The sequence below is a fragment of the Sphaerodactylus townsendi genome, linkage group LG02 (assembly GCF_021028975.2).
Source record: "Sphaerodactylus townsendi isolate TG3544 linkage group LG02, MPM_Stown_v2.3, whole genome shotgun sequence".
NCBI lineage: Eukaryota > Metazoa > Chordata > Lepidosauria > Squamata > Sphaerodactylidae > Sphaerodactylus > Sphaerodactylus townsendi.
This window is the reverse complement of record NC_059426.1, coordinates 15,812,631-15,955,664: the sequence shown is the minus strand read 5'-3', so window position 1 is coordinate 15,955,664 and position 143,034 is coordinate 15,812,631. Positions and strand designations below refer to the sequence as shown.

Below are 143,034 nucleotides of genomic sequence, written 5' to 3'. Positions count from 1 at the left end.
CCCCCTGGCCCTACGCGCCTGCTCCAGCGGTGCAGGGCAGGGGGCGTGTCCCCAGGCCTCGGCGACGCGCCGGAGGCCCGGGGACAAGGTAAGTGCCGGGGACAAGGCGGGGGTGGAGGCGTCGTGAAGCCGCTGCCGTTCGCTCAGCAGCAGCTTCACGGCGGCGTTTCCCCGAAAAGAGCGCTTCCAAGCGCTCTGGGGAAACACCGGCGTGTGGACGGGCGGGCGGCGCGGCTGCAATGCAGCTGCGCCCCCTGTGCGAATGGCAGCCTGGAGATGGCGTTTATGCCGTCTCCAGGCCGCCATTATATGCCCGTGCGGAAACGGCCTTAGTTATCATAGAGCAATTTGATCAATTCGATCAGGTGTATAGGCACTCCTACTTCTCTCAATGCTTCCCAGAGCTTGTTGTGTTCAACACAACCAAAAGCCTTGGTGTAGTCAATGAAGCATAAGCAGAGCTCCTTCGGGTACTCCCTTGCCTTTTCCATAATCCATCTCAGGTTTGCAATGTGATCTCTGGTTCCTATGCCCTTGCAGAATCCAGCTTGGACATCAGGAAGTTCTCACTCAATGATGTTGCCCAAGCACTTCTGTATGATCTTTAAAAGTATCATGCTGGCATGGGGGATTAGGGCAATTGTTCTATAGTTGGCGCAGTCTCTGGAGTCACCTTTTTTTGGTAGTAGAATGAAAACCAATTTTTTCTATTTCTTTGGCCATGTGCAAGTCCTCCAGATCTTCTGACATATTGCTGCCAGTGCAGCTCCTGGGACTGGTGTGAGCACCTCAGCAGGAATTCTATCAATACCAGGTGATTTGTTATTTGGCAGCTGCCTCAGGGCCCACTCCACTTCACTTTCCAACAGGTCTGGTTCCAGTTCCTCTTGATCCAGTTCGTCCCTCTGTGTGATCAGCATTGTTTGCAGTTCCTTGCACCAATACCAATTATTTTTCCCTTGGTTATGTTTGGACCTCCCTCATCATTCAGTATGTGTAACTAATAATTCTGCTGAATTCCTCCCTTTCCTCTTGTAATGAGATATATAATTGAAAAAGTTTTGATGTAATTCATACCAAATCTTCCCTTTCTGCTCCCAACTTTCCCCATGAGATTTCCAGGTGTGATTTCCTCTTCACATATAATTACCTGAAGAAGTGGGCTGTGACTCATGAAAGCACACAGGAAAATGAATAATGTTAGTTTTTAAGGTGCTACTGGACTTTAGTTAATCTACAAGACTGCCCATCATACTTTTAAAAATGTGATTTGTATCTGAAGTTCCAATGTTAAATTTATGTGAACCTGTGCACACCATTTCTAATAATATGAAAACCACAATAATAGACATATTTACTTGGGAGCAGATTGCATTTAAAGCCATAGCTTTTATTGCTAAGCAGAATAGCAATACTTAATTACTAATTGTTAAGCATAGTAGCAATATGATTAATTAGACTAACTAATAAAAAGCTTTAGATCAATTAAAATATGCTTGTGATCAATTTGATAGCAGATATGTGTATGTATGCATACATACGCTTGTAAAGGCAGCTGGTGGCAGGCACTACTGTAAAAAGAGCATATTTTCTGTGGCACAGGAGGGAACATCTGTTCTAAGATAATTAGAAATTTTGGTCATTAAAATATGGAGCCTTGAAGGGATGAGGGGCCTCCTAGACCCAAATAATGTTTGTCAGGGTCTGGCTTTAAAATGGGAAAAGATAAATTCACAGACAACAGATCCATCAATAGCTGTTAGCTACAACAGTTAAATAGAAACCTTCATGTTCAGGGACAGAGTACTAGTGAAAGATGATGGCGGATAGCAACAGGGGAGATAATATGGCCTCTGCTTGTGGGCTTTCCCAAGCAACTATAGATGCCATAAGTAACAGAATGCTTGACCAGTGGTAGTGGGAAATGTTCTTAACTTGCAGTCGACTTATGGCGACCGAGTAGGGTTTTCAAGGCAAGAGCCATTCAGACGTGATTCACCATTCCCCACCTCTGTGTGGCAACACTGGACTTCCTTGGTGGTCTCCCATCCAAATACTAACCAGGGGCTTTTTCCGAACGGATCAAATATCCAAGGATAGAACTGGGATCATATATACCAGGTTGCTTTTATCTTGGTTTCTCCCTTCATATGGCTGCCCGTTATCATGTTAAGACTGGGATGAAGTACTCCAGTTAATTGTGCACGAGCCCGGTTTATTTGCATTTTCCACACAAACGTTTCTGCGCATACGTGACCATTCCTGTTTTCCCCACGTTCTGATTGGCTGTAGCTGTGGGGCAGATCTTGAATAAAAAGGTGGGCCACTACAGTTGCCAGGAGAGAAGAACGTGATGTCAGAAGGGGAGGCAAGGCAGGCGGGTGCAGGGGTGGGGAGAGCAGGTGGCGAGGTGGGAAAATTAAACCGGTCTTTCTCCTGCAGTGTTTGCTTGGCAGCGGGATCAGCACAGAATTTTTTATAAGAACCGACAATTTTGTGATTTTTTTGAAACCCCGGGATACGGGAAATCTCACAGGGCGGGCCCAATTTGTCAGGGAAGCAAAATAAATATGGTGTGCATCTTATGCGCAGATCATGGTGATCTGAATGACAGCACCTGTCATCCAGGGTCAGTTGGCAAAGCCTGATGCAACTGAACCAAACCAGTCTGATCCAGTACAGTGACCTTCACAGTGATTGGTCAGTGATTGTATATAATCAGAGCACTATCAGTGTACAGTGTCCATTAGGGTTTCTTGTTTACTGCGAGGCATGCTGCCGGTTTGTTCCTTGGTTTCACTGTATATAGCTTGCACCTAAAAGTAAAATCCTTCTTTGAAGTGAAGCTACTGTGTGGTGTGGAGTTATTCTTCTGCCGTGCCAAGCCGTCTACAACAGCGCTTATCTTACTCTGGTAACGCACCTTTCCGCTGATAAGCCGCCTACTCTGTCACAATTTAGGACCAGAAGTTGTGTGAAAACTTTGCGCAGCCTGGGATATTTCACCTCCCTATCCTGGGATATTATGTCCGTGCAGAAAATGCCAGGTCCACCTTGCTGATCAAACAAAACTCCCGTGTAGTTAACAAGATGTTTTAGGGCATGACAGAAGAGTTACAAATCTGTAGTTTGCAGTAAAATAGTATACATAAGGTACTGTAGATATAATATGCACACATTGTGCTTTAAAGGAGAAAAATGGTTTTTAAAAGGCAAGATGCTACATTTGATAACTGCCCTGCCTTTTTAGGTGGACATGTATATGGGGGGGAGGGGGGGGGGGAAAGATACTTTATGTATGCTCAGAACTAACATATGACTTTAACACTCTAAAGCCCTTGCAGTGCAAACTGGCTTGGGACTACCCCCCCACCCACCCCCCGAGGCTTGTGTTGAGAAGGGCTGCCTTCCATATATTAATATGCTCCAGTCGTAGGACTGCCAACTGGGTTGGCAAATTCCTGGAGGGGGGGAGTGCAAAATAGCAGGGCTGAGGAGGACCTCGGTGGGGATATTGTGCCATAGAGTCTCCCCTCCAAAGCAGCCATTTTATTCCCCGGAACTGATCTCTAGTGCAGTCTAGAGATCAGTTGTAATTCTGGACCTAAAGACCCCACTCCTTATCATACTAACAAGACTTTCTATTAGATTGAGAACATGCAAGTTGCATCTAGGATGATGACGATGACACCTGTTTTCCAGATGACACCCCAACGAGATTGTTAAAATGTGCAAATCATCTAAGGATTGTGTTTTACTATTATTATTCACAAAATGCTTACGCAGAGTAAATGAGTTTGGTGAGTATCTTGAGGGTTCAGTTTAGGTTTTGTTGAGTTATTCAGTATTAACTCTGAGTTATTAAATATTAATGTTCACACTTTTTGTATTGCTTTTATTTAATTATATTCGTTTATTATGATTACATATGTAAGTTGCCTCGAGTCCCTCGGGAGATAAAAATGTAAAATATAGATAAAATTTACTTAGGTAGCACATGCAAGGTGGGTTGGAGGCTGAGTTGGGCAGCCTTAGGCTTCCCACAAATCCGCTCTAAAAAAGTTCGTGGGATGTGCAGACCTATTCTGAGCTATAAACGAAAAAGCTAAAGCTTTTTTTCCCTCACCAGCAAAGGCTTCGCGGTCTCCATTCACGTGCGCTCAAGTCCCGCCTTTCCTCTCTTCCCTGAACCGCGCCTCTTCTGCACCCTTTTTAATGCGCGCCTCTTCGGCTATTTCCGTAAACGGAGAGGGCAGGGCGGGGAATTGAGCGGCCGTTCGCGTTCGAAAAATTTAACCGTTGGGTTTAAACCGTTTCTGTGAAGAAAAAGCGGTTTTAATTAGACTCGCGTTTATGTACAACTTTAACGACCTTCTTCGTACCCGGAGGGAGGGGGGGTTCCTCATCTCTGAATCATATTAATCCGTTCCCCCCAGAACAATTCAAACCATTTATCTGTTTTAGAAGTATTTACACCCCTCCTCATTCAAGCGTCATGGCCGATGAGCCTCTCCCCCCCCCCCCACCCCCCGCGCTTGTGCAGCCATTGAAGCGCCCGGCTGAGGAGAGGGGGAAGCCGCCGGCTCAAAGTGGCGTTCTAGTCGCGATTAAATAATCTTCTTCAGCCCGCGGGCGTGTCTTTGGCCTAGGTTTCAGGGAGGAGCGGGAATGGTAGCCGAGGCTTTCGGGCGCGGGGAGAGAATAAAACGACGATGGCTAGGCCTCCTTTCCCTTCTACCTCTGCTACTTCCGTGCCGGGAATGGGGGGAAAGTCGCCGGTGACCGATAAGCCACCTTCCCCTCAGCTTGTTCGGCCATTTCCGCGCCTGGCTGAGGAGAGGGGAAAGCCGCCGCGATTGGATCAGCCTCCTATTTTCCCTCCGCTTAGACTCGAGGGAGGAGGAGGCGGAGAAATGGCCGCGGTGACTTCTCTCCGTTTCCCCACACACCCACACACAGAGAGAGAACCCAACGAGAGGCGCCGAGCATGCGGCGCTGGCTAGGCCTGGCTCTCCTTCCTCCCTCAGCCCGCTCGGTCGTTTCCGTGAGGGGGGCGCCGCTCGGCTGTTTCCGCCCGGGAGGGGGGGGGGAGGGAGGAGTGCGAGGAGGGCGGCCCGCTCGGCGCCTGCTCCCGCTCCCGCTCGCTGGCTGCGTGTGGGGCGCTCAGTCGGCCGCTGCCGCTGCCTGTCGCCGGGGCTGGGAGCGCCGGAGCGCGTGAGAGAGTGTGTGTGTGTGTGTGTGTGTGCGATGTGAGTGACGCGGCGGAGGTGTAGTTTGACGCGGTGTGTTACGTGGGGGAGAGAATAAAACGGCGGCCGGAGCCTCGGCGCGAACGAAAGCAGTGACGGAGCCGCCTCCAGCCGGTAAGGGGAGAAAAGCGAAAGGCTCAGGAAAGAAGGAGCAGGAGCCGAGAGAGGCTGAGGAAGAAGAGCGGCGGAAGCAGGGGAGGGGCGCCGGCGGCGGCGGCGGCAGCAGCAGCAGAGGCCGTTGAGGCGGCGGAGGGGGGGGGGATCGCGCGGGGCTTGGGGGGGGGGGGGCCGACGCCTTAGCCTGGCGGCGTCGAGCGGGAAATGAGGCCGCTCCCCCCATTCTAAAAAAATATGGAGCCTCCCTTAGATATAGATAGATATATATATATATAAATTCCCCCCCTCAGACTGGCACACAAACGCACACCCCGGCCCGCCTCGCCGACGCCGCGCCTCCCCCCCCCCCCCCGCCTTTTCACGGCCGCCGAGGCCGGGCCCGCTCAACGAACAAAGAATAATGGCGGCGGCCCGGTTGGGGCTCTGTGTGGCCGCCTTCGCGGGGCCGGGAGGGGGCTGCTGCTCTGGGGAGGGGGGGGTGATTTCCCGGGTGTCCCTCCCTCCCTCCTTCCCGTATCTTTCCTTCTGCTCACCCCCAGGTCTATCTTCTTCCTCCTCCTCCCCGGGTGTCCCTTCTTCTCCCCCGGTTGCTTCGCCCGCCATTTGGGCCCCGCACAACTCCCTGCGCGGAGGTCTCTTTCCGCGCCGCCCCGCAATCGCTGCAAGGGGGAGGCCCCGCCAACCCATCTCGGGACCATAGTGGGACACTCGCCCTTCTTTGCCCAAGAAAGTGGTGCTGGGATGTGGGTCGCCTTTCCCCCACCTCCGCCCCACACGCCGGTTGTTTATCCTGCCCAAGAGCGAAGGTGGGCCCGCGGCCGAAATGGAGGGAAAACGCGGTGGTGGTTTCTCTCTCTCCCCTCCCACCCCCCCCACCCCCCGTGCGATGTTTATAAATGGAGCCTCTGCTCCTCCTCATGTCCCGCTTCCAAATTTTGTTCTGCTCCTCTCCCCCGGTCACAGGGAGTGCTTCTTCACTCTTCCTCCCAGAGGTAAGAGTGGAATTGGGAGAGGTGGTTTTCTGCAAGATTGATCCCAATTTAGGGAACTTTCTTCGGTGTCGATGTGTGTTCTCCACCCCCCCCCCTTTTTTTGGCTTCCAGCTAGGGAACAGCTCGGTTGCCCCACCCCAGAAACGCTCCTGCAAGCCCTAGCCAGAGGCTCTTGTTTTGCCGCCCCTCTCTAGGCAGGGAGTTCCCTGGCGCTGTCAAGAGCAGGAAGGGGAAACCCAGCCACTGCTGCTGCTGCTGCTGCTTAAGTCTGGTTGAACTGCTGTTCAGAAATGGCCCCCTTGTGCCTCTTCACAGCTCCGTCTAGATCGCAGGGTCATTTAGCAACTGGTCAAGTTGAAAAGTTTTTTAGAATCTGCTTATTTCCCCTTCCACTTTTTTTATTTTATTCAGCACGGTTGGAAAGTTGTACTTTAAAAATACGCTGAGGTTGGAAAGGCCTTTTTAAAAGGTTCCTTCTTAATAAAGGATTTTGGATCAAAACTGTATTCTTGAACACTTGTTTTCCTCTTGGTTCACTTTTGGATGTTATGTAAAATTGGACTGGTCCCAAGCAAAGTCATGCTCCAATTCCACTTCTTTTAGCAGTCCACATTATTCAGCATTATAGTGTGTGTCTGTAATGCTTGGGAGGAGAATTGTGGAGAACGAGGTGCTTTTGGCTTTATTACCCATGGTTGGTGTACAATGTACAGTTCTTAATGTGGTTTGCATAGAATGAAGAGTATACATGACCAGGTAACCGAGTTGAGAAGTAGTTGCCCCCAAGGAGCTTGTGCTCTAAATTTAGGTGGTGTGGGAGGCTCTGAATGCGGTGATGGGGGAAGGGTCGGATTAAACTAGAAATAAATGTGAATATGCAGGTTTACTTGCAGTTGTACACTAAGGGAGTTCATTGTGAAAGACATGGGTTTTAAGTTGTCTAAAGTTCTGAGAGATTTGTATTTAAATAGACTAAACTACAAAATTGAACGGTTAAATGTTGCATGTCCTTAAAAATCTACATGATATAGAACATAATATTAAAGGTCATATCATTTGAATGGGGGTTTGCACCATACACTGTAGTTGTAGTCTGTATTCTTGTTTGTCTCTAATAGTATTGAGAAGATAAAGCTATTTTAATGGCAGCACTGATTAAAATTTCATCATAGATACACACACCCTTAGTCTAGGAATCATTTTTAATGGTTGCAACTGTAGACATTTTAGTTAGTTTTCAGCCAGATACTACCCTGTTCTCCCAAACGTGCTTTCTGCTGAAGAGCTTAGGCAGATTTGAAGAAGACAAGTCCATCAATGGCTTTTTGCCACAGTGACTGAATATTTGAAAATGGGATACCTCTGAATGGTAGTTACAGAAAGACAGCCAGGGAAGGGAGGGCAGACTTTGGCCTTTCATATCTTCTTGGCTGTGGGCCTTTTGGGGTATGTGGCTGGCAAGTGGAGACATAATGCTGCGGGACTAGATAGGTCACTTCAAATGTATATAGGCAAGCATCTTTATTTCCATTATCTTCTGATTGTTTTTTGTTGAATTTCTTTATAAAGTGTCCTCAAAATGCTGACAGAGGGAGGGGACAGCTAATACTTCAAGCACCTTATATCATGGATGTTGTCAGTAACCGTTTTCTGATAGCCACAAAGTAATTCCCTATGTATTAGATTGTAATAGGCCTAACAACTGTTTGACTGTCTGGTTATCTTAATATGTCAAAAATCCTATTGTCAGCATAAGGGTAGCAAAGAAAGCTTCAGAGAGGTTGGATCTTTTACATGAGCTTATTTCATTTGAATCTCATCCCAAGATGACTGGAAAATAATGGTTGTGGAAATTTTCTATCATTCTTCCAGAATGAGACACTTGCTCATAACACAGATTTTCCAAAAGTACTGAATTGCCTATTCCATACTAATAATGTGCAGAGCTTTTCTTCAGATTATACTTACCCCAGATAAATTATAATGTATCATGGGAATATTGGCGTTAAACAGGCTAGAGAAAGATGACACATTTTTGGTCACCTTATATTATAAAGTGAAAATAGTCTTCTGTGCAAGCACCATGCCATTACTTACCCAGGGAGTGATGTCACAACACAGCTTTTACTAGGCGGACTGTGTTTATGGGGTGGTTTGCCATTGCCTGCCCCAGTCATCTACATTTAACCTCCAGTATCTCAGTACTCTTTTTTTTAACCAACCTTGGAAGGATGGAAGACCGAGTCAACCTTCAGCTGTCTACCTGAAACCAACTTAGGGATCAAACTCAGGTGGTGATCAGAGCTTTTGAATGTGGTACTGCAATTTATCACTCTATGCCATGACGGTTGCTCACTGTCTATTACATAATATATATGCTTGACTAGAAAAAGCATTTAAAATACAGCCATGTTTCCCATCTCTGTGGTATCTCCAGTAGACTCCTGCCATTATCTGATCTTTGAAATGAATGTGGTCCTTTGGGGGAGGGCGGTATAAAAGTGGAACAAATAAATAAATAAATAAATAAATATTTTCTGCAGATTTTACTGCGTATCACTTTATTGGCTGTTAACACTTCAACATTTTCTTCGTAATCTGACTTTGTATTTGAAATGTGGCATTTAAGTCATATATAACGTGACAATAGCCTCAGAGTAATACTAGGAAACCGGACCTGCATAACTTAGAAGAGATATTTCTAAACAACCTATTATTTTAAGTGATCCTCTAGTCCCCTATTTCAAGATAGAGGATCTGGTTTTTTTTCACCCTGATCTACTACGGAATTGGGGCCCACATCTATTTTTACTGTATTTATTAAAATATTTATAAATAATATATAGAAATTAAAATAAATATTTATACAAAGTGTTCATGGTGACTCACAGTTCTTAAATTATAGCTGTTCATAGCAGCATAATGCCTCTATTAACCTTCCCCCCAAGAAAATACCTGTGGCTTAAACCCTATTAAAAGCCACAGCTGATAAAACAGTCTTATCCTACCTCCTAAACCCTCGGAGTAATGTGTCTTCCTTGCTTTCCTCAGGGAGCCTTTTCCATGAAGCGGGTGCCACTGTTTAAAAGGAATGGGCTCAGATGTTGCGTGGGCAACCTTAGAGTAGAAGGGGGTAGCCAGCAGGCCTACAGGAACTTTAAAGGCCGTAACGAATACCTAGAATTGAAGCTGGAAAACAAACCAGCAGCCCGTTCATCTGTCATGAGGTAGGCAGGATGTGTCCCCGTTGGCTGGCTGTTGACAATCCATCCCGGACCAGTTGCAGTTCCCGTGCAGTCCCACATGAGAGCATACGATGGTAGTTCCCAATTGTGAAATTACAATAGCATGGATTAGTATAACAGAGTTGTCCAAGTCTTAAAAAAGAGGAAAGGGTGCAAAGCAGATGTAGCTGTTAGAAAACATGCTTGGCTACCATGTTAACTTGATTTTCCTATGGTCAGATTGGATCCATCTGCCCTCTTGGGCTCTTTATCGTATTCTTTCCTTTGTCTTTCTCTTGAAAAAAACTGGCAGTGGCGCCACTGGTGGGATGTTGTTGTCCAATAGTTTTCAAGCTTCACACTTACAGGGAACCTTTTACATATCAGCTGCCTGGTGAGGGATCTGATGGTCTTCAACAAAAGCCCTTGTGTTGCAGCAGTGCTGGAGTGCATGCTCTATTCAGATGTAGGGCTATCTGTGTCTTGTGGGAATCAAGAGTACACTTTACACCAGTTCTCAGTTTTCCTGAGCTCACTTAAAAAATTAATCTTATGTATTTTTGGGCTCCTGAGCTGTTTATCTGTTCACAGCTTAGTGTGCTGACTGTTTTACACACAGTTGAGAATGTGAAGTCTGGACTGGGATAGTAATGCATCATTGGCAGTAGAGAAATTGAATGTTTTGTCTCTGATTTCTTCCCTGTCAAAACAAATCCACAGCTTTTCTCCTTGAGATGAGCAGAGCAATGTGAATTAATGGGGATCCTCTTCCAAATGGTATTCAGCTCACTCACATGTTGGCTGATCAGAGGAGGAGGACTCATATCTGACTCAAGATCTTAGCCAATTTGATGCACTGGCAATGACCTAGAAGACCCATATTCAAATTCCCAGGATTGTTCGTCTGTCATTACTATTCACTGAAGAGCCCCTGAGATCTGAAGGAACCTTGTACATCAGTTTGAAAGCCGCTGCTCTTATCAGCTAGATTCAGCAGGGCTTGTGTAGTGATTAAGAGCAGGTGGACTATAATCTGGAGAACCGGGTTTGATTCCCCACTCCTCCACATGAGCAGCTGACTCTTATCTGGGGAACTGGCTTTGTTTCCCCACTCCACACAAAGCCTGCTGGGTGACCTTGAGCTAGTCAAAGTTCTCTCAGAACTCTCAGCCCCACCCACCTCACAAGGTGTCTGTTGTGGGGAGAGGAAGGGAAGGAGTTTGTAAGCTGTCATGTTTTTGCTGCCTGCAGAGGTAGCAACCCTCCAGTAAAATGCGAGTTGGTAATCCCATTGTTGGCATCCCTTTAAAATGCTACACATCATTAATTTAGCTCCCATTTCAATGTTATGTCATAGGTTGTAATGATGTGTGACTTTTACCCGCCAGCTTTATATTGTTGCCCACTGGGGGTGAGGGGTGCTCTGTAACCTTTACAGTAAACAATCCTGTAAAGTTTTATTAAGGTTTTGCAAGAAAAATATGAAACCTGTAAAGGATAGCTTTTCATTTATCTTTTTTTTCTCTTTTTGCTAACTGTGCGAAATTTTCTCTCCTAGATGTGGTGCAGAGACCAATACTGAGCTTTCCCCTCTTCCTTGGTTGACTTAGTAACTTGAACAATATTACTTTGCTGTTTTATCGGTATAATGATGGAAAAGTCTAAGAAGACACACACACACACACACACACACACACACACACACAGGTCTAAGAAGTCTCTGTCACACACAAACACACGGTCCCCTGGCCTAAAGGATGCAATCTCAATCATGCTGATTTGGCACATTCCACTACACTTAATGCAGCCTTCTTCCAAATACATGGGCTTGTAGCATACCTTGATTTTAGTAAAGCTTTTGACAAAGTGCCCCATAATATTCTCGCAGATAAGCTAGTGAAATGTGGACTAGACAATGCTATTAATAGATGGATTTGTAATGGTTGACTGACCGAACTCAAAGGGTGCTCATCAATGGCTCTTCTTCATCCTGGAGAAAAGTGACTAGTGGAGTGCCATAGGGTTCTGTCCTAAGCCCAGTGCTAGTCAATTTTTTATCAACGACTTGGATGATGGAATAGAGGGCATGCTAATCAAATTTGCAGATGACACCAAAATAGGTGGGGTAGCTAATACCCCAGAGGGCAAAGTCAGAATTCAAAATGACCTGGACAAATTAGAGAGCTGGCCCAAAACAAACAAAATGAATTTCAACATAGATAAATGTAAGATACTACAATTAGGCAATAAAAATTAAATGCACAGATACAGGATGGGTGACCCCTGGCTTGACAACATTACATGTTAAAGGGATCTGGGAGTCTTAGTAGACCACAAACTGAACATGAGTCAGCCGTGTGATGCGGCAGCCAAGAAAGCCAATGCAATTTTGGACTGTATCAATAGGAGTATACTGTCAAGATTGAGGGATATAATTGTACCTTTCTATTCTGCATTGGTTAGACCTCTCCTGGAATATTGTGTACAGTTCTAGGCACCGCAGTTCAAGAAGGATATTGACAAGCTAGAACGGGTCCAAAGGAGGACAACCAAAATGGTAAAAGGTCTGGAATCCATGCCCTATGACCATGGTCGCGAACCTTTGGCACTCCAGATGTTATGGACTACAATTCCCATCAGCCCCTGCCAGCATGGCCAATTGGGTGTTTAGTTTTGTGAAGAGAAGGTTAAGATATGACATGATAGCCATGTTTAGGTATTTGAAGGGATGTCATGTTGGTGAGGGAGCAAGGCTAGGACCAGGAGTAATGGGTTCAAGGAGAAGGAAAAGAGATTCCATTAAACATCAGGAAAAACTTCCTGACAGTAAGGGCTGTTCAACAGTGGAATGCACTACCTGGGAGTGTGGTGGAGTTTCCTTCTTTGGAGGTTTTTAAAGAGAGGCTGAGTGGCCATCTGTTGTGTGTCCCTACATTGCAGGGGGTTGGACTCGATGGCCCTTGGGGTCTCTTCCAACTCTATGATCCTATGATGCAGCTCAGCAGTGAAATGAATGGTAGAAGCCCTAGTTTAGAATGTGGTTGTAAGAATATTTTGTGGCCCTTCTGTGTCTGATTCAGTGTCCTGGTTGGAGGGTAGCACTTGGGGGGGAGGGGGGTTGTGTTACAGGTGACTTAACGACAACCCATTAGGATTGTCAAGGCAAGAGAGGAACATAGGCGGTTTGCCATTGCCTACCTCTGTGTCATGTCCCTGGTATCCCTTGGTGGTCTCCCATTCAGAACTGACCAAGACTGGCCCTGCTGAGCTTCTGAGATCGGGCTAGTCTGGGCTGGCAGATTAGGCCAAGGTAGAACTGCTTACCATGCATTAGCAAAGAAAATTCATACTTGTATGAGCTGGTTCCCTGAAGGCACGCTTTACCCTGTCCGTACCTGATGGATTAGGAAATAACTTCTCTGACCCAGAGGACATCTTGTGGGTGTTTCCCACGCGTTGTTAAGGGAGGCTAAGAAGTAACTTCTGGGTATATACCTGAGTAACTGAATACCTACTGTTGGATTATTTGGTCCCGCCTCCTGTTAGTAAAGACATGAAGGAATTGGGGGGCGGAAATAGAAAAATGAGAGGGGGACTCACAGGGAATTGGGGGGGAAAGCCTCATTCAGATTTTTTCTTTTAGGATGGATGAAATGCTCTTTATGGCAAGGTGTTACTCATGATGAGTAGTATGAAAACAGTTATGTAAAAAAGTCTACAGCATTATTTATTTATTTATTATTTATATTTATATACCGCCCTCCCCGAAGGCTCAGATCATTAGATAATGATCATTTCTGTGCTGACCAAAAACAAGCAACATATTTTCAAGGATATGTTTTTGTGTAAATGTAAATAATTTTGGCAACAATTAATACGCAGTAATTTGTTTAATGTAATACATTGTTAAAGATCGTTTTTAGTTGTTATCAGATTTAACGCTGTCCAGGTATGCTAGTAGTCCAACCTGTTATTCCTGTGTGTGTTCTCCCCAAGCAATACACTTTTATTTTTTACAGAATTGTTTTCTATTGTAAATTATAATTTTTCCTACTTCTCAGATGGCAAAAATCAAGGTACGTGATTTAAGATAGCAAAGGAGTGCAGCAATTTGCAACTCTCAGTTATTGGTTATATTTCCCATTCTTTCTTATAGAAAACCAAGATAAGTGTCATTTTAAATTACATTGATGTTCCAAGTAGTAAAATTGTATATGCTATGTTACAATTGATTCATTTAAAGATGTTAAACCAGGACAATAAGTGTAGGTTTGATAGGCAAATAAGTATTGCATATATTTCCATTTCCCCAAAACTTCAATTTTCCCCATCAAAAAAGGTAGTAAAACAGTTTTGCCCTGTTGCTTCAGTATTTTTGAAATTTTACATCTCAACCCATTAGGAGCCATTAGGTCTACTTCAGTTGATGTGAACATGGAAACTATTTTTCAGTAAATGTCAAATGGTACAAGCATTATACATCCTGCAGGTCAGGCAAAATTATGGCAGCTTAATCTTCCTGTCTCTGAAAATGGTTTTGCCCTTTGCTTTTCTTAGGCAGTTGGGTATTAGTAATGTTGTAGAAGCAGGCAGGCAGGCAGACAGACAGACAGACAGACAGACAGACAGACAGACAGACCCTCTTGTCAGAGAGAAAGAGTCTTGTAACTTTTATTAGCAACATTCTGGTCTTGCAGATTCTGGGTTGCTCAGAAAGCTCATAAAGAATGCATTAATATCAATTAGCTTGTTAAAATTCTATGTAGCTGAGCAATGAACAGATTTTATGGCTTTAGAAATTATTGGTATGTTTAAGCTTTCCAAAAGCTCAGAAGATACTGCAATATACTTTTTTCCAGTGTACTATACTAGGCTTTTGATGCCACAGTTTTTACTGGTTTCTTATTGGCCTGCCTCTTAGCCGTACTTTTCCTTATTTCCGAGCTGTAGTCCCAATCGGCTGTTGAGGGTTTTCCAGGCTTTTTCTCAAGAGAAACACTTCCTACCGTGACATGCCTGTGAATATGCCAGCCATAGACACAGGCAAAACTTTGGGAGCAAAAACTACCAGACCACGGCCACTCAGCCTGAAAAACCCACAACAGCCAGTGGATTCTGGCCGTGAAAACCTTCAACAATATGTTATAGCTCCAATCTGTGCTGTTCTTTTCATGTGCAGCAAGCGTGAGGGCTACAGGTTTACACTTTTCATCTTTGTTATTCATGGGGTCGTAAAACCTAAAAGGTGCATTTTTAAAAAGGGATAATTTGCAGGCTTGCAACTTTCCTGTTGCAGGCACTGAGACTTCCAAGCGTTAACTTTGGCTGTTTTGTGCCCTTATAGATTTATGTGCATTGATTCCCTGTCATTGCAGAAAGTAGATCTGGTGAGAACAAAGAATCACTTTACTTAGTGCATCTTTATTCACTCCCTTCCCTCTCCACCACTTGTCTGATTGGCCAGTTTAAAAAAGAGGGTGTGCCATCGCATTGTGATGTTTCTCTCACATTTTAAAGAACTTCTGTGTTTCATTGACTATGTACATGCACTGTAAACTGCAAACTCTTGATTTGAAGATTTTCTTTGAGAAATTTCCTATGAAATTTGATGAAATCATATTTGTATCTCGCTCATGGCTGACAGATGTTAGGAGCTATATAAATCTTTTTCATATTTTCAATGTCTTGACATCTCTTTTCCTTGGAGCTCAATGAGGAGCATTACCGGATACAACATAAACATTAAGTGCCATCCTAAACAATGGCCAAAGTTGGCGGTATGGCATCTATTGATCTGGCCCACAGATGCCAACACCATTTTAGAGAAGAATTTGGCCATTTAAAAATGGTGTGATGGTTCAGAAAATCTTGTCCCTTCACGCGTTTTTAAGTGCAAAACCAGCCTTATTTTGGCACTTGAAAAGGCACATGTGGGGAAACAAGATAACCTGGTCCCATTGCATCACAGCCCCTCAAAACATTTTTGAATGACCGAATTCTTCTCTAAGATGGCGTCAGTGTCCATGGGTTGGGCCTGCGGAGGCGGAAACTTCTATTATGATTTTTACAGTGAAATCCGGAACAGAGTTACTCCAATCTTAGTCCACTGACTTCAGTGAGCTTAGACTGGAGTAACTCTGTTCTGGATTGCACTGTTAGAAAGGTGGAATTCTGATTAGGGTTGCTTTGTCAGTTTGCTGCCTGGTTATCAGTCAAGGAGACAACTTCAGGCATAAAAAAATTATTTGTTTGTTACACCCAGAATCATGCCTAGACTGGTACTGTTACACTCTTCCATAAATGTAATTTAGATAACTCAGCTATGTATTTATAGAGGACCAAGAGGAAGCTCACCAGCATGTTGGCACCATCCCATTGTTTTCTTTAAAGGGGAACAAGCTATCTGTTCTTGTTCCCCCTTCACTTCTGCTTTTTGCTGATGTGTAGTCCTCACTCTCAAAGATCAGGGTAATAGCCAAGGTCCCCAGCTGGTATGTTGCAGGCTTGGATGCTTCTGTGGCAGACCCACATGCAGGGAATCCTTGAGCCTGCTACCTTAAACAGCAGTTTCCAAAATCCCAAGGAAAGGCTGTGTCCGGTGGCTTGAGCCCTTTTGGTTCCAAACTGGTGATTGGGAAGGTCTGTAGCTTAGCATCCCTGCCTCCTCATCTGTTCATGAGTAAGCTAACATAATTAGTTGTTGTAGACACATTCTCCCCTGAGCAGGAGGACATCTTTGTAACTTGGGTGATTCCCACCACCTTCTCAGAGAGGCAGGATGTAAAGCTTCAGCTTCCTGTCTCTGGTGGGTCGCTCCTCCTTCTTCTCAGTTTCTTTCCTGCTTCTGAGGGTCAAACCCAAGGCCAATAGCCAGGTTCCCATTGTCCTAAAAAAGATGTATGCCACCCCTGCCTACACCAACCACCAAATGCAGCTACCCTTCATTGATGCTCTAATTGCCACCTTGCAATCCAACGACCTGGTCTCTGAGGATGGGGAAGGCTCCATTAGACCGCAGGGCAGAACACCTCTCTAGGAAAACACATGAGGTCATGGCGATTAAGGCATCTTCTGCCACATCCATTGTTTCAAGAGCAAGTATCATCTGGGCCCGGAAGTTAAGAGAACTTCTTCCAGAAGAGTGCCTCCACGAGAATGCCTCCAGGATCGTAAAGGCAGCAGCCAATGCTACCTTAGACACAATTTTTTTTCTCCGCTAGAGCAATGGCCTTGTCAACTGCCATTTGAAGACTTCTGTGGTTACAGGCCTGGCCAGCAGATTTTCATTCCAATACGGTGGTGGCTGCATACCTCTTCTCGGATGGGGGAAGCTTTTCGGACCCCATTTGGACAGGATCCTTGTGGACACCAAAGATAAGGGGAAGACCATGCCATGCACTCTCTGTCAACGAGGCGCCTGGTTTCCAGCTCTTCTTTTTGCACGCTGCACTCCCTCCCCAAGTTCTGTCAGGACACTAAAAGGGACACCTGGTCCCACCAGAAATCCTCATTCAAACGCAACCCCTTTCATAGGAAATCTCCCCCTAAAGATAGTAGATCCAAGGGGGAGGGGAAGTATGAAAAAAAAGCATGACTCAAGGCTTCCTCCGGTGCGGGGGAGGCTCCTCAGGTTTCAGGAGCAATGAATTCGCTCCAACGTAGACTCCTTGACCCTAGAGCCGTGGTGGCGAATCTTTGGCACTCCAGATTTTATGGACTACAATTCCCATCAGCCCCTGCCAGCATGGCCAACTGGCTATGCTGGCAAAGGCTGATGGGAATTGTAGTCCATAACATCTGGAGTGCCAAAGGTTCGCCACCACTGCCTTAGAGGTAGTTTCCAAGTGCTATTCTATAGAGTTCCTACACACACACACACACACACACTCTTGAGGTGAGCACTGGTTTTCATTTAAAGCTTCTCAAACATCTTCTGGGGTTAATTCCCACCCTGGTTGCATGTCTTTTGGCAAAAATGCATGGAGAAATGGCTCTACAACAGGGGTGTCCAACTCTGGCGCTTCAGATGTTCATGGACTACATTTCCCACCAGCTCCTGCTGGTGGTCATGCCAGCAGGGGCTGATGGGAATTTTAGTCCGTGAACATCTGAAGTGTCAGAGTTGGACACCTCTGCTCTGCAACTTTTCCCTTGCAGGATATGGTCACCTGCACATTATTCAAGAGTGTCCCAAAGTACTAATTTATCACTTGCAGGTTTTTTTGTGTAATTAAAAAACAACTGGGGTATGAAATAACACTAGAAATCTACCCTTCGGGGGTAGGGCAGTCTAATAAATTGAATTAGCAATTATTAATGGCATATTTTTTATTCAAAATTTGTGTATGTTTGTTAGTTGCCCAATACCCTGTGTCCAAAGTGTAGTTTTTGTTTCACATTGAAAATGAAAATTGTAACTTGAGAAAGGAATATAGCTGGTGTGAGTTATTCAGTTTCCAGTGGAGGAAGGACAGATATGCTCACATGAAAGTGGATTTTCAACATTTTGGATTTTCTAAGACACAAAACATACGTTGCTACTGACATTTTTGTCTTTGTGGGAACTTTTCTACCCCAAAATTTATTAGAATTTGACTTGGGATATTAATATAGCCTAGAATTCAACATGTGAATGGATTTGTCAGGCTCAGTTCATATCAGTACGCATATAAACTTTGAATTGTTTGTGAAGGGCAGGAGGAACTTTGAGAGCGGTTGGGGATAGGACTGTGTAGGATTGCGGTAAAGTCCCCAATTGACAAACCACAGCAGGTGGTAAAGGGGAATGATTTTATGTCAGTTAATCAACACATGTTTCTTAATGGAAGCAACTATAAGGTACTCAATATACAAAAGGTAAAATAAGTGTAAGAGAATCCCCATTCCAATACTATCAGAATAAAATGAACTAAACCAGAAACTCATATCATGATGGTCTTGGTACTAACATCATTTGAAGGGAGTGTTGACAGGTTTATAACATTTGTCAGACAACCATCAGTATTGTGGGTCCCAGTTGACATCTGTATGGCTCTTTAAGGCTTGACAATTCCGGAGTAAAATCTCTGGAGTGTGATTCAGGTTTACTATTTTCTCAGTGCTGACTAAAACAAGCTAACCGTATAATGTGAGCAATAAAAGACCAGCATAAAAGTTCAAGCAGGCTGAACTCATCCCAGTCAACTATATAAAGTGAAAGAAAAAAAACATTTTATTTAAACAAAACAGATCAATTTATTGTCCAGTGCACTTAAAAAACAAATTAAAAACACAGGCCTTTAATTTGGTCTCTAGAATGAAATCATCAGATTAAGTAGTCCTCATTATACATTAAATAATATGAATAAACATCCACAAGTTGATGACATATAAATAAAACCACAATCACAGTAAAAAAGACCAAACACATTTCAGCCCAATGGGCCTTCTTCAGTGGTCACTGACAGACATACAGACAGACAGATCAAGAACAGTTGTTGGCATAATAAGCCAAAACAGCTGTTAATGAGAAAAGAAAACAGAAAAAAAAATAAAATCAGGAAATACAAAAAAAGATACAAAAATGTTTGGTGGGAAAAAAATGTAAACAATAACTCACTTGCCCATTTTGTATTGTCTACTTTGTAGACAGTTGGTGACGTACCAGTAATTAGAACCATAGATCTTCTTCCATGATTTCTATGCTTGCACATTAAAAAAAAAAGTATGTATGTAAATTATACAAAACAAAAATATGTCATTTATTAAGGTTATACTAACAAAAACTTAAAGAAAAAAATATAACAAATAACTAAATTACTAATGTATTGTCAAAGGCTTTCATGGCTGGAATCAACTGCTTGTTACACGTTTTCCGGGCTGTGTGGCCATGGTCTGGTAGTTTTAGCTCCTAATGTCTCGGCTGCATCTGTAGCTGGCATCTTCAGAGGCATGTCCCAGTAATTTATTTGTATTTCGTTAAATGTATACCCCCCGCCCCCCTTCCCGACCAAAGTTGGGCTCAGGGCAGTGTACAAACATATTTTAAAACAGTGTTTCTGATACATAAAATCACTAGACATGCCTATCGTTAAAAATCAACATGGGAAACAAATTCAACCTATGAGGACCACCCAGCCCCACTCAGTATACATACTTATTAAAAACTATCCAAGCACGGGCAGAGTCAGGAGAGGGCAACGCAGTGTGACAATGCATTGGTATTATAGTGAGGCCTGCTGATGGCATTGGGACATACGAGTGGGCTCAACCAAAGACTTGGCGAAACGTCTCCAGCTTGCAGGGCCTGGTGTCAGCGGGTAGAGAGTACCACCAGGCCGAAGCCAGGGCAGAAAAAGCCCTAACTCTGGTTGAGGCCAATCGCATGTCCCTGGAGCCAGGAACCACCAGGAAATTATCGGAGGATTGGAGCGTCCTCCGCTGGCAACATGGGTCATGCAGTTTCGCAGACCACTCAGGGCCTTAACGGTTATTACCAAAACTTGGAACCTGATTCAGAATTCCACTGGCAACCAGAGCAGCTGCCGAAGCACAGGTATTATATGCTCTCTCACTGATGTGCCGGAGAGAAGTCTTAGCCACTAAATTCTGGACCAATGTTAGTTTCCAAGTCAGTCTCTGGGGCAGGCCCACATAGAGCGAGTTACAGTAGTCTAGCCTGGAGGTGGCCATCACATGAATCACTGTGGCTAAGTTAGGGTGGGATAAGTAGAGAACCAGCTGTCTAGCCCGCTGAAGATGGTAAAAGGTGGTCCTTGCTGTATTTATGACTTGGACCTCCTTACAAAGGATGGACGTCAAATTCATGCCCAGACTTTTAACAGATGTGGCTGGATGTAATACCACATCACCAAATCTCAGCAGCTGGAAGCCCTCCACTGAAGCACACCGACCCAGCCAGAGGACCTCTGTCTTTAATGGATTTAGCCTCAATCTGCTGTTTTCCAACCAGCCAGACACAGCCTCCTGACAGATTTGTTTCTCTCCACACTCTGCCACAGAGAGAAACACACCTCACCATGACATTCCTCTGAAGAAGCCAACCACAGATGCAGGAAAAACTAAAACTATTAGACCATAGCCGCGAAGCCCAGAAAACCCACAACAGTCAAATATCTTACCAACCTAATTTTGGCAGTTCATTACCTGGTGGCATGTATATCACCCAGCAATTTGACAATTACCAGAAGTGATGAACTCAGGCATAGTATATAGGTGATGGAGGAGGAGGATGTAATATCACCCGAGCAGTACAGAACTGTGACCAGGGTGTTCCTTTTAATGAAAGCTGGGAATTCAGAGGCCCTGCTTAAACTATCATTGCAACACTATACAGTGTTATATCAATATTTAAGGACCTTTTTAAAAAAAATAAAAAGGAGTAACTCCAGTGTACAGAAATGTTTCTTCTTATCAGGGCAATTCCTGCTTGAGAATGTTACAAGTGCTGGAAGTTCTCTTAAGTTTTCTGCAAGGAATTCAAACGGGAGCCTTTCACATAGAGTACACACACAGATTTTCACAGTTGAATCTGAGAATCAAACGTGAATATCCTTGGGGTAGCGTTTTCCTCTACTCCTTCTTTTGTAGAATCTGTATGGAATATCAAATATCTTTTTTATTCAAAATTTGTGTATGTTTGTTAGTTTCCCAGTCAAATACATGTGTGGGTATTCATGCAAGGCAATGGGCTAGGTTCTTTTTTTCTTCAAATTTTATTTGAGTTAATATATATCTTATCTGTTTTATGCAACTTTTGCATTATGGGAATAGGCTGCAAGTAGGAACGTGGGGAGGGGGTGTCCCCTTCTGTCTCATGCCCATGCTGTGTTCAGCCTTAACTGCCCTCCTTTCTTGGTCCCTGTGCTCCACCTCAGAGAGATACCCTAGAGCCACGACGATGCCAGCCAAGAACAGTATGAGAAGGAGGAACTGAGGTCAAGAAGAGGCATAGCTCTGCAGTTGACACAGCTGTCTGTTTAATTGTGCCAGTGAAGGATCTTGGCCTGTGCCACCCTTATTCTGTTACTGCCAGAGCAAGTAGGAATCAGGAAATACACTCGGCCGCAGGCTTGGAATGCATCCCTGGTGGAGGCAGGAGCAAAATTCTGACCTCTGATAACAGACATACCATTCAAGATTTTCATGCCTGTATTCGTTTTATGACTAGCCATAAACCATGTTCTGTTGGTGCTTTTCCGAATAAACTGACATGAACCGTAATTGCACCGTTAGCAAAAGAGTCTAGCCATTTGTATGCCTCTGACTTTTCAAAAATGTAGCATAAAGGTGGAGGCTTTTAGGTGAAGAATGTAGCAGCTCATGTTAACCTGCTGTCAGTGTTATGTCCTTCCTGAAGATATTTGCAAAAGTAGCTGGGCTTGGTGAAATAAAGACCTTTCCATTGTTTGGCAAGTTGGAAGCCAGGTGGCTTTAAGGAGTTCTAAAACACATCAGGAATCTGGCGAATATAACAGCATACCGGTATTTAGTTTTGCTGGATTTAGGACTAGAATGTATAAGATTCCTTGTTCTCCACGTTTGTATTAATTGTTTGAAATCGTTTTCTTGCAGGAAGCTATGTTGAAGGTATTGGATTTGTACGTGTAATTGGTGCAGTGATTTTGAAAATTTTGGACCATAAATATTCATGCAAAAAAAACCTGGATAACATTCAGTAGTCCCTGGCAAGTATCATATTTACTTGAAAGGAAGACAACCCGGTCTGTAAGATGATCCTCCCCTCAAAAAGCTATACCCAACAAGAGTTTTATTATTGGACATAACTGTAACTTGTATTCAAAATTAAGATACACCCCTGCCCTTTTCATGATGGCATATCTGGGAAGAAACTAGCCGTGCATTTGAGTAAAAATACAGCAAGGGCTACGTTGTGATGTCATTGCAGTGTTCAAAAACATTCTGTCTTCAGAGAAAGTTTTCAAGTATATATAGAATGTGCTTTACGAATTGAACAGGTAGTTTTACTGAGGAGGAGCAGCAGTGGCGTAGGAGGTTAAGAGCTCGTGTATGTAATCTGGAGGAACCGGGTTTGATTCCCTGCTCTGCCGCCTGAGCTGTGGAGGCTTATGTGGGGAATTCAGATTAGCCTGTGCACTCCCCCACACGCCAGCTGGGTGACCTTGGGCTAGTCACAGCTTCTTGGAGCTCTCTCAGCCCCACCTACCTCACAGGGTGTTTGTTGTGAGGGGGGAAGGGCAAGGAGATTGTAAACCCCTTTGAGTCTCCTGCAGGAGAGAAAGGGGGGATCTAAATCCAAACTCTTCTTCTTCTTCTAGGTTTGGGGGTTAGGGGGAGCAATATGGGGCAAGTAGAGTAGGGAAAGGCCCGGGAGGTAGAGAACCTCAGGAGCAGGGAACCTGAAAAGAGCTGTGTAGTGAAGAACTGGGAAAGAGAAGAGGCAAGCGGAAGAGGGAGTTGACTGAGGCAAAGACAAGCAGAGGAGAAGAGGGAGCTGATGTAAAGAGCTGCTCTTCGGAACATACCACAAGGCCTGAGGCAGGAGAGTCTGAATGTTGCTGGAGTGGAGAGGAGCTGGCTAAAACTGCAGACCTGAGAGCACTTTTTGGGTAATAGGCTCCACTGAATAGACCTGTATAAGATTCCGAGTTGACTTTGGATTGTACTGTAAACGAAGTATGCAGAAGTAAGATTTGCTGAAAGCCACAGAACAAGGAAGGAGCCAGAGATAGAGCCTGGCAATGGAGGAAGGAAGTGTCCTGAGGAAAAAAATGTGTCCAAGACCTTTTAACATAGCGGGAAGGACAGGCAAGGGACACTAGAATATGGTGGACCAGAGAACCAAGCAAGGCTCCAGCATCTTCAAGGGCATAAAATTCTGCCAGCCGTGGCTCTTCCTCTCAACACAGCAGAAAAAAAAACCCCTGTGTGCTTACTAGAGGTGTAGAGGACTCAGTATATTGGGGAGGGGGGAGAAATAGTGAAGACAGCACTTTTAAAAACATTATACCTGGTTTTTCCCTAATCGGGACACAAAATGGTTTTTCACTTTGGTCTGCCCTCTCCATTTAGGAAAGCAACAGCAAACCACCTCTGTTAGTCTCTTGATCTGAAAACCCTACTGGATTGCCAGTACCATAAATTGTCTTCAACATGACAGCACTCCACCCACGCACCTCCGCCTTATCCTCACAACAACTTTCCTTGCAAAGCAGATTAGACAGAGAGACTGTAATGGGCCCAGGTTCGCTCAGTGATCTTCCACAGCAGAGAAGGGATTTCTCAAATCCAAGGCTGAAACGCTAACTGCCATGCCATGCCTGCTTTTTATTTAACTGTTGTAAGCCGCTCTGAGGACTTTATGCTGAAAAAATAAAAGCACAATATAGGACCAAATAACAAATAAACCTGTGAATGGCAGAATATCCCAAGAGTTCATTTTGCAGCAAGGGAAACCAATAGAACAACTCCACTGTTCTTTGATGCTCCAGTATTTCTTGGTATCAAGAAAAGCACAAATCCGAGACAATGGATGTTACTGTATCAGCTGCATTTTTCATAGTCAAACGCTTAGCTTTTAGTGGTGAAAAATGGCTTCTAAAACTTTTCTACTGGGGTGCTTAGTAATCTAATTATAGTTGAATGCTCTCTTTAACCTGAAATGGTCATTTTGGTCACTGAGAATTTATGCACACATTAAACAGAAAAACATGGAGATGGGGAACAACAGCAGTGCTGGAGGTCATCACCATTGGGCACATAGTCATCTAATCCAATAGCTACTATCCATCTCCTTGCCCTTCTTGCTTTCCTGGGTCTCCTAGTTCCTTCTGCAGCTGTTTAAAAAGTGGATTTTCATTTTCTAAGTTCAATAAAGTTGCCCTGTTATTGTATTTTTCCTCATCCCCCCCCCCCCCCCCAGTTCATAAACATTTGGGAACAGGATAAGTGGCATGCCTATTGCTGGAAATGTTAAAAGAAAATCTTGACATAACACCCAGCTCAGTTATTTCTACTTTCTGTCTCAGTTTGATTTCAGACTCATGAAGCCTGGTCCTTTGTCTCTTAACTACTCAAGCATGGAAGTTACTGGTTCAGCTAACACTAAAGTATCACGACCTCTAAGTTTTGGAGAAGCAAATTCCCAGGTGGCTGTAAAACTCCACTAGAAGTATGAGACGATTTAACTTGGAGTGATAGCAATAAAATAGTGGAGCTGAACATTTCCCTAATAGCAGGAGGTCTTGGTAGCCGTCATTTGGCCAAAATAGGGAACAAGACTGGCTGTTGTGGCTTTTCCAGGCAATGGAGCTGTGGTCAGGTGTTTTAGCTGTAGTCTGGTAGTTTTTGCTCCTAACGTTTCACCTGCATCTATGGTTGGAGGGCTGTGAGGTGCCTCTGAAGATGCCAACCACTGATGCGGGTGAAGCGTTAGGAGCAAAAACTACCAGACTACAGCCACACAGCCCACAAAACCCATACCAGCCAGCTGTTTCCAGCCATGGAAGCCTTTGACAATGCAATAAGAAATACGCCCTGTGGTTTAAGAAGTGTTCTATTATAAATGCACATTGTGCAATAAGAAGTCTGTTTTAATATATTTCAGGGTGTCCTTTTCTCATTAAACTTTTTTTAGAACTTGCCTTATCCAAGAATGTGTGGTATCGAAATTCAGTTCTTGAGTTACAAAGGTAAGAATGAGTGTTACATAAATAATGTATTTCTAAAGAATGACAAAGTGGTGCTGGGTTATACTAACAGATTTAATCCCCCCCCCCCCCCAAAAAAAACCCCTGTACAATAATGTTTGATTTCTTTCCATGAACAAAACTAAATTCTTATTTACATGTTCTCGTTGATCTTGACTTGTACTTTCAGTTAATTTGTTCGTAATCTTTTCTAAAACAATACATGGCCTATTTATCTGCTTATCTTTCATTTATAAACATACAACCAAAGTCTCAAAGTGGCTCATGACGTTAGTAAAAATACACTGGTTGCAACATGATTAAAAATTAGCCATCCATAAGATTGAAATCAACATGAAACCAAGTGGCAAAATTTAAAAGCCGCTTCTCCCTCCCCGCCTGTAAGCACATCTAAAAGAATAAAAAAAGGTCAGGAGAGTGGATCTAGGAAACACTTCTGCAATACAGGGGTGCTCAAAAGGTATCATTTCTGAATTTTGAAGCCTATATATGTTGGAAAAGATTTCCCTTTATCCCAGTCCCAGACAGAATAGTTGTGGAAAGATTAAATCACGCAGTTTGAATTGGGATTAATACATAAACGGCAACCAGCATTGCTCTTTCAAGACTGGCAAAGCAGTCCATAAAAATCATACTACTGTAATTTATTTATTCATACCCCACCTTTCTCCCCAATGGGGATCTAAAGCCGTGTACATCACTCTCTTCTCCATTTTATCCTTGCAACAACCCTGTGATGTGGGTTAGGTTGAGAGTATGACTGGCTGCAGGTCACCCGGGCAACTTCCATGGCACGAGTGGGAATTCGAACCTGAGTCTTCCAGATTCTAGTTCTACACTGGCCTTGGCTGGGAAAGAGCAGGGTACTAAATCTGGTAAAATACAGTGGCTTCCTGAGACCAGTTGCAATTTACAAGCTGCCTTCAAACAGAGCCCTCCGCAAAAGCCATTACAATAGCAGGCCAAGACATTACCAGGACATGATTAAGAGACCCTGTGCATGCCTCTGGTATACTTTGCACAAAGTTATATCAAAGGGAAGTATGTCCAGAAGTGCACAGAAATTTCTTCCTCAAGGATATTGGGAGAAGTGAGTATCTTTGTAAATGATGACAAGGAAATAGAATACATAAGAAGCGGCCAATGAGGTTGAGGGGGCTGGGGGGGGCGGTGTCAAGTCACAACTGACTTGCAGTGATCCTGTATGGTTTACAGGGCAAGGCTCTTTCAGAGGTGTTTTGCCATTGCCTGCCTCTACATAGCAACCCTGGGATTCTTGGCGGTCTCTCATATCCAAATACTAACTACGGGAATCACCCCAAGTCAGCTGTGATTTGATGGCACTTTTCACCACTGCCTAATGTTCAGGTCCGTTCAGAGGGACTGAGACTCAGGCTGTGTGGATGGAAGAGTGGGCGCAGTCAAGATCACATCTCTGTTGTGTTCTCATAATGCTTTGCAACCACAAGGGCTTCTTAAAGGAAAGTCATCATTTAACTGCTAAGCCCACTCCAATTAGTTATGAAATACTCAAAAGAGGAACCCATCTATTCCCTTTGATCAATCCAGTCTATAGATCAGGTCCCTTTCGACAGCAAGGTACCCCAGTTTATAGATCAGGTCCCTGTTTACAGCGTGATGAGACAAAATAGGAACAACATGGTCATTTAGACAAATAATAGAGTGTGCTAGCTGGAAAATGGTCACCTTATTTCTGCATGTAGTGTAGAGTCCTTATACAGACATGAAACATCAACTTGTTAAGCTTGTAGAAAAAACTGTTTGAGATCTATATACTGGCACAAGGAAGATATGTATTATGGAAAAATACAAGGCTTGTTTTTATTTTAAATTGCAGTCACATGGTTCATTGTTTGTATATTTGAGCATACAGTCAGATCCCCCCAAAGTAAGAGCTTTATTAACAAATGTCCTAAACAAGGCGCACATATATTTTCCATCTGGTCTCAATATGGCTTCTTTTGCCCACTTGCCATTGAAATAGGCTTTATGAAAGGCCACGGAGGTTCTGCCACCTGTTTCTCCTGCCCAAGTTGGGCTTCTCTTTATTTTATTGGGGGCAGGAGGACATTGTTATGAGACCTGATAAATCCTTCCCACTATGACTAGTGTGCAGGTTGAAATTCTATCACTAATACTAATTCAGTGTAGTTATATTGGGAGTTTTTAGCTTTCCTAAACATTACATGAAAGCTAATTTTTCTCTGGTCCTCTGTTGATAAATCATTCCATAAATATCATCACTGACATTGTTAGCTACATTTTTGTCACACTGACCCAGTAAAGCAGTTGATTATTTATGTTGCTTTTGATATTTTAAAATATTCTTTGCTCCCATGTTTCTTATACAGAATTTTAACAGATGTGTCTAGGGGGAGCAATCTTAAACACAGCTGGTACAGAGTAAAGTTCATTGATTTGGTTGGACTTGCTTCTGAGTAAGCATGTATGGTTGTGCTGTCATCGCCAGACTCCCTGATTGGTTTGTATCTCTAAATTTCTATCCTAACGTGCTTTTCTCCCAACAAGAACTGCAACAATCCCTTTGTGAAAACCAATAAACATGTAAATGGGACATTGTACCGTGAAAAAAGTTATTGGTAGCTAATTAATGAGGCGTAGTGTGCCCAGGCTATCATTGCAGTGGAACAAAAAGAGTTGTCATGAAACAGGTAAACCCGTCCTAACAATGGAAATCATTATCATTCTAGATAACTAAATGACCATGGAATCTGGAGCAGAGAATCAGCAGACTGGAGATGCAGCCGTTACAGAGGCAGAAAACCAGCAGATGACAGTACCGGCGCAGACACAAATTGCCACGTTAGCCCAGGTATCAGTTTGTACCAACTGATCTGCTGTTTCGCATTGTCCTCTAAAGTGGAAAGAAGAAGTTCCAAAGCAGGCTGTCCCGGGAGGAGGGTTAAGTGCAAGAGAATGTAAGAGCAGAGAATACGAAAATCACGCCCTAAACTGGCTATTTGATTCAACTTCTGGAGGAATCCTGGCACCTACTTTTCCGTCAACAGCAGTATCAGGCAATCTTATCGTGTTCTTTGTCAGTGTTATAATAAACTAAAGCAGGTTTATTTCATACCTCACAAGAAAAATTTTAATCAAAAGCAGTGCAAGTTAATTATTATTAACTGATTAACAGCCAATTGAAAGCTATCAGGGTTATGTAATTAATTAATGTAATTAGCTGGTAATCATCCTTACAGTTTAGAGCAGGCAAGACTCTAATCTGGAGATCTGAGTTTGATTCCCTGCTCCTCCACGTGAAGCCTGCTGGGTGACCTTGGGTCAGTCTCAGGTCTCTCGGAGCTCTCTCAGGCTGCAGGGAGGCTGGCAATAACAAACCATCTCTGGAGATCTCCTGTCTTGAAGACCCTACGAGGTTACCCTAAGTCAGCTGTGACTTTGACGGTACACACACACACACGTATTCGTTAATGACATTCTCAGTTTCTACTTCCCTTTCAAAGGGATTTTTTCTGTTTTTAAAAATGAGAAAGAAGCGTCTGTGACCTGACTGGATGACGTTGGACCAGTCACGGTTCTCTCAGAGCTCTCTCAGCTCCCCCAACCTCACAGGGCGTCTGTTGTGGGGAGAGGAAGGAAAGGAGTTTGTAACCTGCTTTGAAATTCCTTATGGTTGAGAAAAGCAGGGTATAAATCCAAACTCTCCTCTTCTTAAATGGCAACTGCCTTGTAGATCTTCTTCCTTCCTTGATTTCTCCCATACCAAAACTTTACACAGGGAAATGGTGATGGGCTAGATAGAATGATGGTCAATTGGCCAGCATGCCAGTTCAGCACTAGAACACAACTTGTGCTTGTCTGCTCCGTCTCTTCCCTGCCCTCCACCACACAGAGCACAATGGAAAAGCTTCTTGCTTTGGGAAGCCTTCAGCCAAACTCTTCTTTGCCATGATGTGTGAATCTGAGCAAACAGAAGTTTTCTTTCTTCCTGCAAACCAAATTCTAAACCACTGGTTTTTAGAATCTCCGTTTGTGAAGAGGATTCCAGTTAGCTTGGGGGCCTGTATTTGAATGTCTCATCAAGTTGGAATTTGGCTGACGGTCTCCTGCACCAAGAAACAATTTGGTCACACTGTGCGTGGGAGGGGGAAAGTGGAGGTGGGGGGAGAGCATGCAGACATGAGACATGTCTTGCCCATACCCATGATATATAAATAGGCTTATTGTGACCTCAGTCTATAGAACTGGATTGTTTTAGATATTGTTTCCCCCACTGATTTTATGCTATGGAATTTACTATGTTGTTAACTGCCCCAAGCTCCAAAGGGGAGGGGCGGTCTAGATATTATTATCATCATCATCAACAACAACAACAATACTTCAAGGAAGTCGGTGAAACTATGGATCATATACTCAACTACTGCAAGAAGATCGTCCAGACTGAGTGCAAAAAGAGACACAACTCAGCGGCCAAGATGATCCACTGGAATTTATACAAGAATTACAATATCAGGACGTCTCAAAACTGGTTAGGAACGTCATCCAGAGAAAGTCTTGGAAAACGAGAGGATCAAGATTTTGTGGGACTTTTGAATCCAGATGGACAAAGTGTTGGCACAAAGCACACCAAGCATCAAGGACAAGAAAGTGATCATCATAGACATAACAATACCTGGTAACAGCAGGGTTGATGAACAAGAGTATGAGGAGGTCACTAAATACCACAATTTGAAAATCGCGATACAGCAACTATGACACAAACCAGCTGAGGTTGTCTCAGCGGTAATTAGCACCCTGGGCACCATTCTGAAAACGCTAGGGCTAGGGCAGCACTTGAAAGGTCTTCAAATAGACAAAATCATCATCAGTCAGATTCAGAAGGCAGCCCTGCTGGGATCCGCACGAATACTATGCCGATACATTACAACATCTTAGGCCTCTGAGTGAGGCTCAAATTGTAATGAAAGGCCAACAACCAGCTAAAGAACTGGCAGCTGTGATATCAAACAAAATATAATAATAACAACAACAACAACAATTCAGTTACTGAGTGAACAGGACAGCAGCCATAAGTGATATCCTGTCTTCCTCCTGGCCCTTGTTTTGGTTGTAAGATCAGTTTTTTTGTGAGATTGAATCCGTCTTTCTCTTTCCTAGGTGTCTATGCCAGCAGCTCATGCAACATCTTCTGCTCCCACGGTGACCCTAGTACAGTTGCCTAACGGGCAGACGGTTCAAGTCCACGGCGTTATTCAGGCTGCCCAGCCATCGGTTATTCAGTCTCCGCAAGTCCAGACAGTTCAGGTACTTGTCAGAGAATTTCACAAAGCTGTGCTCTTTCATGACATGTGGAAAGCGTGGCCACACACTTGTACTCCGTGCTTCATGAGTCAACGGGTCCTTATCCACCCATACAAACAATAAAGCTTATAAGTATTCTTTTCTTTGTAGGATGATAGGAAGTCTATGCTATGTTAAGGTAAAAAGGTGATTCTAGAACTGGAGGCTTGGGGCCCAAGTCATCTCTGTTTCCATCCAACTTGAAAATGGCTTCTAATTATTTATCCCTGTCCTGCTTCTCTATTTCCATGGGTAACATAGACAGCCAGCGTGGGATAGTGGTTAAGAGCAGGTGGACTCTAATCTGGGTCTGATTCCCCACTCCTCCACCTGATTGAGGGATTCTTACCTGGTCAACTGGATTTGTTTCCCCACTCCTTCATCCCTTCTGGATGACCTTGGACTAGTTACAGTTCTCTCAGAACTCTCTCAGCCCCATCTATCTCACAAAGTGTCTGTTGTGGGGAGGGGAAGGGATAGGAATGTGTAAGCTCCTTACAGGAGAGAAAGGTGGGGTATAAATCCAAATGCTACTTCTTTGTACCTGGTGAACTGGATTTCTTTCTCCACTCCTACATTTTTTCTGGGTGACCTTGGGTTAGTCATAGTTTTTCAGAACCCCCAGTTTGTAAACTCCTTTGAGTCTCCTTACAGAAGATAAAGAAGGGACAAAAATCCAAACTCCTCCTCTTCCTCCTTTTCCTACCAAAAGTGGGGTTTCTGAGGGATCTGGCATGGAAATTGGCCTGGTTTTTCCCCAACCACAGATATAGGGGAGGACTGCTTGAAGAAAGCTGCTGAACAGCTGTTGAGTTGACCTTGTCAAAGTAACTTTTAAAAGTGTAGATATGGGAGCAGAGACGTAGCTAGGGAAAATGGAGCCCAGGACAAAATCTGAGTTTTCCGCCCCACCCACCCTGTAAGGGCCACCACCCCCACACACAACAAAATAATGATTTTTTGCACCAGGTCATCTCAAAGTCACCATCCCATTATAGAACATGCCCCAACTCGCAAAATCTGAACACACACAGGGCTCCCTAGTTTAAACAACATTGAAAGTGATGCTGGTTTTTTGGGGGGTGAGAATCCACCCTGAAACAACATCACTTTTAATATTGTTTAGACTAGAAAGCCCAGATTCTCCTTTTAAATCCACCTTAAAGGAAGAATCTGGACTCTCTAGTTTAAACAACATTAAAAGTGATGCTGTTTCAGGGTGGATTCCCCCCACCCCACCCCCCAAACAGCATCACTTACAATATTGTTTAGACAAGGAAGCCCAGATTCTCCTTTTAAATCCACCTTAAAGGGAGAATCTGGGCTCCCTAGTTTAAACAACATTGAAAATGATGCTGTTTCAGGGTAGATTCCCCACCCACCCCAAGCAACATTACTTTCAATGTTGGTTGTTGTGGGTTTTCCAGGCTGTGTGGCTGTGGTCTGGTAGATCTTGTTCCTAACGTTTTGCCTGCATCTGTGGCTGGCATCTTCAGAGGTGTGTCACAGAGAGAAGTCTGTTATACACTGTGTCCAAACTTCTCTCTGTAATACACTTCTGAAGATGCCAGCCACAGATGCAGGCGAGATGTTAGGAACAAGATCTACCAGACCACGGCCACACAGCCTGCAAAACCCACAACAACCAGTTGAATCCGGCCATGAAAGTCTTCGACAATACTTTCATTGTTTTTTTTAAATCTAGGGAGCCCAGATTCTCCCTTTAAATCCACTTTGAAGGGGGTGGATTTAAAGAGAGAACCTGGGGAAAATTTGAGGGTGCCTGTCAGGGGAGCAATGTTTAAGTTAGCAGTACCAAAATTTCAGGCTATCTTCAGGAGACTCCTTCTGATACCACCCAGGTTTGGGGAAGGATGGTTCAGGGGGTCCAAAGTTATGGATGCTCAAAAGGGTAGGTCCATCTACTATTAGCTCCCATTGGAAAAAATGGGGAATGGGGCACCCACTTTGAGGGTTCATAACTTTGGACCCCTTGAACCAAACTTTACCAAACTTGGCTGGTATCAGCAGGAGTGTCACCTGATGATAGCCTGAAATTTTGGTGCTGCTAGCCTAAAAACTGCACCCCCTGCTGGCTAACAAAGTAAAAACACTAAAAAAAATTTAAAAATACAAGCGAACCCAAATTTTTCTACGCCCCCCTCACACGTGATGAAATGGTGGGTGCCCGGGACATTTGTCCCCACATGTCCCCATGGTAGCTACACCCTTGTATGAGAGGGAATAAAAGAGTAATATTTCCTACATTCCCGCTAAATAGAATATGGTTTTATGCGATGAAAAGAATTGTTGCAAGAGTGAACTTGTCTGTTTGTATACGTGCACTTGTATTTGTCAGCATGCCAGAAATTCTGGGTGTGAGAGAAAGGGCATTTGCATGTGCGTTTGTGGGTCTGGTCCGCCAGCCAGTTCAAAATTGGGACATATTAGCCTCAAGTCTGCCACACATTTTGCCCACCATTGGTTTAGAATAAAAGGCATCTGGATGTCTTAAGGAGGTTTCAATGTTTCCTGGTTTGTTTGTTGTTTCACATGAAAACAGGAACGTTTAGGCAATGTGAGATAAATGGGGCCATTCATTTTTCAGTCACTGGGAAAGGAGGATTCAACAAACAGTAAACAGAATTCATAACTTGTTTACATGGTGGCGCAAGCAGCGTTGATTTGCAGTTTTATTTGAAATGAGAACATGTTGATACCGCTCATTTTTCTCTCCCCAAGTTTTGCGAGTCCTGCCATTTCTGTTGCCTTTGCCTTCAGTCTCTGCAGCCAGGTTCCAGATTTACCATGTTTGACAAGAGAAACCTGCTAGAGTTTGGAAACAGGGCAAAATGAACTCCTGACTCTAGTGAAACTAGATAAGGGGCTGATAATGAAACTATTTGCAACTCAGAAGGAGAAGATTAGGTGCAGGAATGCAGTAGGAATGTCGAAATATCAAATCAAGCGTTTTACAGTCCTGCAGAATATTTGTGCAACTCTTGAGGGTCTCAAACCCATGCATGTCCCCACAGGTTGTCTGCATGAAGGCAGCTGGTGGTTTTGCCAGGTTCTTCAGAAATCCACTCCTCCTGCCCCTCCCAACCACCCTTAGGAACGATGTGCCTTTTTGAATTTTGCTCACATCTAGTCTTTACATGTTAATAATCAGCAGTCTGTTGGCTCATTAAGAACCAGAAGGGGATGTGTCTCAGTAGCACAGGGGTCTGCAACCTGCGGCTCTCCAGATGTTCATGGACTACAAATCCCATCAGCCCCTGCCAGCATGGTGTAACAAACCAGTAAAGTGCAGGCAAAAGTAACCGTTCTTAGTTCTTTATTGAGCTGGCATTCTTAGTCAGATACAGACGATGCAAGATCTGGAGCTCCAGATCTCGGTCAACAGCTTTTACAGAGTATCAAATCAGGTTCCCGCCAAGACGGTGTAAACAAAGCAGAGTTTCACACAAGCTAGCAAGCAAGTAAGAGATTACCTAAACAGCAAAATTCCCCTTCCCAGGCAGAAAGCCAGAAACCTCCGGCGGGAACCTCTCAAGGTCAGAACGCACACACTCACCACAACTTTACACATGGCCAATTGGCCATTCTGGCAGGGGATGATGGGAATTGTAGTCCATGAACATATGGAGAGCCGCAGGTTGCAGACCCCTGCAGTAGCAGAATCTCTGCTTGACATGCAGAAAGTCCCAGATTTAACCCCTGATATCTCCAGTTAAAAACTCAGGTAGACAATAATGTGGAAGACCTCTGCCACCCACTCTGGAGAGCTGCTGCCAGTCTGAGCAGGCAACGCTTACCTCAAAGGCGGTGGGGGGGAGGGGAATGGCTCCCGGGGCAACACCTGCTCCGGCCACACACGCACACATCCCGTGCGCCCCACTTACCTTAGCCAGCAGGAGCCTGCTGCGGGCCGCCCCTTGACCCCGCCCTGCCAGGCTGCTCTTTCAGCCGGGGGTGTTCCAGGGCATGGCCAGGGGAGGGGCCAACATTAGTTGTCTTCCACCTGGCTGTTGCCCCACCTATGCCTGCATACAGGATTGTGGACGTATGCACCTTTTCAGTGGCGCAACTCCATCAAGCCCAGTGGGGGCTTTCCAGCGGCGAGGAGGCTTTGCTGTGTATCTTGCCTCCCCACGCTGCCAGAAAGCCCCCTTGGGAACTGTGGCACCTGGGCACCTGGCCCTATGGATGTGGCTGACTGGTGCCATTCTGTCTGTGCAGCAGCCTCTTTTCTAACAGAATGTCTTTTCTGTCTATAGCGGGAGGGAGATTTTTATTGATTCCCTCCCTCCTGTAATAGACTCCCACTATTCCTTTCAGACCTCTGACTTTAAGGGAGAACAGTTCCAGGCATGGTGGAGGCTGGAGTGAGAAGGAGGAAGTATGGAAATCATGCACTGCTTAGGATCCAAGGCACAGGTTACTTACTTCCTCATTGGGACTCTCTCTCATCTGTTTACCCAGCCGCTGGGAAAACAGGGATATGTTTGTGAGAGAGACAAAAACAAAGGCCCTCTCTGCCTGACAGGATCCAGTATTCCCGAGTTCCTCCACAAAATTCTTCCATGTTTCAGAATGGACATTTTTGCTACCCTGTCTCATCTTGTAGTTTATTTTCAGATATTGTCTTTAGAGGATGCCCTCACTCAGACCATATTATGCCACTTTGTTCGTACGATTCAAATGGTAAAACTTACTGTGCTGTTTTATCCAGATCTCCACCATTGCAGAAAGTGAAGATTCACAAGAATCCGTAGACAGTGTCACAGATTCCCAGAAACGCAGAGAAATTCTTTCCAGGCGACCCTCCTACAGGTAGGAAACTCTGGTTGTGCTTGGCGGTAATCAGCAATATTAACAGGGCCACCTTGCCATTGAACAATGGAAACACATAAGGCATAATAAAGTAAATAAGAATTCAAAAACAAAGGAAAATGAAAATAGCCCAAATAAAATGTTGTGCACATTTTTACTACAAGGCATTAAGAAGAATCAGAAAAGTAACTCTTGTTTTGTAAACATTCTTCCACTGATCTACTCACTATAATTAAGTCAGATGGCAAAACATTCAGGAGCCAGTTGTTTTCATACAATCAGTGCTGAAAAAAAGCATTCAACCAACCCAGGTCTTGGATATAATGAAGAATCCACCAGACTTCTTCCAGGAACTATATTACTTCCCCTACCCATTTAAGGTGGCTTTCCCTTCTGGCCCACTGTCTGATTTGGAAACCTAGGAGACCAAACAAAAATCAAAGACCTGTAAGCAGAATTACATCCTTCTAATTTAAGCAGATTTTGACCCAGGCGGGGGCTGGGGGGAGCTCTGCATTGGCCGGGGATGCCACGGCGAAGGCAGTGCTGCCTCCAAAGGGATTTCAGGGGGTGAAGGAAGGAAATTCAAAAACCCTCCTACCACCCAATTAGCCCCATAGACCAAACAGGCTTAAGCCACTTTCCAGTGGTGCAATTTCTACAGCTGGGAGCAGGGTGGAGTTCCCAGGCTGAAAGCCAAGTGGAAATCAACTAGTCAACTCCACCCCTGAGAACACCCCTGGCCCTCTTCCCCACTGCGCTGGGGTGCTCTCCTACGCTGGCAGGGCTGCAGGCTCTTCCAGATCTGCATGTCGAGGAGCTATGTGGCAGCCACTCACTGTCGTTTTTGCTCTTTCCACCAGCATAGGTGCCACTTACGCTGACAGGGTGGGCAAACATGCTAGTGCAAGCCTATGCCACTCCCAGGATTCCTCTGACACACACACACTCCTCAGATAGGGCTGCCTTTAATAATACAGTACAGATCTTTGTGCTGTGGTAGCAGCTGCTGTCAAAGCAATATTTTTAAAAATCTGCACATTTTAAAAAAATCAGCAATAGTCAGCCATAAGTCATACTGGGCAAAAGTCCTACCTGACCCCACCCACTCCCTTAAAACACTTGGCAGGTGCCAGAAAATGTTTTGGTAGATGCCACGGGCGAACTCTTCACTATATAATTCTCTTATGGGTTTAAACAAAATCCTGAAGGATTGACTTAATAGTCGCCATCAGCCAAGATTCCCAAATGGAGTGTCCAGATTCAAAGGCAGCTGTGTCCCTGAATACTAGTTGCTGGTACAGTAAGGGGGAGCTACTGCCTTCATTCGCTGCTTGGAGATTTCTTAGAGGCATCTGGGTTGGATTCAAACTGAATTTTCTGTCAGCACAATTCAACTTTCCTGCCTGTCCCCTCCTGCTGCAACCCACTGACCTCTATAAAATGCTGCTTCAAGGGGAATAGAGGACTAACTGAGGGTGAGGGACCAGGGGACCCTGACCTGGGGGGATCTGCAGCAGGAAGAGGGAATTGGTGGAAATTGTTGGTCGAGTCTGGATCGAAGCCCCAGCCTGCTGCAAACTATATGCTGAACTGGGTGGATGAATCTATAACCTGATCCAGAAAGGCTCACGTTCCTATGACTGATAACAACCCGAACGTCATCTCAAGCGTTGCCACAGCTACTAGAACTAGGTACGATTTCTGTAGCACTCTTTCTCTTCTAGGAAAATCTTGAACGACTTGTCCTCGGATGCCCCGGGAGTGCCAAGGATTGAAGAAGAAAAATCTGAAGAGGAAGCCACCGCCCCTGCCATCACTACCGTGACGATGCCAACTCCAATTTACCAGACGAGCAGCGGGCAATACAGTACGGCACTATCATGATTTTACTTGTTGTTGTTGTTGTTATTTGAAGTCATAGTCACCAGATTTTCAGCCAGCATTGGCCTTCATACACACCAGGTTCTTCCTAAGAACCTAGGAGGTTATATATTGGCATAGTATATGGGTGGACCCAAACAGTGTATTTGGTAGGGGGAGATTTTATCAATATCAGTCAATCAGCCGACCTTTATTGGCATAAGAAATGTACAATATAATTTATCAAACAGGATGCATTGCCGTCTCTACTCACGGGAGTTGGCTATCGCAGTCTTGTGCTTAGCTTCTCATAGTCCTCATAGCAATAAGGAGAAGCTTGGCTACCGTCACCATTGTTAGGGGAAGCTGGTGGGCTAAGAGATATTACAGTAATTCCTTGTCGGGAATTCTTTGGCCATTTGTTAACGGTGCTACGGATTTTATAAATATGTAGGTGATTCAAGTGCCATCCAAGGTAGTCGTTGCTGTTATTGTTATATGATCCGAGAAGGGAGGCACATTCACACAACAAATACATAATAAGATATAAATATTGTTGCTGTTTTCAGAGTCCCCAAAATGAACTAGCCACAACGAAGGAAAAAAGGGGGGTATTAATAAACAAAGAACAAAGGGCTCAGAGCTGTTTTAAATTTCAAAATATGATGTCAGACTTGCCAAATAGGAAAGAAAAGAAAATGGTGGAAAGAAAGAATAGTAACAGGCCAGTCCTATAAGCAGCACAGCGGGACAGTAATAGCTACCGGTCTCAATTGCAGTATTTTGACTGTCCCAGAGGCTTAGCAGACCCTTACTGTTCTTACCCAGGAGAGGCCAGCAGCATGGGTGAGCAGCAGCGCCTGAAGGGGAAAGACAGGGCCAGTGAGTCCGAACTTCTTCAACATCTGGAGGGCCTTTCTTCAACTTGGGCAGGCCACTCCTAAGAGGGGAGTGGCCTGCCTCTGGGCAGCGGTGACCGGCTTTGTCCAGCATCAGGACATCTATCTGACAGGCAGGCTGAATAAGCTGTTGAGTAGCTAGCTGGCATCACATTCCAGTTCCCCTGCTGTGGATGCTGGTTCTGCAATCCTTGCTGTGGAGTCTGCCTCCCACAGGTCGTTTCCGCCATCCATTACTTGAGAAGCATGGTTGTTTGGTTTGCCCCACTTGGCAAACTTTCCAAAGCTGGGCGGGAGGATGGAGGGCATAGTGCTTGTGAACTATCATCTGCTTCCTCCCCAGTGTGGTCCTGATTTTTTTTTAGGAACTGGTGTTGCTGATAACCACCATCAATATGGCAATGCTGGTCATGCAGGTATTGTCTGCATGAACGGATTGGTGTATATGTGGCAGAGCAGAGGAGTCTGTGCTAGAAGCGTTGAATGAGGGACCGTGTGTGCCGCAGTCTGAATGGGAATGTGGTGGACTTGGAAACATCACAAAGGAGGGGCAGACTGTAACGAAACAAGAAAAGGAACCGTGAAGCGGGGAAATGGTGTGTGAAGACCAAAGAGAAACGAGGCAAAAACGCAGGAATAACAGATAATGGAGTTGTGTCAGAGAAAATATCTTGAATAGTAAGGCCAGGACTCGTAAGACAGTCTGACAGGGAAGAAAGAACAATGAAAATTGAAATATTTTTTTAGAAAAATAAGCTGACCACAGCTCGTGCTAAATATGTCAGAAGTCGATTGCTGCTTTTGGTGAGCTTTGATAAATTATGTTGATGATTTGCAGCCAATTTCCTGTTGAAAACACAATATAGTTTTTCATATTAGCTAGGATGTAAATATGTCCTCTCAGTAAAAGATCATCATAAAAAACTACGTTTCTATTATTGAACCATTCACAATGCTTTTTTTAATTTCCTTCAAAAAAACATTTAAAAAATAAACCCAAAGGGGGGAAATGTTTTTTTAAAAATAAAGACACAAGTATACCAACAGTGGTGGCGGATCCAGATATAAGTTTCTATAAACAATTTTCAAATAACTAAAAATCAGTCTATGCACAGTCGCTGCACGTACCAGGTGTTTAAATATTAATAGAGTTCTAAGGCCCTCAATACATTGATTTACTAGAGGTTGGCTTGTATCTTTTCAGTGTTGTAATATGGGTCTGTTAGCTATAGTAAGGGCACACAAAGTCTGTTTTTGTTGCTCATTGGTTAGCTTCCATTGCTCTGGCAAAATAGGGCAATTCGTTCCTGAGACTTTGCACATGGTATTTATTAATCTACCTCAAATATTTATAAACAGAGATCATATGTTTGGTTTTCTGCCTTGATTCAATTAGAGTTTCAAGCAGCGAAGGGGACTCCGAGACCCAGTGCAGTCCTATGCAGAGTGACACCAGTCTGAGCCCTCAGAAATGAACGGGCTCAGACTGAAATAATTCTCCTTAGGATTGCGCTGTTAATGCCACAGGGCCGTATTTAGATGCCAGCAAACACTGCAACTGTGAAGCATTCTACATAGGGTGGCATTTAGATCTCAGCTTAGAAAACGACCAAAGCTCATCATCATAGCCTATCAAGTGGCCCAATGTCAAAATTCCCCCTCTCAGTCCAAATCTTCCATAAAAAAGATTTCCCAAATTTTAGATCTGGGTATGCCCATAATGTTCATTTTAGCATGTGACAATGGATCAAATTTATATTGTTGGGCCATTATACACCATTGTTCTCTAGTTGCAGAAATTGCAAGAGAAATGGGATCGACTCTTGCATAAGTGGACCCTAAAGCACGCGAGAGGGGCACCAGACAAGAGCCCCCCCCCCAAAAAAAGGGCTGAAGGAGGCTAGTCCAGGAATGATCCCAATAATTAGTACAAATTATTGAATATGCCTGGTGATGTAAACTAAGATCCTTCATTGAATGGAAGTTGCATCCTCTTTAAAGAAATCCGAAGCAGTGATTTCCAAAACGAAGTATTCATGTGATGAATATATCTGCAAGATATATAGAAAGGAATTGCATGTAAAAGATAAATAATCCTAGCTATCATGTTCATTTTTGAGTGTATTTCCTTTGCCCCACAGAGACACGTTTAAAGTTGCCCATCTGTCCTAATCCAAAGATGTATCAGCAATTAACTTGTTAAAATTTAGCATAATCAAATGTGTAATGTCTATCGTCGACAATTAATTGAATATTTTGCACAATTAATTGAATATCCAAACAAGTCTCATTAATGTAGGAATAGGAGGCTGGGGTTCCAAAATAAATAATAAACGTTCTGAAACATCATCTGCCTAAAGAATAATTTTAAATTCCAAAGGGTTATGTACAAATCTGCCCTGACTCTGACTTTGGTTGGGAAAGGGCGAGGTAAAAATCAAGGGCCCCTTCCGCACACGCAAAATAATGCGTTTTCAAACCACTTTCACAACTGTTTGCAAGTGGATTTTGCCGTTCTGCACAGCTTCAAAGAGCACTGAAAGCAGTTTGAAAGTGCATTATTCTGCATGTGCGGAATGAGCCAAAGAAACAAATAAATGATATAATTACATTGTCTAATGGCACAAGCCAAAGGTTCCAGACATAAATAAGGTATCCCGGGGGAATAGCGTGGAAAATATGTCATTAATCACCACCCTGAATCTGGAAGATGAATAAAGCATTCTAATCCACTTCAAAAATCTGTGCGGAAAACTGGAACCATTCACAATTTTTAAAGAAACTGAACTATCCCACAATGCAAGATAAATGCGCATAAAGTTTCCTAGGTGTTGAACAGAACTTAAACTGGGGTTTTTCCCCCAGAAGTACCTTATTACTAAATAAAATGTTGTTTGTGTGTATTTATGGAAGCTGATATGAAATCTCCCTGGCTGCCTTTGCAGCGCGAGGGGGAGGGGGGTGGCAAAGCAAGCCAGCCAAATGTATTCTTCTGCCTTTTAAAAAGAGGCCAGCTTTGGCGCTTTCAGAAAGACGTGACTAGTTCAACTAAGCTTTTATTTAAAACAAACAAACGAAATCTGGGCAGCCTTAGCCACAGCAGTGGGGTGAGTAGCTTAGAGGCGGCCCAAGCAGAGAGATGAGAGCGTTCTTTCCACTGACCTACATAAGGACTCGTGTGTCAACCGAGGTGCCGTAATAACCTCATGCTGGTTGGTGTTTTCTCATTCCCTGCTACACGCAGCTTAGCTCTCCTGTGGCAGAATCTGTGGAGAGAGGGCAGGGTTTCCGCCAGATGCCGTGTGGTTACACCTGCTATTTTATATATCGCTATGTGAAGCGTTTGGGGAAGTTACCATAGTATCCCCTTGCCGAGATGTTCAAGGAAGGGGGAAATCTAGTCCTGGTACAAGGAGTCTGGCGCAGAGCTTCCCCTATTGAGACTGAAGTGCTGGAGCAGTGCCACCATACTTTGAGACACCTTGAGCACTTACTCACTTTATTTATTTATTTTCACATTTCAGCCCTGCCCATTCCCCTCAGGGCGGTGTACAACCATACAACTGTTTTAAATACAGTTAAAACAACAGTATATAAAATTGAATTCAATAAATACAATATGATAAAAACAATAAACTAATAGAAAACGGCATCAGATGAATCTTGCTCGCCAGGATAGACTTCAGCCCAGCTGGCTTGATGGAAACACCTGGTGGAAGAGCTCACTCTTACAGGCCCTGCGGAATTGATTTAAATCCCGCAGGACCCTGATCTCATTAGGAAGCTTATTCCACCAGGTTGGGGCCTTGGCCCTTGGAGAAGCCTGCTGGGTATCTTTGGGGCCAGGGATCACCAGAAGATGAGCGGAGGGCCTAGGAGGGCAATAAGGGGAGATGTGGTTCCTTCTTGATCTATTGGAGCAATTCTGCCCTGCTCTGCCACCCTGAGCCCATCTTGGCAGGAAAAGGGCAAGTTATAAATATATTTATTTATTATTAATTTGACTTCTAGGCAGCTCTTCCCCTTCTTGGCTCAGCGCGACTCCCAGCAGAACGATTCATAACAATCCAGCCATCAATTACAAAAAAAAAACCTCATGGTGTTTGAATTATATCTCATATAAAGGATGAAATTAACAATGTAAACACGGATCTTATCAGTATCACAGAAAAAAGGGAAGGGAGGTCAGCCAGATTGACCCCGTTGTTGTCCTCAATCAAAGGCCCGGAGGAACGCCTCTGTATTACAGGCCCTCAGAACTGTGATTAAATTCAATGAAACGATCAAGAAACCACAGTGTTGTCACATAAGATACAAAACACAGCACCAAAGGTCTTCAAGCAGTTTTAGTTTCTGCTTTTTTTTCCTGGGAGAAGAGGGAAAGGACCACCCTTTGTAAATCACGTGTGTGCACGACAGCGAGGAAGTTCATAAGGTTCGCCTTTGGAGTAACCAGCCGCTGAGTATGGCGCCCCTGCTCGCTTACATCTAGATTATCCTCCTATGGAGGAGTCCGGCTGCTCCCTAGGGGAGAGTTTTAAGGGTAAGGACTTACCGGGCGCCTTTTAGTATGCCTTTAGTATGACTTTTAGTATGACTACCGCTGTTTTAACACAATTTAATATGTTTTTAGTATGTTTTAATGATGGAGCCTTATGGGTTATTGTTATCTTATTCATTGTTGCTCCCGACTTTGTTATATTAGTTATGTTGTACACCGGCCAGAGCCCCTGGGGATGGGGCGGTATAAAAATTTAAATAATAAATAAATAATAAATAATAAATAATCTAACCCCCGACTCCTCTCTGCCCGCTTTCAGTTGCTATCACACAGGGAGGCGCGATACAGTTAGCTAACAATGGCACTGATGGAGTGCAGGGCCTGCAGACGCTGACCATCCCCAACGCTGCCACGACCCAGACCGGTACCACCATTTTACAGTACGCACAGACCACTGACGGGCAGCAGATTCTCGTACCCAGCAACCAAGTGGTTGTTCAAGGTAAGAGTGTTTTGAAGCAATCTGTACACGGTTAACACTACATGGGGCCGGCAAACCTGTTTTCCTTGTGAGACAAGTGGGGCTGAGACAGTCCAGAGAGAACTATGACTAGCCCATTATCACCCAACAGGCTTCATGTGTAGGAGCTTGTGTAGGTCCTGCTTATTACTTGGATGGGAGACCACCAAGGAACCGTGGGATTTGGCTTTTCCAGAGGCATGTCACAGTAAGACGTGTTTGTCCCTGTGAAAACAGATTTTGCTGTGACATGCCTCTGAAGACACCAGCCACATGTTAGGAGCTAAAACCACCAGACCACAGCTACACAGCCCAGAAAACCCACCACAGCTATTTGATTCCAGCCATGAAAGCCTTCAACAATAAATCCAGGATTTGCTGTGGAGAGGTAGTGCCAGAGGTGGGATCCAGCAGGTTCTCACAGGTTCCCGAGAGTAGGTTACTAATTATTTGTGTGTGCTGAGAAGGGGTTACTAATTGGTGATTTTGCCACGTGATTTTTGCCTTAGTTACGCCCCTCCTCTCAGCAGTAGCGGCCAGAACTTGAAGCAGTCTAGCAGGAGGTGCACCGGCGTGCGTGGCGGCCTGCGCCTGCTTGCATTCATTTCCCGCCCAAGGAATGGCGTCCTTTTTCACAGCCCCGCCCAGGAATGCCCGGCCACACCCCCGTCGTGTCCCACCCAGCCCCATTGGCGCTATGCCACAGTTTGAATCCCACCACCATGGGAACCTGTTACTAAAAATTTTGGATCCCACCACTGGGTAGTGCTCTGTGTTCTTTTTGGTAGGGAGGGGAAATAACAAGTGATAAAATAGTTGAAGTGGGGCTTTTAGGTACTGAGTGCTGCTGTTAAGGGGAAAATGTTATTTTGTCCTTTCTTCAGAGATTGGTTTCTTGTACAGCCAAGTAATCTTTTGCAAGACTAACCTATCAGTTGAGAGCCAGCATGGTGTAGAGCAGTGGTGGCGAACCTTTGGCACTCCAGATGTTGTGGACTACAATTCCCATCAGCCCCTTCCAGCATGGCCAATTGGCCATGCTGGAAGGGGCTGATGGGAATTGTAGTCCATAACATCTGGAGTGCCAAAGGTTCGCCACCATGGGTGTAGAGGTTAAGAGCAGTGGACTCTAATCTGGAGAAATGGGTTTGATTCCCCACTCCTCCACATGAGCAGTGGGCACTTATGTGGTGAACCAGATTTGTTTCGCCACTCCTGCATATCTCCTGGGTGACCTTGGGCTAGTCACAGTTCCTTGGAACTCTCTCAGCCTCACCTGCTTCACAAGACGTGTGCCATGGAAAGAGGAAGTGAAAAGGAGTTTGTAAGCCGCGTTGAGTCTCCTTACAGAAATCCAATTCTTCTTATGAACACACTTGTGGGCCAAGGGAATCCAATCTGCCCATTGGCGCAGCCAACCCCATTGCTCAGCCTCTGCAAATTATCTGGGGGTTTTGCAGAAATTTGAGAACCAGCATGGTGTAGTTGTTAACATAAGTCGACTCTAATCTGGAGAGCTGCGTTGGATTCTCCACTCCTCCACATGAGTGGCAGGCTCTTATCTGGTGAACTCAATTTGTTTCCCCGCTCCTCCACATGAAGCCTGCAGGGTGACCTTGGGCCAGTCACAGTTCTCTCAGAATTCCCTCAGCCCCACCTAATTCACAAGGTGCCTGTTGTGAGGAGAAGGGAAGAAGTTTGTAAGCCCCTTTGAGTCTCCTTCCAAGAGAGAAAGGCAGGGCATGAATCCAAACTCCTCTTTTTTAATTTGGGGATAAAAGAGTTCAGTAAATCAAGGTAACCAAGTAAATCCAGGTAACCAAGCTAGGTCTCTGCAATGCTCCTGAAAGGTCCCTGCAGTTAATGTAAGTTAAATTGAACATACATGTGTTCTAATGAAAAACCAAGCTCAGGGAAGAGAGCAGCAGTGCCTTTGAGAAGCAGCAGGTAGAGAAATTGAAGGGCAGGCACCTGCAGAAAAGCAAACGATGTTTGAACAGGCTGGAGAAATGGTCACGGTTGCTGCAGGTGGGGAGGATGGAAGGGCAAGTAGCATTTGGTGGACAATGCTGAGGAGGCCATTAAACCCAGGAAAGAGTCAGGGCAGGAATGCATGAGAAGAGTTGAAGCTGCAGAATAAGGTAGCAGCAGAGCAGCAAAGAAAGGCCAGAAGGACAAAGAGAAAGACCAGAGAATTGTAGCTGTGCAAAGGCAGCTGGAGCATGTGCCGCTTAATTCATTGGCACTGCAGCATGGAAGTGGCAGGAAGGCGGGGCCCCCGTGCCACTTTGAGGAACGTTAAGGCGGTCCTTTGTATGGAAATGGGGGTTGCTTCTACTGCTTTTCATTCTTTGGTCTTCCAGAGTTGTCAAGTCTCATGCTATTTCCCTCCCCACCCCCACCCCGCCCCCCAAAACGCCTTCCCTCTTAGCGGCCTCAGGAGACGTCCAGACCTACCAAATCCGCACAGCTCCCACCAGCACCATTGCCCCCGGCGTAGTTATGGCGTCCTCTCCCGCACTTCCAACCCAGCCAGCAGAGGAAGCCGCACGAAAGAGGGAGGTCCGTCTAATGAAGAACAGGTTGGTGTTCTGTATTGACTTGGATTGTGCTTCCATTCATATGGCAGTTATGGCCGCTTGTTGCTCTTCCTTCTCTGTGTTGAACGCTGCCTGAAACAGGTCAGTTTTTGGAGGAATAAAACAGAATTGACAGTACAACTGCAACTTAGTATACTTGCCCTATGAGGTCAGTAACCTTCAGCTGTGCAACATGACAGTTTTGGAACAGGGTTCTTTTACACACACACACACACACCCAAGTTTGGCAATAGATCATCAACACCCCAGCCCTATACCCTGTGTCTCTGGAGTGTTGTAGACCAAGGCTGTATTGATTCATGACCGGTCTTAAGCTTATGCCCCCATTTACACTGTCAGTATTCACACAGACACTGATACCCAGTTGAAATAAAGTTTGCTGATCTCTTTTGTCACAATCATTCTTCCTTTCCTCTTTTTAAATCCTGACTTGTAAGAACATAAGAACAAGCCAGCTGGATCAGACCAGAGTCCATCTAGTCCAGCTCTCTGCTACTCGCAGTGGCCCACCAGGTGCCTTTGGGAGCTCACGTGCAGGATGTGAAAGCATCCTTGTCCTTGAACATCTTGGTTGCCATTTGTTCTTTTTAAAAAATTATAAATAATAACCATTTTGGCCGGTCCCAACGGCTCGTTCGACCACACGTGATCAAGGTCGTGATAGACTGATTGCTCATGGAGGTGTAATAAGGAAGGAGGCAACATGACGTCACAACCCTGACGCTAGTGTGCTGTTGGCTGGCTGTCCCGCTACCCCCACATTGACGCAAAACATCCCTCTGCTGACTACCAGTGTGCCCTTCAACTTCTCCATTTTTTAACACAACGACTACTTATTCAGCATAAATCCTTATGAACACATATTGCCGTGGCGCAGCGTGCTAAGGGCCTTGAAAAGTTGGAGCCCTAGGGTGCTGTTAACAGTGCCTCAGCAACAAAAATTGAAGGGCCCTAGTGCTAGGTTTCAGCCTAGTCAGCCTTATTTATTTGTTTTTATTACAGTCAGTAAACCCATGTTACACAAGACAAGCCATATACAGATAAGTCCTGAAAGAAGACTATCCCAAGATAATCAGCCCTATGGAGAATACAGCCCTGTTGTAGACATTAGTATGATGATGGCATAGTGAGTTTATACCTTGTCAGCAAAGAAAAGACTTGCCGGATAGCCCAGCCTTGCCCAGACTCATCAGTGCTGGGAAGCTAAGCAAGGTTGGCCCTGCTTCGTACTTTGATGGGAGACCACCTAGGAAATCTAGGGTTACTACAGAGAGACAGGCAGTGGTAAACCACCTCTGAACATCTAGTGCCACCACCTGAGGTTGCTCTTGAGTAGACATCTCCTTTAGAATTTCATTTAAACTTTTAAAAAGTGTTACGCTCAATCAAAAATTATACATTAACACAGTCATGTTGCATTCATCCCAAAATTATTACGATGCTTGTCCGGCGTAGCCCTATTTATCAGAGTTTTAGATGGGCTGATCACATTTGCACATTGTTTTAAATATATTTCCCCCCCCTTTTTTTTTGCTCACAGGGAGGCAGCGCGTGAGTGCCGCAGGAAGAAAAAGGAATACGTCAAGTGTCTAGAAAACAGAGTGGCTGTTCTCGAAAACCAAAACAAGACATTGATCGAAGAGCTAAAAGCACTTAAGGACCTCTATTGCCACAAATCGGATTAATTTTAGATTCCCAACTTCCGTTTGTTAATGTGGGATAAAGACTGGTTTGGCGACAGCCGGAAAGACAAAAGTGAACTGTTTATTTTGTAAACATTTCCCTTTTTTTTCTACGCGCAAAACTGCCTGCAAGCAGCTGCAGAATTTAATTTTGTCTGTGCTTTGCATTAAACTGTGAATGTTGAATCACCCGCCTCTGCTACTCCCCCCCCCCACACACATTCTCCCCACAAAATTATTTTTGTCCCAGCGCGTCCCAAGTGCGAAGAAAAAGAACAGACTTCGTCACCTCCCCACCTCTTCGAGGAGTGATCATGTTCTCTTGTGAAGGTACTGTGGGGGGAGGGATGGTTGTCACCAGCATTTCCGGAGTTAGTGCTGAACTTGTTGGAATGCGTCATCCCGAGCCTCTGACTGGAAGTATCCTGTGGCCCCTGAGCCGAACCGAGGTATGATGCTCCTTCAAGGAAACAGTGGTTGCCAAACATTTGCGAGATTTCAACTATCCATTCTCACACCGCTGCATGGTGGGATGTTGCCAAAGGACAGGCACTGCAGGGAAAGAATGAACTCACAGAAAAGAGTTTGTTTGCTTTTCTTTTTTGTCTTTCCTAATCTCCGTCTGCGGTTTTGGTTGTTGTTGGGGGTTTTTTTAGAAGCTTCTCCATACCATAAAAAGAGTACCTGGGTTTCCTCAATTAATTCTCTGTAAATTTTAAAAAGAAATGTCATGTCTTCAGCCTTCCAAATGCAGTCAACCATCCGGTACCGTCGATATCCTGGTGTGATGTGAACTTGTAAAGCAGAAAGAGCAGAAGCAGTAAAGCGCAGTTGAGAGGTAGAAGAGGGAGTCGACCTAGAAGAAGAACAGCGCATTGAAGCACAATTGTTTTGGTTGTGTTTCATCTAGTGGCTACGCTGTCCGAGGCAACCACAAGCGGAAGCACAGCCAGCACAGTGTGTACTATCGGTAAAGAAAGAAAAGCCAGCCAAGGCATCTCAGCTCCCCTCAAAAGAGTTGTCCCTTTTGCAGGAGTACTAATTTTTGAAAACATCTATTACCCTAAACCACTTTGTGAGGTTCTTAAGTTTAATGTGATTAAAACAGCGAGGTCTCTGGCAAATAGAATTCCTTGTTTATCAACAAGACTAGGGTAGACATTTTGCCCCACCAGAATCAGAGTAAGATGTATTAACTGGCACCATTGGATAAGATAGTTACTTTCAAACAAATTTCCAGTTCACACTATTATTTTCATTGTCATGAAAAATTAACCTGCCCTACCTCTTGATGAAATGTTAGTTGATAGAATGAACCCACTACAAGTTGGGACGGGGTGTAAGTTGGCTTGAACATCGGCAACTTTGCTGCGGGGGTAGTTGTTTTATTTTAAGAGGGCATTTGTTTTCCGTGAGCTTTAAGAGGAAAGTTTTAATATTTAATCTTCACAGTTTTATGCAGGACGAGAGAAATTCAGGCCAATTTTTAAAATTTGTACAGCAGATGTCCCAAAACAACAAAACTCACAGGACTATGAAAAGAGAAACTTTCATATATTAAGGAGCATTTCACTTAGCCTGTTCTTAATTTTCCCTTAAAAATAATTTTCTCACTAAATTTTTTTTGTTAAAATCATTTCCCTTCCATTTTTTTTATTTTAACTCGAGTGCTCTAACATGTTGGTAAAATATCTTTATATTGTCTCAATCAACAGAGCATATATTTTTAAAAATCTATTTTAAAAAGTTAAAAGTGCAGCCGTTGTAGGAAGCCTTTTAATACACAGATAAATAGCCCTTCAAAAATAAAACAGTAGATTTTTACTTTCCCCACGCAGTCAGTTCTCCTCCCCCCACTCCCCGCTCCTGTGTATTTCTAGCAGAATCATGAACACATGCTGTTTTTGCAGGAGAGATTCATGTATTTCTAATCTCATTGAAAACTAACTATGTTGGGGAATTTCTTTTTTAAAAAAAGAACTGTGAAATATCTGGTTTAAATTGTATAAAAATGATGCAATAATCCGAAAATTAATTTTATTTAGACACAATGAGAAAAGCCACCATTGTAACGTTCCTCTAAATTAGCATCCTTTGAATTTAATGGATATGATTGTCTTAAGCAAAATGGGTTATTATGGAAGGCCTGAAGTTTGGCCTTTTCCAAAGTACAGTAAGGTCTATCAAGGAGTTCCAATATAGATACGCTTGCAGTGTTGCTGAATCTACTGATTCCTCCACAGATAAATTCAGGGTTTTGATTCTAGAATCAGTCACCAGCAGTGAGATAAAACATTTCAATCCATTTTTAGTCATCCAAAAGCGGGCATTTTTGCATTCCTTAAAAGAAGTTTGAAAAGGCGATACTGTTGACGTTTCCCCATTGATCGAAGTATAGAGCTGGCTGGTTTATCTGAATGTGCTTTGCTATTCTAATAGCCAAAAGGAACAGAAGGTAATTTAAAAAAAAAACTCATATTGTATAATTTATTGAGTTAAAAACAAGATTGTGTTTTTGGCTTCTGCCACCTATTCAGCCCCTTCTCTGCATAATGTGAACACTGCTAAATGTCCAGAGTTCATTGCCAGGCATCGCTGAAAAGAAGGCGTGGAAAGGGCTAACTCCATTATAGTCATCTTATGCAGAATTGGTTTCAAGTACAGTTTCTATATTTTACAAAACAAATGGGCACCTTGCCGGATATTGCCTGAGGCGCTCTCGTAATTTAGATATTCTTGGGAAATGCTTGTGTATAAAATATGTACATATATAAAATATATATACACAGTATATAATCTATAGCTCTGAGAGCTTTTAAAGTCAGGAATGCTGAGTATTATAGTATATTGAGGTCATAAAAAGAGTTTTATGTGTGTGGGGTGGGGTGGGGGGGGGGTGAGTGACTGCGCTTAAGATTTTCTCCAGAGTAGTTTTAAGCTGCATTATTCATTTGTGTTGTCCTGTTGTCCAGTTTTCCCTTTTCTGTTTATTTCACTGCAATTTGTACTCTTATGCAGCATTATGACATTTATGTCAACTCTTGCGTATAATTCCTCTCATTCCCAAATTCTTCACTGTGTGCTTTTGTCTCTTTTGGCAGCTATTAACTAAGGCAAAAAGATTTGAGAAATGTTTGGGTTATTCTAAGGGAGCGAATTACAAACCCCTTCACCCTCCCATTCTTGGTTCCCGCTTACTTAGACTTAAACAGTAGACAGCAGGATTGTTTGACCATCCAAGTAAGCTTCTATCCCGCCTGGTTTCCTGGCTCTATAATATCGTTGTTATCCAAATAGAAACTACCTTACTTGATACTGAATAACTATCGTAAAGGGAAGGTCGCTCATGTAAGAAATCTGGCCTCGATTTGAAAGCTTAAATGCATTGGAGCCAGCTGTGTGTATTGCTGGATTGTACTACTTCTAGACTCCAACCTTTGGGATTGAATGTTTGAATGTTGCTGTGCGTGAGTTTGTAGACATTGGCGCATCAAAAGCTCGTGGCCTAGGGAGACAGTCCTAGGCAAATTTTGATAGGTTTCCCTTAGCAGTCTCTTAACGCTGCATTCCCTCCTGCCCATGCTTCAGTTTTTATTATAGGCCGATACACGTGAGGCTGTTTGTCGTGTACTTTTGTTTCACTTGAAGGAGCTCCTAGTGTGGGGTTTGTGGACCTGCTGATATGTATGCATCTCAGTATTCTTAATTAATCAGCTGATTCTCTCTCAGGATAACCCTAAAAGGAAGCCGTTCCGGCAGGATGATCTTCACAGGGCAGTACCAAAGATTTAGATGTCTGAGTATCTTGTTGGGAGGATTCCCGTCATTCTAATAACCAATGAAAACGTTGTGCGGGCCAAGATTTAATGACCGGAACAATCGAAAGAGAGAGAGAAGGGAATTAGATTTCTGTTAACATTAACTCCCTTTGGCAATCTGTGGATAGAACAAGGCATTTAAGAAATTAAATCTCGAGAGAAATACGGTCAGGTTCCCTTTGATCTCTCAGCACTGCATGAACTTCATTCAGATTCTCAACAAAGCACAGTTATGAATTTTACTCAGCGGCAACTGAGACAAGTATGCAATATTTTAGCCTTCTAATCAGAGTTTTATTTAATAGGCAGCGAAAAGCCATGGTTTGTGTTTGTTAATGCATACGGGAACATTCCCTCTGGGTTTGCTAGGTAAAAAAAAGTGTACTGACCCTACTGTTTGTTCTAAACAGTGAGAAGCACAGCCAGTTGGGGACTCTTAACCTATCGATGAATGGTGCTGAAATCTTCGTGTCTGCCTAGGATACATTCACTTACAGTGCTGAATATAGCTTAGGTCATTACATTTCTTCTCAGCGAAATGTGGAGATAGATCAGAATGTAATCCTAAACCTTTTAGCCTTGAATGAATGTATTTTTAAAAATATGTATATATTCAAACTGTAGTCCAGGGCGGACAGACAAAATGTTTAGCACAAATTAGGATAATTATCTAAATTTTTGGTACTTCACGTGCTGGTCGCTGCTGGCCAGAAGCAAGCTTTCATGCCTTTTTAGGGCTGGATTCCACGGTCAGGAATTCCTTGGGTTGGTTCAGGAGCATCGTTGTGAATCATACCTTGTTTACCCCAGTACGGAATCTCATGGCACCTTGCGGCCACCTCTCGTTTACTTTCTCAGGGTTCGTGTACACCTAAAAAAATCACCATTTTATTTCTGTTTTCAAGTACAGAGCGTTTGTGTCTTGGCAATGCGACTTCACCTGTATAGTATCTGTCACAGTGTGTGTGGGAGTGTGTGGCTTACCTCCGTGTATTGAGAAGACTGATGACAACTAAGCTGGGATAAAATTAATCTTTCCTGGGTAGGTGTGTGGCAAAAATCTCTTTTGGTCACCGTGGGCATGATTCACAAGCCACTGCGTTGTTACAATAATGATTGTGCTGTTGTGTACAGAAAACCTCTAAACCCGCAAGGAGACCAGGGCAAGTCAATACTTACTAATTATCGGCGGGGGGGGGGGGTGATCTTCAACTCTACCTTTTGATCGACTCCTTGATCATGTAAACAAACCGGAGATCGGCACAACCTCTTTCATGCAGAACTCAACCATTTATTGTACTTCTACTTTGGAGGATGGCATTATCAGTGTCAAGTCAGGCAAGCCTCCGCCTTAGCCAGTCAGCTGCGATGTGAGGGACAATCTGAAATAAGAGTCAAAGTGGGAAGGGGCAGAGAAAAAGCATGTGGATAAATTCAGAAACACATTTGGATAAAAAAAACAAAGGGCGATTATAAAGATGGTTTCTATACGTTGTGCTTTATCCAGGCGCCACTCCATGTTTGTGTAATGGACCTACTCCTGTTTTTAAAAGAGCAAGAAATTAAGTAGTAGAGTATCGACGCTGTTTTAAAAGCAGACGCTACTGCATATGTCAGCTTTTTGGCTCGGGAAGCACCAGGGCAGGTGGGGAAAAGTTGTACAACTTCAAATGCTTTTCTCCGTATAGTTCTCTCCTATTGCTTTTTGTATGTCAGTTGTCACATTAAAGCCATTCTGGTCTGGAATTTACACTTTGAAACTTCTTTAGAATAATGTGGGAAGTTTCTAGAGTTAAGGTTGCGGTGTTATTTTTATTTAATTTTTAAAAAATCAAATTCACACTCCCCCCCTCCACCACCATTTCTGATTCTTTACCCCAAACAATCAGCACAAAACAGGGTATCGAGCTTAAAAAAAAACTTTTCTATTGAAATTAAATTACTAAAAAAAGAAATATGGACTGAAGAATACGTTTGACTGTTCCCTACTTCCTAGAAATATCCGTTTTAATTTTGTAACTCAACCTTTTGTGCTTTGTTTTTTTTTAAAGTACTGAGTTATACCGCATTTTAGTAACATTATGTACATACTAACTGCTTTGTGTTTCAAGATGCTAGTAATTGGTTTGTATATTAAAGTGATCCTTGTGAATTTGTGAATTATTGTCATAAAAGTGCTTTTTTTCTTACTGTAAAATTTGTGGTATAAACTGTCATAACACCCTTTTTACACATTTATGTGCAGACACATAAACATGCTTTTAAAATCCTTTCCAAGTTTCTCTTGTTTTTTAAAGGGGGGGTGTCTTTATTTAGACGCATCTGCTTCAGCAGTAGTTAGCAATTACAATAAAATTAGGAATAACATATACTAGCAGAAGTACTCTCGTTTGGTTGATCTTCTGGAGAAAGTCAGATCTGCTGCTCTCCTCCCTGCAGAAAACAGAACATGTATTGTGCAGGAACATCATCAAAGGCAGTCATTGCTATTTTCCCCACAAGTGTCCAACTTCAAATTTCAGCCCAGAGCACGGATTACTGGCCGTAACCCAGCACCAAGTTTCCAGAAGGAGATCAGCAAAAAACGCAGTTACCAGAACGGTAATTAGACCAGCAGTTTCACAATATGCTTTGCACCCGCTGTGCCGTGTCAGAATTCCAAATGAGTCCTCAGGCTCAAAACAGTTGGGGACCCCTGCTTAAATTTCCCCGTGATGGTCTGTTTGCTGCCTCCCACTAACTCTAAAAAGTTTTCTAAGAAGAAGAGTTTGGATTTATATCCCCCCTTTCTCTCCTGCAGGAGACTCAAAGAGGCTTACAATCTCCTTGCCCTTCCCCCCTCACAACAAACACATGTAGGTGGGGCTGAGAGAGCTCCGAGAAGCTGTGACTAGCCCAAGGTCACCCAGCTGGCGTGTGTGGGAGTGCACAGGCTAATCTGAATTCCCCAGATAAGCCTCCACAGCTCAGGTGGCAGAGCGGAGAATCAAACCCGGTTCCTCCAGATTAGATACACAAGCTCTTAACCTCCTACGCCACTGCTGCTCCTCCCCAGTAAAACTACTCTTATCACTGAGCCATGTCCCCTTCTTAAGTAAACCTGCCTTTATCGAGTTAGAGCCAATGTAGGAGCTCTTAACCTCCTATGCCCACCCACAGAATCCCACCCACAGAAGCGATGTTTTGTGCCTTGTGTGAGAAAGCCCAGACTGAAATCCAAAGATATTTGTGGATGCAACTGTAGTAGACTCTTCTGATTATAGCAGTCCCATAGCATTTGTGGAAGCTGCTATTTGTGTCCTGCGCAGGACCCTGGAACCAAGCCAGAAGGATCAAGGCACTGTCCGGCCCCATTACAGTAATGAGAGTTAAGCACGCCAGTGCCATAGACAACTGCACTGCCTTCCTCTCTGAGAATCACGCTGAACAGAAATGACGCTTTCACTCGTTGCGGTGTGCGCCTTTCCAGTTAGCCTGCTTCAATTTCACTGACGTCAGCTAGCTCAAACGGGGCTTACATACGCCTGCCATGTAAAATCAATGGCATTTGAATCACCCTACTGTACCAAAGATAGCAACTAGTTCCAATGACCCTTGGCTGCTCTCAGACTGCGCACTTGGAAAGCAGTTCATGTCTGGGGCACAGATGAAAGACTTGCATTGTTAACAGATCTGTGCCAGCCTTTTGGCATTTTCATCCCTTGCTTTAGCCCTTTTGTGGAAACAATTCTACCCTGGTGCGGAGAGATTAGTGTGCGTTTAGTATAGTTGTAGTGCCCACATTGTGGTAAGCCCATGTGAATTTGTGAGGTGGTACCTTTTATTTGTGGGGTGGTATTTTTATTTCCTTGTTCCTTCAAATGTTGAATTATATATGTGGGGTTAGCTGGCAAAGGTGGAGGGAGAGGCTTAGAAGATTCTACTAGTGATCCAGTTCTGCTAAATAGCAGGTGTGACAAGAAGAAAAGGTTTGGTTTTTGGAGCAGCAGTGGCGTAGGAGGTTAAGAGCTCATGTATCTAATCTGGAGGACCCGGGTTTGATTCCCAGCTCTGCCGCCTGAGCTGTGGAGGCTTATCTGGGGAATTCAGATTAGCCTGTACACTCCCACACACGCCAGCTGGGTGACCTTGGCTAGTCACAGTTTCTCGGAGCTCTCTCAGCCCCACCTACCTCACAGGGTGTTTGTTGTGAGGGGGGAAGGGCAAGGAGATTGTAAGCCCCTTTGAGTCTCCTGCAGGAGAGAAAGGGGGGGATATAAATCCAAACTCTTGGTGGCTTACACGCACCTTTTCCCTTCCTCTTCCCACAATAGACACCTTGTGAGGTAGGTGGGGCTGAGTTTGGAGAAAACTGACTAGCCCAATGCCATCCCACAGGCTTCATGTGTCAGAGCGGGGAAACATCCAGTTCCCCAGATAGAGTCTGCTGCTCATGTTGAGGAGTGGGGAATTCCCGTTCTCCAGATTAGATTCCCAATGCATAACCATTACACCACGCTTGGAAAGCCAATCCCCAACTCCTCATGTAGGGCTGTATTGAGAACATGATGGAGAAGCTTCTTATGGCTGATTTCTGGAAAATGACACACTAAACACAGAAGTGAGCAAACATTAGAATAAAAGGTGCAGGAAGCCCCACCTCCCAAAAAGCTAAGGAACCAAGAATCCCCCATAGGGGATAAGAGATACACCACAAAAAACATGGTGCATCTCCGAGCCAGCCGCCTAGAGCCCTTTGGGCAGGGGTAGGGAACCTGCGGCTCTCCTGATGTTCAGGAACTACAATTCCCATCAGCCTCTGTCAGCATGGCCAATTGGCCATGCTGGTAGGGGCTGATGGGAATTGTAGTTCCTGAACATCTGGAGAGGCGCAATCAAGGCGACCAATAAGGCTGGGCAAGCAGTGGAAGCCGACTAAGGTTGGTTCCATCCTCGGCCACAGTTTTCTGCTCCAACAGACCTGGGGCAGGTAAAGTAGCTTCTTGGGTGTGTGCCAGCCCCAGAGGAAGATCCCCCCCTCCCTCTGGATTGGACTGCCAAGCAGATAAATAAGCCAGGTGCTCAAAACAAAACTCAGTGGTTCCAAGGATTTAATCTTCTATATGTGTGCATGTGCCCACGCAACTACTGAGAGAAATTCAAGTGGGTCGTTGAAAATAACTGTGCTTGAATTGCCAAGGATTCCAAAACCTCTGAAAGTGCAACTTTTCCTTCTGCTTCGCAGGGAAAGCAAAGGGAGACAGCATGCGTTTGGCTTGCGTTGGGTTTCTCAGTCTTCCCTGCCTTCGCCCGCCCGCCCAACAGCAGTTACTCCTCCTCTTTGGGCAGCAGTTCAGAGGGATCAGAAGAGCTTTCTTTTTTAACACCACCAGTCTATCGCTGGAACAATCGATCAGTGAAATCTATATGAAATTTGCATGATCTCTAGCAAAATAACACTAGAGCCATAGGTGTCAAACTCGCGGCCCTCCAGATGTTATGGACTACAGTTCCCATCATCCCCTGCCAGCACGATGCTGGCAGGGGATGATGGGAACTGTAGTCCATAACATCTGGAGGGCCGCGAATTTGACACCTGTGCACTAGACCCAAGACAACACACGAAAAGAAAAAGGGCATCAGAGAGCAACCTCTCCAGCTGGAGATATTACAGAGAGAACGGATGGGTAAACTGGTCGATACTTTGCAGCAGAAGAATCCCATTTCAACAAAAGACATGGGAAAACCCCACTGCAAAGTTACGACAACACGCCTAAAGGGCCTGTGACTTGACAGCCCCCCAAAAATGATGGGTAACTATAATCAGCCTAGTTTCTTTTTGTATCTCCACTTCTAAGGCATACAAATACACATTAGCTGGATTCTGGAGAGAGAGGTGATTTGGAAGGTATTTATTTTGAGTATTTCGATGCTACCTCTTCTGAGTCCTGCTCAAGGCAGCTTACAATCTAAAATAACGTATAAAACACAAGTCATTAAATAGCCAGGCCATTAGGAGGGGACCCCAAAACCTATCTTTGATTCCATTATATTCTAGGACTCATTGTTGTTTCCAAACTTGTGGGAGAAAGCCATCGAACTGTCAAAGAATCCCTTAGAAATGCTCAAGTTGGTCTTAGCTCAGACTGGGTCTCTGCCTTAGAGCAAGGCGCGCAAATCCAAGCCGGCAGCTCATAGGAGCGAAGATGGAATGACGTTTTTCTCCCTCAGTCTCTGGTCACTGTAATCTGAAGCTGCGTCCAAACCAGAAGTGGTCCCTGGTCACACGGATACATGTCCAATGGGTCACACCAGTCACACCCATTGTCGTGGTGATCATGTTATGACACAGGAAACATTCCTCTGGTCTTCAGCTTTTACACCTCATGTGCTGAACTCGGTTATCACATGGAAAATCTTGGGAGATGAGGGCTGCCAATGACTAGCTTTTGCACAGTGTTATCGTTCAAGAAACACAGCAGAAGGAACAGACTCGGCACTTCCTTCTTGCCTTGTCTCTGCCTCCAGTGAGACTGTTCACAAACGAACGGTTCACTGGGCCTTTCGTAATTTTGGTCAAGTCAGAATTGTACCCAATCCCCACGCCCACCCCAAGTTCAAATCAGAATAATTCGTACTGGATTTGAATGGAAGTCTTAAATTAGGTCCTTTGATTCAAGCACAATCCTGGTATGCAAACAAGCTTGCGGCCAAACGGGTCACAACTCGTCTTTCTGTTTATGCCTCCGTGCTTCAAATATATGTATATCATTACCAGGATCGTAGCGAACCTCACGGACAGAAAAAAACCCTCTCAACATCATCAGGAAGTTCTGGTCTCGCTCATACCGCAGGCGACAAGACAAGAGGATCACGGTGTGGTCAGCGCACAGATAGTTCAGGGTTTGGAGAAGATCCGCAAACGTGTCCTCCAGGTAAACAATGTCTGCCCCCAAAATGAAGTCGTAGTGTCCTGCAGAGAAGCTTGTCAAGTTCTGTCCCCACGTCAGTTCTTTTACAACGGCTCTTGGCTGGATGTCTGTGGGTAAATTCGCTTGCACGTTTGATCTGAGGAAAGCCAGGGCAGCCTGTCTGTCCGTGATTGTAACGTGAGCACCTAATGGGGGGGAAATTAAACAAGTAAATTAGACAGACTTTGTAACAGACTTTTCTCTGTGATGCACCTCTGAAGATGCCAGCCACAGATGAAGGCAAAACGTTAGGAACAAGATCTACCAGACCACAACCACACAGCCCGGAAAACCCGCCACAACTAGCTGAATCCGGCCATGAAAGCCTTCGACAATACAAGTAAAGAATAAATTGCTAAAGTCCAACACAGTTTTCATAACTCAAGTATTTTGTCTCAATTGAACATTTACAGTGGAACAGTGGAAACCCCTAGTAGCATTTTGTCAGGCGGGAGCCTGGCATCAAGCAGAAAAGCACCGTGGGGGGGATGAGCAAACTGATAGCAAAACACTTTCGTTTTCCCTAGGCAAACAGATAGGAGGCACTCAGGGCCAGGTGACTTTATCTCAGTCTTCTGACCTTGAGTCCATCCTGCATTCCTATCTTCCACATGATGTCTTTTGGAGCCCACCAGGTGAAAGAGAGCAATAACACATTGCATTAGAAAAAGACAACTACAGGAAGCTGCTGCAAAATATGCGAAAACAAACCCATCAGTCCACAGACAGGCTGTGAGAAAATATGCTGCATGTCACTCCAACGTTCACAAACAGGCTGTAAAGAAGTATGTTGAATGTCACCCCAAAATTCATAGAGAGCCTGTGATGAAGTATGCGTAGCGAAGCACAGGTGCCCTGCTAGTAAATTATAGCTGGAAGTCAAGTCTACAATCATGACGTTATCCAAAAAGTTTCTTCAGTTGATGTACTAAAGACGCAGCAATCTCTACAAATAAAAGAGGATTACAAAGTGCGCATTTATTCCCTCCTTGGTTAAACAGGATGACAGCCACCTTTGGAATGCCCTAAATGTTCTAGCTTAGTGTATTGTCGAAAGCTTTCACGGCTGGAATCACTAGGATGTTGTGGGTTTTCCAGGTTGTATGGCCGTGTTTCAATAGTATTTTCTCCTGACGTTTCACCTGCATCTGTGGTTGGCAAAGATGCCAGCCACAGATGCAAGCGAAACATCAGGAGAAAACATTACTGGGACATGGCCATATAACCCAGAAGACTCACAACATTATAGCTTAGTGTTTGCCAGATACCCATCATGTCATTACACAATTATAAATATCTTACAAATAAAAGTCTTATAAATATTGTAAACTTGCCCTATCATTTTGATTTCTTATTTCCTGTAGGACATTTTCGTAGGACATTTTTTTCTTGTGACTTACCTAGCTGCAAAACAGAAGCAAAACTTTTACCCAGATTTTGGAGGCAGACCACCAAAGGGCTGGACCCTGCCACACAGCAGTGGAAAATAAGTTTCATTCAGTACATTTATGTTTGCACAACAGCTACTCTAAGATCAAGCTCTGATTTTTCATTTCCAAACAGTGTTGCTCTGGGCAAAAATCAAAAGGCTATTTTGATGGGGTTGTTATCAGTCCAATCTAGAGTTGCGATATGATTTGGATAAAAATGATTATTGTTAGGGGTGGGGTACTGCTGAAAATAACCTTGTACCGTGTTCTCCGAAGAAGAAACACGAGATAGGATATGGCTCAATTACGTCACTGCAAGGGCCGCTTCCAGTAACTTCCTCGCATTTCTGCAGAAGCCAAATTACACCTGTTGTCAGGTACTTTGAGACTTGATCATGGAAGACTACTGATAAATACCAAACAGAACTGAAGTTTCCAAAAATAGTGTGCATTTCTAGAAAACAGCAAGGAAAGACTCTAAAAACCTGAGCCCTGGAAAGGGTGGAAGCTGAGGTTACCTCGCTCCAGCCACCATCCTAATAAACCAACTAAAACACGATGCACCAAACTTCCAACCTCAGTCCAACTGGCACTTGTCATAGCAAACGTTGTTGCTTTCTAAGTTTAGCAGCCCAGTTTGAACAAGAGACTATATGAGTGCAAAGGGCCTCAGAGAAGCTCCTTTTGCTTGCCAGCCGGATGATAAAATCAGGTTAAGGCTGAAAACTCCACAAAGAAAATGCTTACCAAGTAAGGCCGCGACAATTCCTAGCAAGCCAGTTCCTGCTCCTAATTCAATCACCGAGCGCCCTTGGAGATCAATGTCTCCCATCTCCAAGTATGTACAAAGGACTACAGCCTAGGCCAAGACAGACAGAACAACTAGTTAATACAGTACACCAAGGAGTTTAAAGAGTTTCATTTCCCACACGAATCACATGGGATGCTTAAAAGAAGGGTGAAGCGAGAGGCATAAGAAAAAACAATTTTGCAAAGCGCGACCCCAACGTGATTATATGTTAGATCATTGAGGAAAAAAAAATCTCTGTTCTTTGGTTAACAGCCTTGAATTTTTAACGAGGCCAGTAATTATCTAGATTCTGGCTAGCTGTTGCTGTTATTGTGTTAAAAAAGAAAAAATATTTACTGTGTTCCTATGTGCCTGTATTGTACAAAATTATTTTGAAATAATTCTTCAACATTGCTATGATGTTATAAAATACCTTGTGATTTGTTAGTCTTCAGCCTGGTGGGTACAAATTTTCTCTTATCATTAAAAGAAGGCTAATGGCACTTGGGAACACCTGTATGGCATTCCAGGACCCAGAGTTTTCCCATTTGATCCCCAGTGCTATGGAGATAATTTTTATCCGCTTCTCATACTTAATACGTCCTCCTCTTTAAACTGCAAACTCAGAAGTATCCCCTTGTGAAATAAGTGATAAATTCATGAGGATGCCTTCCAGGCACCCTGATACATCTCACAAAGTGTTGTTTGGTTTGCTAAAGAACAACAAAAGGCAGGAGAGAATGCCAGGCTCAGTTTCTGCTAAAACAAATTAGCAGAGGAAGCCATTATGGCAGTGTTGGTGAACCTTTTTCAGACCGAGTGCCCAAATTGCAACCCAAACCCCACTTATTTGTCGCAAAGTGCCAACCCAAAAATTTAACCTGAATACTGAGGTTTTAGTTTAGAAAAAAACGGTTAGCTCCCTCTTCCTCCTTTCCACCCGCTTGAGCAGGGGCCAGCCTGTTCTAGTCTCCAGCAAGTCCCGTGCGCACCGCTCTGTGCCTCTCTAGCATCTCTGCCTCCTCTACACCCTCCCCCCTCGGGCAGCAGCCACCCAGAGCACAGGCACCAGGCCCGCCAGCCGAGTCCTCCCTGCTCACCGCGGTGCGCGCACGTCGTGCTCAGTGGCCCAAGCCAACCTAGATGTCTGTGTATGTGCAGGGTGGTGGTGGTGATTTTCCACCCCCCACATGACGAACTCTGTGTGTGAGTGCCCACAGAGAGGGCTCCGAGTGCCACCTCTGGCACCCATGCCATAGGTTCGCCATCACTGCATTATGGCTTTCCTGATGGTTCTGGCACACGATTTGAAAGATGGGTTTTCCGGGCTGTGCAGTTGCTGCCTGGCAGTTGTTTGCCCCTAACATTGAGAGCCACAGATGAGGGCAAAACATTAGGAGCAGAAAACTACCAGCCCAGAAAACTTACAGTAGCCAGTTGGTGTCTATTCCTGTAGCAGAAGGTAATATATCTGAAAGGTCCAACTCCCTCAAACCACCTCCGGGACACGGACACAAGCACACCTTTGTATCCCTAACCCCACAACCACCACACCTGCTGCTCTTTGAAGACAGTTCGATACACATTCACTGGACTGCAACCTACCGCATCCCAGACCACAGCAGCAACTCCGAGTTGTTTCCAGTTCTGCTGGATCTGGATCGTGTGGTTGGCAAAAGAGTACACAGAGGACAGCCTGTGCAGCTTCTGCATCCCCCAGAGATGGGTGTCATCGTAAGGAACGAGGGCCATCTTCTTCCACTCACAAGCCAGGGGAAACTATAGGATCAAAAAATAATGAGGCCTTGTAAAGAGCCCAAAACAGGCATCCTGTGTAGTTTTGTCCTCTCCTTGGTATTTCATTCATTCTTTTTACACGCTCCATCCCAAAGCTAAGAAACCTTGGCATTAGTTTTCCTTTCAATGTGGAATCCAGGCTGACCTCAACAATTAAACAGCTCTAAACTTATTCGGTTTTTTAAAATGACATATTAGACAATGTCGCTTCAAAATACAAAGTATTAAATTTTACTGGTTTACTTTTTGTTCAAGCACACAGCAATACGTAGGCGAAATCTAGGGTTTCACTTCAGTTTCTCTCAAGAGCTCTGTTAACTCACACTGCCTGAAAAGTCTACCCTGTGGGTGTCCTCACAACAGCCCTGTGAGAAAGACCAGATTTCCCCACCACAGCACTGCACCGGTACTCTTGGCCAAGGTTTCTCATGCTGGAGAGCTAGCAGTGTAGTGGTTAAGAGCAGGTGAACTGGGTTTGTTTCCTGCTCCTCCACACAAAGGGCTCCTGGGTGGCCATGGGCCAGTCACAGTTGCTTGGAACTCTCTCAGCCCCACAGACCTCAAAAGGTCTCTGTTGTGGGGATAAAAAGGGAAAGGAGTTTGTAAGTCCCTTTGGGAGAGAAAGGGGGATATAAATCCAAACTCTTCGTCTTCTTGATACCAGCGATCTTTCAAATCGTGTGCCAGAACCATCAGGAAAGCCATAAGCTTCAGGGAAAGACCGACTGCTAGACAAAAATGCCATAAATTCTTCCTCTCTTATCTTTTGGGAAAAGCAGCAAGTCGGGCCAGGTTTCCTCTTTTCCTCCTCACATCATGTTTGGTTTGTTTCCTGACCCCAGTTGTCCTGTTCTACTGCCCACAATCCACGCTTTGACACAGGTGGGTTCTTTGCTGCCACCTGGAGATAACGGGCAAGTCTTTGGTGTGGAAAACTTGCAGACTATGGCTTTTGCAATTCTTAGAAAGTGCAGGAGCTTTCTTTGGAAATGAATGGAGCTATCTGACTACTATTCCAACATTAATCTAAACTGCATTCATGTAAACAAATACAACAACACCTCCTGCTTTCTCCCCGTAATGTTATTTTATGGGGACATGCGTCAAATTAATATATGGTTTTCATGCATACACTTTCACAACACCCCTGCGTAGTAGGCTATCAATACTGCCGTCTTAGGGATGTGTGAGCTTCAGATGGCGAGCAGAGGATGGGAAGAAATCTCCAGCCCCGATTCTAGAAACTCTTTGGATGCCTCTTCCTCCTATCGCTAGGATACCAGGCAGACACGAAGCGCTCCTTTCTCCGGCTTCCTTGCGCGCAGCACCCCCAGCGATCCTTCCTTCGCTCCGGGGGAAGAGAAAAACGGGCAACACACGAGGGTCCGAGCACTCCAGGAAATATGGCATGGACTTCCTGTAATAGCCGGAAGTCAGGACCCACCATGATTTTCTTAGCGCCGCTCTACCCAATGAAAGCGCTCGGGCGGGAAGACCAAGTTCCGTTTCATGACGGAAGTGAACCTCGCTAGCCGTGCTGACGTCAGTAGGTTCCTTGCAACCTGATGTGGAGCGGGATTGACGCCCCCTGCCGGCAGCGCCGTGGTACTGCGATCTCAAGAGGACTCTTCCCAACAATGCAACCCTAAAGAGAGTTACTCCAGTCTAAGCCCATTCATCTCAGCGGACTTAGACGAGATAGGTCTGCATAGGATTGAACTATGCGTACTGCATATTTATTTATTTATTGTAGATCACGGCTTTACGGAGGTAAAAGCAATCGTCCGTAAACAGACCATTGTTTTTAGCTCCGTAAAGCCGTGATTTGCAAGAAATATGCAATATTATGACAGCTACGACGCGAAGCAAAGGAAGTGTCGGGAAAACTGCTATGCAGGTGCTCCGCTCAGAAACAAGAGCTACACAGAGAATAATCTCCGGGTAGAAACAGTCTGGGTCCTGTCAGAGAAGAACATTTGTGGGCCTCCAAGATCACAAGCTGGGCAGGTTTCCTAAAACAATCACTCTATTGCAGAGGTGGCGAACCTATGGCACGGGTGCCAGAGGTGGCACTCAGAGCCCTGTCTGTGGGCACGCACAAACAGAGTCACACCCCCCCCCCCCCCCACATACACACATCTAGGCTGGCCTGGGCCAGTGGGCTCGATTATTAGCATTAAACCTAAGACCTAATTTTGGGGAAGCAGTGTAGGTAACCCTGTTAAGTGCTGTTAAACCCCACAGATGTGAAGAACTAAAGTGCAATCCTTTGTTATTCTGGGAGATTAAGCTCAGTTGCTGGCAATGGGGCTTGCTTCTGAGTAAACCCTCCTAGGGTCGTGATTCACCCGTTGGGAGAGTTGCATGGTTTCTTCAAAGCAAAGCCACCGACAACCACCAAGCTTGCTCCCGAGTAACGCATGCTTCTGATCCAACCGGTTTTTTAAAACTAAAACCTCAGTATTCAGGTTAAATAGCCATGTTGGCACTTTGCAATAAATAAGTGGGTTTTGGGTGGCAGTTTGGGCACTCGGCCTCAAAAAGGTTCGCCACCACTGCTCTATTGTGACAACCCCAGTGTGGTGAGTTCACTCTTTGCGCACACATGCTAGCAGCGAGTCTACCCAAAAAGCAGCAAATAAAAATGGTTGTTGTGTAGGAGCTCTCGTCCAGCCAATGGACAGACTTCTGTGACCCACCATCCTGGTCCACGGGTTGAAGACCACTGCTTTAGAGTATTTGCTTCAAGTATATTATCTTGTACTTCTTACAGTCACGCTAAGGTCAGCGCCAGTACGAGACAATACTCGATTGCAGGTGGCAGGGTTGAAGATGAGAGAGGGAGAGACTTGTCTAAACACATCTTGTGAGTTCATCTCAGAGCAAGGATTCAGGCCAGGGACATCCTGACTGATGGCTGAGTCATTGACCACAGCTGGCAAACTTTGTTTGCAGTGTTCCAGCCGGGTCCGCCCTATTCAAAGCACTTTTCCTCAGTGGCTTCCGCCTCCTGCTTTTAATCCCCCCCTTCTGCTCCTCAACAGCTTTGCGAAGATTAATCCAAGGATCTACCAGATGTTCCTGGAACCAAACTCTTGATTCTGAGCTCTGTGATTATAGTCTGGGGTGTGTCCGTATCGACAGATTATCCTCAGAAAGCATTCACACATTTTCGTTTTCTTCCATGCTGTGTTTATTGTACTTTTTAAACTGCACAGCACAACAAAACACCAACCTTTACCCCACACAAGAAACAAAAAAAATGGAATATAAATAATAGTAGCTACAAAACTATCAATTACGTTCTGAATAATAGTTGTTTCAGGGGGAGCTGTGCTGGTTTGCAATAGAAGAATTAGATTTGAATCAAGTAGCAACTCGGAGACCATCAACATTTTTGGAGTATGTACTTTCGAGAGGCAAAGGGTACCTGGTGTCTAAGGGAGCTTTGATTCTCAAAAGCTTATACTCCCAAAATCTGGTTGGTTTCTAAGGTGCTGTTGGGCTCAGATCTAGTTATCCTAAGTAATAATTTACAGACACGCACAGACCAAACTGCATTATTAGATAACAACAGACATGGTGTATTTTCCAGCCTGCCAGCATGCACTAAAAAATAAGCCTATGAAAATGTAATAGATGGATTTTCTGACCTGATGGTTTGAAAACACTGCTGAATTAAGAGTCAAAATAAGCCATTACTCATCCCTGGATGCATATGGGCGGCTCAGACTCGCCAAGTTTTCTTTGGAATCCTGATGCATTTAGACAGCTCTGAAGTGGAAAAGTCACTCTGCTGTGAAATTGGCAGTGCTGATTTTTCTAGAAACGTCAATGCAGGGCTTGAGTCTGCCTGGAAAGGTGTCGCAGACTGTAACAACTAAGGTTACCAGCCTCCAGGTGGTGGCTGGAGATCTCCCAGAATGACCACTGAACTCCAGATAAACGATCAGTTCACCTGGAGTAACTGAGTAAACTGAGTAAAGCCAAGGAGAAAATGATGGCTCGGGAAGGTGGATTCTATGGCATTATATGTTGGAATTTCCAGCCTTGCTTGCATGCAGCAGCAGCAGAAGCAGCAGGGAATTCTGGGAAGCTGCACGAACATTCTAAAGGTGATAGTTAAAATCTGTTGGTAATGTTCTGTTCCCTCATACACTAGCTGACTGCCTGACTGACTAAGTGAAAGAAAAGATGTTTCTCTGTGCTCTGTAAACCAAAATGATATATAAAAAGTGCTGTGACTAAAAGATATTGTAATGCAACCAAACTGTAACGAACCATGAGCCGTGCATGTAACTATATATTTGTGATACTTTGTTAATGTATATACTGTATGTTTTCAGTAATGTACAGTATATACTGTACTGTTTATACAGTATATACTGTAATGTTTATACAGTATATACTGTAATGTTTTCTCTCTCAGTTTAAGTAAAGTTCTGCTTACGTTTATGAGCTTCTGAGGTAAAACGGCTGGTCTTTTGAGAGATAAACTATTCTAATTTAACGTGCCGCACAGTCCACATTTCCGCTTGTTACTTTGCTTGACAGGATTATATATTCCAAATATACCTGTTGCCCTTCATTATACACTCTTCTTTCCAAACCCTGCCATCCTCACGCTCTGCCACCAAAATCTCCAGGTATTCCCCCAATCTGAAGCTGGCAAGCTTAGTAACAACCTGCCTTCCTGCCCAGGGTGCTTTCTCTCCATGTGCTTCAGATCCATCCCGGGCAGCTGCATGGATGCCAGAATTGGACCCTAATGAGCCATGACATGAGATGTACAGATCCTAGGTGTTTGGAGATTTCTCCCCTCCTCTATTTTATACCCCCCCCCCAACCCTACTACCACAAATCTCAGGCCATTTCCGCATGGGCATTGAATGGCGGCCTGGATTCGGCAAAAACGCCGTCTCCAGGCCGCCATTCGCACAGGGGGCGCAGCTGGATCGCAGCCGCGTCGCCCGCCCGGCCCGAAGCCGGCGTTTTTCCAGAGCGCTGGGAAGTGCTCTTTTTGGGGAAACGCCGCCATGAAGCCGCTGCCGAGCGAACGGCAGCGGCTTCATGACGCCTCCCCCACCCGGCACTTACCTTGTCCCTGGGCCTCCGGCACGTTGCCGAGGCCTGGGGACCCGCCCCCTGCCCTGCGCCGCTGGAGCAGGCGCGCAGGGCCAGGGGGGCGTGTCCCCAGGCCTCGGCGACGCGCCGGAGGCCCGGGGACATGCCGGGTTGGCCGGGCGCCGGTGCTCCATGGCGCCGGCTGCCCGGCTGTTTCCAGCGTCGTCGGGTCGGCGCGCAATGCGCCGACCTAGCCATTTCCGCCTCCGTGCGGAAACGGCCTCAAATTCCGAGATACTGCTTTGTCACTGGAAGAGCAATATGTACCCCTCAAAATACCATGTCGTTTTAATTAATTTAATATATTGTCAGTGTGTGGTCTACATCCCCCTCCCCAACAGATACCCAAGTACTGCGACACCCGTGGGCATATGGAACTTGTAGGATTACATTTCCCAGCAGGATCCAGAAAACTGTATGGAGGTAGCCAGCTTTTCCTGCTATAGTACAAATGGTTTTAAAAAACTGGTTTCCTCTCCCTTTTCTGGAAAAAAAATGCTCCTCATGCCTCCTCTCTGGTAGCAGCCCCACCAGGCGCAAAGTAAGTGTTGGAAATGTGACAACCTTCCCACATAAGATAATGCACACATTTAAAACAAATTGCAAGCAAGTGGTCTAAAATGGAGAGATTCTTGGAGAGTCCAGAGCCCAGGGGGGGGGGATCTCCCTCTAGGTGCAGCTCAGGCTTATGCTGGCAGATTTGCCCTCTCCAGGACACTTACACCAGCAGAGAGGCAAACCCTGCCAGCACACCCACGATGCCCAGAGTTAGGCCCACTACGCATAGGCCAATAACAACGGTGCAAGTGTAACCTCAGCTTGTGGGTTCTGTGGGGCAGAACTTGGAAGAAGTTTGCAACAACTAACATTTTAAACAAATTGGTTTACTTTTCTTAACATATGACAATGATCAAACATTAACATTTAACTTAACACTCCAAGGTCCTGTTCAAGTTTCATTCCAAGTCTAAGGTGACCAGATGGTCACCTTGTAAACCCAGGACGGGGGTAGGCAGCTGCGTGCGCAGCCGCAAGAGCACACTGCCTTCTGTGGCGTTGCTGTTTCCCGCCGAAACGGCAGCGCCCCAGAAGGCAGTGCTCCTGAGGGCAGTGCTCCTGTGACAGGGTGGGAAACAGCAGCGCCCCAGAAGGCCGTGCTCCTGCGGCCGCGTGCGCCGCAGGAGCGCACTGTTTTCTGGGGCGCTGCCGTTTCCCACCCTGTGACAGGGCGGGAAACGGCAGCACCCCAGAAGGCCGTGCTCCTGCGGCCGCACACGCAGGAGGCTGCCGCACTGCCTTGCACCCCAGAAGGCCGTGCGGCAGCCTCCCAAAAAACGGGACAATGGAAGGAACCCGCGGGACGCGGGACAAATTTTGCGAAGGCGGGACTGTCCCGCCAAAAGCGGGATGGCTGGTCAGCCTATCCAAGTCCTTCTAATCACAGTCTGATAATGCCAAGTCCATTCTTCCTGCTGGTGGCTGGCTCATGAAGACTCCAGTTACACAAGCACGGTAAAAACACCGGTTGGGGGGAGAACTTTGCATGGCTTCCACCTCCGAAATGAGGCTGCACCATGCTATTTCACCCTAGCAAGTTTTTTTTTCAAAAACATTGGCCCTTTCCGCATGGGCCAAAAACGACGGCCTGGGGGTGGTAAAAACGCCGCCCCCAGGCCGCCGTTCAAGCTGGGCGGCCTGGTCATTTCTAAACAACAACCCTTTTAAAGGTTGTTAGGGGAAGCCTGCGCTGCGCGAACCGCCCGCTGAATACCTTGTTAAAGCCTGTTAAGCCTGCTGGCGTTGAAGCTACGACGTTGTCTCCCGACCCTTGGAGGTCGGAGGGCAGCGCATGGGCTTCAATCGCCAGCAGGCGACACGACGGGACAAGTGAAGCGGACGAATAGAAGAGGCGTTCCATGAGTCGCCGTCGCTGTCGTTTCTGCTGAGGCCGCCCGCGATGCGCATGTTTCGCTTCCACGCCCGGCGAATTCTCGGGCGTGGAGGCGCATACAGGGGAGGCCGTCGCGGAAACGACCATTGTTTTCACCCACTGGGATATGTGATCCTGGTGCAGCCTCGGGCGTCGTTTGCATGCATCTGTGCAGGTGGTCGCAGAGCTGCTGCAGCTCATGAATGCACTCTCCGCACCTCCTCATGCAAGTATTCCCTTACGCAGGTTCTTCCGAACACAACAGTTTCACCTCGTTTTATGCTGGAGCACCTTTTAGTTCTTTATTTCCCTTCAATAAACTCTAAGCCTCACCTTGGAAAGATTGAGGTTATACTTGTACAAACTTACCTTCTCACCGCGGCGCAGCCCAGCGGGATGAGGGAACAGGCGACACTCCTCGGGGTCATCAGAGGGCCGGTCATCCTTCATCTTGAGCTGCTAGAATAGAAGGTACTTTTAAAGGTTACACCCAAAAGCAGCAACCTCCACCCAGGCTTCATGTAGGGATCGAAACAAATCCAGTTCACCAGATAAGAGTCTAATGCTCATGTGGAGTATGTAACTCAAACTGGAGTTTTCCAAGATTATATTCTGCCACTCTTAACCACAACACCTTGCTGTCTCTCCAGCAGTTCATACCCATCCATCCTCACACAGAGGGAGGAAGGAAAACAGAAAACTTTGGTTTTTTTGAAAATATATTTTAATTAATTTTAACAATATATTTGATAGACATAGAAAAAATACAATACAAAAAAAGAATTCAAAAACGCAAGTAGAAACAGAGCAAAAAATCAACACAGTACATCTACCCAAGGCTGCATTAATCAAATCATAATATAATGGATCCTATAGTGGCATTATAATATTATTAGAGAAACCATTATGAAATCTTTAAATCACTGTCTTCTGTCCACTAGTTCTAGAATCGCCTTTACTGGTCGGGCTCTTATATCTTAATCATTATCAAATTAACAACTGAGTTGTTTTATTTTACATGATCAATTCAGCTTCATATAAAAATAAAAGTTCCCATGTCTGCGTCAATTCATGTTCTGTCCATCTATTTACAAGATTTGTAAGTTTGGCCATTATAGCATAGTCTCTGATTTAATCTTCTCAAAATTCTGTAGCAAGATCTTTATTGATTTCCACCAGGATGCAATTGTTACTCTTGCTTGCAGTTGAGTAAGTGCCAACATAGTTCATTAAGCTTCTTAGGAAGGTTTTCTGGTAAAGATACCCAATAACATTTTTTTTTTTGCAATAAGAGGAAATTTAAATTAACTTTTGCATTTTCATATGTAGTTCTATCCACACTTAATTTTTCTACAAGTCCACCACATATGGAAAAAGGACCTGACCTTTATGACATCTCCAGCAGAGACCATCATTTTATTAAGTCATCTTCTTGGTGACTTCAGGAGTTATATACTATCTGAAAAACATTTTATACCAATTCTCTTTTAGCATTGGCTTGCAGTAAATTTAATATTTTAGGTCCATAATTTTTTCATTGTTAAAAAGTTATCACTTCTTTGAAGTTTTACATCCATTTTACCATACATATCTTTACTTGTTCCATTTCTGTTTCTATTTTCAGCAACATCTTATATATTCTTCCCATCAAATGTTTCTGTGTTGCAATTTCTTTTTTTTAAATCTGCTAATTCCAATAATGTTCCTCCTTGTGGTATTAGTTCTCTTCTAAGTCTGGATGTTATCTGGAAATATGTCAACCATTGTATTTTTTTACTCTATCTCTTACTGTGTTTTGATTTTCCCTTGCTTATTGACAATTTCCTTATAGAGTATATTGTCGTTCTTCAATATTTCAGTATCATAATAGGCGTCTATAGGAGATTTTTAGGGTGATGTCGGAGGGCTAAGTCATAAATACGTGTTTTTTCTCCAGATTTCAAATAGTCCTTTTCTCATTACATGAGGATCCTATTCTATCGGCTCTGTCTTTGGCTCATTCCGCACATGCAGAATAATGCACTTTCAAACGGCTTTCAGTGCTCTTTGAAGCTGTGCAGAATACCAAAATCGACTTGCAAACAGTTGTGAAAGTGGTTTGAAAATGCATTATTTTGCATGTGTGGAAGGGGTTGCTTTTCCCCCTATGTATGACAGATTTTGTCTGTCGTTTCTAATTTTACAAGTCTATGAAATGGGTTTTAAAATCCAGTCAGAAATCCTTGTGAAAATTGGGATAACTTTGGTTAACAGTGCATAAGAGGAAAAGTGACACAAAGCATAGACAGCTCCCATGACACTCAGCAGAATCTGTTTGGTCTTTCTTTGCTGAACACATGTCATGAATTAGAACTCTGGTGCCCTTGAAAGTTTCCACACATTGGCTAGTCCTCATTAAGATGCTGTTTTGACTGGTCCTCCCGCAGTCGCTTTTTATAGTTGCTGAGCTAGAGATGCATCCGCAGAGATGATCAGGTATGACCCCCACCCCCCAATCTCTATTATTAAAGAGATGCCTTGCTCCAGCCCAGAAGTGCTTAGGGATCTTATACCAAAGTGTTTACAGCAGGGTAATGGGTTCCTACCAAAATATTTGGGTCAATAAAAGCTTAAGCTTCCACAGCTGAATAAAAATCCAGATGAAATACTTTTATCTCTACACGCCAACAGACGGGCCCAAAAACAGCATGCGTGAACCAACGCTTGAAATATGGCTGCTGTCTCTTCCTTTTACTTAGGTGACATCAGAATAGCAGTAAAAAGGAATACACCCCAAAAGTTCATCATCATCAATCAATCATTTTGAAAGGGTGGGGATGGGGCAACTAGATGCCCACTTTATTGGAAGATGTCAGCATTCTCCGGTTCTTTGTACGAAGATAACCAGGGCCCTGTTTAACTTTCTATATCTGGCCAATATTGTCTTTTGTTGCGCCCTTCTCCCTTAGACAAAGAGCCTAAACATTTCTACATGTTTCTCTCTTCTACTGTCACTAGAAGAAGGAGCAAATCCAACAGTGTATCTGTCTGGGAGCAGTAAAACCTTAAAACAGTTGAATTTTGCACATTCTGTATAACTCTGAACAAGGGGGCATATATCTTGCTGGGCTATCAAGCTTGCCTAGTAACAGAAAAAGGATAGATTTTCAAGCTTGCATTTTTCTTTTTGTTCAAGCCTGCATCATGAGCTGCCAACTACCATTACAGAAAGAAAAGTAATGGGGGCAAAGCAAAATCTGAGGAGAATATTCCTCTTATGCCTTCTTGGCGCTACAAAAGAGGTAGAGTAAGCAGTGCAGAAAGGGGAAAGAAGAAGAGTGGTACTAAAACTAGGAGGAACTTGGGGAAGCAGATCACCTCTCCCATTATCTCACCCTGTCAATGAACTTGGGACAGGAAATATTTATTTACTCCATTTGCTATCTTTATCCTTCCTCCAAGGAATTCTGCGTGATGCACCACAACCTCCTCTGCTCCCTTAAATCCTCCCAACAGCCCTGTGAAGTAAGTAAAAAAAAGAGTCTGGCCAGAGTCACAGCAGAGTGGGGACTTGAACCCAGGTATCTTAAATCCTGGTCCTGTATTCTAATCACCGCACATATGGTCCTCCCCTCTTCCACTCTGCCCCAACAACAACCCTGTAAGGGAGACTGGCCCAGCCAGGGTCATTCAAAGAACTTCACAGCCGAGTTAGAATTTGAGATGGACTCTCTCTAAATGCGTCTCTCTGGAAGGAAGGCACACCAGGATGGAAAGAACATAGAGAACAGAAAAGCCTAGAGCGTTGTGAATGGCACTTCCGGACTGTCGGAAAGAGCCATTTTTCACCACAGGTAACCAGAGCCCAATAGCGGCCGCGTTTAAGGAAAGTCCCGCCCCGTCCATTGTTAGACAAGAGGGGGAGGGGTCGCTGGAATCTTCAGCACCCACAGCGCGTCACGTGACTCCGGGCGGCGCCGTTGGCTCCGGGCTTGCCCCCCCGAAACTCCAGGGGGTTCGGCGACTGGTGTCACATGATGGGGCCCGGGGTGATGGGTGATTGGACGGCGGGCGCTAGTGGGCGGGGAGCAGCCGCGCGGCCACCGCCTCCGCCTTTTCCTCAGCGGGGCCGGTCGGGAAGGCGGCCGGTCTTCCGGCTCCGGGCAGCGGCGGAGGGGCGACCATGAGGCGGCGCTGCGGTCGTCGCGGCCTGCGGTAGCCGGGCCTCAGCCTCGCCGCCATGGGCAACACCCTCACCTGCTGCGTCTCGCCCGGCGCCAGCCCCAAGCTCGGGCGGGCCAGGGGCGGAGGGGCCGCGGTGGGCGGCGGCGGAGCGGGCGGGCAGGCGGCGGCGGCGGGGCTCGACCGCAGGGGGGGGCGCCTATCGGGACGCCTCGGAGGCGGAGTCGGGAGACTCGGACCCCGGCGGGCCCCACCTGCAGCACATCAGCGACCGCGAGTTCCCGGATGGTGAGTTGCGGGGAAATGGAGAGGGCGGTTGTCTGGCCTCCCCGACGACACCACCCTGGGAGGAGGGTGGGGGGGGACAGGGGAGGCAGAAGGTCTCCTGACAGGCCCAGGTTCAAATATGTGACCATCCTCGGCCCGTCACCCTTTCCCAGCCTTGCCTACCTCGCAGGGTTGTTGTGAAGGTAGGGAGATTCCTCGTTGAGAGGGAGGGGCGGCTAAAAGCGCTCTATGTCAGAAATTTGGGAAATGCCTAACTGTACTCTGCTGGCGAGTCAAAACCTTCCGCCCCAAAGAAAAGGGGAGTCATTCTTTACATCAGGGGTGTCCAACTCTGCCCCTCATGGTGATGTTCATGGCGAATCTTTTAAGTGGGCATTAGTAGTAATCAACCCCGGCCCCTCCTAGATGTTCTATATATGGCGAATCTTTTGGGCTGGGCTTGTCAAAAATTTGGAAAATGCCTAACTTGACTCTGCTGGCATGTCAGAATTCCCCGCTCCAAACAAAAGAGAAACCATTCTTTGCACCTGGGCTGTTCAACTCTGGCCCTCCAGCTGTTCATGGACTATGATTCCCATCAGCCCCTGCCAGCATACCTCAGTTCTACATATTCATTTATTTCTAAAAAATACAGTCCAGTCATGTTCTGTTGTAGAAAGAAATGTCAAATAATAGCAGAAATTACTCACACAGGGAGAATAGCTGTTGTCAGGTGCTGGCGAGCACTGGCGCGTCACCCAAAACACACACGTATCATAGGTTCGCCACTACAGCTCTAGAACAGAGTGGCAGTTGCCGTTGTCACATTTGCCATGGTGGGTGGGGGTTGTGTGGCTCTCAAAGGAAGAGTTCTTTCAGGGAGAAAGACTAGCAAGATGCATGTAGGACCCTTCCGATAGTGCAGAGATGTTTGCCAAGAAAAAGCATGTGGGTCAGTATTAATGCCTCTTAGCAAGACTGATCCATTCTCTTGTTCTCTTTTTAAAAGATGACTTGGCTATTCTGCATAGCGATTTTATATGTAACATGGTTGCGTGTGATTATTATTGAGAGCAGACTGCGGTGGAATTGCCTTGCAGGAGGGACTTGTGACCAGTGGTCCAATACGACAGAGAAATATGAAATCATACTTTGTACTTCCTTAGGGAGTAAAACTGTTTAAACCATTGGCGCTTTGCAGGTTTTAATGTAAAGCTTTACGAAAGTGCGACTTTATTTGATATAAATGTCTGTATTTCGCTGGTAATTTAGCCGTTCTCAGCCCTAACTTCTGTTTACGAGGAAGGGCTATGGATAAAAAATCAAATAATAAATAAAATGAAGTATATGGGTTGGTTGGATTCTTAATGGCGCATGCAAGAGTTATCCTCTTCCCACTCATTTGTTCTGGAGATGCCCTGCTTTGTGTTGGTTGGGTGGGTACTATGTTTCTTGCATCTGACTGCCTTAACTTGGATTCGTGAGCAATAGGAGTTTGCTGTTTCTCGTTGCTGGAACCGCAACTTGATGTTTGTCCTTTGCTGACCAGTGACAGTTTGATGTTCCAGTAGGCTGCAAGATTCTGCAGAAGCATTTTGCTTGTAGAATGTTGCCCATCTTGGCTGCTAGCTTGAAGATAGAATGAGACCTTCAAATTATTTGGTCATCCTTGTGTTTTTCCATTAGTGGTAGATTTGGCCAAGTTGCTACCTGGCTTTCAAACCTGAGAGAAAGCAGCTTAAGTCTCACAAAAGCAATTGTTCAATTACTCAGTTGCTATTTTACAGCTGCGTTCAATGACCACAGTTTGAGAAGAAAGCGGTTGCTTTCCTCAGGACAAAAAATTCTTAGTTTGCATACTGGGAAGAAGACCGTGGTAATAAGTCCTATTATTCTATGTAGATGGTTTCTTGGATTGCTGTGACCAAATCACTCAAGTTTCATTAATGGGTGCTCTATTTGTGATGTAGAATATATGCCTGTTAGATATAGTTATTTTTTTTTCTCTTCCTTTCTTGGCATTAGATGATATTAGTTCTCCCTTTTGCTTTTTTTGGAATGCCAAATGTGTGTGCCTTGTATTATTTATTCAATTTTTCTTCGAGGGCATTATTTACCAAACAAAACCATTTCATTGCTTTCTGTGCAACCTTTTGCCTTTTTCTTCCCGACTACTGCTTCATGGTCATTTGTTTTCTTCAGATCCACAAGCATGCTCTCAGAGAGCTGGAATCCAGCCCCAAGTTCACTATTCTCACTTTCACATAGTATATTTTGCATTGCTATATTCTGGGTAATTAAGAATAATTAAGAAGAGAAGCTGCAGCTGGCATTTCGTTGCCACCTGTGGAAGCAAGGATTCTCTAATTATGGACATGAGATTAAACCCTACTCAGTTCCGGAGTTATATGGGTACCTGTGGGATCATCCACTGTGCGGCGGCATATGTTCAGTTTTTCATTAGAAGATTGTCTCGAGGGTATGTTTTTTCTATTTTTACCACCTTTGTACTGTATTTGCGTCCACATGAAATAAGTGATTTGAACCGCTCTTGTTCAAGATGACACTAATCCTTTCCTGCCTGATTCTTTGAACAGTGTTCTCACTGGCTGCTTGGGCTGCAGTTCGACACCTTAATAATCAAATGTTTCAGTGTTAATTCTATGAGACAAGATTTTACGTCAGAGTTGACAAATTACGCCTCTACCCTGGTGGGACTTCTGTGAATGTTGCTTTTTTTACTTAATTAGATCTTCAGAGACTCCTGTCCCAATGACCAACTTCCATGTTCATCAGGGTCAGACACGCTACCATCTTTTGATCATGTAGCTTTGTTTCAGGAATCCAGGGGATACTATGGTATTGCCTCGATGAAGAGTCCTTGTACCTTTTGGCAGGTAGAAGGTTTGCATACCTCATTCAATACCCAGAATAACAAAAAAAATGGTTCACAAGGGTGCAGGGAATTCGAGAAAAGTCTGAAATAGGCCAAATCTTGTATTTTAAGCACTCACAAATCTGTTGAAAGGACAAAAGTTATCCATTTCACCAAAACTGCCTGCATCCAGTCCTTGTGAGTATTTTGCGAACAGCTATCTCTTCTGTTAGCACTTGAGATCTCACGATTTGTTATCTTGATTTCTTCATTCTTCTTCAGCGGGAGCTGGTTGTCATTTCCCTCTTTTGTCGCGCCCTTTGCCCTACACAGCAATGAACATGTTTGTGGTCCCCTTTGTATGGAGAAAATTTGCTTGTAAGGCTGATCGGCAGATCTGTAGTTAAAATCTTGGCGCAAAGGTCCCATTTGCTGATATTATTATTGCTCCAATGTACACGATGATGCTCGACCAAGGTGACTTAATTACTGAATTTCCTTTTGTTTATCCAGTTGCAGGAAGGAAAGGGTGGCGGCTGAAGGGGGGGGATATGGAGCAGTTGAATGTAACATGATACCATTATATGAGTGGACAATGCTAAGCTATGTCCAAGCCCCCGCAGGAAGTTGTGTTTTGGCGGTTAAGACACAAACCAAACATCCGCTTTCAACCTATTCAATATCGTTTACCCCATTCCAGGGCAGGGCACAGTTCAAATCAAATAAATAAATAGAATCAAATCTAGGTTATAGGGCAGTGGTGGCGAACCTACGGCACGGGTGCCAGAGGTGGCACTCAGAGCCCCTCTGTAAGCACGCACAAACAGTATCCTCACTTCACATCTAGGCTGGCAGCCTGGGCCATCAGCTGAACCGATTATTAGCATTAAACCTAAGACCCTAAGTTTTGCGCGGGAAGCGAGGTGTAGGTAACCCTGATGAAGCTGTTAAAACTCCACTGATTTTTTTCATGCAAGAACTAAAGCTAAATCCTTTACCTGGGAGTAAGCTTCCGGTTGCTGGCAATGGAGCTTTGCTTCTGAGCAAATAACCCTCCCCTAGGGGTGTAGCGATTCACCTGTTGGAAGAGTTGCACGTTGCTTCAAAGCAAAGCCACTGACTACCATCAAGCTTACTCCCTCGAAAGTAACGCATCACCAGAGCCAACTGTTTTTTCTAAACTAAAACGCCTTACTCAGTATTCAGGTTAAGAATTGCCGTGTGTTGGCACTTTGGCGATAAAATAAGTGGGATTGTCTGCAATTTGGGCACTTCGGTCTGCTGAAAGGTTCGCCACCACTGTTATAGCCAAGGGATTGTTTGTTGCCAAGAACCACTTCTACAAAACTGTTGGGGGGTGGGGGAGTCTTTCTCAAAGTTCTGTTTTCTACAAAAAATGGTAAAACGGAAAAAAAAAATTATGCTGTGAAGCATCTATTCTGACTGTAGCCATCTCCCTAGGTAAAAGCAGATAATGTGCTTCCCTTCCCCATGACTTGATACACCATTTGCACAGGGCAGCCCTGGAGCTGGCTTAATACAGCCAAGGGTGGATCAGCCCTGAGGGCCACCGGGAAAGTCCTGGGGCCAAATGCCTGGAGCTTGTGTGTTGCCCCATGGAGGCGGGTTGTGAGCCACTTTTGAGCCTCTGTTGTGGGGGGTCCTTTTTTCAGGGCTATTTTGGCCTCTCAGTCCTCCACTACTGTCATTAATTGTCTTGCCTTATCCTCAGTTGCATGAATGGGCCAGGAGTGAGGATGAATCAGCTCTCTCACAAGATAAGATTTAAAAGGAAGTTAACTCATGCGCGCACTTTGTTCCTGGCTACTCCGGGTCTCCCTCCCTGCTGCTGACACCGTAGCATGGAGCTTTGACAAGCCTGCTGTGTACAAAGCAGGGAGCAAGTAATCTTTGGCCCAAGTTCCGAGAAACAAATTCAGCACAGATCTGAAGATGTGTTGGCATGCTGGCCGGGAACAGGCTGGAGAGGCAAAGGTTGCTGTACCATGACCAGGCGCATTTGGAAGCCGGGTCTTAGCAGCATTGCTAGCGATCACGAGACAGTGATGGGCAGGAATCAGGAGCCTGCTGCCTTCTATCGTGCCATTGACCCCAACATTGGTACTGTATCTTCAAGTTGCTTGAGCAGAGATTTAGCCCAGGGTGCCAGGAAGAATGGTCTGGTGGTCCTCTGCTTGGCATGTGTTGTAGGTTTTCCCTTACCGCGAGGTCTTGGACCCCTTCCCCAACCAATTTCCTAAGAAGTTCTACAACATACTTCAGGTGAGCACCCGGGATTTCTATCTGCCTGGACACCTTCCCTCTATCCCCAAACTGATACTCGAGGATTCATAACTGTACTTTGCGGAACATCGGCGAGGCCTCTTCCAGTTGATGTGTGAAAGAATTCAAAGAACTCGTTCCCCTCATTCCTGTTGAAGCTGTCCTTATTACTGCAGCTGTCTCTTAGGGAAAGCTTGCACCTGTTGGATTTCTGTCTGTTGTCGACGTGCCTTGAGAATAACACCCAGGCTGCTTTGTGGGATGAAGGTATCGCCTAGGGTAATAACATAGCAAACCGACAGCCTTTGGTGCGCACTTTAAAAAATGCCTGGCATTCTTTCTCCTACCATTCACCAAAAGCAGCTGGGGAAGAAATGCTAGAGAGCTTCCAGTGGGGAAGAACACGAGGCAGGACAAAGATGAACAGCGAGTCGACAGCGTGAACTGCTGCAGTGGCAAACTGCTTTCCTGCTGAAGTAGAGGTGGAAATGATTATCGCTAGCTGGGGAGGCAGCTGCAAATGCATCATCCGCCATGGAATCGCTCTCAGATTTCACTCTTCAAATCTCCCTTGCCATCAGCAAACACACGTTGGATCCTTACTGCTTGGCTAGCAGTGAACAGGGTTACAGAAGCTACGATAAAATCCGCAACGTTGGCAAGGGTCACAACTTGGTCATTTTGCTCCCTACCTCCCTCCCAACTGGTAGGTGGATGTTCACCCAAACGCTATCGACACCCACTTATCGTGGAGGGAAACACATTCCTGCTTGTAGTGCTTTACGAAAGGGCTAGCTATAGATCGCGGGTGGTGTTCATTAGGAGCAGAAACGCTACCAGACCCGCTACCACACAGCTGGGAAAACCTCAACAGCCACCTCTGATTCTGGGCCATGCCGAAGCTTCAATAATGCATCATTAAAACTGTTGGTAATTAAGCAGCCATTACTATCAAGGCACACATATGACTGCACGGATGTTTTAAGGCTTGACCTGTAATCCTATGTTCCTTCTTTTAAAAAGACGCGATTTCAGCAGGGCTGTGGCATTCACTCCACCTGCCAGCCTTCCCCTCTAGTTGAAAGCCTTGTGGCACGTTTTATGTATGTGTTTCCACAATGCTGCTGTCCCTCAAGAACAACCCTGTAGGGTGGGCCCCTACGCCCGAGAGAATGCGGACTAGCTTCGAGATCATGCCATTGGTACTTTAAGGTTGTTGCAGAGGCTGTCACCAGTGGCTGCTTTAATCAAGAGCAACTCTGCACTGGCAGCTGCCTTCATGACTGTCTATGTATTTGGGAGGTGGGGGGTAAAATTTTCCCTGGTCCTTTTGTCTGAAGCTTTCGGTTCACACACCACACAGTGTTCCTATTTTTTTCTTCATAATATTTTCCTCTCAGACTGACAGCACCCAAAGCAATGTAAAAGTAGAACGCAGATTCATACCGCTCCAAATGGAACCAACAAATTATATATCCACAACCTTTAGTTCTTCGCAAGGAATTTTTTTTCCAACTTCGGATAAGAGATCAGTATCTTTCTCGTGACCTTAAAACAAAGAGTAATTTGATTTGAAAGACAAAAACCGCCATCTGAAAATAACAGGCCTTCTACTCATCATTGAGTTGTGAACTTTTTTCTTACCCGATGATGGATCCCTTCCTCGCCTACCCCAAAAGAAAATCTCATCCCCATTAATGAGACGGCTTCTTGATGTAAGCTTTCCACCAAACGTCCCCTCCCCTCTGCAGTTCTGTGGTGCAGGATTCCCGCCGTGTCCCGTGCCATGCTAGAACTGGTCAATGTTCGCCCAAGGGAAGTGGAAACAACTGCTCATATACTCCTGTATTGTTCTCTCGCCACGCCAAGAATCCTCGGTGGTTCTACATGGCGAGACCTCATATTAATTCATAATGCTCCTGCTACCTCTGACCAAGAGACAAGCTATGTTCATTTTTTTCAATGACTGCTGCACTAAAAAAGAACTGGCAGACGGAGTAAAGTTTTGGCAATAGCTTTATCAAATACCGTACACCTCCTGTTGATCACCTACTAACCTTTTATTGTTGATTTATTGTTAATCCTGATTTGTTGTTTTATCCACAATGCCTAATAAAGGGAATTAATGAATTAATGTAAACTCTTAGCGTGCGCAATGTTCTAAAAGAGTAACACAAAAAACTTAATCTTTGTATCCAGAGTCAAATGTCCTAAAGAATAATAGTAGGTAAGCAGCAGAACAGCTCAGTAATTGAGGGTTGTATTGAAAAAATTACAAATGCAGAAATGTGAGCAGCTCATAAGGAGTAAGCAGAGGAGGAGTTTGATTATATATATTCCCACTCTTTTCTCAACCATATGCATGCCTCAGTAGCGGCTTTCTTTCAAACTCCTTAAACGCTTCACTCTCTCACAAAAGGTGTCTTCTGAACTGCGCAATTGCGGTAAAGCCCAAGTCACCCATCAAACTTCATATGAAGCAGCGGGGAAGCAAACCCAGTTCTCCAGACTAGAGTCTGCTGCGCGTAACCTCTACATCACACTGGATTTCCTTATTCAAGCGTGCTTGTGGAGCATAAACACCTAATGCAATGCAATAAATGAAGTGGGCTCAGAGAGAAATTAACTGCAGTAGCTTTTGCTGAAAAGCAATATGGAAGTTCCTCCTAATAAAACTGCATCGATGTGTCAATATTTACAAGGTGGCAGGAATTGTTGCAAAATTCTGTTGACTTGGGAGGTGAAGTGGAAATAAACCCCACAGTTCTTGTACCTTCAGTTTTCAAACACTTTGATGCTTATAATTAGTCCTGCTTCTAGATTTAGATGTATTCCTTTGGGAGACGTAAAACAAGTTAATGCCTTTAACTTTGCCATTTAACCGACCGCGATTACCAAAATTCTTAGCGTCGTTTCCTCCAAATTGTACCTCTCAGAGACAGGAGCCGCGAAAACTGCATGCGGCTTCAGCTCAAAACCTCGCACGATTTCTTAATGTGCCTCGCTTCGAAGGGAAGGTTTTGGAGCTGGAATAGTTTTCGCTGAAACGCTTCATCCAAGTCAAGCTGCATAAGTTGGGCTGCTATCTCTCTTATGCATGACCAAACGAATGTTAAAAGTCGATCAGCCGTGGACTTGCTTCCGATATGGATGTTATTGCCCACAAGATCAAAATGGCTACACTTGGTGCTCCTAAAAACAAGCGCTCTAAGATGAATAGGGAAAGAGTAGTAGTCTGTCTCAGTTCTTGAACATGATATAGGAATATTTTCTATGAACAGCTTTGTTGTCTTATCCGGCACACTCAGTTACATCCCATCTCTCTTTTTGGCGGGGGGAGGGGAAACAAGCTATGGGGGAATTGATTTTGGAGCCAGGCACCCTATGTCTGCAAACTGAGTATCTGACTGTATGAATTATGCATGCCCATACTTTTCTCTCTGCACCCCGCAGCCCTCTTTGGCTCTCTAGGAAGTCTAGGGCCATTGAGTCACAATCCCAGCAGCTGCTTAGGTTTTTGCGAGGAGCTTGTACTGGGAGTTTTTAGATAAACAACCAGTTCCTTTATCATACATCATGATGTGATAGTTTCGTCAAATGGGGTTCTCAAATGAGCAGAATAAAAGCTCTGCGACTCGGGAAACTAGTCTTCATCGGTGCCTTGGATCCCGGGCTTTAATCGCCATGGTAAAATTTTGTCTCCCCTTTGGAGGTGAGTGCTTGTCCAGCTACATGACGTGACACTTCGAATCGTGTCCTAAGGTAGTTTCCAGTGTTCTAATTAATTTGAATATGAATGATGGAAATTCTCCCTTAAGTTACATGAGCTGATCTTGCCTCTTGATCAGTGATAAATCTATCGCCTCTCTATCCCCATTTGCATCCTCTCATTGCTTGCATACAAAACCAGCCGGGCAAAGGAAATGTTCTTTATTTATTGCGCTGGCGCCACGACGATTGCTGTTTCAACCCAAAGATCATATTTCTATGCGGCAGCAGCAGCAGCAGCGTGAGAAAAGCCGCCCCTTATCGAGCTGTAATTTGTGGCAAATATTTGTCTCGTCCTGTGTTGTTGCCGTTCAGTGCATTGCCTTAGCTTTGTAAAGTGGACAATGCGACATTGCCGTATGGTCGTCCATCCAGCGTCGAAGACAGCTTGGCCTGAAGGAACCCAACCGTTCGGCCAAAGTTTGATGCGCATTTGACGACTTTATAGCTGAAATATGTGCTGCATCAAAACCTTCGTGTTGCCTAGTGAAGTGGTGAAAGGAAAAGCAATGTTGGAGTTCGCTACTGTAATATGATTTCACTTGCTTCTAAGAAGCCACTGCTTGGATCCTTCAGCAGGGTAAAGCATTTGAGCTTTTTCTGGAATGCCACACGTCAGGCAGCGTAAGTATTGATGGCGCGAAGCGTGCCTCCATGGGGTGGGATGTTGCGAAACCTGCCCCAGGGATCTCAGAGGAAGTGCTACCATTTGTTGTTTTACCGATGGTGCTGTGAAAAGGTTGCCCAAGGCCGGCAATCTTTACCAGCGACGCACTGAAACCAAGGGTTCTTTATCCATATGCGTTCTCAAACATATTCACACATATACTCTCAAAGAAGCTTTATGACTTTACCTCTTATTAAAGCAGCAAAAGAAAATACTGTAAAATCTACCTCTCTCAGCTCTAGATAGTTCCAAGTATAAAACAATGATATCAATACAAGGCTATTCAGCCTAAGGCGAAGAATAGGCATATCAACAACGAGAAAATCTTAAGAAAAAGGAACCCTTCAATGAATGAATCTGCTTTTTAGCACGGAATCCCTAAAATGGTTTCTGTGGGTTTTATAGAATTGAGAAAGCTCAACTGGATCATTTGATTGTTAATTAACCAATTGGGTGTTGCATAAAGAGTTTACAGGGATGGAACCCACCTTGAAGGTTGGAACCCATCTGACCATTCATGGCAATTAAAACCAATTTGCTCTGGTTTAGAATGTATGTGGCCCTTTGTCAAAGCCAATTCCATTATTATCAAAGCGAAGGGTTCAATCGTACTTGACTCTCAGATAGTTCCATGGACTACAATTCCCATCAGCCCCTGCCAGCGTGGCCAATTGTCCATGCTGGCAGGGGCTGATGGGAATTGTAGTCCATGAACATCTGGAGAGCCGCAAGTTGCAGACCCATGATCTAAAGAATAACACAACCTAAACTACCCTGTTTCCCTGAAAATAAGACATATCCCAAAAATAAGCCCTAGCATGATTTTTCAGGATTTTTGGAGAATGCTTGAAATATAAGCCCAACTCCAAAAATAAGCCTCAGCCATATCTCCAGGCGCAGCTGACTCCGCCACGCAAGGGGGTGCAAAACGCGTGGGGGAAATAAGACATCCCCCCCGTAGAAAATAAGTCCCTAGTATGCATCTTTTGGAGCAAAAGAAGAATTAATATGAGACCCTGTCTTACTTATTTTTGGGAAACAGCATATACAAAACAGTGTAGTAATAGAAACTTTGAGTGAGGGCAAAAGTAGGTTGCATTGTGAACAACCCATGGCAAAACCAAATGGTTTGCCTCACAAAAAGAATCTTGCTAATATACAAGATAAATCCAAGGGGTGTCCAAATGGCGAGATCGTTTTAACTTATTACACCAAGAAGCTGGCTCTTAGGAGCAGCAGTGAAGCGCTAAGAGGTTGGCAAGACCTGCGGGTATCTTAATCTGGAGTGAACCGGCTTGTTGATTCTTACTCTGCCGCCCTGAGCTGTGGAGGCGGCTCTCTGGGGAATTCAAGATTAGCCTGTACACTCCCAATACTGAAGCCAGCTGGGTGGACCTTGGGCTTAGTCACAGGCTTCTGGAGCTCTCTCAGCCCCACCCCACCCCACAGAGGTGTTGTTTGTTGTGAGGGGAAGGGCAAGGAGGCATTGTAAACCCTTTGAGGTCTCTACAGGATATAGGGGATATAAATCCAAACCCAAAAAAAGAGGTATTTTTTAAGAGCAGTTGAAGCATTCTATTCATGCAGGTGGTGGCAATGGGACTGCTATTCCTTGGATCGTCACTCTACTTGGGTAGCCACGAATGTGTCGAGACATTCCCTAGAAAGGAGCTGATTTATTATAGCAGGAGCTCTGGTTGGCAGTCTACAAGCATGCCAATATGTCTGCAATGTAAATCCTTGGCAGGAACTTGGCCATTGCGCTTGGCGACTGCAGGAGATTGCACGGCTGCGCACTGGGGGGGCAGAAAGTGTAGTCTCAGTCCATAAGTCGGCCTTTAAAATTGCTATCTGGGTCTGCTGTTTATCTGCCACTGATGTGGGTTTTCCGGGAATATTTGAAGCGGAATGTTTGCAGATGGAAATTTAAATGCTAGCCAGAGGGAAACGAACCATGTACAGGCACCGAGGTTGCCGGCCATGCTCGCACTCGCTTATAGCCTTCGTCTTCGACACGCATTGATGTGCAGCACAGCCGCAGCACCGCCGATAAAACAGACTATGATATTTACATATGGGGAGGGTTGGGATTTTTCCTAAAACAAAGATATAAGTGTTCGCACTTTTACACTTCACATCCCTTGCCACCTGCATGCCGGGATGGACTAGTTGTTTCCTGTTTGAGGGGCATTTGCATTAACAGGTGGAGCCTAAAATAAAAGAATGTCAGCATAGCACACGCCAAAGTTCCTCTGCATCCTTCTTCTTGCCCAGTTGCTTGGTCTGATGAGGTGTTAATGAAAAGCGGAGCCACCAGGATGAAGCCAGCAAGCCTTTGCTGTTGTCTCATCTCTTCCCTGCATTTACCATAATCCCGTGAAAAGCTTAAGCAGAAAACCCTCAGTAAAAACGTGCAGTTATGCAGAAGGGAAAATCTGTTAAGCATTTTGGAGGAAAGGGTTAATCTCCCCCCTTTTCTTGTCTCCCACGATGTCTCTCTGTGTTCTTTTTCTTCCCCATTTCTCAGTAACCTCTCTACTAATAGAACCGATTCTGTTCTGGATATCATACTGTGGCTTTATCGCATAGCCAGACCTGTGAGGATGGATTTGGATGGGACACGTGAGAGAGGATAATAATGCACTATTGTCATGTGTTCGCTACCAAATTAATAAAGGGATAAAACAGCCATCCTGACCTAAGATGACCTTCTAGTGTAGAAAAGCTGCAGTGCCATTTTTTTCCAATTCTGTGAATGACACAGCACCATCGATATTTATAGCGTAGCAGAAGCTATGTTGTGCTAGGATAGCAAGATTCCAATATACATTTAGCCTGTGACCTGACTGGAGTAACATGTTGGAAGATTTCCGCTTCTGCTAAGGCTTAGTTGATGGTTGATTTTCAAGTGGTGCTTTGAAAGATATGGAGACTTTTTGTAGACATTAATCCACTCTTGTAGATAAAGCGGTCTGCGTCTCCCCTCTAACCTCAGGGTGGACAATTGAACTGTAGCTGCATTACCGGACACTGTTAACCATCTAATGTTGGCTCTTATACGTGCTGTATATTTGATGTAGAATGGAAGAACAAGAATTTGGATTTATACCCCACGTTTCCTATAAGGAGACTCAAGGCAGCTTACAAACCCCCTTCCCTTCCTCTCCCCTCAACAGGCACCTTGTGAGGTAGGTGGGGCTGAGGGAGTTCTAAGAACTGGGACTAGCCAAAGATCACCCAGCAGGCTTCATGTGTAGGAGAAGGGAAACAAACCCAGTTCTCCAGATAGGGGTGTGGAATCAAACCCAAATTAGAGTCTCTTGGTCTTAACCACTGCACCATGCAGGCTCTGGAAGTGACATACCTGCTACAGCTACCTGAATTAGATTTATAGTTCTATTCAAAGAGCTGCAATTTAGAGAACTTAACGATTGATAGAAATTAGGGGCGATGGGGTAGGACTTGGTCAGTCTTGTGTTATCTCAACTCCTGAGCTGCTACTCTAGCTGCTGCTTCTGCAGTATAAGACCGATGAGTCAGAACCAAAGGACTGGGGCTGGAGCAGATTGCTGCACAGGAGTTCCTATGATTCGCCCCTTCCCAGCATTTACAGGAGTCCTGGACAGAAAGCAAGAAACCCATCGCGAGAGAAGTCTCACGAGGAGGGGTTTCATCATAACTCACACTGATTCTTAAGATCTAGGGTAGAGGTGTCCAACTCTGGAGCTACAGAGGTTCATGGACTACAATTTCCATCAGCCTCTTAGCCATGCCAGCAGGGGCTGATGGGATTTGTAGTCCATGAACAACTGAAGCTCCAGAGTTGGACACCCCTGCTCTAGGGTTTGAGAAGGGGCTGGGAGAGGAGGTTCAGTTCTCATCTCGTTCGCAATAGTATCACTGGGAGCGTGACGCCGTCATCGTTTTCTAATAGGATCAATAAAAGAATCTGCTCTGACTAAATGGAGAAAAACTAGCTGTAGCCACTCAATCTAGCAAAGAGGAATTCACTCTTCACTGGCTATGGGGAAGTCTCTAATGGGGTCATCTGGGAACTAGTTCAAAATGCTTGTGGTAGGTCAACCCTCAGCCAACTGTTTTCGCCCTGCACTTGCTGTTCCACAAAACAAACTGAGATTTGGGGAATAACATCTTTTCTCTCTTTTTCAGATTTAGCGTTGGAAGCCTTATCCATCTCGACCATCCCGGCAAGCTACCAATTTTTCTTGAGCAAATCCCCAAACAGATGGTAAAGCCACTTTTTGTCTATTTTTTTAAAAAAGAAAAACAAACTGACCAGAGTGGGTAGAGAGAAGCAGGATGAGGCGGATATGTTACGTGCATTTTGCTTTTATCTGGTACACTAAATTCCTTACACTTCTGTATGCGAAAGTGTTAGTTTAACTTTCTTCAGAGAAATAGCCACAGCTGCCTCGTCCACCAAAACGATTCGCCCCAGGCATTTTTTATTTTTGTGATGTGATATACCGATTGGCAGATTGGATGCAGGACGGCATTCCTTCTAATGTGCTTAGGAATGTGCCTGCCTGCTGGAATAATGGATGTCTCGGCATGACAGCTCCGATCTGCTTGAAAGGTTTTTCCTGGCAAGCACATGTTTATTGTGCAGCTTGAAGCTCAGTTGCTCTTGATGGGACAATTCCTGAAAGTCTTTGGTAGCTCTTAATGGTTTAAAATTTCCTGCATTCCTTGGATCATCACACAGAATACTGAGTGAACGTTCCGCTACCACCTGATAGAAATGTCTACCTTAGGATTGGTGGCCGAACCTTTAGCCTCAAGATGTTATGGATTATATTTCCCATTAGTCAGCCTCGCCAGCATGGCCAATTTGGCCATGCTGGCAGGGGCTGATGGGAATTGTAGTCCATAACATCTGGAGTGCCAAAGGTTCACCACCACTGGTATATAGTAATTTCAGAAAAAGATATTAGTAGAGTTGTATGTTCCTCCACCACAGAATTCAACATGCTGGAACTTCTTTGTTGTAAAATGCTCCACCTGGATCCTAGTGCCAACCTAGTCCCACCCCCTCTCGTTGGAAAGTAAAAATACATTTTGGCATTCAGTTTTAATTATACAGTGTTATATCAAAGTACCATGTTCAGTAATGCACAAAATAATGGTTTTGACAAAGGCAGCACATAAAAATGAGCGATAATTCTGATATTCAATCGGGGCTACATTCTAATGCGGAAGCATATCATTTTCTCAACCGCTGCACCTCAGCTGACCATACTAGCATTTTTTCTGAGACAGGGTGTCGTATTCTTTCGCACCCATTGCTCTTGCCCGGTGGCGCACACGGATAGGCGGTTTGTTTATTGCAGTCATAGATCATCTATAAAACTTAGAATAAACCAAAACAAATTCCAGTACATAACAAATGATTAGCATTCAGCAGAGATCTTATTCTCATATAGTATGTGACTTATGAACTGGGAAATAAACAAAATCCGTTAAAAACTTTAAAACCAATTTCTGTAAAACCGATAATTATTCTCAGATGTTAATAACGTTAAGGAAATATATGATTAAAATTGTTATAAAATCTAGCACTTATATACTAATATCATACAATCAGTTTGTTGATTCAGATAGATAACATGACACTTCTCTTGTCAATTTGGTGGTGGCAGCCACAGGAAACTGCCTTACTCTGAATCAAACCGATGGCCCACCAAGGTCACTGTCGTCTGCTCAGACTGGCAGAGAGTCTCAAGCAGAGGCCTTTCAAATCATCTTGTAGCTGGGGATGCTGGGGATTGAACCGGGAACCTTCTGCACGCCACAGAGATGCTCTACCACTGAGCCATGGCTCCTCCCCAACTTTTGAAATGGTAGCTCTAATTTAATCCCATGCCTCTTCCCCTCATCCAGAAATGTAGCGCCTTTCCCTTTCTTTCCCAATCCATGTATCTCCTTCCCAGCTTTCAGTCAAGGCAACTTGGGGCATCTTGGATGGGTGATTTCCCAACCCTTTCAGTTAGGACTAAATTATTATCAGATAAAACACACCTTTATATTCTTGTTGGTCTGAATTTATATTTCGGCTAGAGATAGGACGGAATTTCGGGGAGGGAGGTTTTTCCTCAGGGAGTTTTCCAGTTTCTCCAGTGGAAAAATTGGGAAGTTTGAGGAAACGTTGGGGGAAAAAAATTCCTGTAAAATATATTCTTCTTCAGGAGTTAGTGAAATATACAGCTTTATCTAATCTGGAGGAACCGGGTTTGATTCCCCGCTCTGCCACTTGAGCTGTGGAGGCTTATCTGGGAAATTCAGATTAGCTTGTGCACTCCCACACACGCCAGCTGGGTGACCTTGGGCTAGTCACAGCTTCTCGGAGCTCTCTCAGCCCCACCCACCCCACAGGGTGTTTGTTGGGAGGGGGGAAGGGCAAGGAGATTGTAAGCCCCTTTGAGTCTCCTGCAGGAGAGAAAGGGGGGATATAAATCCAAACTCTTCTTCTTCTTCCTCTTCTTGTTGATTTGAATGTATATTTGAGCTAGAAATAGGAGGGAAATTTGGAGACGGGGGTGTTCCCCTCAGGGGATTTTTCCAGTTTCTGAGATGGAAAAATTGGGAAGTTTGGGGGAACACTGAGAAAAAATTCTATAAAATATGTTCTTTAGGAGTTAGTGAAGTGCTTTTTACACGATTGTACTCCTTTAAAATGTTGGGAATAATTAATATGCATACACAATAATACCATGATGAGTTCAGTGTTCTTATTGCTTAAAGCTTAATTTGCTATCCAGGTGTGCTGCTAGTTCTGTTTTGACCGTACGTCCAAATAACACTCTTTTGTTTTCTAGGAAATCTGTTTTCTAATTTCAGTTTATGTCTTTTCTCCCTCGCATAAAGCACAACAGTTTGTAGATACCTAAAATATTGAGCATATTTGTACATTTCCTTGTAGGAAACTAAGACATTTATACTTCTAAATTCCATGGAGATGCTGGATTTCATATAACACATGATAAATGCATTTTATGTTGTAATACATGTAAATATGATAGGCAAATACAGTGTATATGTCAGTTTCCCCCAAAATGTGTGTTTTTCGGCAGGGAAAAAAATTCCCTGTGGTTTCATAAATTCTGGAAATGTAACCTCTCTGAAAATGTAACCCCCTCCCTCCCTCCCCTTGCATGCCACCCCTCTGTCCCCTTCCCTTGCATGCCACCCCTCCCCCTCCCTTCCCTCTCTCTGCGCTAGGGTGGGTGGGCCATATCCAGATGCCGGCCCCTCCCCTCCCTTGCATGCCTCCCCTCCCTCCCCTCTCTTGCATGCCATCCCTCACTGTGGAGGCCTGCCCTTTTCCTTCTCAGTTGTACAAGTTTGAAAACGAGCACATTAATTTATTGAATTCTTGCTTCACTTTTTAGTGAGAGAAAAGAGGAAAAGTAACCACATCAACCACGTAAGTACACCTAACCAATGAAAGAAGCGTAAGTAAAAATCCTGGTCAACATGAAGTGTAGAGCGCTCAGCCTTTTGCTTCAGACCGTCCCAATCTGGTTGCTCAGCGCCAGGGTCGAAGTGCTTTTCCCAGAAATGGTTTGAAGGCTGAGAGGTTCTTGTTTCTACTGTCACTTGAGAGACAGCTAATGATTTTCTGCTTGGGCTTCAAGAAGAAATCACAGATGAAGCCCACTGTGAACATGTTAAGATTTGATGGTGCGTGGAATCCTTGCTTGGTGTTTTTAAACCATTCACCGTAACCTGAAAGGGGAGTTACCATGTCTCTCTGCTGTGAAGATCTCCGGATAACACTAGGCCAATAATATGTTTCTGCATCTCAGCCAAAATTCCTTCACGGAATTTGGTGGGATGGTAAAATGAAGGAAACGTGTTTCTACCCAACCTCCACCCCCAGCTCCTTGGAAGAAGAGCAGGATAAAAAGTATAGCAATGATAGAAAAGATGCTGTTCCACATTTATGTACAAACAGATTAATTCCTTTGTTCTTTTGCAGGTTTCTCTGTGTGTGTGTGTGTGAGAGAGAGAGGGGGGGGGAGGGGGAGGGGGAGAGGGAGGGGGGGCATTCATTGAAAATGCTGGGGGGGAAGAATTAGGACTAATAAAAGGAAACACTTCACGCAACGTGTGATTGGTGTTTGGAATATGCTGCCACAGGAGGGGGTGAGGACCTCTAACCTGGATAGCTTTAAAAAGGGCTTGGACAGATTTATGGAGAAGTCGATCTATGGCTACCAATCTTGATCCTCCTTGATCTCAGATTGCAAATGCCTTAACAGACCAGGTGCTCAGGAGCAGCAGCAGCAGCAGCAGGCCATTGCTTTCACATCCTGCACGTGAGCTCCCAAAGGCACCTGGTGGGCCACTGCGAGTAGCAGAGTGCTGGACTAGATGGACTCTGGTCTGATCCAGCAGGCTAGTTCTTATGTTCTTATTTTCTTATGTTCTCTGTTTTGTACTGTTAACGAGAAAAGGATCTCGCTCTCGGGTTGCACAACTCACTGGTGCCCTGAGTCTTCAGAACAAGGGTGTCCACCTGCACTATGAAAATAGGCGCAGATACATCCTTAACAAAGAAACAATATTATTCTCCAACAAGGCAAATGCCCAGCTCCGGCAAGGCTTTTTCCTGGGTTTTAGCAAGACCAAGGCCAGTCCGAGGTGAGGTTTTGCAGTCAGGATCAACCAGACAAATGCAGCTTCCTTTATACAGTCAGCTGCTCAAGGTGAAACCCTGACTTCTTGTCACCCCATCCCTATGTAAGGGGGAGGGAAGAGCAGTTGTAGTGCTTCCCCAGTCTTAGAAGCAGGTCCAGTTTCTCCTTTGTGAAATGTGAGAATACTGTTTTGATCATCCTGCTCTGAGAGAGCCAACGTGGTGTAGTGGTTAAGAGCAGGTGGATTCTAATCTGGAGAACTGGGTTTGATTCCCCACTCGTCCTCATGAGCGGTGGATTCTTAGCTGGTGAATGAGATTTGTTTCCCACTCCTGCATGTGAAGCCTGCTGAGTGACCTGGGGGCAGTTACAGTTCTCTCTGAACTCTCTCAGCCCCCATCTACCTCACCTGGTGTCTTTTGTGGGGAGAGGAAGGGAAAGGAGTTCATAAGCTGCCTTGGGTCTCCATACAGGAGAGAAAGGTGGGGTATAAATCCAAACTCCTCCTTTTCCTCCTTCTCTTCTTCTTCTACACTTCTTCCCAAAAAGCTTGAGCTGTACCACAGTGGCAATTGACGTTATTCCCAGTAGTTTAAAGTGAATTACTTAATTCTCCAAGTTGCCTTAATATATGTTGCCTTTGCAGAGCCGCTGTTGCTTTTTTGCAGATCGCTCTCTGTTATGGTTTTAAAAAACCATTCCAGCATCCAAGAACGAGACTGGGGTCTGGCATCTTCCATGCTGGAGTTCAAAATTTGCAGCCTGATCAAGATGCCTTATAGGCCCACCGTAATCTAACAGACGTCTGTTTTAATTTTGCCCGTCTTCGTTTCTCATGCTAATTTAAGCAACCCTCCTTGACGTTTCTTTGGTTTGTTCAGCAAATGCACTTAAGTCTCCAACAAACGCAGAGTCTGCGACCAACACAGAAATCAAGACACTGAAAGTCAGCTTATATTGGCTCTCCTGTTTCGCCCTTGTAGGTTTCCCCGGGGCAGCTTACAAAAAAGTATAGTTCGTGTTCAACAATATTTATAGATGACAGCACAGTCAGCCAGCCTAATCTTAGGAGCACAATAAAATGGTAAGTACCTTTGCGTCTGGGAATAAGTGGGGAGAGGGGGACCCGGATAGCTGTCTAGAAACGTTTTGGGGGATCTCATAAATTTCTCCGGTCAGCCTTGGTGGAGATGGTTAGTTCTGTTGTGAATGAGTTGAGCAGAAATGTTTCCCCATCATGAAAACTGGCAGTGCAACTTTTAACCGAACCAAGTTCAGTGTCTGGAAGGCATAAAGTTGTGGCTTCTCACGTTTATCTGCTGTCTCATAGTGTCACATTTGTCTTTTCAAGTATTTGATTCTAAAATTCTCTGATTTAGAGACATTTCAGGGGTTAGTGAGCCAGGATGATTTTGTCTCTTTGATCTGGTCCATCAGTCGATCTGCTACTGACTTGCAGTTCCTGAGATTTTCTACTCTTATAGGTTCTGTAACTTATTTCAAGGATATGTATCTTAAAGTTGGTTTGTGACTTTGAAACGCTTGAATGAATACAATGTGTTCTTGGCTGAATTGATTGATCCAGTAAGCCCATAGAAGGCGGGAAGTTGGACACAAGTATATAGAGTAGCAAAGGAACTCTCTCCCCCTCCCCCCAAACCAGTGATGGCGAACCTTTTTGAGACCGAGTGCCCAAATTGCAACCCAAAACCCACTTATTTATCGCAAAGTGCCAACACGGCCATTTAACCTGAACACTGAGGTTTTAGTTTAGAAAAAACAGTTGGCTCCGTGGCACATGTTACTCGGGAGTAAGCTTGGTGAAGCAACCGTGCAACGCTTCGAATGGGTGAATCATGACCCTAGGAGGGTTTACTCAGAAGCAAGCCCCATTGCCAGCAACTGAGCTTACTCCCAGGTAAAGGATCATGCCCAGGCCAGTCTAGGTGTGTGTGGAGGGGTGATTTTCTGCCCCCCCCCCATGATGAACTCTGAGAAAGGGCTCTGAGTGCCACCTCTGGCACCTGTGCCATAGGTTCGCCACCACTGCCCCAAACTGTCTCAAGTACGTGGAAAGTCTTCCACAGGCTAACCTGGTACAATCATAAAGTTGATATTATGTAGTACAGCAGGTTTAATTCTTATTGTCCAAGAATCTGTGGAAGGCCCCTGGTTCAGTCCCCAGCATCTACACTTAAAAGGCAGAGGGTGAAGGTGATGTGGAAGACCTCCACTTGGACCCCTGGAGAGCAGCAGCCAGTCAGAGTAGAAAAAACTGAACGCAAGGTCTGACTCAGCAAAAGACAAAGAGCACGTGAATCACGTTAGGTTTGGTGAAGCCAAAATTTGGCACTGCAGCTGGTACTGAAAATAAACTTAGAACTGCAGCCGATATATTAAGTGTAGTGTATTTTAGCCATGTCCTATCTGAAAACAGAGCTAGGCAGTACAGCGGCGTTCAGGGAAAGCTGTGGGAAAGAATCTTCCCTTTGAGAACAGTTTAGTTCTTTTGAATTGTTGGTGGTTCGGAGACCTCGTGCCCCTTGGATCCTTTCCAACCCTCCAGCACACAAGTAACCAAAATTGGACTGCAGCCTCACAGTTGAGATGCATTCTTTTGGGGAGTGTCCTGTAAACGTCAACGGCAAAAACACAATACCCCTGTCTGGCTCTAATACAAGATTAAAAACTCCATTTTAATGAAAATACTTAAAACATATATATCCGTAAACTTGTGCACTATACATGAGGTGGACAATAGATGAATCTGAAGCACAAACACACGTACACTAGGAGGGAAATCCCTAAGCCAGTTCACAGGCAACAAGTCTCTATCATGAGATCATCATATTCTGTGATGCGATCATCATATTCTGTAGAGTGTGCACAGTTCTGAGAACCAGTCATTGGCTGATGGTCAATCTGAGTAAATCCCATCCTGTGTCCTGTAAATCCCAGAGAACTTGCTGAAGGGCACCTTACAGCAGCTTACCCATCTTGCAAGGCAGACTTTGTCCAGATTTATGCATAGCAAATTAATTTTGCCCATGTATTGGTGTGGTCCTCTACGAGAGAGTCCCCAGCTTATAGCCCCCGTTTCTACAAGAGCAGTGTTCCAACTGAGCAGTTGCTCAGTTCCACTGGAGCCGCTGTGCTTTTCCTGAGGGTCCACAGACCAGGAGCAGCATTTCTGTAAACTCAACTGAAAATAAGCCCTGGGGGAAAAACTCCCTAGTCCAGTGGTGGTGAACCTTTGGCACTCCAGATGTTATAGACTACAATTCCCATCAGCCCCTGCCAGCATGGCTAATTGGACTACAATTCCCATCAGCCCCTGCCAGCATGGCCAATTGGTCATGCTGGCAGGGGCTGATGGGAATTGTAGTCCTTAACATCTGGAGTGCCAAAGGTTCGCCACCACGACCCTAGTCATTGAGGGAAGCGGGGGGGGGGGGGGGCAGTGGGAAGTGAAAGCAAGAAATTCTGGCTTGGTCAAGGTTGTGAGTAGTTGGAGACTTTGGCTCCAGGCACTAAGAATTCTAATATTTTCTAAGCTTCTGGCTAGGTGGAGAACTCGAAGCTTCTCTGCCTGACTCCTTAGCCAGGGACTGTTTAAAACAGTGATGGCGAACCTATGGCACCGGTGCCAGAGGTGGCACTCAGAGACCTCTCTGTGGGCACACGCAAACAGAGTTTGTCATGTGGGGGGGATCGCCTCCCCCCCACACACCTAGGCTTGCCTGGGCCACTGGGCTTGATTATTAGCATTAAACCTAAGGCCTAGTTTTGGGGAAGCAGTATAGGTAACCCTGTTAAGCGCTGTTAAACCCCTGATTTTCATTCAAAGAACTAAAGTGCGATCCTTTATCTGGGAGTAAGCTTGGTTGCTGGCAATGGGGCTTGCTTCTGAGTAAACCCTCCTAGGGTCGTGATTCACCCGTTCGAAGAGTTGCATCGTTGCTTCAAAGCAAAGCCAACAACTACCACCAAGCTTATTCCCGAGTAACGCACGCCTCGGATCCAGCCATTTTTTTTCTAAACTGAAACCTCAGTATTCAGGTTAAATTGCCGTGTTGGCACTTTGCAATAAATAAGTGGGTTTTGGATTGCAATTTGGGCATTTGGTCTCAAAAAGGTTCACCATCACTGGTTTAAAATGTTCTCCCTTATAGACCAGTAATTTATCTTTTGGGCTACTCCGTTAGATCCCAACACGAAGTATGGGCCACGCATCCTTGCTTGCTTATCAGCCAAAATTTTTCAGTCCCGATATTTCAGGGAGTTGTGAGACACAGCAGCCACTGTGTTGGGTCTGTTGTGTTATTGTTGGAAGGGGTGATGGTAGAATCTTCAGACCAATTCATGATAATGTCGGCTATATTCCCGTAAGCATCATCCTCTATCAAACGGTAATCTGCCAGATTCTCGGACATTGCTGACCTCTTTCTCAGCTGGTCTGCGCAAACTAATTTTCTGTTATTTTTTCCAAGAGAACAGTGTCTTTGTGAAACCTGGAAATTGTTAGCACAGGTGCTGGGTGTTTGATGCTGAGGTTTTTACCCTACTTTTGCAGGTAATTTGTCTTGAGCTCAACTGAGAATAGGCCCCAGGAAAGAAACCACTTAGCCACTGAAAGATCATCCCATGAATTTTGTTATGAAATTTGCTGTCGCCCCTAACTGCAGTCCTTGTGTCAAAAAGGAATTCACAGAACCGTTTCCAATAACATGACATTTTCCCTCCCTCTCTTCACAGTGTGACATTAGCAATATACTATCATATAAAGAACAGGTAAGTGTCTTGTTTTGGTTTTCATTGTAAGTAGTAGCATTGATTTTTAGTCTCTGGTGCATGAGTAATCTTGAGCTCTACCTGGTTGTGTGAAGACAGTGTTCTGGTGGTAGCCACAGGATAATCCATTGCCTCCAGCACAACCTGGGAATGAGCTCATGCCCAGAGGTGGAGTTAAACATGTCCTGAAAAAGTGTCACAAGAAAAACTTAACTATAAAACCTGAACCTTTTGGAATGTTTCGGTTCCCCTCTGAAAAGTATGACAGTAAATAACTTATTTAGGACCATTGAAGTTACCCTGGAAAGAAGTGTTCATGAATCCAAAGATGGAGTGACATCTTGTGTTAAATCTTGCAGAAGGTTTCCCGTACCTGGAGTTTCTGTTCACAGCGGCTTTTCAAACGGAGCTGGCGGAGTCTGATAGTAGAAGCAGGCTACTCCTCTTCCTCCTCTCTGCGGAGGAGGTGGAGGTGCTCCAGCGGGGTGTAGTGGTTAAGAGAAGGTGGATTCTAATCTGGAGAACCAGGTTTGATTCCACACTCCTCCACATTATCTGGGGAACCAGATGTGTTTCTGCACTCCTACATTCCTGCTGGGTGACCTTGGGCTAGTCACAGTTCTCCCAGAACTCTCTCAGCCTCACCTACCTCACAAGGTGTTTGTTGTGGGGAGAGGAAGGGGAAGGAGCTTGTAGGCCACCTTGAGTCTCCTTACAGGAGAGAAAGGTGGGGTATAAATCCAAATTCTTCTTCTTCCTCTGACGGAGATCATTCTTAAGTATAGCTGTCTGACATGGGGGAACGCCTTAATTATCAGACTCTCGTTTGAATTATAGCTCGGGCTGTGCTCTTGCAAGTATGAAACTGCAATGCATGTGAATTTTTGTGAATTACTTGCGATTGCCAAATTCTCATCTGTAACCTGAGTGACTTCAAGGAACGTATGAAGTCTGTGAGTCCCCCCCCCCCAAAATACTGTTAGCCTGTCTGCTTGCTCCAACCGGTGTGAATGGTTTGTGGTGTATTAGGTCTGCCACCCAAGTGCGGAATAAACTGAACTTTTCCCATTCATGGAAATTTCTGATACTGGAGATGTTTATGAGCCTGTGGTGTCAGCACTGAGATTAAGACATGGGGGGAAATGAACAGTTTTCATGACTAATTCCTACTCTGCCATTCCATTCCAATCCAATCCAAAAACCTTTATTAGGCATAAACCAGAAGTACCATACATTCCAAGTACAAAAACAGGATCATTGTTATATATCATGTAGAACATGGATTAAAAATGTAGCAACTGCTTCAGAAATTTCTACATTAGGGCTGTTCAATAGCTTAGACATTTTTTGTTTGTCTGAGAGAAACATAAATTCTAGAGGTAGTAAAGCTCCCAGATCAGTTCTAATATCATTATGCCTTGAACAGTAAAGCAGGATATGAGGGATTGAGTCCATAGCGTTGGGACAGTACCGACAACAACACTCACTCTGTGGGATGTTAAGGAAATGACCTTGAAGATAGACAGATGGGAATGAGTTGCACCTTGCTCTTGTCATGACCCATCTGCACTTATAATTAACAAGCTGTTCTAAATATACAGCAGGGCTAGATTTCGGGGGTGTGATCCCAAAGTATAGAGGGGAACAGGAGCTTTGGTCAGCACTCAGGAGAGATTGGTATTCCTGGTCGTACAGTCTGATCTTTAGATGATGGTAAATTTCCGTGGCGGTAAGCATATGAAGAGACTCCCATGAGAACTCTGCCATTCCTTTTTGCGAAGTTTACAGTGCAACCCTTTGCAGACTAACTTCAGTCGAAGGCCACTGAAAGCAGCAGGCTGCAACAAGAGTAACTTTGCCCAGGATTGCGTGGTTCGGTGCAGCACTCATTCACAGTCATCCTGTGCTTGTCGCCAGCCTGAGAAATGTGCCTTGCTCAGGGTCTCTCAGTCACTAGTGTGAGACTGAGCAGGACTGAACCCCGTGTTTGATTTCCAAGGCAAGCGACTGTAGCTGCTACCATGTATATGCAACAGCAGGAAGAGGGAGCCAGCATGGTGTAGTGGTTAAGAGCAGGTGGATTCTAATCTGGAAAAGCAGGTTTGATTCCCCACTCCTCCACCTGAGTGGCTGAGGCTTACCTGGGGAACCAGATGTGTTTCTGCACTCCTACATTCCTGTTGGGTGACCTTGGGCTAGTCACAGTTCTCTCAGAACTCTCTCAGCCCCACCTACCTCACAAGGTGTCTGTTGTGGCGAGAGGAAGGGAAGAGAGCTTGTAAGCCACCTTGAGTCTCCTTAGAGGAGAGAAAAGTGGGGTATAAATCCAAACTCTTCCTCCTCCTCTTCTTCTTCCTCCTTCTCCTTCTTGTAAAAAGCCAAGGTATTTGACTGACTTTCATTGGCACCTGGGGAGTTAGAGAAGGGGTGGGGTTTTGGCTCTTGGTTTTGATTATTCTTAGTTATGTTTTTAGGAGGTACTGTATATGTTCAGGATGATGTTTTATTGTGGCATCTAGATGCATATTTATATTGTGTAATACACACACGCACACACACACCCCGGGAAGTATTTGAAGAGCAGGATAGAAGTTTACTAAAGAAAGAAAAGAAAATTTGATTTTTAAAAAAACTTACTGCTTGTTGTGTTATCGCTGTTGCTTTAAATGTTTAGAGTCAAACAGCAGAGGAAAGGGGGGTGGTAAAAATAAAGATGGGAGAGGGCAGGGAATGAAATAGTGGTCACTCCTTCTTTGGGGGGAGGCGTCATCCTGACCACTTGATTTTTTTCAACATAGCGCAGGATGGGATTCAAGGGTTCACGTAAAAACTTCTCAGATACCAACAATGTGCTGTTTTCTGTGTTACAGGGATTCAGACAGATCACTGGATATTTTTGATGAGAAATCTCACCCGCTGACGGTAAATCTGATTTCATCCCAATCTGGCTTGATTTTTCAAGCATATCCAGCTTGAGCAAGGTGGCTAAAAATAACATGGTTTAAAAATAAAATCTGAACTTTAGGCATACTTAAGAACTTTTTAAAAAAGAAAGATCTTGACCCTCATGATAAAGGCTGCTGTAGAGAAAACTGTGCGGGAAAGAAATTTGTCAGTGATTATGTAGCAGTGATTACGTTTCAGTGGGGGCCCTTCATGTCTCATAGAAATGGCTCTAAATCGCACATGCGCTCAAGTCATTGAGGGAGGTTCCTTTTGGGGGAATTTGCAGCACAATAAAGGATGAAACGAGGCTTGTGGGCGTTTCCCATAGACCACCTGTCACATGGAATCCCTTAAAGCGGGGGGGGGGGGGGTCAAACGTGGACCGGGGGCCAAATCTGGCCCCTTGAGAGGGCTCCTGTGAGCCAGCTGCAGCAAACCTTCCCCAAATCTTGATCCATATGTGTGTGTGTGTGTGGGGGGGGGATTGTTAGCCTCAGCTGGCACAGGGTCCTTGTAACCCCTCTCAAGCTCAGGTAGCCACCCCCTCCACAGTTCCAATCTGGGCTAGGGAGCCTTTTTGGCAGTTTGCCAGCCGAGCCAGCCAACCCCCCCCCCCCCAACCTTCCCAAGGCTGGGCCCAACAAAATCATGTGTATGTTATATCTGGCCCTCTTAACCAATGAGTTCGACTCCCCTGCATTGAAGTCATTTCTTGCAATGTTCCCATGCAGCCTCCATATGGCCTTAAAGTACCTCCCAATGGTGTTCTCTTTCAGCGGGAAGAGGTTCCAGATGACTACTACAAGCATGACCCTGATCACAAGCACATCTATCGCTTCGTTCGTACACTTTTCAGCGCCGCGCAGCTGACTGCCGAATGTGCAATAGTGACGCTGGTAAGACTTACTGGATTTTCTCTACCTCTGGTTTGGTGATGGTGGTTGTTTTTGCAGGGAAAAGAAAAGAGCCACGGGCCATCTGCACTTCATGCACTAGAACCATTTTATCTTCTTACCCATCCACACGCTTGTCTTTGACAAATGCTCAAAGCCACTTGTCCAACAATCACTGCTGGGTGGCACAGATCAGTAAACCAGGGCAACACGGCTACAACTACAAAACCCATTAAGTTTCAAAGGTCAATTCCAGAAGGCTGAAAGGTACAGCACCGTGATGGCGAACCTATGGCACGGGTGCCCAAGGTGGCACTCAGAGCTTCTCTGTGGGCACGCATGCCATTATCTCCCCCTTCCCCCCTCGCCCAGCCAGAGGCGACTGCCTGCAAACGCGTTGGGAGTCACGCTGCATGCTCTGTTGACTGGGGCTGAGCTTCAGGGAGGTCTTCTTGAGTTGACCTGATTTGCTGTAAGTGCCATCTACCGCCCCTCAAGAACCCCCCACCTCCACAAAGCTTTAGAGACTGGAGGCTGGCACGCTTTTCTTGGCATGTAACTTTTGGGCCCAAACTAAAACTTTGAGGGTAGGATTAAAAAGCAGCAGTCCGGGTGAGGGACTACCATTGGGAGGAGTGCGTCTGCCAAGAGCAGGGCAGGCGTGGTGGTGGTGGAATTCAGGCACTTGCCCCGATTGGAGTGAACTGTTTGTTAAGGGCCCCCCTCCCCTGGGAGAGAGAGTGATGGGGCTTTTAGTGCCTGGGAGCCCAGGGCAGGGAGGAGAGATCTTGGAAGGTCCCTAGGCTCGTATCCCGTTCCCACAAGATCAAAGCAAAAGTACAAAAGACAAAAGGGATTTCACACTGATAAATAATTGAGCTAAACCAGGCCCCGACCAACTGGCAGGAAAGGGAGAGGAGCATCCCTTATCGCCCTGAGCATCCCTTCCCCACCCTCCTTGTCAGAATTAGGGCCGCTCTGACAGAGGCAAATGTGGGACAGAGAGGTCCATTTCAAAATATTCTCCATGCTTTTATTTTTCTGTTCCTGTCGCGTTTTCGTGGGAAGTCAAGTGCTGTGATGACATGTGAAGAAAAAACCGCAGATCAGATGGTGGCTCCACAAATTTAGCTTTCCTGAAGTTATCCCACCCCTCGCACAGCATTCTTGCTTAGGATTGCCTTCCTTGACTGCCTTTTTACTTCTATTTTTTGTGTGTATGTGGGGGGGGGGGGTTGGGTTTCAGAAAGCAAAAGTTTTACTTCCCTCTCCCCCCCCCCCCTTCCCCCGCCAGACCCCCAATGTGATAATAGTATAATTATTTCAGGGAGATTATTAGCATTAAACTTCAGACCTAGTTTTGGGGAAGCAGTGTAGGTAACCCTGTTAAGCACTGCTAAACCTCACTGATTTTCATGGGAAGAACTAAAGTGCAATCCTTTACCTGGGAGTAAGCTCGGTTGCTGGCAATGGGGCTTGCTTCTGAGTAAACCCTCCTAGGGTCATGAGTCACCCGTTGGAAGAGTTGCACGGTTGCTTCAAAGCAAAGCCACCGACTACCACCAAGCTTACTCCCGAGTAACGCACGCCTCGGATCCAACCATTTTTTCTAAACTGAAGCCTCAGTATTCAGGTTAAATTGCCGCGTTGGCACTTTGCGATAAATAAGTGAGTTTTGGGTTGCAGTTTGGGCACTTGGTCTTGAAAAGGTTCGCCATCACTGGTGTAGCAGATATGCTGCAGGGAACAGAGTTTCCTAGTCTTCTGTGCCTCACTGAGCAAAGCTGGCTCCCCGGGCAGAACAGTTTAGTCCTGGGCAGGCTTATGTCAGTAGGATGAAATAGACACCATCTAACATCAGTTTGGCCAGTGAAGTCTGATTCTGGTCTCACAATAAAGGTCATTTATGCACGCGCATTCTGCCTCGCAGCGAGCTTATCTTTCCTTTGCAGCTTAATTTCATTTACACATTTTTTTTAGCCTCTCCCAAAGCTACCACCCTGCAGATCAGAGAAGCGGCACAGTTTTCAAATCCTGGCAAAACACAACCTATAACCGTGGTGGTGAACCTTTGGCACTCCAGATGTTATGGACTACAATTCCATCATTCCCAATTGGCCATGCTGGCAGGGGCTGATGGGAATTGTAGTCCATAACATCTGGAGTGCCAAAGGTTCGCCACCACTGACCTATAACTGCCCTTTTTTCGGTGAAACTAATTGGCCAACTAGAAAGCCTGACTCTTCTTTTGGGTTTTGTGACTTCCCAGAGGAGATGAGCAGGAAGTGACGGGCAGGCAAAATGCCTGTCGGGGAGAAGGAAGCCTCACATCTGGAGACTCCTTTTTAAACAGAGTGCTGTAGGGGAAACCTCACAGCCAAGCACCCAGCCGTGCCATAGAAGTAAGCGTCCGAAAGTCTTAAAGAGTCATTTTTATCCTGCAGCCTAAGAAATTAGTTCGTTTAATATATTGCTATCACTTACTGCAACAGGAATGGGAACCCCTTATTCAACACGTCATCATGGCAAGAACAAGGGAAATGCCGCAGGGCTGACGTCAAGGATGCAAAGTTTTGCAGACCAGCTGACACCTCTTTGCCAGTGACCTTGAGCCATTTAGCGGGGGGGGGGGGGGGCTTCTCTTTGATGTGGTGCCATCATTTGGCATTTACTCTTGAGAAGTCCTGCTTGTGAAAAGCACCGCCCGGTGCTTCTGGAATGATCTGTAAATTAGCAGTCACGGAATACCCTGTCAAATGCGCGTGCAAACAGGGGCGACACCCCTGCTGGGCTATCTTACTTTCACGCTGCTTCAGCCAAAGGCAAAGCCAACAGCCGGGAATGGCAGAGGTGCCACTTTAACTGCTCAGATCACTGAACAGTTGCCAGGGACTGACAGTCCCAGTTTAGAGAAGGGGGGGTCCAGGAGCAGCAGTGGCGTAGGAGGTTAAGAGCGCGTGTATCTAATCTGGAGGAACCGGGTTTGATTCCCAGCTCTGCCGCCTGAGCTGTGGAGGCTTATCTGGGGAATTCAGATTAGCCTGTACACTCCCACACATGCCAGTTGAGTGACCTTGGGTTAGTCACAGCTTCTCGGAGCTCTCTCAGCCCCACCTACCTCACAGAGTGTTTGTTGTGACGGGGAAAGGGCAAGGAGATTGTAAGCCCCTTTGAGTCTCCTGCAGGAGAGAAAGGGGGGATATAAATCCAAACTCTTCTTCTTCTTCTGCAGTCACCATCTTCACTGGCTTCAGCACCAAGTTCCTCCCCTGGGACAGTTAGCCGCAGCCACTGTCTGTTGCCCCCATCTTTATTTATTTTTATTTTATTTATTTATTTTTCAATTTATTATACCGCCCCATCCCCGGAGGGCTCTGGGCGGTGTACAGTACATGCCTATCATATACAAGTAAAAATAACTAAAACCATTAAAAGCAGCAATAAAATGAAGACTAAATATAAAGACTAAGATTAACTTGCAGTGGCGTCCGGCAAATCCATTTCCTAACCCTCTTTCAAGGAGGGAAGATCAGCAAACCCCAGATGGCAGAGGCACAGATGTAAAGGCCGTGGGGGAGGGGGGGCACCTTGTTCCTAGCCAGAATAGCCAGATCTCAATTTCCTGGAAGGCTCTAGTCTTTCCAAACTGCCAGAGCCCCAGACCCTGCTGGCTGTTCTTCTACCCAACTCCCTGGCTGTCCCCACCTGCTGATTATTCCCCCTCCCTCTTTTTCATCTTCTGACTCCTTTTATCCCCCATCTTCCTACCATCCAAATTCCTGCCTCCTGAGAGGGTTCTTTCTTCCAAGGGGATGTCTATTCCAGAAAATGCCTTCGTTCCACAGGGGAGTTGATGCTGGTTGTCCTTCCTCCTGTTCGCTCCTTAGCAGATCCCCACACACATACCCCTTTCTCTGTTATGCAGCTGCCCTGTCGCCTCCCTTAGGTTTCCACCCATGCTTCTGTTCCCACAGAGTTGGGGGTCCCAAATGGGCGACACATGGAAATCTCATAGCTCTCACCTGCAAAATCAGCCTACACGACCAGCTTCAGTGTCTCGTGTTTATCTGTGTGCGCTTCTAAGACAAACCTAAAAGTACAGAATTATGTCAGAATCTGGCCTTCAGGAAGTTGTCTTCGAAACATTTTTAAAAACCATTTTGGCCACTAGGTGGCAGGGTTTAACCACAAGACAGAGCAAAGCAGCCGGCAGGAAATGTAAAAGGCTTAAAGAAACAGGTGGTTCTGAAACTATCATAGATGTTTCCTGATTTGTGACTTTAAGACAACCGCCCCACAGTTTTCCTGTCTGTTGCCTCAATTTTTTAATCTGTGCATGATGTGGAAGCTGAAAACAGTCGAAACCCTTTTCTATTAATGTGTGTGTCCCTGGTTACTTGCAGGCTTCCTTTAGAGCAGTGAAGAAAATCTCTATGTAAATGTCTCGCTGGAGGTATGCAGAATTTTATACTTTGGACCTGCTTTGGACCTTTTAACAGATGAAGCAGTCATAGCTGGGTGAAAACCTGAGCTTACTAAAGTCTTTACATCTCAAAAAGGCTCTGAGAATCTCTAAGAATACACCAGTAGAATCTCTAAGAATACACGGGTAGAATCTCTAAGGTACACCAGTGATGACGTTTGCGGTGATACTTAGTAGATTTCATTTGTCTGTACCAAATTTGCCTTCTTGCAAGTGACCTTTCCTCTGCCTTTTCCCGGCGCAATGTTGCAATGGCCATCCTTCAGGGAACCAATTGCATGTGATTGGCTTTAAAACAAAATCATGAAATGGTGGATGCAGGGTGAATATATTGGTGGGGGGAGCAAACTTTGGCTGTTTTCACCTCCAGCTAAACTCTGAGTTGTGAAGACTTAAGAGTAGTGGTTCCCTGTCTCTTTCTGCAGGTTTACTTGGAAAGGCTCTTGACCTACGCTGAGATTGACATCTGTCCAAGTAACTGGAAGAGGATAGTTCTAGGTGCTATATTGCTGGCTTCGAAGGTGTGGGACGATCAGGCTGTGTGGAATGTGGATTACTGCCAAATACTGAAGGATATTACAGTGGAGGACATGTGAGTGGCACGGATTGGTGAACATTTTTCTTAACTTCAAGATTTTTTTTTTCAGAAACGTAGGTTTACTTTCCATTAAGATTTCTGGAACAGGGAAATTCATCCCCCCGCCTCCTCCAAATGATCACGGAGTCCTGTAGATTGTTCTTCCCATTTTATTCTCACAACAGCCCTGTGGGATAGGTTAGACTGGGAGGGACTCGATCACCAGTAAAGACCTTTGGTGGACAAATTCAAATTCTGAGGATCTGCCACGTCCACATCTGGCCTCCTTACCATTACCCCACAGTGACACTCTTCACGGTTGTCTACTTAATGCCCTTTGTCCTCTGAAAACATCTTTTAATCTTCCCAGCTCACCGCTTCTTTTATGATTATCAGTATATTTTCTTACGTTCCACCTACAAACACGGGTCAGGAGTAGTAAACGCGTTATTTGCAGCGCACATGAAAACGGCTAGTATTTATTTATTTATTTATTTCATTCCATTTTTGAACCGCCCTCCCCCAGAGGGCTCAGGGCGGTGTACATCAACATCATATAAATACAAATATAAAAACAATCTATAACAATATTAAATTCATAGAATTTAAACAATTTAAAATTTGCAATTTGCAGATGGCGACTTATTTCTATGTCATTAGTCTTGTGTGTGTGTCCTGAGAAAATAAGGTAGTTTTTTTCCCCCTCTGCTCTGAGTTCAGGAATAGTGCAGTGTTTTAAACTGTGTTGTTGTTTTTCCGTTTGTACCGTAAGCTTATTTTTAGATACCTTCAAGCAGTGGTGGGATTCAGCAGGTTCGCACCACTTCGGCAGAACCAGTTGCTAAAATGGTGCTTGTAAACAACCAGTGGTTAAATTATTTGAATCCCACCACTGCCTTCAAGCATCCCACAAGCAGTGTGAGCTCCTTTTCCACTCACTAAACCAGAATTTCTTCTGCTGTTGGATCACTACATGTCAACATTCCCTTTCCTGTGTCCACCTTTGTAACCACTTAATCTAAGGATCCCCAACCTTTTTGAACCTATGGGCACCTTTTGGAATATTGACAGTGTGGTGTGCACTGCCTCAAAATGGCTGCCATAGGAGGCAGAGCCAGGTACAAAATGGCTTCCGCACCATACCTTCACTTGCAAAGTAAAGACCCTTGTGCTGTGGTGAGAGAGAGAGTCTTTTGGATTTATACTCTCCCTTTCTCTCCTGTAAGGAGGCTCAAAGGACCTTACAAACTCCTGTCCCTTCCTCTCCCCGCAACAGACACCTTGTGAAGTAGGTGGGGCTGAGAGAGTTCCAAGAGAACTGTGACTGGCCCAAGGTAGAATGTAGAAGCAGGGGAACAAACCCAGTTCATCAGATAAGAGTCCGCTGCTCACATTGAGGAGTGGGGAATTAAACCTGGTTCTCCAGACTAGAGTCTACCACTCTTAACCATGACACCACGCTGGATCTCGCTGCCACGGTGGTGGCAGCTGCAGCCAAAGCAATGTTTTAAAAAACCAGCACAGTCCATCAATCAGAATCTGTCTTAAGCCTGACTTTGGTCAGGAAAGAGGTGGGATAAGCAAGCCAGCCAGCCAGCCAGCTTTGCAGGACAGAAATCCCACTAGCCCTGCCCACTTTCTAAAAACACTTGGCGGGTTCCAGGAAAAGTATTGCCAGGCATCATGGCACCCACGGGCAGCATATTGGGAACCCTGGCTTAGCACCTGTGTGTGCCCACTTTCACCAGCTCACATTCAACATACAGCAAAATGACATTCTTTTTTTTTTAAAAGGCAGTTCGTTGATTTTTTTAGAGGATGCCAGTAGTGATTTCTCTTGGCAAGCAGCAGTCTCCGCATGTTTAGTAAACGGGAAAAGGATAGGGCAGATAATCTAGTTCACAATTAAGCATTCCTGTCGCATCACAAGTCTAACAGACTGCGCAGCGGCCAGATCTCCAGGTGTAATTCCTAGAACGGGGAGGGTAACCATGGTGCCCCTTCTGGAGTACGGGCAGCCTGGTCCTTAAGCTGCCTACATGGAAATTCACTCCTGCCACACCTGTGCTCAGCCTTCTGGAAGATCTCTTCTTCCAGTTAGGGTGCATTGTCAGAGTTCTGTTTTCCCCCAAATGACCCTTGGAAATGTCTGGCCCCCTAGTTCTACAGCCTTTGAGCCATGTTTGGTGCCACCACCCTTTGAGGAAACCAGCTACTGTGGCCCTGCTGCTCGCAATCCTTAGAGCCAAAGCTCTTTTTGGCAATCTGACACGCACTAGTTTCAGTATATTTCATTAAAAGGCATGAAGTCAATCTGCCATCCGCTGACCCACACATACTAACGCTACTCCACGTCTCATTTAATGTTCGCTCTATCATTCACCTAAAGGGTGTTTTGACTACTTGAGCACCCTTATTAGAAGAAGAAGAGGAAGAAGAGTTTGGATTTATATCCCCCCTTTCTCTCCTGTAGGAGACTCAAAGGGGCTAACAAACTCCTTGCCCTTCCCCCCTCACAACAAACACCCTGTGAAGTAGGTGGGGCTGAGAGAGCTCCGAGAAGCTGTGACTAGCCCAAGGTGTGGGAGCTGGTGTGTGTGGGAGTGCGCAGGCTAATTTGAATTCCCCAGATAAGCCTCCACAGCTCAGGCGGCAAAGCGGAGAATCAAACCCGGTTCCTCCAGATTAGATACACGAGCTCTTAACCTCCTACGCCACTGGTGCTCCAGGCACTGCTGAGCTCTTGGCAGGCCTGGTATTGGGTCAATTCCTGTTAAGTCCAAAAGTGTTTGGGCTTGAATCTAAAAGTATTTCGCTGAACTCCATCCAACTGTTTCTGCAGTAAATGTCAGGATCAACTGTTTTGTTGGTGTTTAAAATTCCTCGCCACCTAGCTCTGAAATCAGTGCTGAAGTTGATCAGAAGTAGTGTCTTAGAAGCTACCCAGCTATTATATTTAGCCTTGTGCTGATGGGACCCCCTCATTATGAATGAGTTTGCCATTAATATGAAACGTGTTTAGGAGAATGGTGATCCTATAAGGATCCGGGCAAGATTTTTAAACTGTTACTCAAGCAGTGGACGTAATAACTCCACAAATCAGGCAAAAAATAAGCTGGGTAGCTTGTCCGTGTTTGTTTGGCTGGACTGGGTTTGAGAGATACCAAATTGCCTGGGATCAGTGGTGTACTTGCATGTTTGCACAATTTAAAGTGTGTAGTTTACTAAGTTTCCAACAAAACAAATATATATAAAATATACACAAACGATTGCATCTCGTCCAGGTCTTAGAATTAAATCAGCATAAATCAGTTGCCTTAATCATTGTGTCATTATTTTCTCTTCTTCACTTCCCACTCTTCTAGGGTTCCCTTGTTTACTTAACGGCTGTTCTGTCTTGTGATAATACCTGTGTGAATTGTTTCTGTTGTTTAAATGGCACTTGCTTGCGCTGAGATATTAAGTGGCCATAACTCTTGGCGCAGTATTTTAAAGGTTATATTGAGTGTTATTATAGTCCAGGTTAAGTCATTTCAAAATGTTGTGGTTGCTTAGAAGCTGCTCAGCCATCAGTTTGTTATTTGGGTTTTGACAAACCACTTCCCCTTCCGGTTTACATGACAGTTCTAACTGTGGGTTTGGGGGGTGGGGGGAGGCCGTAGTAAGACCATCTCCAGCAGCCAGTAGCTGCCGTTTTCTCTAGCGGGTGCCTTCAAAACAGAACCTTGAATTGTGAAGAAGGGGAAAGTTGCTGAGACTATTTTAAATGTTCTGTTTAAGGGAGGCAGGGAGTCCCGAATTAGAATTCTTCTTACGCTGCATTTTCCGATTCAGTGGGAAGAAGCTGAAACAGGAGGGAACTAGAAAACTTGATCTGTTAAACTCTTTGCCATCTAAAGACCTACTTTAATGGAGTGACTTAATTGGAGTGTGTTTGTGCGAGGGGGTGAAATACCCCCAAGCCTGCAGCTGCTAATCCTGCCGACCCACAATGTGCCTTTAAGAGGGAACGAGCTGTTCATTCTCCGGCTACATGTGCTGGTCAATAAAGCAATGCAAACACATGGGCCTTTTGGGTCTTTCGTGAGCTCTAAACCCCTATTAATAGACTTGCTAATCCGGCGAAGCATTGTTTCTTTTTTTCCCCCTTTTTCTTTTCTAAACACAATTAAAATGTATTAGCGAAGCCAGCACAAAAGCCGCGGAAGAATATTTATTCAAGGGGCTAAATGGAGCCCCGATCAGCTGATCATCAAAACATTATCTGATTTGCATCTCTATAAGCTTCATGACCATATGAGCAGGAAATTAATTTGGGCAGGAGGCTCAATGGGGCTTGAGTCACTTTTGCTTAAAGCAAGCGGCACGAAGCTCTTTCTGGCTGTGAGCTGGCCGTCCAGGCGAAGCGAGGTCTGAGGCGATTCCTCCTTGTTTTCGCCCTCCGCAATTAAAATATCCATGAAAAGAGGAAATATTATTCAATGACACACTCCTAAGAGTTAGTATATCATTGACCTCTTGCTGTGGATCTAACATAAGTCATTGTGTGATATCCGACTGCCAGTTTGCATCTTGTGCAGGTGGGATCAAAAGACAGAATGCCGCATCTGCCTTGTCGTGTTTAGCGTAGGTGAAAATGGGTGCGGGAAATTCACAGCAAGGCATGCGAGCCTCAACATCCTTCGTCTCCCTTTACCTTTCTGTTGAAAAAGTTCTCGCAACTTTCTTCATTATTCTTGATGGGGAGATGGTATTCCTTCTCGTCACCTCGTTGCGGTACTGGTGCATTTGATTACACGGCGCACGCGCAGCATTATTTAAGTATGAGCTATCAAATCTGCTGAGTGAGAAAATACAACAGGCCCTAGAAAACATGTCTGCAAAGCTAGATCCCAGATTTGCAAAGGGGGGGGGGGGGCAGCAGGGTGCCTGTGAAGTTGGGGAGAGTTCTCCCTTTTTCCATAGGCACCAAACGCCAATGACAACAGGGTGGGTAGTGGAGTGGCACCCTCCTGCTATTGCAGTCGCTGCTACCCTGTTTCCCCTAATATAAGACATCCCCGAAAAATAAGACATAGTAGAGGTTTTGCTGAAGTGCAAAATATAAGGCATCCCCCGAAAGTGAGACATAGCAAAGTTTTTGTTTGGAAGCATGCCCGACGAACAGAACACAGGAAAAATAAGACATCCCCCGAAAATAAGACATAGCACATCTTTGGGAGCAAAAATTAATATAAGACACTGTCTTATATTCGCGGAAACACGGTACTGCCCTGCCTCACTTCCTTCTGAGTTCACCAGCATTGCCGTCCCAGCAGCCTCGCCCCCCACGCCGGTGAGCACTTGTGGAAGCAGACGGGTGACAACCTCAGCGACTCATCCAGGTGGATGGACCCAGTCTCTGAGAGAGCGAATAGCTGCTTCATCCCGCTGTTTTGTTTGTGTTGGTTTTTAACCTGTACTCCATCAGCCCCTCTTACAGAAGTGGGGAGGAAGTGAGTCAGGCGTGACGATTGGCTGAAAATGAGTCATTGCCACCACGGCTAACATTTGATATGTTCTGATGTATGTGTTCATTGTACTTGCTAGACCCCCTTTCCCAGTAAGACTCGAGGCTCGGGCACAGCTGGAAAGCCTAGCAGCAGACGCTTTGCCGCTTTCTCACCTTTCCTTCCCCTCGCCCAGCAGCCCCAGGTTTTCCCCTGAAACCCCATGAGAAAGCTGCCCTCCGTGGCAGGAAATCCCTTCCTAAATAAATTCAAAAATACACACGTTGCACTCTGGCTGTGTCCAATCTTACATATTGATCTTACATATAACTAAACAACTTAACACTTCTATTTGTATTTACATGTCCTTATTTCTCTGACACAGTTCTTAAAGATACAGCATAAGTCTTCCAACCCTTATAACTAAACATAAATAATCACTTCATCCATTCAGTTCTTTGTTCAGAAACAAAGCTTCAGTTCCATGTAGTCCATATTCCAATTCTGTAGGTTCTACATAAAAGCGTCTCGCGCGCATAGAACGTTTTTCGTGCGTCTTCCTCAGTATGCCAATATGTTCAATCAACTTCCAACTGTTCTTTGAGGCTTCTACTGGGTATATCTGAAATTAAAGTTACACAGATGCATATATACTGAAATCAAAATTATGCCTGTTCAGCTATCTTGGAATATAGACTATATGGAACTGAAGCTTTGTTTCTGAACAAAGAACTGAATGGATCAAGTGATTATTTATGTTTAGTTATAAGGGTTGGAAGACTTATGCTATATCTTTAAGAACTTTGTCAGAGAAATAAGGAAATGTAAATACAAATAGTAGTGTTAAGTTGTTTAGTTATATGTAAGATCAATATATAAGATTGGACACAGCCAGAGTGCAACGTGTGTATTTTTGAATTTATTTGGGCTAACGACATTGCACTCTTAAAGATAGAGGTGATTGTTAGGAAATCCCTTCCTTCCACAGGAACAGTCCACTGCCCCCGTGCCATTGAGTCATCATGATTTGCAAACTGCAGAAGGGAGTTGGGCCTCATTTTCTGACTTTCTGGATGAAAACGGCTGTCCCTGCGGAGGCTTGTGCCAGAATTTCCCTGGGGCCCTTCTCAGTAGCTTCACCACCGGTCTTGTGCAAGACGTTGTTCGAATGGCCTCTTTGGTCTCTCATGGCGTGCCGCACTCTCTTCTCATGCCATTCTCTAGCACAGTGATGGCGAACCTTTTCGGGACCGAGTGCCCAAATTGCAACCCAAAACCCATTTATTTATCATAAAGTGTCAACGTGGCAATTTAACAGTTGGCTCCGAGGTGTGCGTTACTCAGGAGTAAGCTTGGTGGTAGTGCAACTCTTCCAACGGGTGAATCACAACCCTAGGAGGATTTACTCAGAAGCAAGCCCCATTGCCAGCAACAGAGCTTACTCCCAGGTAAAGGATCGCGCTTTAGTTCTTCGAATGAAAATCAGTGGGGTTTAACAGCGCTTAACAGGGCTACCTACACTGCTTCCCCAAAACTAGGTCTTAGGTTTAATGCTAATAATCGAGCCCAGCGGCCCAGGCCAGCCTAGATGGGGGGGGGAGGGCATTCTGTTTGCGCGTGCCCACAGAGAAGGCTCTGAGTGCCACCTCTGGCACCTGTGCCATAGGTTCGCCACCACTGCTCTAGCACAAGGTCTAAAGTGTTTTCCCTCAACACTCAGAGGGGCCCTTTGGGATCTGGCACCGAGTGGGTGTAACCTCTATCTGTGGGTTCTGTGGGGCAGAACTTGGAATGAGTTTGCAACAACAAATTTAAAAAACAAAATGGTTTACTTTCTTAACAGATAACAGATAACATCAACATTTAACGTCACACTTCAAGGCCCTGTTCAGGTTTCATGTCAAGTCCTTATATTTACAGTCTATTGATACTGCCAAGTCCAATTCTTCTTTGCAAGTGGGTTGGCTCCTGAAGACTCCAAGGGCTTGATGAACAGGATTCAACATGATGAAGGTTTCCAGGAGAACTCTCACTCATTACAAACATTAAAAAAAAACCCTGAAACAATAAACTCCAACATTTACAACATAACAAAAATAAACTACCACCTTCCCAATAGTTCCCAACAACATTGCAGTAACCTCAACAAGGTGTTAAGGGCTTATAGAAATCAAGGTCCGAGTCTGGTAGCCTTGTCTCCTCCAAAGAGCTCTGCAGCCTTCTGCTGCTTTGAGTTTCCACCCCTTTCTGGGTCAACCCATTCTGAGCATGGGGGTTACATGGGCATCACCCAATCCTTCATGAATATGGAAACACCTTCTCCGAAACCAGTCACTTCCTAGCACACCCATCCAGCTTCCCCAAACCAGCATAGTATAGTGGTTAGAACGTTGGTCCGGGATCTGGGACAGGGGTCCGCAACCTGCGGCTCTCCAGATGTTCATGGACTACAATTCCCACCAGCTGGCCATGCTGGCAGGGGCTGATGGGATTTGTAGTCCATGAACCTCTGGAGAGCCCCAGGTTGCAGGCCCCTGATCTGGGAGAACCCGGTTTCAATCCCCACCCCTCCACGGATGCTTACTAGGTGGCCTTGGGCCACTCTCAGCCTCGCCTACCTCAAAGGGATATTGTTGAGAAGATAAAATGGGGGAGAGTGGAATAATGTGAACTACCTTGGGGAGAAAGGTGGGGTATCAATGAAGTAAAGGAATAAACATAAACGCAGGTTCAAACCTGCATGATCTCCTTTTTTAAAAGGTCCTTTACAGGTCCTTTACAGCGTATGGAGTAGAATTGAACATTTTGGATTTGCTCAGGTTCAACTTTAAAAAAACATTTGGAAAGTTGAAGCCTTTTTAAAGAAAGGTTTCACCGCTAATGACAGCCAGCGTGGTGTAGTGGTTAAGAGCAGGTGCACTCTAATCTGGAGAACTGGGTTTTGTTTCCCCTCTTGAGCTGTGGAGGCTTATCTGGTGAACCAGATTAGCTTGTGCACTCCAACACATGCCAGCCGAGTGACCTTAAGCTAGTCACAGTTCCTTGGAGCTCTCCCAGCCCCACCCACCTCACAGGGTGTTTATTGTGGGGGGGGGGGGGAGGGAAAGAACCTTGTAAGCCCCTTTGAGTCTCCTTACAGAAGAGAAAGGGGGGGTATAAATCCAAACTCCTCTTCTTCTAGTTGCTATTTACCAAGCAAGTCTTAAATGTGATTCTTATTACGCTGTCAGTCTTCACCATCTGTGTGTGTGCTGTCCAGTCTCAGCTGACTTGGCGATCTCATGGGGTTTTCAAGGTGAGAGACATGTGGAGGTGGTTTGTCCGTTTGCTTCCACCTGGGCTGAGAGAGTCTTGAGAGAACTGGGGCTGGCCCGTAGTCTGCCGACAGAAAAAAGGGTTAGAAACTTAACCTCAATACCAGAGGAAAGAACCAAAAGGTGAAGATAAAAATGGGCCCTTTAAATGGCTACTTTGCAAAAATACCAGGTTTATTCAAATTAAAATCAAAATACCATAGCAAAAGACCCTAAATAGCCTCCCAAACATACATCGATGAGCATACATTGATGAAAATCACAACACGATAACATGTAAAGTCTTGTGCGACGCTTATTTTAAGTTGATCAATTGTGCATTGTATCCTCAAAACCAACATTGTTGGAAAGCAGGAGGCAGGTAACAAACAGCCTTCAGTTTTAGGAAAACTGAAACGACAGTGACTAAAACTCTCTTCTAACAAATCCTCTTAAAGGAAGGTACTTCTTGTGGCTTGTCCTGCCTGCAACTACCCAGTGAACCCTTGGCTCATTCCGCACACGCAAAATAATGCACTTTCAAGCTGCTTTCACAACTGTTTTTGCCATTCTGCACAGCTTCAAAGAGCCCTGAAAGCAGCTTGAAAGTGCATTATTCTGCGTGTGCGGAATGAGCCCTAGTGTCTCTTTTGCTGTTTGTGGACTTTACTTAGAACAGATAACCTGAATGTTTTTTTTTTTTTGGGGGGGGTTTGGTGTTCAGCTGAGTTTTCAGTGCCGTGGCTTGGATATACATTCCAGTGCATCTTGATTGCTGCAATCTCAAACTTCTTGAAAGCTTTTTAAAGGTGCCACTGGGACTTCTACTTGATATAAGAATTCAGGTTCTGTTCCGGGCAGAAAGGAGGGAAATTACATGTGTTTGGGTTCAGATGTTGTCTGGTTTCTTGGCTGCACGTTCTGGCTAGGGTCGGTGCTCCAGTCGGTGTTTGGTGATCTGCCCCCTTGCCAGTTTGGGTTGAAAAATGACTTTGATGGTTCTGGAGCCTGTGCCAATTCAAAGGGTTCTTATAGTTTCACTGTATTCTAAACAGCAGTGGATTACAGAGGAATATCGGCCAGTTGTATGTCGACATATTTGTCGTCTTGGATGCTTGCGCCTGCCTTCGAATTCAGCAGAGTTGAATTTGCCGGAAAAGAAGGCGGTTTAAAAAAAAAACACGCACGCTTCTTGCTATAGCTTGCAGAATCGCATTGTGTGTTTTAACATAACCCTCCTAGGAATTTGAAGAGCTGGTTTTGACGCTGTCTCTCACCCATCTCTTAAGATGCTGCTTGCAAGATGAGCTGCGCGTGTTACATTACCCGTCCCAGCGTCTTGGTATTTCTGAGTGCTTTTCTAACCATTCTGAGTAGTAGTGACCTGCGCCTGAATCCATAGGATGGATTTCAGACGCATAATGTTTAAGAAAATTCCTCCTCCCATCCCTCTGTTAATCATAGCATCCTCTCCGGAGCTTGGGGCAGGGGACTTTTTGCCGCCTAACGCGGGGCCGGCTGGCGCGCGCCTATTATTTATTTATTTATTTATTTTGGTAGAGATGAATCCATGTTGCCTCAAGAGGCTTTTTGCTCGGGAGATAATAGCCCGCGGCTCTTCAGAGATCCATTTGTTGCCGTGGTGATACGCCGGCTTCTTTTGTTGGTCCACCTCTACTTCAATAAATAAAAAAAAACCCCTTCCTGTTATCAACCTGGGGAAAATGCAAGTTCTTCAGAGCTAATCAACAGCCGGCATCATTCTTTTCATCTGATAACTATAGCGCAGGGGGCCTTGTAAGAACGGGAGCGGGGGTCTGAATTGTATACAGCTGCGCTAATGGAACTCCATAGGGCAGCGCTTCCAGGCGGGCAAAGTGAGCACGGGATGGATCATAACCTCTTTGTCCCTAAGCAGGACGTCCCCGGATTCAAACTGCCCCTTCCTTGCCTCTAACTCCACCATGTATTTTGGGGGGGCCCTTTTTAAAAAATGCTTTGTTTGGTTGGCTTTTGACTCTGAATGATACGAAAGTCCTCATTTTGTTTGTGATTCTCCCCCCCCCCCCCCGCCCCCTTTCCCCTCTTGTCCCCCGCCCCTTCCAGGAATGAGATGGAAAGACATTTCTTGGAGCTCCTGCAGTTCAATATCAACGTTCCTGCCAGTGTTTACGCCAAATACTACTTTGACCTTCGTTCCTTAGCGGACGGCAACAACCTGAGCTTCCTGCTGGAGCCCCTCAGTAAAGAACGAGCTCAGAAGCTGGAGGTAACGGCCCCGGGACTCGATGGGCCAAGGGTTTGTTTGCGTAACAGCCACTGCGGTGGCTAATCACGTTAGTGTGGCTCATAAAGCTTTTTGGTCTGGTGTATTAAAGGGTTTATTTAACCCCATAATGACAGAAAGTCTCCCAGGAAAGATGGCTGTCTCTGAGGAAGCGTGCACACAAAAATGGAGGGGAGTCAACCCACAGAGATAGTGGCCGATCTGGGTAACATGATTTGCAGGCCGATGGCTCATTGGGATTCTTCAGAGTTCTCCCTTTATTGGCATTTAGATTATACATAGTAAACAAGGACTGGAAAGTTTGACAATAAATCGCTGTCTGCTTTCTAACTTTGACAGTTTGTACAAGAAACGTCGCAACCGTGACGGTGATCTCTGGAATATAATTGTTCAGTAAAATTTGGACAGTGCCATCCTTATTTGTGAGATCTTTAGAATGGATTAGGGCAGTGGTGGCGAACCTATGGCACGGGTGCTGGAGGTGGCACTCAGAGCCCTCTCTGTGGGCACGCGCAAACAGAGTGCCCCCCCCCCCCCCGCACACACACACATCTAGGCTGGCCTCGGCCACTGGGCTCAATTATTAGCATTAAACCTAAGACCTCGTTTTGGGAAAACAGTAAGTGCTGTTAAACCCCACTGATTTTCATGCAAAGAACTAAAGCGCGATCCTTTACCTGGGAGTAAGCTCGGTTGCTGGCAATGGGGCTTGCTTCTGAGTAAACCCTCCTAGGGTCGTGATTCACCTGTTGGAAGAGTTACACAGTTGCTTCAAAGCAAAGCCACCGATTACCACCAATCTCACTCCTGAGTAACTCACGCCTCGGAGCTAACCATTTTTTCTAAACTGAAACCTCAGTATTCAGGTTAAATTGCCGTATTGGCACTTTGGGATAAATAAGTGGGTTTTGGGTTGCAATTTGGGCACTCGGTCTCAAAAAGGTTCGCCATAACTGGATTAGGGGAAGGATAAAGGTATTACACGGTACTGCATGCAACTGGCAATCCAAGATGATACGTTGGGTTGTGTCAAGGGAACTTGGAGAACATATACATGTTCTCTCCTGCAGCAAAATCTTCTGGTAACTTTCAGTCAGTACCTTTGAAGGAAAGGCACTGAATCGAGCTGAAAGGCTTTGTGGTGTCAAGGAACATCCAAGTTGTGAAAATATTCAGCCACTCTTCCATAGGGAGTTGATAGTTTTAATACTGTCGGAGAGCTTGTAGGTGGTTGGGTGGGGAATAACGCTTGGTATTCTAGAACAAACTGTCTCTGTTTTAAAGTTCTGAATGTGCAATTCTCACTAAAAAAATCCAAAGGGGTCAGTTGAGAATCCTATCTGTCGAATGCTGGGATTCTGTAACTCTGGTGCGTATCCTCTCCGAGATCATAATTCAGACATGAATCACAGCAAGGCAAGGGGGTAACGGAAGAAGGAGTGGAGTTGGATCTTAGCAAGGGAGGACAGAGTGGGCTGGACTGCCGCCACAAGAGAAGGAGCAGGGTGCCCCCGGGACTGGGGGCGACTTCCCACGGCTGCTGCTTGCTGAGCAGGCGGCAGCACAATGGATGTCCATTGGCAGCGGGGCGGGGTGGGGGGGAGTGACAGGACAGGTTGCTGCCCCTCCACCTCAGGAGTCCAGACTGCTCACTTAGGTACACCTAGTTACAGCCTTCGACACTCACTGATTTCAATGGGTTTCGAAAGTTGTGTCACCCCGGGAAACCGCTGAGCGTCAAGCCTACACCAGACTCGGTAGCCGAGCTCAGACATTTCCCACGCTTTCGATTCAACAAACTTTGGTTACCTTCTTCTGGAAGATACTCCTGGCTTTTCGCTTCCAAGAGCAAGAGGTTAACCAACTGTGGATGGTCTTCCCTTTTTATTTAGTGGCCACCGATAGGCAAATGCTCTCTGACTTGGACCGTTTCCTCGCGTCATGTTTTTCTAACATGCTGATAATCTCTGTGTCAGTAAATCATAAAGCCTAGCGTCAGTTTTCCCTCAGCCGCGATGGCATGCAGTTTGTGAGTCAGTGACTTGAGGACGCACGTGATCGTTCAAGGCACGCTCTTGTCACGGGGAGAACGAGACCCTTCCTTTGTGCATTCAGGCCAGCGGGAGCTGAGATGTATTCTTATACTGTAAAGTTATTTGTACTGTCGCTCTGGCCTTAGATAAGGCATTTCTTCTGCTTTCCTTTTGGTTCAACACGCTACTCGTGGGTTTCAAGTGCTGCTAATACACTTTGGTGTTTAATCTCCATGGGCAACCAGGATGTTTCTGCCAGTCAGAAAACCAGGAACCCAAAAGTGAACTGTATTTGGACCAAATGCTCCAGAGGCATGGGTAACCCCCTTGGCCCTTGCTTCCAAGCTTCTCCCTTGGCCCTTGCTTCCAAGCTTAGTTTAGATCTGCAGACAGATCTAAACTAAGAAGTTGGGTTGGATGTTGAGCCCCCCCCCTCCCCCCACAGCACAGCCCAGGGTTCTAAGAGAAGGCGGGGGGACGCTGCAGTTTGGAAATCAAATGTTGCTTGGACATGCGCTCTCCTAAAGCAGTTTGCTAAACCGAAAGATCTGCAGCTTCATCAAAGTGTGAAAATTCGTTTTCGTAGTGAGTTGGATCCTCTTTGATGCCTTTAATGAAGGCCGCTTTTATTCAACGGATGTATTTATCTCCCCCATCAAGGTTTCAAAAGCCGGCAGACTTGCCCGGCGTCCTTAAGGGTAACAAATGCCTAGTTTGTTTCTTTTTCTTTTGTTTACATTAATCAAGCCAGCTTTTGAGAGTGGCACCGGTGCTAAATGGGGGCTGTTTTCCACTGGAAATCCCTCTTTCCCCAGTTCTTGCAATGTTCAGAGCAATGCTGTTGGCCTTCGAGAACACAAATAACCCTTTGGGAGATGTCAATTTTTTAAAAGTGTGTTTTAGTGCTATGGGGGCATCTGCTGATTCTGTCCGAATGTGCTTGTTACAGGCAATCTCCAGGCTGTGCGAGGACAAATACAAAGACTTGTCGAAAGCTGCTATGAGGCGATCGTTCAGCGCTGATAACTTAGTCGGTATTCGCCGTTCTAACGCCATCCTCTCCTGAGCAAGATGGGACGTTGCGACGGGCCGGCGTGTTCCTCCACACTGAGAATACCACAGCCACCATTAAGCTGGCAAATGGGTTGCAATGGTGTCTTCCAGCCAGAGGGGCAGGGTGAGCAAATGCAGCCCAGGAAGCCCCCCCAGAGCCAGAGGAGCATAACCCCTTTGGGAGCGGGGAACGGGGGAGAAAAGACGGGACTTGTCGAACGGGCACACCTTTTTGACAAAAAAAACCCAGAGGTGCAAAAACTTTTTGAAGATCCTTTCTCCGTTCTCTTCCCCTTTCCCCTCCTCCACACAGATGTTTGCTTACTGTGTAGGCCTATAGCTGTGAACTATGTGAGGTTTTTTTAAAAAAAAATAATTACTAGTTTTAAATTTTAGGATTTTGAACATTAACACGACTCTCCATGGTCGCAACGCTCTTCCCCTGCGGTCTCCCAGGACCACGCTGCTGTGGCCACCTTTCAGGGACGGAGCAGTGTGGATCGCTGGGACTCCCAGGACGCGGTTTAAAGTCAGTCTGGAGCTCGTCATGGCAGCGCTGACGACGACTGAAGGCTCTCTGCTGCCCTCCGCCACACATCTGTTGCCTGCCGGTGTTCTGTTTTAAGATCAAGGGGCTGCCGAGTCGCATGGGGCATTCGTTGGGTGAGCTCGATCGCTTGGCTGGAGATCGCCGAAGGGTTTGGAAGTTTTGGCGACTGGAGCAGAGAAACGAAGTTCTGTCGGTTTGCTAGTACAAGGGAGAGGGGAGGAACCCAACCGCCAGTGGGTCCATTTCTTGTCACCTATGGTGCTTTTCATGTTCTCCTACTTGTAGTCAAACCCTGGGAGAGACGCGATCCATCGCACACTACTTTGCCTGAAAAGCTGAGCCAGATCTGTATCGAATGCTTAGCCCAAACAAATGTACCGACTTGGGTGTACTCAGACAATTACGGCTGTGCTGCTAAAACAGTTATCACAATAAAGTGTTATTGGAGGGGGCAGGACTGTTTTTATCCACCCCTCGCCCCGGTTTTCACAAGACCTGAAACGGACAACAGTGTTGAGGGTCCTTGACTTGCTGGGGGAGGGGAGAACATGATGACCCTCAGTTCACATAACCGCTTTTAAAACAGTCCAAAAATGTAGTATTTCACAGTACCTGCTCTGAAAGGCAGCTTATAAAATTGGCTTTTCTCCTAGATTAAGTGATTGCTGGCCGAGAACTGTTTGCGATAATACATTGTCGAAGGCTCTCACAGCCGGACTCACTGGAGTGTTGTGGGGTTTCTGGGCTGTATGGCTGTGTTCCAGTAGCATTTTCTCCTGATGTTTTGCCTGCATCTATGGCTGGCATCTTCAGAGGATCCTCTGAAGATGCCAGCCACAGACGCAGGCAAAACGTCAGGAGAAAATGCTACTGGAACACAGCCATACAGCCCAGAAACCCCACAACACTCCAATTTGCGATAACTTTTTCATACACCTAAAACTGGGCAGCACCTCACTTCCAAGTGAGAGCTGTCTGGCCATTTGCCCTTTCGAAAGCCTCCCTCATCCGGTGGGCGTGACGCCAACTCCTGCGCAGCCCTCTCTTTCAGTCTGGTGCCTTGAAGTTCCACGGAATCCCATGCCCCGCTTGCCCCCGCGGGTGCCCTCTGGCATTCAGACTGTTGGTCTCATGCAGTATTTTTGTCGACCAGCTCCAGGCGGGCCGTCTACGGTCTGCGACTTCAGGTATTGGTCACAAATTTAAAATTTTGAAACAAATGCTACATCTTCAGGTGGCTTTCCCTTTCTCATGTTTGTATTTAAAAAAAAGAGAAGCTAATAATAAACTCTATTTTAATTAAGACCGGGTGTTGTTGGTTCTCTTTTGTGTCTTCTCGGTTCAAAGGTATGCTGGATTAAAGCGGCAGGACCAGCTTCAAGTGGCCCCAGCAGCATGTGGCTGTCATAGATACAGGCAGGGCATGGCCAGGTCTGACCTAGCAGGGCCAGACGAGCAGCAAGCACAAGCTCAGTCAGGTCACAGTCCAATGAGTCGAGGCAGGCAGCAGGCAAGGCGTAGTCAGCTCACAGTTCAACAGGTCATGGCACAGGAGATCAGGTAAACAGGCTGGAGATCAACAGCAGACCAGGTACCTGGAGGCAACAGGAAACACACTTGTTGCACCCAGGTAGGCTTATAGAGAGAGCCTTGTCCATAGGGTTGGGATTCTGCAAGGAGTTAATCCTCATCAGATGCAGACTTCTAATCTCCCATAGCTTGCTGCCAAACAGGCACCCCTTCTTTGCTTCTGCAGTAGCAGCCTCTGCTTCTGCCTCCTATGCACAGCTGACTCAAGACCGGGTTCCCTAGGAGGATCTGCAGGCTCCTCCATCTGCATGTCATCAGGCAGGGAAGGGCTGGGCGTTGGCTCTGCTGCCTGGTCTTCCTCAGGAGCAGCCAACGCTGGCTGCACTGTGTCCTCAGGTTTTGACTCAGAGTGTGTCCTGTAAGTACCCAGGGGCTGGCTCATGACAGATACCCTGCTCATTCCAGTAGGGCAGGCTGGAGAGCTAGGAGGCAGCTCTGCTGTTAAATGTAGCAGTATCTGGACTGCTAGGCTGGAATCCATAGGACTTTAGAAACTAACAAGATGTTTGAGTTACCAGCTTCTGAGAGGCTCCTTCTGCACATGCAGAATAATGCACTTCCAATCCACTTTCAGTGCACTTTGCAGCTGTGCGGAATAGCAAATTCCACTTATGAAAGTGGATTGAAAGTGCATTATTCTGCATGTGCAGAAAGGGCCAGAGTCAAGCTTGTTCCCTGAAAATCTTCAGCTGCTACTAGACTAAAATCGGGCTATTCTACTGCAAACCAATACAGCTACGCTCTGAAACTGCTTAGATTGTGGCAGCCACATTTAATGTGCTTGTTCATCTGGGCTTTTTGTAGTGGGGGAGAGAACCTTGGGGTGGATCCTATCCCTCTCCCCTCAGCAAAGTTTGTTTATTAAAATGTTTACGCCACACTTTTCCTTTTGGCTCAAGCTCAAAGCTTCCCCCCAACTTAAGGAGTTCTAGCTCCTGTGGAAGAGTCTGTAGGAAAGTTACTTGGTGGATGGTTGGAGTCACCCTTTTTCCCACAAGGATCTTTTCAAGCTGCAGCTACCTGCATACTTAATCTCGAAAGAAAGTTTCTTGGGAGTTCCGTAGGGTTGGCAGTGTGGTCACGAGGTTGCTCGCTTGATGTCCTCACATCCCAATCACTCCTCGAAAAGTTGGAACTGTAGCTGCCCAAACACCGGAACTCCTCCATATCTTAATTCTGACCGTTAACATTTTTACGCAAAAGGTGCCTCACCGATCTGAAATTCCCATTCAGATTTTCACAGCGCTTTTCTTGCTGCTGATTTGTTGCTGACTGGGTCGTTCTGCAATGCATGCTGGTAAGAAGGCAAGGACAGGTTGTATAAATGCAAGGTTTTTGCTGGCACTGGGAGTGTGGTGTTTACCTGCATCCGGCAAGCGCTTACTGGAGAGCTAGACCCGAATGACATTACGGGCATACGTCTTTGGATTCCATGAACAGGACTGGCACCAGGTGAGGAAGTGGGAGAAAAGGGGAGAGTAGCACTCACAAACCCTTCTCCACAGTTCATAGATCTCAGGCACAGCATTGCGACAAACGTAAGACTTGTGTGTTCTCATAGAGCAGGTCGCTGGGCTGAAACGGGGATGAAAGAAGGACATCTCAGGAGAGAGGGGCCTATAATGTGCTGTCCAATCGCAGCCAATTCAAGGTGACCCAGTAGGGTTTTCAAGGCAAGAGACAACCAGATGTGGTTTGTCCTTGGCTGCATAGCAACTCTGGACTTCCTTGGTGGTCTCCCATCCAACTACTAACCAGGGCCACCCTGCTTAGCTTGCAATATCTGAGTCCGTGGTGGCGAACCTTTGGCACTCCAGATGTTATGGACTACAATTCCCATCAGCCCCTTGCAGCATGGTCAATTGGCCATCCTGGCAGGGGCTGATGGGAATTGTAGCCCATAACATCTGGAGTGCCAAAGGTTCGTCACCACTAAGAGCAAGTTGGAGGGAGGCATCCTTGGAAAGCCAGCGTGGTGTAATGGTTAAGAGTGGTGGACTCTGACCTGGAGACCCGTGTTTGCTTCCCCACTCCTCCACACGAGCAGTGGATGCTTATCTGGTGAACAGATTTGTTTCCCCTCCCCCTATACATGATGCCTGCTGGGTGACCTTGGGCCAGTCACAGTTCTCTCAGAACTCTCACCATACTCAGGTGTCTGCTGCAGGGAGAGGAAGGGAAGGAGATTGTAAGCCGCCTTGAGTCTTATAGGAGAGGAAGGTGGAGTACAAAGCCAGAGTTATCTTCTTGAAAACATGGAAAGAAAATAGTGCAATAGCTGGACATTCGTCCTCAACGAGTTGTGTTGGCATTTCGGTTGTGCAGCCCGTCACCGTGAGAACAGCTTTCTGACACAGAGGAGAGCTCTTGACATCTCGACGGGAGCCAACCAGATGCGTGCCTGTTTTGCTCCAGTTCTTTTTCACTGCGTGAAGATACCTTTACATAATTTCATGATGACGTAGTCAGAGGTTCAGCTAGGGCTCAAGATACAACCAGCGGAGGGCAACTCTTGAGCAGCTGACTTCTAGCCTTTTGTATACAAGCGTGTGTGTGTGTGTGTTTTTTTTGGTCTCCCAGGTAATTCCATATTGAAACCTCTTCAAGTAGGTTTGGCCGGTAGATGTACACTCGTGCGGTGGGATCAATCTTGCTGCTAAAGCATCGAGTGAGTGAAGGGTGAGAGATGAATTTCAAGTACAGGTGAAGGAGGCCAAAAATTAAATGCCACGTAAGATATTACTGGAACCGTGACTCTCGGCTGATGTAGTTACTGGTGAGATGGCAGGACAGAGATCCTCACATAAGAAAAAGGGGTGCAGCAGTAAATATTAGTAATAGGACCACAACTACTGTTGCACTCTGGCTGTACCTACGTTTTCAAATATGTATATCTATATACATGAGTTTATATCACTGTTCATATTATATTTCATTAGTTATAAATACAATCATTTCTTGTCAACAGCATCCAACAGGTAGGTTCAACTTATTTTTAACAATTATAACAGATAGATTGGCTTCATATGGGTACTTTTCTCTCTAGAACATGGCATGATGGGAAATTTCAGCTCTGATTGAGAGAAAAGTACCCATATGAAGCCAATATAAATTATATCTACAACCTGTGAGGCTGATGAAACCATCGAAAAACGCAGATTAGGCGCAATGCGTTTTCCTCCTTGTGTTTAAAAGAATTTGGACTTAAGCCTGTGCACAATTTTGGACTTATTATTGAATATGTACAGAATACTTACCTGAGTGGATTTATATAAAATGTTGATGAATCAAGATGGACTGAATATATATTCCCATGTGTGTATACATGTTTTCGCATTGATTGAAAGCTTACCTTACGGAAGCTGAACTGACGGGAGAGTATGAACTAAATACTTACCTGAATTAATATGGATGACCCTGAATCTATCTGTTATAATTGTTAAAAATAAGTTGAACTTACCTGTTGGATGTAGTCGACAAGAAATGACTGTATTTATAACTAATGAAATATTAAAAATATGATTTTATATTGTTCACCGCCCTGAGCCCTCCAGGGATAGAGCGGTATATTAAATCCAATTAATAATAATAATAATAATAATAATAATAATAATAATAATAATAATAATAATAATAATAAACAATGACATAAACTCATGTATATAGATATACATTTTTGAAAACTTAGATACAGCCAGAGTGCAACAGTAGTTGAGGACGGAGAACCTGATATGCATCTAGCTGTGCCCAATGCAGTGTCCTGGCATGGAAAGCTGCACATTTGTAAAAATTTGGCTGGACTGAGACACTTGGCAACCCTGAAAGGCATCCCTTTTAGGTATACATTGCAAATGCCATTCCCTGTGGGTAGAGTGTGCTCCCAGGATATTGGCTGTATGTGGTTCAACCATCCTAGAACTGCATGAAAAAGAGGAATCCAGGATCATCCACAGTTAAGAGCGGGCAAGATCTCTGTCTTTCACCTCAACCATGAGGTTACGATTTGCATTCTGTTCTGTGACGACAAATGCCGTTCTTTGGGTGTTCCCTCTTTGGAAGAAGGATAGTGCTGTTTTTGTAACATAGGGGAAGTTTGTGGTGCTGAGGATCTGCTCTCAAAATATCCGCTGTCCCGCATGACAGCATAAGCATTTCTTGTCATTGTGCACGCACAACGAAATTTACAGCAGCATTCCTCGATGCACACAATTTCAGACTCATACCCCATCCTCACTTTCCCCTTCCTCCACCCATCCCTACACAGCCCCAAACACATCAACACGAAGCCATGAAGTTCAGCATCGCCACAGCTCTAGAGTAGAAGCTGTCTCTAAGCCTCTTTGTCCTAGTTTTGATAGACCTGTATCGTCTGCCGGATGGTAACAGTTCAAAAAGAGAGTGTGCTGGAGGAGACGCGTCCCTCAGAATATTTTGGGCTTTCTTTAGGCTTCGGGAATCATAGAGTTCTTCCAAGGAGGGGAGAGGGCAGCCGATAATCCTCTGTGCAGTAGTGATCACCCTTTGGAGCGCCTTCCTATCTGCCACTGTGCAACTGGAGAACCATACACAGATGCAGTAGGTTAAGACACTCTCTATAGCACAGTGGTAAAAGGACACCAGGAGTTTTCCATTCAGTTGTTGTTTCCTTAAAAGTAACATGATTTGTTAAGTTTCATCTGGATCCCTCTGAACGGTTCTCTCCCAGATGGGTTTTGTGTGCCTGCGTACTGAGCATTATCATGCATATGCTTACGAAAATACCCCTTCCTTCCTTCCTTGTATTTTGAGGCTTTTCCTGAGTCGCCACAAGAAGATCCAGGGCCTCAAGATGAGTTTCCTTCCACAGAGGAAGGCTGCCCATTTATCTTCTGTGTTGTCTCACAGCAGAGAAGGGTTTTTCCCCTATAATACTTGAATTCACCCAGATGAAAGAACCAGAGGGCTAGTTATACTTTGCATTTTGACACGACGCTTGCCTTTGCATTAAAACTCTGAACGGCATTTCTAGCTTCCCGACCAATATGGCTGGTAAACTGGACTCAAGGGCCATGGCGATTCACTCTCTGCTGTTCAGTGAAGTTTGTAATAGAGCTTGGGTTTTTCATAGCATATCAACACGCAGGCCTCACACCGAATTGGGCCATCCAGGTAAGCATTGTCTACTCAGGCTGGCAGCTGCTCCCTGGGACCTGGCCAGAGGTGGGATCCAGCAGGTTCTCACAGGTTCCCGAGAGTAGGTTACTAATTATTTGTGTGTGCCGAGAGGGGGTTACTAATTGGTGATTTTGCCACGTGATTTTTGCCTTAGTTGCGCCCCTCCTCTCAGCAGTAGCGCGCAGAACTTGAAGCAGTCTAGCAGGAGGTGCACTGGCGTGTGTGGCAGCCTGCGCCTGCGTGCATTCATTTCCTGCCCAAGGACCAGCGCAGCGCCTGCGTCCTTGCCACAGCCCCGCCCAGCAATGCCCCGCCCCCGGAATGCCCGCCCCCGCCCCCGTTGTGCCACGCCCAGCCCCATTGGCGCTACGCCACTGTTTGAATCCCACCACCATCGGAACCTGTTATTACAATTTTTGGATCCCACCACTGGACCTGGCCCATAGTGGATATGCCAGGAATCGAACCTGGGGCCCTCTTCCACCAAACCACAACCTCTCACATCTAAACTCAATAACCCAACTTTGCAACAGGGCAGTTGCAGCTCTAAAAAACATACAGGAATTGAGCACTGTGCCTTCTTCCCTGTTATTGTGATAAAGAACTGCGAGTTCCCCCTCTCACATACACACACCCTTCTTTGTGGCCTATCTTCAGGGGTCTGCAACCTGTGGCTCTCTAGATGTTCATGGACTACAATTCCCATCAGCCTCTGCTGATCTGGAGAGCCACAGGTTGCAGACCCCAAGCGCAAGGAGAGCCCTTACCATTGCGCGTTTTAACGTTATGCCCTCTGCCCTATTAAAGGGTAGGTTCAGCAATTTAGACAAATCCGCAAGGTTATGCAGTTGCAAACTTAAAGTGGTTGAAACCCTGACTCACCAACTCTTGCCCTGCACCAGATTCGATAACATCAGATCTAAATATACCAACTTACATTTTTTCTTCCAATCTGGGCTGCCTGATCTGACTAGGTTATCTCTATTGTTAAACAACTCGGACCCCGGTCTTTGTGAAGAGATCGCCAACTTCATTGCAGAGATAGTTGAGAGTTCCCAGTAGAACGTATTTGTTGTGCTCCCCATGGGGCCTTTTATCTATTATGTATTAATGCAATTGTTCCCGATTTATGTTACTTTTTCTGACTATGCCAATAAAGGCTTATGTATGTATGCAGACCCCTATTCTATATGCGTGCCAGGCAGGGCCCTGTTTCCACCGCCAACGTGCATAGGAAATCAATTTTTGAGCCATGTCCTTGGCTTTCCTGATGACTCGAGTGGTGTTCAGATGTAGTGTATGTGTGTGTTGTGTTTTGTCACCGAGTCACGGCTGACTTTAGAAGAAGAGGAGTTTGGATTTACATCCCCCCTTTCTCTCCTGTAGCCACTTCTGCAGAGTTAAGCTTATAACGTCCCCAAATTGCATGTCTTCTTGTGCAACTGGTTTCTCGGCACCCTCGTATATTATAGGGAGGAAAGAGCTAGGTGTTCCAGAAGATCTTGTGCTAATGTAACTATGCTAATTTTTTGCTAGCACATTGCTGGGTCCAAGCTCTCCTTTCGGGAAGGAAGTGTGGAAATATGGCATCTTTACCCTCCCTCTGAGACAAGAAGGCTTCCAAACTGCGGTTAATGCTATTGGGTCTAGATCCTAGTTTAGCTGTTGTGTCTTTCAGGCATCGCAGAAAACATCTAGCATTCGCAGTGGCTTTTCCTTACCAGATTGTTTCATCCATTACTAGATTGTGCGTGTGAAATGCTTTGAATCCAACGGATTGTCAGTGACTGGGGTTGCGTGCACAACATCTGTTTGTTCTTGGTCACTCATAATTACAGTTGTCATCAGAGGTGGGATCCAGCAGGTTCTCACCAGTTCCCGAGAGTGGGTTACTAATTATTTGTGTGTGCCGAGAGGGAGTTACTGATTGGGTCTGCTTTTCTGTTAGAAATTCCATTAGGTCCAAAAATCATCAAGTCCTGTTGTTTCCTATGTGGCTGGTTAGCAAAGGTAGAAAATGGGATAATTCTCCCTGTTGGGCTGTTTTAAAAACATGTTTTAGAAATATGGTAAAGTTCCTTGTTTAAGGAAAGTCTCCTTCTTTTGATTTCTAGAAACAAAATTAAGTATTTGAAAGTATTAAGTATTTGACAGGCAGTCAATTAGAGGAGAAGTCGTTGTTTCTGTTGGCAGTAGACGATAGGACTTGCTATAATGTGTTTAAATTATGGACAGAAAGATACCAGCTGGAAATTAGGAACTTTTTTTTACAGTAAGAGTTTTTTACAGTCACAGAGAAATTATTAATGCCCCGCCCCTGGAATGCCAGGCCACGCCCCCATGGTGCCCCGCCCAGCCCCATTGGCGCTTCGCCACTGTTTGAATCCCACCACCATGGGAACCTGTTACTAAAATTTTTGGATCCCACCACTGGCTATCATCTAGAAAGTCCTTTTCTAATGTTGGCACTGGATCAACGTGGTTCTATTTGTGGGGGTTAAGTGATGTCTTGTCGACGGCTTCCATGGCCAGAATCAACTGGGCGCTGAGCGGTTCTGGGCTGTGTGGCCGTGGTCTGATAGTTTTTGCTCCTAAGATATTTATTATTACGGCCTTTTTACTCCTAACATTTTGCCAGCCTGCGGGGCTGGCATCTTCAAAGGCATGTCACGATCAGACGTTTTTCTCTCTGTGGCACACATCTTACCATACAGATGCCAGTCATAGTGGCGGGTGAAACATTGGCAGCAAAAACCACCAGACCGTGGCCCTGCAGCCTGGAAAAACCCCACAGTTCCCAGTTAAATGATGGTAATGTTCATAAATAGACAAAAATCAGATCCTCCTACAAACTTTGAGGGGGGGAAATCCCACTTTTGTGTAAAAATCTGAAATTATTGAAGCAACATCTAAACCTTTAAGAAAGGAGAATAGCCACTGTGGAGGTTGCTAGGCAGCCACAACAATATTGCCAGCCTTCAAATCTTGTTTTCTGGCTGGGGGGCGGGGGGGGCACTTTTTAGGGCTATTTTGGCCTTGCAGGCTGGCCCTGCTTTCCATTGCTTCTGCTCTCGAGGAAGGACTCATCAGGGCCTGGGCCAGCAGCAACTACTAGGCAACACTCCCATCTGTTTGCGCAACTCACCCTGGTATGGTGGTGGCTACAGGACGATGCGAAGCCACACAACATGCCAGGGTCCTGCATTGACTCCACACACCTCATACAACATAGCCAGGTCTAGCAGTGACTACCACAGCAGTGACAGCCACAGCTTAGTAACCTGTATGACTTTTTGCAGCTTGTCCAGACTTTTCCTGAGGAACGAATATTCCCAGCAAGAAAGGGCAGCTGAGAGCCAAGTTGATGTGGTGGTTTGAGTTTTGACCAGGATCTGGGAGAACCAGGTTGAAATTCCCACTCTGCCCTGGAAGCGCCCTGTGAGAACATGGAGCCGGCCAATCTCGCCTACCTCGCAGGGCTGTTGTGATGCTAAAATGGAGAAGAGAATGAGGAAAGATGCTTTGGGCCTTTTGGGGGTGAGGAGAAGAGTGTAAACGAAGTTGTAAAAATTGAAAACTGGGGGTGCAGGTAAAAGAATTGTTGGTTATTGAGCCCGAAGGAGAGAAAAAAACACAGGGACAGAGGAAAGAGTACGGGGGCTGCCAGGAAATAGGGAAGGGAAGGGAATGCAGACGAAAAAAGACCCATTCAAGTTTCTTTCTAAAATCCATGAGATACTTATACCTCTTTCTCATATGCACATTTTTTTTTGCCATCTACTCACAGCTGATTTATGGTGACCCCACGGTTTTGTTTTTTTTCAAGGCAGGTGACATTCAGAGGTGGTATCCTGGTATCCCTTGGAGGGCCCTCTTCCAAATACTAACCAGGGTCAGGGTGAGAGCATGTGACTAGCCCAAGGTCATGCAACAAGCTTCCATGGAGCGAGTGGGGGTTCAAACCTGGCGTTCCCAGATCCTAGCCCAGTGGTGGCGAACTTATGGCACAGGTGCCAGAGGTGGCACTCACAGCCCTCTCTGTGGGCACAAACAGAGTCACTCACACACACACACATATCTAGGCTAGCCTGGGCCACTGGGCTCGATTATTAACATTAAACCTAAGACCTAGTTTTGGGGAAGCAGTGTAGGTAACCCTGTTAAGCGCTGTTAAACCCCACTGATTTTCATGCAAAGAACTAAAGTGCGATCCTTTACCTGGGAGTAAGCTCAGTTGCTGGCAATGGGGCTTGCTTCTGAGTAAACCCGCCTAGGGTCGTGATTCACCCATTGGAAGAGTTGCACGGTTGCTTCAAAGCAAAGCCACCGGCTACCACCAAGCTTACTCCCGAGTAACGCATGCCTCAGAGCCAACCATTTTTGGAAACGAAAGCTCAGTATTCAGGTTAAATTGCCGTGTTGGCACTTTGCGATAAATAAGTGGGTTTTGGGTTGCCATTTGGGCACTCGGTCTCGAAAAGGTTCGCCATCACTGTCCTAGCCCAACACCTTTACCACTACACCAGGGGATGCAACCCTACCCCTCCAGATGTTCATGGACCATGATTCCCATCAGCCCCTGCAGGAGCGGATGGGAATCGTGGTCCATGAACATCTGGAGGGGCAGGATTGGACATCCCTGCACTACCCCATGCGGACTCTCTTGCAAATTCTACCTATTCAATAAAGAGGGGCCTCAGATTTCTCTCGTGTGAACACAACCTATAATTGTTTTGATGTGGAAAGCATCGTTTGGTTGGACCAGACAGATGCACTCTGCTAAATGAAGAACCTTCTGTGGTAACAATTAATTCCTGCTCACTGGAAATGAGCCACAGGAGCCAACCCAGTGATTTGTAACGTATGCCGTCATCTCATGAACTCAGGACCAGCATATGTCGTTTTCTTCACCTCCATTTTATCCTCACAACAACCTTGGGTTGGTAAGGCAGGCTGCGCCAGGACTTGAACTCGGGTTCCGCTGTTACCACAAAACCATGCCACCTCCTCAACTACTGCATGTTCTGGTATTCAAACTCCTTGTTGCCGCTTGATTTAAACCCCATTTCCGTCGATCATAGGTGGTAAATGTTTCCTGTTGAGACTACTTCAGAAACTAAGGAGTCTGATAGGGAGGGCCCATGGGAGATCTTTTGTTGAAGGAATATTTACCTGATGGGTACCTTCCTGAAGAGCCCATAAGCCCTCTTCCGCCCCCAATCCAACAGGCCGTGACAGAGCAGAAATGCCTCAATTGTTTATGGAGTGTTTCCTTTCCAGAACAAACACATTCCTGTTCTCCCCCCCTTACTGGTTTTTTCCCTTTTCACCACAATCACAAACTGCAAAAACACAACTACGCTTGTCTTCAGTTTTCTCGTAACTCCCCTTCGTGCCGTCTAAAAACAAGCTCAAGTTTCCTTTGCATTTCCACAAAATGTATATTTAGGAACATGTGATCTTGAAATGGCTGGCTGCAAAATGGATACGGTGGACATCTTTTCTAAAAAAAGGTTTTGTTTCTTGAGCTGTGGTTTAGGTCTCTGGAAGGCTGTCTGTGTGTGTCTTCGTACCAAATGTGGGGGTTCAGTGCAGAAATTAAAAAGGAGATCTCATGAGTTAGACAAGGCATCGGAGTAGATGGATTCAAGGTTGACTTTGTATCCCGTTCCATACCTTTTTGCTAGCATTTGCATCTCCAGAGTTGCTACATATTCCTCTGCCTCAAAAAGTACACACACAGAAATCATACATGAATCAGCTGGTTGTTGTGGGTTTTCTGGGCTGCGTGGCCATGGTCTGGTAGATCTTGTTCCTAAAGTTTCACCTGCATTTGTGACTTCAGCCACAAGATCTACCAGACTACGGCCACACAGCCCGGAAAACTCACAACAACCAGTTGAATCTGGCCATGAAAGCCTTTAACAATATTTGTGAATCACTTTGGCACAATAGCAGGCAATCTTACTTTTGAACCAGCCCCGTAAGCGGACTGCCGCAACAAATGACTCAAATCTGATTTTTAATAAACCATTTTGTTTTTTCGAGTTAGTAATCCCTTAGCAGTCGTTCCAATAATCATATCTAGGCGAGGATTAAGGTGACAGTTTGAAGGTGGTTTATTTCCCCTTTAAAGCTTTTTACAGAATCGTCTAGTCTCTCTCCTTTTAAAAAACAACAACATATTTTGGCATGATTTTGTTAATTATATTGCAAAAAGTATGTAAAAGCTTGATCTACAAAAGGCACAATTGAAAGAGCAGTCGGGACCTGTATCTGGTATCACGTCAAGGAATTTGAACGTCCTGGTCCCCCCCATCTTGTGACTTACACCCAAACCCCCATCCCTGTCCTCAGGAGACTCACAGCCTGCTTCCAACCCGTATCAAAAGTTCCCTAGAGATTCCGTATATACAAAATTAATCTTTTAAAACAAAACTCTCGTACGTCTGTGATGTAATGAAGTTCTTTCCTGTACATGTATCACTGTTCACGTTGTCTGGATCCCAAGATATCAGGGCACTGATGAAACTAACGTGTATTTTGAAAGTGTATTGGATATCCAGAAATTTCCCGTTTCTGTTGCTTCTTATATTTTGATTTCCTTCTTTAGCATCCAGAAATACCTTGCTCAGCTGTGCACTGTTTGACGGCTGTAATCCTAGTTGTGAAACACTGGGAATTTAGCCCCTTAAATTATTAACAGACTGTGTTTAATATGTATTCTGGTAGTTGAACTACACCTCGGGAGAACCAAAGGTTCATTCCTTCTGGCCGCTGCTGCCAACCAGCCAAACGCTTCCATTTAAAAACAAAACAAAACAAACCTCCTAAAGCGTGATACACACAGATGATAATTCTGAGAGATGAGAATTTTCAGGTAGCCACCAGTTGCCTACTGTTACGTAATCGGCAAACAAATCAAGGCAAACAATTGACATTCTCCAAAGGAAAAGGCGTCTGCGTCGATTTGATTTGCGGCGACAATCCGAGCCGATAGCTGGAATCGCCAGCCGCAAGCGGCCAAAGTCTGTTTGGATGTCTGCAAAACAAGACAGGGACTTTGAACAGATGAGAGAAATATACTGCCGCTGCGGGAGCTGCTTCTCCCACCCTTTGGTTAAGTGAAGTAAAAAGCTGGGCCACTTCTTGAAGAGTCTCTCGCTTGCAGCCAGCACGCTTTATGGAAATTGATCATAACTGCAAATGCAACCTTAAAGGTGTAAATGTGGTTTTGCACCCATTAGACCCCTGGGAAGAGAAAGCATTAATCTTGTTAGTCGATGGCTGGCGTTAAATAAGGCATTATCTGTCTCCATCATCTATAATCCCATAATGTGGATTGTCACTTTCAACAAACCAGGTGTCTGCCAGTTGCCCTGTAATATGGCTGAATTGGACGGCTAGGAAGCGTGCACGCACAGGGTGGTCTCCTTACTGGTAATAAGGCACACAGAGGATCTTAAGAGAATGGACCAGTCTGTTGCCAGGAGGTGGGGTTGATAGTGGAAAGCACAGATGATTTATGACCGCTCTGTAGGGTTTTTAAGGCAAGAGACTTTTGGAGGTGGTTTGCCATTGCCTGCCACCCTGTGTGGGCGGAGTGAGTGCTGAAAGAACTGTGGCTGGCCCAAAGTCACCCAGCAGGCTTCATGTAGACGAGTGGGGAACTAAACCCGGTTCTCTAGATTAGAGCCTGCTGCTCTTAACCGCTACACTAGAACTGGACCGATGATGGGAGTGTGCCAATAATCGGTGCTGGACAGCCCAGTATTCAGTTCTGTTCTACAAAGAGGCCAGCCAACAAAAAGATTGTCTTATGGTTTCCTTCTGACAACGGCTCTAGAAGCAACTACTGAATACTATGTATGGTTAAAAACAGCCAACCTCTCTGTGTGTTTTAAAATAAGATATAGGTACAGCCAATACTGCTCTGCAGTTTCTTCTAACAAAGCTTTTGTGCGGTGTACACAAAATTATAAAGTGGACTTAGCCATCCAAGCATTTCAGTCTCAACACAACTCAGACGAGCACGTCCAGTGTTGAATGTAACAGCTCTGCAGCTTGCATTGTGTACCACAGAGACAGTGCGTACCACAGAGATGTGGGAGTAAAGGGATTATCGAGTGCCATACTTCGGGTGCCTCAATAACAGAAAGCCTCGAGGCCTTCTTAGTTCTATGGCAAGTACCATCACCCAGCTATTAAAGTTAATTTTAAATAGGCTGCCTAGCAGCCGCAATTCATGCTAATTTCTGCCATACTTATGGGACGAGTACCCTGTCTGCAGAGCTGCGGGACTAGAGGGTCATCAAATATAATCTGTACTTTTCAGGTAGAATCTCCCTCTTCCCCATTCAGTTTAAGGGTTAGATCACTGGTGACAAAAATAATATTGGAGGGGGCAAAAGGCTAGAGAGAAGCAGGAGCTAGATTTGAGTCCAGTAGGATCTTAAGAGACCAGCGGGATTTTCAAGGTGGGATGCCACTGCATTTTTTTTTAATGAATCCATGATTTTGTCCGTAGAAAATTTCCCCCCCTCAAAGTTCAATTTTTCTTCAGGAAAATGTGACGGCTTACAATTCTATCCCCATGTGGGGTTCTGGCTCTACCACCATACCGGTAGTCTTACTCAGTTCTCACTGAATGCTTTCATTGAATTCTCTAACCCCTGTGCTTTCAAGGGCAATATTTGGGGGGGGGGGGGGTTAAGCTCTCATTGAATTTTTTAATCCCTGCACTTTCAGGGGCAATATTTTGGATTTGTTCAAACAAAATTTAAAAGCAAGGTGTCAATGGATCATGTCTTTGTAAAGGCACACTGGATGGCACCGTTTCATGAACTGCACAAGTGTGATAATCTATACAAACTTTGTCGACCAGTTCCCAAGATCTGCTCCCCTGCTTTCTCTTTGACGGGATCTTAGAGGGGAAAGGGAAGCATTGCCGCTTCCAGATGGATCTCGGCCAAGTTTAGGCCTTGTCTTCACCTAGCGTCTCAAGGCGCCATGCGTATACTTGGCCTCTGACATCACTAATAGTGTGTCCATCCTGCCTGTGAACTGTGACTTCTCCAAAGCTCACACTCGATTTAGCTAAAGCCAACAATCCTGCCCCCACGAGGAGGTTATCTAAAGTCTCTCAGCCGGGCAGCTGTCTTCTGCGAGGGAAAGAAGCCTAAACGGAGGTTTTTCCTACCACCCGTTTCCCCTATTACCCCACTTGCTGGGGGAGCGGCAGTGAACGCACCCCGCTGTGCCGTAAACTGGATTGTTTGGGGAGGACTGAAAGACCACTGCCTGAAAAGAAGAAGAAAAAGAGTATGGATTTATATCCCCCTTTCTCTCCTGTAGGAGACTCAAAGGGGATTACAATCTCCTTTCCCTTCCCCCCTCACAACAAACACCCTGTGAGGTAGGTGGGGCTGAGAGAGCACCGAGAAGCTGTGACTAGCCCAAGGTCACCCAGCTGGCGTGTGTGGGAGTGTACAGGCTAATCTGAATCCCCCAGATAAGCCTCCACAACACAAGTGGCAGAGCTGGGAATCAAACCCGGTTCCTGCAGATCAGAGTGCACCTGCTTTTAGCCACTGCTCTTAGCCACTACGCCACTGCTGCTAGGTAGGCGTTCTTTGGAGCATTACCTCAGCAGACCTACATATCAGGGTCAAGGGGAGCTGTTGGTACTGAAAAGGTGCCGTTAACAGTTTTAAAGTGCAGGATGGTTACAAAGTCATAATGTATTTTTTAAAAAACCCTGTTCCCATTCAAATAACTTTGCTGGCAAACTGGAGAGAAGGTTGGATCCTGTTGGGAATTGCCAATGATGGAAAGCGTGGGCAATCTCCATGGATTCCAGCCCCCTGCGGTAAACCTTGGGCTCCCCCCTTCATGCTGTCACTGAGGGGACAACAGCCCCATCTTCTAGACGCAGCTTTTCAGGGGGTTGCCTGCATGTTCCGGGAGTCAGGCAAGCAAGTCAGGATTTCTGTCCAGCAGTATCTAAACCGCAGAATCGAATTTGGATTTTTCTCTCGAAACCAGGGTGTAGTCTAATCAGTATCAAGAACTTTGAACCCTGTTGTTTTCTGCCGAAGACGACGTTAAACTAGTTCTGAACTACTTCTGACGGGGAACGAAGGAGACTCACACAAACTCCAAGGACCACAGATTGTTTGGGGAGGATCTAGAAATTCTCCCTGTAGTATTTGATTAGCGAGGGCTCATCTGAGCACGTAACGCACCCCAAGAACTGGACATACCCAAGCCAGTTAGCTCAGAGAACAGCAAAATAATCCCACGGTTGCAACAATGCCCTTACCAAGGCTGTAGGTTGGTGCAGGGGGGTGTTACCCCTGAGGTTCTGACTGAGCGGAAGGGAGAATGTACATTCCCCTCCCTTCATGCCATTCATAGGTTGCGCTCCGTCCCAGCCTTTTCCAAAGCACCATCTCGTAACTATCTGTTTGGTCAGAGATCAATAAAACTGTCATCCTCTGGGCACATTCAATGCATTATAGAATAAGCCGATGAGCAGAAACGGTGTTTCGGAGCAGCCTGTTTTTATCGGTTTTCCCGTTCCCGTTTAAAGTGCAAACATTTTTGCATTGGCGCGGACACACTGCCAAATCTAATACTGCCTTGTTTTAGCGGGGGGCGGTCGGCTTAGCGATGCTGAGCCCCCTCTGCAAAGCGAGAGGGCGTGATTGTCCCTGCCAACATATTTTGCGTTTGGCCCTGCTATTTCAATTTTTGGAGACTGCACAAATGGAAGAGTCATATTTTCTACTGGGGATATTGGGGGGGGGGGGTGGAGGCATAAAAGCCACACTTCACAGATATATTCACTTACATAGATTTCTGGTATTGATCTCATCTTTTTTTTCCCTTTACAAACAGCAGCCAAACATTAAAACCATAAAATCCCGTGAGCGGCAAGCAGGAGAGAATGCGAAAACAGACAAGTGTAGTGGGGAAAGCAGTCCTAGGAAATCAAATGGGGCCCCGTGCCTTTTAAGGCTCCAGGCTGCAATTACTTGGGAGTGAGTCCCATCGGATTCAATGAGCTCCCCTTCAGAATAAACCCACGGAAGAGCAGCCACCCAGCTTCAGGACTCGGTCAAACCTAACCAAGCAATTTCCTTCCCAGGCCTTCCTAGATACTGCCTGAATCCCTTCCTTTACTCCAAAAGGGATTAAGTATTCAAATGAGCTTTGAGGAAACCTGTTTACCAGCACTGGATTTTACAACACTATCCCCGCCCCTCCTCCACCCCAGGTTTTGTTTTTGAAAGGTCCAGCGCATCAGGACGGAGAGAGAAGGGAATCATTTGCAAAATTCAGCTGAGAAATCGCTTTGGGGGATTATGTTAGTAACACCCAGTGCAAAGAAAGGTGGACGGGCAAATGCAAAGATTTTTGGCGCCTTCTGGACCTGGCGAGGGCTTCCTTGAAGCATCCTCCTCAAAACTGACACGCCGCCCTTCCTACTTTTTATTTTAATCGCCTCCTTTGGCACGGAGGGAGGTCAAAAGTGACGAGGCTGGATTTTAAACCCTCCAAAAATAAAACCTGAAACGGGAGTCTGTCCCTCAAGCCGATCACAAGTAGATCCCCCCCTCACACACACACATCGATTCTTTATACATTCAACTTCAATCGTGGTGCACACAAGTTGCTGAAATAAACAAGACAGGGTAACACAGATTTTAAAAGTCCTGGTCCTAGAAACCAGCGGCCAGCCTCTGTCTGACACAATATCCCAGTTCAGCCGAGCGGAACGGATTCAAAACCATCATTTCTCTAAATTAAATGGTTACGCGTAGACCAGAGGCCAAGTCAGGCAGGGCAAGGGAGAGGCGGGAAGGGTCTCTCTCAGAACAGAACTGAGAGGAAAGTCCCAGTTCTCCGTCTAAATCCTTTCCGGTCGGAAACTTAGGTCCCGCCACGCTTACCTGCTCCCAACCAGCAAGGTGCATTTCATACATGGGAGAAAGGAACCTGTTTATGGTAGGAGGCTGAACTGGGCACCCCGGTCCTAGCCATCAGAGCGGCGTTGGCCTCGCCGTACGCGGGTGCGCCGATGGGCTTGCCGCTCTGGCAGCATCTCCCCGTGAACCGTCTCCAAGACTCGAGGGTCTTGCCCGACCAGATCCAGACCCCCGAGGTAATGCCCACCACCAGGCACATGAAGTACTTCAACATGAAGACAGCGTAGCCGGGCTTCACGTTCTGCTTGTCCCCCGGGCAGGAGCAATTCTGAGCGAATTCCCACTTCTCCCGGTAGTGCTGCTCGTAGATGTAGCAAGCCACGACGATGGTCGCCGGCACCGTGTACAGGACTGTGAAGATCCCTATCCGGATCATGAGTTTCTCCAGCTTGTCCGTTTTGGTCCCCCCTTGTTTGATAACGCTCCGGATCCGGAAGAGGGACACGAACCCGGCCAGCAGAAACATCGTCCCGGTGAAAAGGTAGACCACCAAAGGAGCCAGGACGAAGCCCCGGAGCTTGTCAAGGTTCTGGTTGCCCACGTAGCAGATGCCGGCCACCGGGTCGCCGTCCACCGAGCTCAGGGCCAGCACGGCGATGGACTTGACGCTGGGGATCAGCCAGGCGGCCATGTGGAAATACTGGGAGTAGCTGGCGATGGCCTCGTTCCCCCATTTCATCCCGGCCGCCAAGAACCAGGTGAGGGACAAGATGACCCACCAGATGGAGCTGGCCATGCCGAAGAAGTAGATCAGGAGGAAGACCACCGTGCAGAGGGCCGGCCCCGTGGTCTCGTAGTGGACGTGGTTGTAATCTTGGTTGCAGGCCACGCTGGCGTGGCCCACCACGAGCCGGATGATGTAGCCGACGGACACGAAAAGGTAGCAGGCGGACAAGAAGATGATGGGCCGCTCGGGGTACTTGAACCTCTCCATGTCGATCAGGAACGTGGCCACCGTGGTGAAGGTGGAGATGAAGCACAAGACGGACCACAGGCCGATCCAGAAGGTGGCGAAGGTCTTCTCGTCTTGGGTGAAGTAGGGCTGGTAGCAAGGGACGGCGCAATTGCGGACGCTGCCCGTCTCGATCTTGTTGTAAAGCGGGTGGGTTTCTTTGGAGATAGAGACCAGGGGCTCCCGGCACTCGCAGGCCCTTTTGCAGTCCCCCCCCGGCGGGTGCCGGCCCGTCAAGGGGGTGAGGTTTTTATGGCCGTTCCGGGTGGGCCGGGTGGGCTTGGCCAAGAGCGGGGGCAAAGTGGTGGCCTCGGTCCGGTTGTAATCCATGCACAGCACCTCGGCGTCCCCCAGCGCCGGCAGCCCGTCGCAGTTCATGTCTGTCGAAATTACGGGCCAGCGAAGCGGCTTAAGCCAGATACTCGCCGCGATGAGGGGCTGGCAGCATGTCCGGGACTCTGGCCCTCCTCGGCTACACGGAGCGGCACGGGGGCAGGGGCTTGGCGTAGTCCGGCAGGCAGATGGGGGTGTACATGCTGCAGAGGAAGAACTTGAGGTCCGGCGAGCACTGGATCTCCACCAAGGGCCAGAACTGGTGCACCTCCAGGCCGGCCTCGTCTTGCGTGTCGTGGTTGAACTGGTTGGGCATGTAGGTCAGGTTGTAGCCGATGCCCTTGCACATGGGCACCGTGATCTCCTGGCACACGATGGCTTTGGAGGCGGCCGGGGCGGGCACGGGAGCCTCCAGCAAGAGCAGCCACAGGCCCAGCAGAGTGTCGCCCAGCCGGGGGCCGAAGCCGGCCATGGCCAGCGGGGCGGGCGGGCGAGCAAGGGGGGCAGCCCCAACAGCTCAGCGAGGCTCCGGCAGGGGGACTCGTGCAGCGTCTCCAAGGGCGCACATGCTCCGGGCGCGGCGCGGCGCCCGCTTTGGCGCGCCGGGGGTGCCCCCTGAGCCGCGGGGCAGGTGCCACCCGGGGGGATCCGGCCCCGCAAGCCCCATCCGCAGCCGCCCCCGGCCCGGCTCAGCCGCCCCGCGGGAAAGTTGGCGGGCGAAGTCTCCCTCCGCCGGGCGCCCCCATCCACCGCTTCACTCGCCTCGCCGGAGCTGCGCGCCCTCCGTTGCGCTCCCGGGCCGGCCGCCTGGAGCCCCGCGGGCCCGTCCAAGCTCGGGCTGCCGCGGGTGCCGCATCCTCCGGCGCGGAGGGGTCGGCCGAGGGTCTGGAGCGCGGCGCGGGGCGGCGGGCGAGAGAGAGAGAGAGAAAGAAGGAGAGCGGCTCCTCCGGCGGCCCCTTCCCCGACGCGACCGCAGGCGGCGACTGCAGCGCCCCGCCGGAGCCACCTGCGCTCTAATGCGCTCTGCAGCCGCCGGGCCGGCCCCCGGGCCCGCCCCGAGCCGCCGGGAGACGCCCCTTCCTCGCCAGCCGAGCAGACCCCGCGCTTGGGGTCACGGGCGCGCCCCCGGGGCCAGCCGGCCAGTGGAACTTCCCGGCGCGGAGGCAGTCTACCTTTCGTCGGGGAATCAGCCGGCCCGGGCCCCTTCCCGCCTAGCGTCCCAGTGGCTGACCCAGCAGGGCTTTTCTTAGGTCGCTTTTGCTCGTGCGGGATATTGCACTTTTAATCCACTTGCAGTGCACTTGGCAGCTGGATTTTACTGCGCGAGACAGCAACATCCACTTGCAAACAGTTGTGAAAGTGCATTGAAGGTGGTTTGAAATTGCATTATTCTGCATGTGCGAAAGTCCCCTTATTCTTGGCAAAATGGAAAATACAGCCATTGGGGTGCTCAGCAACATGCGGTCGGTGGACGCCTCCGGGGTCGGTGAACCCGTGTTGTGAAGGCTGTCTTCAGCTTGAGGCCCTGGAGGGCAGCTGCCGGCCACTTCATTGACCTGGAGACACCAAGGGTGGATTATGGTGTTGTTATTTGCTGCAGCTATTATTTGTTTTTGTTTAATATCACAGCTGCCAGTTCTTTAGCTGGTTGCTGACCTTTCATTTCAATTCGAGCCTCACCCAGAGACCTGGGACGTTGTAATGTATTCGCATAGTGTATGTGTGGATCCCAACAGGGCTGCCTCCTCCTCCTCCTCCTCCTCCTCCTCCTTCTCCTTCTCCTTCGTCTCCTCCTCCTCCTCCTCTTTCTCCTTTTTCTTCTTCTCTTTCTCCTTCTTCTTCTCCTCCTTCTCCTTCTCCTTCTTCTTCTTCTTCTTCTTCTTCTTCTTCTTCTTCTTCTTCTTCTTATTATTATTATTATTATTATTATTATTATTATTATTATTATTATTATTATTATTATTATTATTACACTTATATCCTGTCCTTCCCTGCCAGGCCTGGGCTCAGGGTGGTGTCCTTACATATTTAAAACATTTCATAAAAACCAACCAGTTGATATTTTCATACTTACGCTTAATACCCTATCAGTTATACCTTGCCTTCCTCCCCAACAGAGACCCAAAGAGGCATATACATCTTTCTCTTCTCCTCTGTTTGATGCTTACAACAACCCTGGGAGGTAGGTTAGACTGTGAGTCTTTGAAGGGCTGTCATCCAGAAAAGGCAGGGAGCTGTTCCTGTTGGCAGTAGAGGTAAGGACTCGCAATAATGGGCTTAAAGTACAGGCAGGGAGGTTCCACCTGGACCTTAGGACAAAAAAGTTTGTTACAGTAAGAGTTGTGCAGCACTGGAATCAGCTGGTGAGCGCTCCCACACTGGCAGTCTTCAAACAGCGGCTGGACAAATTCTTTTCTGGGATGCTGGAGCCTTGTTTTTCTGCTGCTCCAGAGACCAGGAGCAACGGGTTCAAGGTGAAGGAAAAGAGATTCCATCTAAACATCAGGAAAAACTTCCTGACAGTAAGGGCTGCTCAACAGTGGAATGCACTGCCTCGGAGTGTGGTGGAGTGTCCTTTGGAGGTT

The 143,034-nt window shown here is 45.7% G+C and overlaps 4 protein-coding genes across 11 annotated transcripts; 2 read left to right on the top strand and 2 right to left on the bottom strand.

The window, feature by feature from the left end:
* The first annotated feature begins 5,084 nt into the window (after nucleotides 1-5,084).
* On the top strand, nucleotides 5,085-53,605 carry CREB1 (cAMP responsive element binding protein 1). Of its 5 annotated transcripts, XM_048487009.1 has the most exons (10): nucleotides 5,086-5,363; nucleotides 22,156-22,170; nucleotides 25,199-25,253; nucleotides 28,004-28,125; nucleotides 30,432-30,578; nucleotides 35,350-35,450; nucleotides 37,178-37,320; nucleotides 43,033-43,215; nucleotides 45,665-45,815; nucleotides 47,374-53,605. In XM_048487009.1, exons 4-10 carry the CDS (start codon nucleotides 28,012-28,014, stop codon nucleotides 47,516-47,518), a joined length of 984 nt encoding a protein of 327 aa, XP_048342966.1. In that variant the 5' UTR covers nucleotides 5,086-5,363; nucleotides 22,156-22,170; nucleotides 25,199-25,253; nucleotides 28,004-28,011; the 3' UTR covers nucleotides 47,519-53,605. The 5 variants fall into 5 exon arrangements, with proteins under 5 accessions (XP_048342968.1, XP_048342966.1, XP_048342964.1 ...); XM_048487011.1 differs by lacking the exon at nucleotides 22,156-22,170 and having other exon boundaries at nucleotides 5,085-5,363; nucleotides 45,674-45,815; XM_048487006.1 differs by lacking the exon at nucleotides 22,156-22,170 and having other exon boundaries at nucleotides 5,087-5,363.
* Nucleotides 53,606-57,203: 3,598 nt separating this feature from the next.
* Nucleotides 57,204-63,761, bottom strand: METTL21A (methyltransferase 21A, HSPA lysine). Of its 4 annotated transcripts, none has more exons than XM_048487033.1 (4): nucleotides 63,745-63,761; nucleotides 62,109-62,282; nucleotides 60,461-60,572; nucleotides 57,204-58,429 (listed from the first exon to the last, which is right to left on the bottom strand). In XM_048487033.1, the coding sequence occupies exons 1-4, from the start codon at nucleotides 63,745-63,747 to the stop codon at nucleotides 58,032-58,034; spliced, it is 687 nt and encodes a 228-aa protein (XP_048342990.1). In that variant the 5' UTR covers nucleotides 63,748-63,761; the 3' UTR covers nucleotides 57,204-58,031. The 4 variants fall into 4 exon arrangements, with proteins under 4 accessions (XP_048342990.1, XP_048342992.1, XP_048342991.1 ...); XM_048487035.1 differs by lacking the exon at nucleotides 63,745-63,761 and adding an exon at nucleotides 63,362-63,706; XM_048487034.1 differs by lacking the exon at nucleotides 63,745-63,761 and adding an exon at nucleotides 63,433-63,706.
* A 9,674-nt stretch (nucleotides 63,762-73,435) lies between these two features.
* Nucleotides 73,436-121,018, top strand: CCNYL1 (cyclin Y like 1). The gene is made up of 12 exons (XM_048483542.1): nucleotides 73,436-73,681; nucleotides 73,776-73,803; nucleotides 77,789-77,826; nucleotides 90,416-90,452; nucleotides 90,785-90,819; nucleotides 93,019-93,119; nucleotides 96,791-96,826; nucleotides 99,697-99,748; nucleotides 100,549-100,668; nucleotides 105,574-105,740; nucleotides 116,614-116,776; nucleotides 119,777-121,018. Exons 1-12 carry the CDS (start codon nucleotides 73,574-73,576, stop codon nucleotides 119,891-119,893), a joined length of 1,002 nt encoding a protein of 333 aa, XP_048339499.1. The 5' UTR covers nucleotides 73,436-73,573; the 3' UTR covers nucleotides 119,894-121,018.
* On the bottom strand, nucleotides 114,548-141,429 carry FZD5 (frizzled class receptor 5). Its single transcript, XM_048483541.1, is given in 3 exon segments — nucleotides 114,548-114,592; nucleotides 139,129-140,581; nucleotides 140,583-141,429. Coding segments are annotated over 2 exon segments (1,767 nt in total). The 5' UTR covers nucleotides 140,922-141,429; the 3' UTR covers nucleotides 114,548-114,592; nucleotides 139,129-139,153.
* Between the last annotated feature and the right edge of the window lie 1,605 nt (nucleotides 141,430-143,034).

Coding starts and splice junctions, on each gene's coding strand:
- CREB1 (XM_048487007.1), top strand. CDS start 28,012: ATGACCATGGAATCTGGAGCAGAGAATCAGCAGACTGGAGATGCAGCC. Junction 35,451..37,177: donor TCCAGGCGACCCTCCTACAG/GTAGGAAACTCT, acceptor TTTCTCTTCTAG/GAAAATCTTGAACGACTTGT. Junction 43,216..45,664: donor CAACCAAGTGGTTGTTCAAG/GTAAGAGTGTTT, acceptor CTTCCCTCTTAG/CGGCCTCAGGAGACGTCCAG.
- METTL21A (XM_048487033.1), bottom strand. Junction 60,573..62,108: donor CTGCTGTGGTCTGGGATGCG/GTAGGTTGCAGT, acceptor GTCTTGGCCTAG/GCTGTAGTCCTTTGTACATA. Junction 58,430..60,460: donor AATTGTCGCGGCCTTACTTG/GTAAGCATTTTC, acceptor CCCCCCCATTAG/GTGCTCACGTTACAATCACG.
- CCNYL1 (XM_048483542.1), top strand. CDS start 73,574: ATGGGCAACACCCTCACCTGCTGCGTCTCGCCCGGCGCCAGCCCCAAG. Junction 93,120..96,790: donor CTTAGGAGCACAATAAAATG/GTAAGTACCTTT, acceptor CTCTCTTCACAG/TGTGACATTAGCAATATACT. Junction 116,777..119,776: donor AACGAGCTCAGAAGCTGGAG/GTAACGGCCCCG, acceptor TGCTTGTTACAG/GCAATCTCCAGGCTGTGCGA.